This window comes from Parasteatoda tepidariorum, chromosome 4 (genome assembly GCF_982258835.1).
Source record: "Parasteatoda tepidariorum strain Cologne lab strain chromosome 4, Ptep-v5.0, whole genome shotgun sequence".
Taxonomy (NCBI): Eukaryota; Metazoa; Arthropoda; class Arachnida; order Araneae; family Theridiidae; genus Parasteatoda; species Parasteatoda tepidariorum.
In genome coordinates this window covers 117,600,775-117,720,641 of record NC_141758.1, presented here as the reverse complement: position 1 = coordinate 117,720,641, position 119,867 = coordinate 117,600,775, and the positions used below count along the sequence as shown (strand labels likewise).

The following is a 119,867-nucleotide window of genomic DNA, read 5'->3' as shown; positions in this document are numbered from 1 at the left end:
AATATCAAGAAAGAAAAAAAAATGCTTTTGATGCTTTTCTTTTCTTCAAAATAGTTAAATTTTTAAGAGTGTAGTTTTTATGTCGTTATCCCTCTCTAAATAAAGAAATCATTTCTAAATTATTTCTGTTCCAAACTTAGATTAGTCATCCGTCCTCATCGCGCTGTTGCTATTCAGTCTCAATTACACAATATTTCTCTGTATACACTCAACTGCTAATGACAACGCAGGAGCTATGTATGATCTTAATGTAACTGTCATGGCCAGCGATCAAAATCCAGTTAACTTAATACAGCTCTCCAGTCTATACACAAAACAGCAATGAATCAACTAGTGGTATTGTTCATCGATTCTATCACAGATAAAATTCTGAAGGGGTAATGTAGTGTGTCTACCACTACAATTATTTAATTCCAGTTCACTAGTATACAAGACATGTTAACTCAATTTTATATTGGGACACCTTTTCATGGATGAAAGTTGACATTGTCGATAACATATGTCTTTATGTAGTATATATCTAGGTAAAAATGTTATAATGATTTAAAATTATTCTCCATACAGAACACATTGGTATATAAAGAATGGGAATATTTTGTATGTAATCTGTCACCTCAATTACTATTTCCAAGGGGTCAAATGATTTTGAACTTGCAAATTGTTTTCAAAAAAATGTAGAGGTTGGTTACGAGCGATACCCTTTGTGTTGGTCCCCCTTTCTCCTTTTTTTTCAGTTTCTTGTGGGCCACTACTTGTTGAAAATTGTCAAGACTTGGCGATTTTTCTTCCATTGATCACGATACAGAAATCTTTCCCAAAAAATTATTGATAAATACTCTAGATGCAAAACCTCCTGCTTTTAATACAAAGCATGAAGAGTGTATCTGCTGTATTAAAAAATTTTGTAAAAAGCTTAGTTATGAGAGCATATTCCTATTGAAGCTAATTGATATGTTTAATTCATAATTTTTCCGGTTTCACAACTAGATGATTCCAATGTTTCTATTATTTAACTTCATGAATTGAAAACAAATTAAAAAAAATTTTATAATTAAAGAAATACATACTTCAATATATGTGTGTAAAAAAAACTGACTTTAGTTGATCATTTATAGGTATCTACATCAGGCATCATTTGGGAAGGCCTCTGTCTCGAACCTCTTGTTGCTCTTAGTCCGATTGGAAGTCGTCAGGAAACGCAAGCTCCTTCTCCTCATCAGGTGCAAACCTCTTTCTTCAGAGAATAACTTTATAAAAATTATATTAAAAACATTCTGGCTACTGCAGAGTAATACTTAAAAGAAAGAAAAACAAGCTATTAAAATCAGATGAATTATTAACAAATTAGATCAAGGATGATTAAAATTATAAAAAACCTTGGTTATTTAAGATTGAAGCTGAAAGCTGGTTATTAATGAAGGGCAAGTACATTCCAGTAACTCTATTTAAACTGGCTTTTGATGATTTTAATCCCTCCTTCATTCTGATTGACTTTGTAAATGATTTGATTACAAATTTGTTTTTAATCATTTAAGTATTTATTTGCGACGCCTTATTGTTTAATAGTTTGAGCTCTGTTTTTTTTAAAAAAAAATACCAAATTTAACTTTTTAACAGGTGTTGTGTATGACAGTTTAATGTTAAAACATCAATGTGTTTGTGGTAGCAGTGCTCATCATCCTGAACATGGTGGTCGCCTACAAAGTATATGGGCAAGGTTACAGGAAACCAGTCTTCTTAATAGATGCGAGGTAAGAGGCAATTTCGAATATTAAAGAAATCTCATTTATATAAAACAAATAAATACATAATTTTTATTTTTGTCCATTAACATTTTCATAATCTTACAATGCCACATTTTCGTAATTATGCAACTATTTAATGATTCGATGTAAAATTAAATGGTGCAACAAAGACAGATAACCAAATCCCATGGCTCAAAATAGTCAAGAGATCTCAACTTAATTTTTTGTCATGTTCACAATATTTGCATTTATTTTCATTTGGTGTTTTTAATAGCCTTTGTCTATACTAAACAAATCTTATCATTGCCAAAAATACAAAAGTAAACTCATTGGATATCTAATCAATCAAATTAGTTCAAGAGAAAATACTAGTGTAGATAAAAATATAAGAAAAGTCTTACCTAAGGAGAATCCACAAATATTAGGAGGTAATATATTAAGAAAGACAAAATGTTCTGTGATAGAACTCAAATAGACTGAGTGTCATAAAAAATAGACTCCTATGAACAAAATACTGGTCATATTTAAAAAATTGCCTTTATTGAAAAGTTTTGTATTTGGATATTTTGTATTGCATTCTAATTATTACAGTTAACCACATTTTAATTCCTCAAAAGTATCCTTTTAACTTAGTATATAGAAATAAATAGAAAAGTATTAACTTAATAAATAGAAAAATATTAACAAACGTATGCCATTTTTGGGAGGGGGAAATGATGTAATTATTCATTTATATATATATATATATATATATATATATATATATATATATATATATATATATATATATATATATATATATATATATATATATATATATATATATATATATATATATATATATTTTAATGCTTCCGAAAACAGTTTCACTTTTGCAAGATGCTGAAGAGCTTAAGCTTTTTTAGCAACTTCGATGAAAAATATACTAATGCATTCTTGACCGAAATTTGATAGCTATATTTTAAAATATGTTATTTTTATATCTCTAAAATCTTATATCTCGCTATATGATACATAAACTGTAATGTTAATTTCTTTTAATTATAAGCTAATTATTATATTACTGCAATAACCAGTCATTTTATAAATAACATTTTCCTTTGCCTAAATGAAATAGAATTGTTGAGGTATGTAATCATATAAATTTTTAATTATTTCAAAAAAGGATGTTATCATGATTTAAAGAAGACTGGAATGAAAGATCATTAGAACTACAGTGGTTATAAGTTTAACAAGCTTATATTAAAAGAATTCAATCACATTGTAAATTTATGAAAGTAGGCAAAATATAGGCTATTACATGTAATTAAATTTCTGTAATACTTAATGACATATATTCAGGGTGGCCATCCACCTGGAAAACCTTGAAAACCTGGAATTATCAGGGAATTTTTTTTATACTGGAAAAAACCTGGAAAAATCAGGGAAATATGGATGAAAACCTGGAAATTTTAAAGAAAAGCTGGAAATTTTTTCTTATATATTTTTTTTAATTTCACTAGTTTAAATTATTTGCTAATTTTCTTAATTTAAATTGTTTCATCCATTATACCCACATTTTTTAGACGGAAATGTATCTCCAAACATTTAAAATACCATCAACTTACTTTGCTTTCATCAAAATTTGCTCCATTATAACCCTGTTAAACTAGAATACAACATAAAATTCTCCCATGGTTGCAAAGCAAATGTCTTTTATCTCTATGCAGACTATGGGACTGTGCAATTTAGGAAAGGCAAAGATTATGGTGGATGTGGAAGACGGGGTTAGGATTCGATTTTTAAATTCTGTCCGTGTTCACACAATGATTCAAGTTTGTTCGCAATTGAGAGTGGTAATTTTTTTTGATTTTGACAAAATGTTTTTGTATTTTTAACTTTATTAAATTCTCTAAAAATTAGTTGGTTATAATTTAATAATAATAGATTTTATAATGCACTCTTTTTCTGAAAGCTTTTGAACTCCCATTCAAAGAAATCTGTAAATTATTTTTTCTCAGCAAACCGACCAATCACGCATTTCATTTTAACCTTTTATAGTATATTTTTATATTGAAAAAAGTTTTTTTTAGAACTAACTATATATCAATATTAAATTTTACGGTTTTGTTGGTAAATTTTAGTTTTTTGATTAAAAATTTGAATTGTATGGTTAGCACAATATCGAAAGTTTGTAAATGTTGCTTGCATGCCAGAGATGATATTTCAAAACTATTCATCTTTTTACCTAAAAAAGCTGACAATGACTAAGGAATATATAGGAAACATATTAAATGATGTATATACATAAAATATAATTTTTTTTTATTCATATGTGTTTAGTCAGGAGAAGGAAAACGAAACTTAGTGTTTTAGTTCTGCACTGTACAAGATTCCAGTTGTTCAAACAAAACAATTAACTATGCTGAACTAAAAAACTGTGTTTAGATTGGAATTCTTTAAATGTTTTAATTTCAAATAAGAAAAAAAAATCAAAAAAGTATAAACTTTAAGGAATTTCATCTATTTTTCTTCTTCTATAGAGTATAGAACTGAAAATTAGACAATTTTACAATTCTGACATTTATTTTTTTATACTGAATCTCTTAAAATAAAAATGTTATTTCAATATACCATTATTTAAAAATTTGACTTGAGATATTGGTTTAAGGAAAATATGATCAGTGAATTTTATAAAAAGCGCTGGTAAGATGAAATACAGTATACAGTACAGCTTTATATTGAAATGTAATTACAGTAATTCACAAAAGTGTTGATACACTTTATGACTTTCAATGAAATATGACTATCCATTAATTAAAATGAATGTTTCAGAATATATATTTAATGACAAAAAATGTGTTCTAATCTTAACAAAACTGAAATATTTTAAATGACAATATGAAATATTTTGAAAACAAAGGAAAAGTTTATTTTTAAGGAATCAATCATCAAAAAGTGACAAAAATTTTATCCCACAAAAGTCATCATACACTTTTAAAGAAAAACTCAGTCTATTAGTAAATCTAATTTTTCGTTAAATTAACATTTAGTGGAGTTTCCTTTAGCATCTGCAATAGCTTTTAAAGGTTGAAAATACGTGTAACTATTTTTTTTTGTCAGGTGAAATTCCTGCAGAATATTTTTTTAAAATTTTTGCAGAAACTTTTACAACACTCAATTGCAAATTTATGAATTTTTCCACAAAATTTATAATTTTAATCTCTGATATGAAGTCCTTCTTTTAATCATTTCATCACATATTGCACAGTTCAATTGAATACAGTAAACTAATTTAACATTTTCATTACTGATTTACCTCTTATGAAGACAAATAATCAAATTTGGTCTTTCTATTACGACCACAAGTCATTTTTAAATGATAAAATAAAATATTACGGAGTTAGCAAGGAAAAATTAAAATATAATTTTGCTATTATAGGTTTGATACTAAATTGCTAATAAAGAAATAAAAAATTAAATGAAAAATAATTAAATAAAAAAAGCAATTGACGATAATTTTAATTCTGAGATCCAAAACATTTAAATGTACGATGACTTTCGTGGGGTAACATTTTTGTTACTATTTGATAAAAAATTAAGTTTTGCTTTGTTTTTAAAATATTCCTTGCAGTTTTGCTAAGAATATATGATACATCTTATTATCAAATACCCATTGTGAAATATTCATTTTAATTATTGAATTTTTATTTTCTATTTCAATATAAGTTATAAGTGAGTGTGCACTTTTGGGAGCCACTGTAATTATTAAAAATTATTGATATATAATCACCTGAAACGGTTTTCTTTTTCTTAATGAAAATATATTAAACAATAATTAACCAAGGTTTTATTGGTTTCTCTGATTTAGTCATTTTGTAGGTACAATGTGAGCGAATACTACTTCAAGTAACACATTAAATTCAATAAAAACAATTAAAATTATTCAATAAGAGCAATATATTCTGCAAGCTAAACATATTATTTTATCCATGTCTTAATTTTTTAAAAATTAGTGTTGTACCAGAACATTGAAAAATAATAAAAAAATATCTTGTAAAAAAAATTGTTTTTTCAAGATATGTTTAAAAAAATGACATTTTGAATAAGATATTTTATAATACAGACACTTTTCTTGCATACATCCTACACTTTATAAGAAAAAAGGAAAAAAACACAAACCTGGAAATTTTAAGATTTTTACCTGGAAAAATCAGGGAAATTTGAAATCTGTTTTGAGTGGCCACCCTGATATTCTAATTGGAAATATTTTAGTTTTTAAATAAATTCATATTCATTCTCAATGTTTAAAAACTTTTAAATGATAACTTTGTTTTATTCTTTCCAGAGAGTCAGATCCAGGAAAGCAACACCTAGAAGTAATCCAGTCTTGTCATAGGTATGCTTTGAAAAAACTTTTAATGTGCATTTTTATAACTTATATTAAATCCTAAATTTACAATTTATTAAAATATTACATTTTATTTTTATTTGCTTGTTTAGTGAATCATATGCTCTCTTATTTGGGGCCAATCCTTTGAATCGACCGAAACTTGATGCCAGCAAATTAGGTATTAAAATGGTTTTTGTTTTGATAACAGTTTTATGATTATTCATTCATACAAAGGTTGAAAAATTTTTTTACGTTATATTAAAACTAGATTACAATAAATGGTGAAACTGAACAGTTTATTGTTGCAAATACTTTTTTTAACAGTTTTTAAATTTCACCGAGATATACATTAATAAGTTTAAATTTAAAAAAAAGGAACCAAATCATCCAATTCTTTTGTCTGTTTCAAGCAATTTCTTGTTCATATTTAACTTTAACTTAGCAAGATAAAAAATTAAATGAAAGATGAAACTTAACTATTTAAGCACTGTTTTACTTCTCTAATAACATTCTGTATCGGCAAACTATATGAGTTTAAAATATAAATCTTTTCTTTTTTTAATAAAGAACTACTTAACCTCTAACTGCATTGAAATACATTTCTCAGTTTAAATAGGTATAAAATTAAAAATTTTCAATTTAAGAAACTGAATAATATAATTAATTTATTTAATTGAAATTATTGTTTGTAACCCTTTTAATTTAAAATGGAAATTTAAAAAAAAATTTTTAAAATCTAATTTTAATGTAATTTGAAACTTTTCTTTTACTTCAAATGACTTTTATAAGTTTATAATTTAATGATAATAGTAATTAAAAATAAAAGTTTAATATTTAATCAAATGCAGCTGATCTTCCAATGAAGAATTTTGTGATGTTCCCTTGTGGTGGCATTGGTGTAGATTCTGACACAACCTGGAATGATCTACACACAGCAAGTGCTGCAAGAATGGCTGCTGGATGTGTTGTTGAATTAGCCATGAAAGTAGCAACAGATGAAATAGAGGTATTATTAATATCTATATTTTAATGCTTGATAGTTATGCAATACAATGATAAGCTTATTATCAATCATCATACAGAAAAATGTTACTATATAAATAACCTTGAAATTTTTTTGCTTATCTACATCTTTTAAATCAACTAATTAATTTGTTCATGACTTCTATAAGAATAATTTTGTTTTTCTTACATTGATTCTTTGCATATTTAACTTCGTTTTCCTTCAAACATTACTTTTTTCCAAGACTAAAGTTTTTAGGGATACTTTAAGTCACTAAAGGACAAAGCTTACTGTGGAGTTGAAGACTTTAGCAATAAAATGCAGTAACACAAATAATTTCATCATTACATATTTTAACTAAGGGGAAAAAGCACCAAACCGTTGGTTAAAACAGTTTGGGGAAAAAGAGTAACAGATTTAACGGTAACAGCACTTCTTAAATGAAATACTTATTTTGATATTTTAAAATAATTTATATAAGAAGCTTCGAAAATCAATTGATGTTTTTCCAAGTATATTTTTTGTTTAGTCTTTTTTACAAGATTTGTACATAAATCTACAAATAGTCTACTTTTTTTTCAATAAAATATTTTATTTATTTGTAGAATGGTTTTGCTATCGTCCGTCCTCCTGGACATCATGCGGAACATCAAGAAGCAATGTAAGTTTTTCTTTGAATGCTTTTTACTGAAATATATATATGCATTTCGTATAATAATAATGTATAAATATATAAATACATAAAATATATAAAAACATATAAAAATATATACAACATAAATATATAAATATATAAAAAATATAACAATATATAAATTACAATAAAAATATATTTTAGCAGAAATAAATTGCATTTATCTTTAACCAAAATCAATTGCATTTATCTTTAACCAAAATCAATTGCATTATGCATTTATATGCAGATATCTAATTAACCTGTTGCAATATTACAGTCATCACACTAACAAAGATAATTTATCGTGGTACATATTTTCTATACAATAAAATAACCTTTAATATTTATAATTATTTTAAAATTATTGTCTTAAATTCATGAAAGTATCAGAAAGAGTACCAGAGAGAGAGAAAAGTATCAGAGTGATAAAAAAAAAGTTATGCCATGCATGAAAAATCAAGAGTTTGGTCTCTAACGTAAAAAAAATGCTATTAAAATAAAGGGATAATTCAAAAATGAAAATTATAAAGGGAATATAATTTGAATTTTAGTGGGAATAAATTAATTAGGGGGATTAGGGTAAGAGAGCAATTCTCATTTTCACGTGGAGCTTTCTATTCAAGACAGGAAAAACAGTGGGATTGTTTCATGAAAAGATTTTTTTACAGAAATGTTTCTCAAACTTTCTAGAAAATAAAAAAAAGGCAATTTCATACAAGACTATGACTTCAACTAGAAATATAGTAATTGTCAACAAATTCTAGATACTGGTGGACTTTTCAAAAATAGCTTATGTTAATCTTGAAATACTTTACTTTGTAAATAGTTTTGAGAGTTCATCATGTTTTGGTTCATGCACTTTTTTTATCCAGTATGAAGCTACAGAAATAATTTTTAAATTTAGCAAAAGTGATTAGTGCCCTCATAAAAAGTTCAAAAATGTATTACGATATTTTAATTAGTTTATCAATCTATTTTCAATGTTTTACTAAATTTAAATATACTCAAAACTGTCTAGGATATATTCGTGGAAATTGTTTTAATATTTTCTTTCACAAAGCTAAAGCATTTTTAAAAAAGCTATAGCCTAGTTATAGTATTTTTAAAAAATAAATAAATAATAGTAAATAAGACATTTTCATTTGCATTGCCCTTCAAAATTTTTAATATATTTCTATATTATTAAAGCAGAATGAAACTTCTCTATAAACTAAGATTAAATTTTTACACCAACATTCTTTAATATTACAGGGGTTACTGCTTCTTTAATTCTGTGGCAATTGCAGCGAAACAGCTAAGAGAAAACCTGAAGCTTGAGAAGATACTCATTCTTGATTGGGTAAGATTTGTTTGTTAAACTAATGTTTTAGAAAAATATCTTTGTTGTGCTTATTTTAATAAGAAAAGTGAAACATCCAGGAAAGATCACCTCTATCTAGCGACCACATCTATTTATGACCACTTTTGGGAATCTGAAATTATCCACAGTTTATTCAAGCTACTCATCATTCAGCGATAACATATGACATATGAGTTTACATAACATATGAGTAAAGCCCGAATTTTGATGAGATCGGCATTTTTTTATTTTTCTTTACATTTTTATTTTACTTTATAACCGTTGTTGAACAACTGACCCAAGTTTGCGTTTGCGACTACTGATGTTCAATTCCGTAGCCTTAAAATTTTGAACCCAATCCGGAAGCCAAGGGAACTTCTGACGCAAGTATTGGGTGAAATGTGTCGTCGCGGAGGACTTTTTGATAGAACTAACCCGCATTTGCGTTACATGGAGAGGAAAACCATGACTTAACGGGTAGGGGACTCAAATCCATGATTCGTCTACCACTGATGATTTTTCACGTCAGCACTGTGGCCGGAGTTCGTATCAACCAGCCATCACTGGGATTCGGAAGCGGTTCACCTCATTTGAAGGCGAACTCTCTATCCCCTGAGCTTCCATGACTCTTTCGAAAAGTAATGTTATTAATGACATTTTTACCACGATTATTGCATTGGATATTGGATATATTGAGCGAAGTATTGATCGAAATCAAGCATTGAGCGAAATTTGCCTTCGTAGAGGACATTTTGAGGGAACTAACCCGCATTTGCATTGCATGGCCAGGAAAGCCACAAAAACCTCCCACGGTTAGCCAGACGCGATCGACCACTGAGAATATTTTAAGTCAGCACTGTGGTTGGCGCAAGCTGGAGCCGAAACTTGTATCGACCTACCATCGCTGGGATTCGAACCCGGTTTACCTCATTAGAAGGCAAACGCTCTATCCCCTGAGCCATCACGAGCCATGTTTTGCGCTTTTAGACACTTCTGCTAGTTCAGTGGATTTTTTGAAGTTTATTTTCACATTATTACTAGCTCATTTTTACAACATTCACTCTTTTTAAGACCTGTAGACAGTTCTAGTTGCAAATAGTTTAGTGCCTTTATTTATTTACTGTTTGTACAGAAGTACAGTGTGTTTAAAAAAAATGAAAATGTTTGTTTCTAAATTCGATTTTACAGTGCATCAAAATAGAATATCTTTTTTTTCTTTATTTTTGAATTAGTGAAAAATACATCTCATTTCACTTTAATATAAATGTTTGAATACAATTGTATGCTATATGAAATTTTAAGCTAGATGTATTTCAGATTTAATTCTTGTATTTAACTCTTGTACAAGGCAGAGATGCCAACTTGCTCCGGACAGCAAATATATATTTTAAAGTGGTAGTTTATCAATTGTGATTCTTGGTTTAATAAATTCAATTTAGTAGATTTTTATCCACCACTATTTATAAATAATTCGTAGGCTTATATAACTCACCAAGTTATAGTACTTATGCCATGCTATACCTCTTAAAAAGCAATCAAAAATAGTCAAATATTTTCAAAATTAACTTTGTAATTATTTACCGTTTTTTTTAAATTATTTTGGCGTGTCCGGAGCAGTTGGCATCTCTGACAAGGGATTTTTTAAATAGGAAAAACCAACTCAAATTCTAATATTTATATGGGTCTGCCTACCACTTTACTACTTTCGTGAGTAGTTTGTTGGCACTTCTAGGTTAAATTATCAGAAAAAAATTGCATCCCTAAAAAACGAAAAAATTTTCCTAAAAAGCACAAGTTCTATCTAATTTCTAACAATAAAAACCACAAGTTAGAATTTTGACTCCATATTTATAGTCTTTTTAATACATCGTTAATCCATACGTTAAACTATTAAAAAAACTGTAAGTAACAATTTTATGGCAAGTGTTAGCTAATATTTGACCTAGAAACTTCAAGTCTGAGTTCTGCCTCGAAACGTTGAACCCTTGTAGACGATTATTAACCTTAAGAAACTCGTTAACCAGGAAGAAAATTGCAACCAAAGTAAAAATCACGGCTAAAATAGCTTTTTCTTAACTTTGAAAAGTAACTAATATTTTGCAACGAAATTTAAGATTTTATCCTGCAATGTTTGCTCCTACGAGGACACTTTCAAAAAAGCTTTTTTGCGCGCTAAAAATTCCTTTTCGCCAGCTTGACTTTTTGAGTTGACTTAACAGTTTGAGGGCTGTGTTCTCAAATATGCTAATTAATTATTGCAGACGATATTTTAAGTTACAAAATCAGACATAAAAATGCACTTTCTCTGAAATAAAATACCTTTTTTTAACGGATTCGTATTATAGCCGCAACCCAGGAAATATGGTCCTGATAGTTTGGTCAGGAGAGCGATCCAAATTTTGGACCCTTTAATGTTAATTTCACTTTTTGTATATTTCGCATGTCTCAAAAACTTTTTAAGCGATTTAAAAAAAAATTGCTCACAAATATAAAATTCGTTTTTCCAAGGATAATTCCTAGTAAAATATAAATGTTGGTAAATGTTTAATGTTTTATTTTTAAACATTACTCATTAGTCGGAAATTGAATTGTAAGGTATGCAATTTTTACATCATTTTAAAGGTTGTAATTTTACATGGCAAAACATTTGGGCGAAATCGGGGCTGAATATAGTTCCTGAGAAATCAAATTATAAATATTGGTCTTCTTTTAAACTATTTCGATTTCTCAAGAACTATTTTTCCAATTTCTTTTAAATTTTGTATTTTGCTTTGCAAAATTACGTATGATGTTATGTATCTAACTATTAAAAATTTTTTCAACTATCATTTAATAAAATAATAAAAAATAACAAATATTTACAAAAATTAAAAATAATAAAAATATTTTTATTTTGGGTGTCAAAAACGCGAATCCGTTGAAAAAAGGGTATGTTTATTTGGAGAAAGCGCGTTTTTATGTCTGATTTCGTAACTTAAAATATTGTCTGCTCTAATTAGTATATTTGAGGTCACCTTCTCTAGCAATTATGTTCGGGTCCTTGACCGTGAAGATCCGATCATTATGTCAAAAGTTATTCAAAGTGGTCCGTTTTTTTCCAGGAACCCTACTGGATTTTTAGGGAAGACTACTGGAAATCGCGTGATTTTTTTACGTTTACTGAAATATCCCTATGTTTAGGGAAATATTTTTAAAAAAATCCCTATAAAAGGAAAAATAGTATTTCATTGGATCTGAATAAGGCTTATTGAATCCAATATTATTAAATTGCTTTTGTTTGTAAAATTAACAACAATTCGCCAATATGGTAGGGTCATTCTTTTTTACTATTGAAGTGTAATTCAGAATTTGTCCACTAGAAAACAGAACCGATTTTCACGCAATCCAGGGTATCCAGCGTCTTCCCCCTTCATTTTTCCTTACATTTTTATATTCTTTTTATTTCCTTACATTTGAAATAACATAATATTTTTTTTATAACCGTCATTGAACTGCCGAACTAATTTTTGGGCTTATGACTACTGATGTTCAACTACGTAGCCATGCAATTTTGAACCAAATCCGGAAGACGAGGGAACTCCTGGATTAAGTGTAGGGTGAAAGTTTCCTTCGTGAAGGACTTTTTGATGGAACTAACCCACATTTCCGTTACAAGGAGAGGAAGATCACGAGAGCCTTCCACGGTAAGCCTGACGGCAAAGGAACTCTAACCTATGATCCGTCTACCACTGAGGATATTTTACGTCAGCACTGTTTTCGGTGCAAGCTGGATGTGGAATTCATATCGACTAGCAATTGCCTGGATTCGAACCCGGTTCACCTGATTGGAAAGCGAACGCTCTAGCCCTGAGCCATCGCGTCTTAGGGCGTAATATTTAACAAGTTTCTATTTATTATATTTAAGAGTGAAATATTAGTTAGGTATAAAAGTATAGTGTAATACGAATTGTAACGTGAAATGTGCACATTTCTTGGTGTGTTGTACTATTTGGTGGTACTTCAGCAGAGCAGGTTACCGTAACAAAAGAGTTAATATTGCCTTCAAGTTTTGATCATATTAAAAACTTATGTGCCCACGATAGATGGAAATCATTAGCCCATTTTAACTTTACAACACCGAAACAAGTTAGCAAAATTTTAACCAAAAATTCATAACTTTCAATTCTGCATTTATGCGTTATTCCATATTCAAGAAATCATACCTTACCCTCTAAAAGAATAATGTTTAAAAACTTTTAGCCAGTTTTTTACTTACAAGCCACAAACTCAAATTTCTCCTTCAAACATTAACTCATAAAAAAATTTATAGTCCATTCTCCAAAAAAGGTTACATCCAAAATAAGTATTAGCTATTTTTGTCATAAAGTAAAAAGTTGAAGCTTGCCTCCCATTACAAAATAAAATAAGGCTAAAAAGAGTTTTAGCTTATTTTTGGCTCAGAAAACACGTGATATAAATTAGTCTTTAAATCTAATAATTTGTCTTTTTGTTTCTGTTTCTTAATAGTTACTCAACCTGACAAAAATATGGCGGGAAAAAGATTGAAATTATTTTCAAGCAAGACAAACCAGAAAATTGAATTTTCCTTTCAGACATTTTCCAGTTTTAGGTAAACGTTTTTAACGTTAAGTTTTGAACATTAGGTAACGCCCACAAAATTTTTGTTTAATTTATCAGCCAAAAATTGAAAAATCAATTCAAAGCATATTAAACCATCTCTTCTGGGTTAACCTCCTCTAATCGCTCTCTCTTCTAGTTGTTGTTTTTTAACAACTAGTGTTTTATTTTTAAATAAGAAGGTCGTGAATTTATTATTCAATTTTTACTTAATTTTGTGATTCGAAATGCTTATTATATCATTACATTTCCTACTTTTTCCCTTTTTTTTTTAATTAAGACCTGTAACGAATTCCGCATCCAGCTTGCACCAACCACAATGCTGACGTGAAATATCCTCAGTGGTAGACGGATCACGGATTAGAGTCCTCTTGCGGTCAGGCAAAACGTGGGAGGTTCTCATGGGGTTAGTTCCATCAATGAGGGTTAGTTCCACCCAAAAGTCCTAAATGAAGGCAAATTTCTACCCATACTTGATCCAGGAGTTCCATTATCTTATTGATTGGGTTCAAAATTAGAAGGCTATGGAGCTGACTAGCCGTAAACCCAAAATTTGGGTCACCTGTTCAACGACGGTTACAAAATAAAATATAAAGAAATAAAATATTGTTATGTTAACTTTCCTTATAATTCGAGTTCTTGTTGCAAAAGTTTTAATAATTTTACAGCAGAAAAAGCACAATTTCATTTAATTTTCGCATTTTCCAGATAGGATCATTTCCATTCACCAAACAAGGGGTGGATGGCTTTAAGATCAGTGAATAAGCTTATTAAAAACGAGTAAGTATATTAACAGCAGTGACTTTATTTATGGGCAAGTGAATGAGTTTATAAATTCATAATGTGTTACTACAGTCAACGACAATTTTTCGTTTATTAAAATAATTTTTAACAAAATTGCAATATATTTAATGCAAAAGTCCTTAAAAATATTTAAATATATGCAGAGCGCCAAACAAATAAATAAACGGACCACCCAGAATAACTTTTGATCAGATCTTCACGTTCTAGAACTTAATCTTAGAGGTTCAAAGTGATTATTTAAAATACGCTAATTAATTAGTTCATACGATATTTAAAGTTACGAAATCCGACACAAAAAAGTATTCTTTTCTATATAAATCGATCTTTTTCAGATGAATCCGAATTTCTGATCCAAAAATTAAGGGAGTAGCTGCAATCTAGGAAACATGGTCCCCATAGTTTGGTCAGAGAGTGGTTCTAAGTTTAAATCCCTTTATTTTAATTTTATTTCTTGTGCATTTCGCCGTAACTCGAAAACTTTTTAAGCTAATTGAAAAAAAATTTGAACGCAGCTAAAAAATTAGTTTATCCGAAGTTAATTGCATGCAAAAAAGTATATTTCAATATATATTTATTGTTTTTTTTATTATACTATTTAATTAGTGTCAAACAACTTTTGTCATGTACAATTTTCTCCATCATTTTAAAGAACATAATTTTACATGGCAAAATGTAAAATTTGAGCGAAATTGGTCGAAGAGTATTTGAGAAATTGAATTTTAAAAAAGTCGATATTTTAAAATCCGACATATTTTCCAGATTTTGTCTACCGTCTATAATTTGGAGGTCGAATAAAAAAGATATATTCAGAGTGACACTTTGTGTTTTATTTCGTTACCTAAAGTATAGTCTGATCTAATTAATTGGCATATCTGAAACCCACTCCTCTCCTCGAACCATTAAGATTCAGTTTTAGATCTTAAAAGATCCGATCATTAGATCAAAAAATATTCAGGTGCTCCTTTTATTTTTTTGAGATCTGTAAATAAATAATATTTTTGACTTAAACAAGGGTCTCAATATTAGGAAAAGGAAAAATCTTTCATGTGGACTTACAAAAATCAAATACACCGCAGAGCCATTACATTATGACCACTCTCCATCTATAACAATGGGCTCGCCCAGGTTTTCATGGCTTCTAGCCCAGGAACAATGTTTTTATGGGGCACATTAGGACCCATAATCCTCATAGAACAATCCCTGACGTCTGTAAGCTACTTGAACATAGATGCAGACCAGGTTCACCAATTTATGGCAACAGTTTTTCCTGCGGGGGATGGTGTTTACCAACAGGATAATGCACCATGTCATAAGAGTCGAATCGTCGAGGAACATTCCAGTGACTTTCAAGTCATGTCTTGGCCCCCAAATTCACCTGACCTTAATCCAATAGAGCATTTGTGGTCCTACTTGGAAAACCAAATTCGTGCTGCCACGCTACCAACTCGTAATGTGAGGGAATTGCAGGACCAGTTGGTGAGCGCTTGGTACCAGATACCTCAGAATACCTATCAGCACCTTGTGGAATCAATGCCTCGGCGGGTGCTGTCAGTTTTGAGGGCTAAAGGTGGTCCTAAATGTTATTAGCAGGGTGGTCATAATGTAATGGCTCTTCGGTGTATAACTGGTAGGCAGCTAAAGTCCATTTTTTTTTACCAATTCAGTAAATAATGAAATTTAATCACCAAGTCAAATAAATGCTAAGACTGATTTTAACTTTTTAACGTAAAAACTCATTTGCTTGGTTACACTTCTTTTAGTTCTTGAAAAGTGCCATTTAACAATGAATTTTGCTTGAAAATGTATTATTTGCTGTTCAAATCCGTTTATTTTTTTAACTAAAAGAAAGAAAAAAATCAGTTAATGTTAGTTTCGTATTGGTGAAAAAAAAACTTACAATTGAAATTCATTGTTTTATCTTTGCATACAATAAAATAAGGAATTTATTTGTGCGTGTGTATGTATATCTGTATTTGTAATTGCGGGTAAGATTACGAAACCATATTTTGTGCTTTTTACGAAGCTCGATTTTTAATTTTTAATCAGATTTTTAAATTCAGAGACATTTAAGAAATGGAATTTTCTCATTAGCTTTAGCGGAAGCCTTTGTTTCATAGTAAGCCATAGACGATTCAGTTTCGTCATATATTTTAAAGATAACACCAGTAGTGTTTGTTAGCTTATAGATCTAATCAAAAAAAGTTGTTTATCGCGCGTTCTGCAATACTTATTTTTCTATTCGTTATGCCAGGTTATCTGAAAGATGAACGTGATCTTGCTTGCATCAGCAGACTACGTCACCTGATTAATATTTTCATGGTTATCTGAAACTACGAGTTTATTTTATTTATAGTTATGCTCTTAAAACGGGTTTTAACAAAAATAAATAATTAAAAATCAATGGTAATTGAAATAAGAGGCTAAATTAAGGGAAAAATAGTACAAATTCGTTGAAGAGAAAGTACAATGCCGGTATTATTATGGACGTCAATGATAATTAATTTTGTTAATCGTTACAGTTTGAAATAAAAAAATAAAGTCAAAAAAATAAGTCATAGGAAAAACTAATCAAAAAATGGTACTAATTCGTTTATAAAAATCGTTTATATAATATTGATGTCAATGATGCTTACTTATTTTTGGAAATATGTACTAATTGAAATTTAAAAAAATTAGCTATGTACTAAAAATGTAAATTGATGGAGAAAATGTATTCATTCGTTACGGGATACCGTAAAATTCTGCCATAATATTATTGACACCAGTACTGTGCAGTTTTATAAGATATAAGTACAGGAGAAAGTAGCTTGACTTTGGTAAATTTTCACTATCATGAGTTACCAGTATTATGCCAGATAATACTGAAGCCATTGTTTTAAATAAGCAATAGACGATTGAGTTTCTCAAATATTTTAAAGACATCATCAGTTATGTTTTTTATGTTATGTCTTTAATCAAAAAAGATGTTATTTGCGTGTTCTGTTATTATTAATTATATTTTATTAGTTATGCAAGGTTAACTGATTGATTAACGTAATCGTGGTAGCATAAGCAAACTACATCGCAATTTTAATATTTCTAAGGTTATTTGAAACCATCGTGTTTATATTTGTTACCCTTTTAAAACGTCTTTTTATAAAACTCAATAATTTAAAATCGACGGTAATTGAAATGAAAAATATCAGTTTTGTACTGAAAAACAAAATGGAGACATGGATCTATTAGGGGTACTATAAAAGATCGTCTACAAGGACAATCTAGGATCGTCTACTAGATGGGCTGCTAAAAATGTGTCTTATTTAACCTAATATGCTGGAGTTGCCAAGAAAAGCAGCAAATCTATACATAAAATTAAATTTAAAATTTGAGTGTCTGTTTGTGTGTCTCTATGCCGTATTTTGGTTATACGGTGAGCAGCTGTAAAAATACGAGATTAAAAATGTATCTAAATAAGTAAGATTATAAGCTTAATTACGAAGCCCGAGTTTTGATTTTTTTAAATTACATTTTAAATACAGAGACATTTAAGAACAAAATTTTCTCATAGACTTAGTGGAAGCCAGTGTTTTAAAATAAGCTGTGGAGGATTTAGTTTCTTCAAATATTTTAAAGATAAATTATAGCTTATTGCTCTAATCATAAAAAAGTTGTTTATTGAGGTTCCAGTTATACTTACTTATATTTTAATTGTTATGACAGGTTATCTGTGTGATTAATGTGAATAAGCAAACTACACCACCAAATTATTATTTTTAAGTTTATTTGAAAACAAGCGTTTATTTTGTTTATAATTATGCTTTTAAATCGTGATTTTACAGGACTAAGCAATTTAAAATTAAGGCTAATTGAAATAAAAGCTTAAGTTTTGTACTGAAAGACAAAATTATTGGAAGCATGGAACTAATTCACTGAGGAATAAACATAAAAAACACTAATGTTATTATGGACGCCAAGAATAACTAATTTTGGCAAATTACTAATTAAAGTACAATAATAAACTATGTACTAAAAGGCAAAAAAAACAACAACAGAGAAATGTCGTTTAAGCGACCATAAAAAAATTAGCAAACTATTATTGATGTCAAAGATGCTGAATTAATTTTTATAATAAATAATGACATAAAAATAAATGACATAAAGATATGCTATGTACAGAAAATGTATTTATTTATTACGAGGCGCCGTCGGCATGCTATTATTGACATCAATGATACTTATGTTTGGCAATGGTCACTACTGGCATTATGGGAATAGTTGAAGTTTTGATAGATACCAAATATACTTTTATATAGGTACAATGTATTTTAGAGTGCAGATTACAGCAGTGCAGATTACATTTGGTGCAGATTACAGCTGCAACAATACTGTACATTTTTATAATAGATTTATTATGTGAATAGATATGTCAGATGATGCTGAATAAAGTTAGCCTTTATTTTGAGAGGAGGAACTGCTGAAAATCAGCTTTGCTTAAGCTAATAATGTAAAGGAAATAAGAGTCAACAAATAATTATAAATAAAAAAGCATTGTAATTGTTTTAACTTCGTTGTTTACGTCGGTATTTGTGGGAAACTTTTTTGAACTATTTTGCAGTGTTGTTCATTACAGATTTATTGATGCTTTTTTTTTCACCCCATACTGGTAATTAATAAATAAAATAAGTGCGCAGTTTGATTTTGGGAAGGTTGATAATTTTATTTTTTATCAAGACGCCATTGATATTACTGGCGTATGTTTTTTTTAATGTTAGCATATGTTGTACTAAACATTTTAATAACAAATTCATCACAATACCATAAGATTAAGCAAGAAATTAACAGAGGCAGAAATTAAAATCCCCTCACACTTGAACAATAACTGTTTTTATGCTTACAAATTGTTTTAATTTTTGGTTTTAAATCTCGAAATATTTGAAATTCTACTTCTTTAAAAGCCAAACCAGCTGGTCCCCGACTAGTATTTTATAAAGTTTAAAAACAAGTATTTTAAAACATCAAAATAAATCTCATCCTCAATTTAAGAAGAGCACTTTTCACTATTGACAATTTGAGACAAATTTAACTTTTTTTTCCCTAGTGCAGACACGTTAATTGAACTTTTTCCATTAAAATAATTACGCTTTCTTTTTGTTTAGAACTTTAGGTCCTTATTTTCAATTTATGAAAGCATATAACTATACTTTTACTCACGTTTTAATTAGATTTCACAGTTTCCTTTACGGATTTCAGATTTCGACAAGCAAGTGATCTAACAATGATGAAAGAAATACATGGAGCTAAAAATATTGAGAATTGATGCTACATAATGTCTAATGTTGACATAGTCCATAATGACAGTGAGTCAAAATTATTTTTCAGTAATTTCTATTGAAAATAAAACCACAAAAATAGTTTATTTTAACACTGTTTGAGTCCACTTTAGAGCGAAAAAAATAAATTTTAATGTTTACGATTTGATATTTGTTAGTCATAAAAGATTATGCTTATTAAAAATATTGCCTATAATAAATATTGCCTATAATAAATATTGACTATAAGAAATATTACCAATAATAAATATTGACTATAATAAATATTGACTATAATAAATATTGACTATAATAAATATTGACTATAATAAATATTGACTATAATAAATATTGACTATAATAAATATTGACTATAATAAATATTACCTATAAAAATATTACCTATAATAGATATTTATTTTAGAATACTTGAGGTGATATTCTCATGAATTAAACTAACGACTTTCTTTTTTAACAATGAATGAGGCTAATTGTTATTCATCTTGTTCATATGTTTAAATCAACATTTAGAGTTGATACTGATTTTATATTTTTGTGGTATGTAAAATATAAAAAGCTATTTTACACAGCGTTATGACAATATCAGTGAGACAATTCAAGAAAAAGAAGTAAATATTGATATCTTTTTGATGTAGCTTCTTTTTTCAAACTAAATCTTAGGGCGCTGTTTCCAGTATCGCATGGTCCGCCGGCAATGACTTTAATAATGCGTTTAAGTGTTGGTTAAGATTCGTTACCCATTTTAGGTCTAACAAAAATTAAAATATTTTTCCAATTAAAAACATTTTAGAAAATATTTTTTTAAACTTTTTATTTTAGTTTGATGTCTGTAATTTTCTTTGTGAGTTCCTACTTAAAAATTAAGTTTAGTTAAAGTTGTGACAATATTGCCATTAATTTTACTAACATTATTTTTTAAAAAAAGTAATATAAAAAAATTGAACTCAATTCTTACTTAGGTCAACAAAAATGTTTTTATTTTACTTACTTTTTATTAAATAATTAAAAAAATTTCCTAACTAAATTTAATGAATGAATTAATATTTGAGAAAACTGCATTCACTTCAAGTGTCATCATCCACTACAAGTTTTAAAAAATGTATTTGAACACTTGAGTGGATGAATCAAAAGTATTTTATTGAACAATTTGAACAAGATATAGGAAGAGTGTGAATTAATAGTAGGAATTGAATAATATCAAATTGGATTATTAACACCACGCACTAAATTAAATTTTGAGCTCAATAGCTTGTTGAAAAGTAATGGAAATTTCGATGGGCATAAAGATCTTTAGGACGTTGAAATAGCTAGTAACATTTTGATTATAGCTGAACGTTATAGAAAACGTTTGATACCTGTTCTGTCTCACACAATACTCCAGTTAAAATTTAAACACATTAGCTTGTCAAAAAGTGGTAAAAATATTACCTAATGATAAATAATAATAGTGTCAAATTCTGCTTGTGGTGATCAGGAAAACTTTTTTACATATTAAACTTGTGAAGTTCTCAGACATAGAGCTGCAGTTGAAGTAAGAGTACCTAGATTATTCGGAATGTCATTGACGTTTTAGATAAGAGAAAAATTTCATTTGGTGTTAAAAGTCTTCTTGTAGCTATAATGATACCATTGAAACCTCCATTGACACCAGGCATAGTGCTGCAAAAAGAGATTTGAGTGCACTGGCAAGAGGAAAAGTCGTTAAAATTTCACCTTCACAGATATAAAAGGGATTTAATAAAGCTATATTAAAAATAAAAGAAACGTTTATATAAAATTTTACAATTTAATTATAGAAATAGTTTTTTTTGTTTAATAACAATTTGACATTTCATTTTAAAAAGTGATTCACTTTAATTTTAGAAATGATTACTTTAAATAAGAATTTTTAAATTAATATAAATACGACATAAAAATATCAATAGAATAGTAAATGAAAAAGTTATTTCTTTCAAGTTGTCAAAATCATTCTTATCTTGGGTTATTATGGTCATTAAAATATGTTAAAATTGCAAAAAAAGCGTAAATCAAAAAATATATTTAAGATATCATTAATGATTCCAGTATGAAAATTTTAAAACAAAATAATTAACTTATTAGTGAAACACTGAACTAAGTTACACCAGTATTAACGTAAAATATGCCCTTTATGCTGTGTCCTTCGGATAGAATTGCAAGATCTAAGAATTTCACCTTTAATTTTGAAGAAAAAAAATGCCTCCAATTTAGCTTGTAAAATTTTTTCTGTCCTTCAAATTTTATGTACTATTATTTTTTATATTTTGTGTACAAAACAGTTTTGTCTGTTACAAAAATTTTGCATTTTAGAGCCCTAATTGAATAATCTTAAAATAAAATTAGATAAGTAGATAATAAGACTTATTTTAAATAAGTCTTATTTTAAATAAACTAATCTAAAATGTCTAAATATTTTTTTAAATTTTAGTCTAAATTTTTCTTAAATAAGTCTTATTTTCTAATTTAAATGGTCTAATTTTCATTTCGAAGGTTTTACCCCTAGACATAAGGATTCTATTGCATTCTTTCCCATATCATCCTAATGATAAAACAAAAAGTTTATCATAACGATAAAGTGCAATTTTTTTTATTCTTAAAAAAATGTTTTGAATATTAACATCGTGAAGCCTCTTAGAGCACTGGGCAGACGATCACTAGCCCCACGTTTGATGGCTCTGAATATGAAAATTCATTTTCTAGTTCAATGTTATATTTAAAATACAAAAGAAATCCATCTTGGTTTCGATTCTTTTCCAAATTGATCTTATTGATTTTTTTAATCTTTCCAAATTGGTTTTTATTCTTTTTTCTCTCATTTATATTTTAATATATTTAAATCGAAATTCAAAAAGTTGATCAAGGTTAAGGAGGAGAATTACATTGCACGAAAATGAGATTGTCGGAGGAGTGACAGGTGCTTTCGTTAATTGACGAAATTTGAATGCGATTAACACCGGCTTTCGAAGTTCTGTCGTCAAGGAAATTAAAAGAAATTCGCAGTTTAAGTGCCTGTCACTAGAAGAAAAATGATTATTTTAAACTATAAATACCATTTCACGTGAATAATTATTTGGCTTTAAAATGGACAAATATCTTAAATAATTTAAAAGTTATCAAATTTCTTTTTTAAAAATAATATCCAATTTTATTTTATATTTTATAACTGTCGTTGAACAGCAGACCCAATTTTTGGGTTTGCAACTACTAGTGTTCAACTACGTAGCCTCGTAATTTTGAACCCAATCCAAAAGACAAGGCAACTACTGGTTTAAGTATTAAGAGAAATTTTCCTTTATGGTGGACTTTTTGATGGAACTAACCCGCATTTGCGTTACATGGAGAGGAAGACCACGAGAACCTCACCCGGTTAGCCAGACGAAAAGGGGACTCGGACCCATGATCTGTCCACCACTGTGGATATTTTATGTCATCACTGTGGTCGGTGCAGTCCGAATGCGCAATTCGTATTGAGCAAACATCGATGGGATTCGAATCCGGTTCCCATTATTGGAAGGCGAACGCTCTATCCCCTGAGCTCATCATTTTTTGCCTTTTTAGACTAGCCCTTTTTTACGACATTCTCTCATTTTTAACACCTGAAGACCGTTCTAGTTGCAAATCACTTAGAGCTTTAGTAGTTTATTTAAAGCTGGTACAGAAGTACGGTTTTTTTAAAAAAAAAACGAAAACATTAGTTTCTGAATTCAATTTGACTTGTTATGTTTGAATTACTGAAAAATATGTCATTTTATTTAAATATAAATCTTTTAAGACAATTGTATGCTATTTGAAATTTTAAGAAACATGTTATTCAAAATTAATACTTGTATAATTACACGGAATTTTTTTAATAGGAGAAACAATCACAAACTTTAAAATTCTTATATAGATATGGGTTCAGATATTCACGAATTTTGTGCACGTTCAGAAGACCCTCTGTTTTCTACTCAAGTAAATGAGGATTTTAAAATAGTCTGTTCAAATCGATAAATAGAGAAATATCGATTTTCAACCCAACATTTTTCTATTTTTAATTAATAATGAAAATTTGATACATAATCTAACTTGAATGGTGATTGAATGGTTCATGCACTTTTATAATATTTTCAGCCAATCCAGCAATAAATCATGTAGGTTGAATTTCGTAGTTTTACAACTATCGTATCATATGATTTTAAAATTGATTGGCTACTATCAATACAGTAATCATGAGTCACAATAACTCAGGGGATAGAGAGTTCGCCTTACAATGAGGTGAACTGGGTTCAAGTCCCAGCGTGGCCTGGTCGATACGAATTCCGCATCCAGCTTGCAACGACCACAGTGCTGACCCAAAATATCCTCAGTGGTAGACGGATCATGAGTTAGAGTCATCTGTCGTCGGAATAATTATGGGTGTTTTTCGTAGTTTACTTCTCCATGTAATGGTAACAAGGTATAACTATTTTACGTAGGGGTGTAGGGTCATTGTTTAGGACAGGTTTTGACTCTGGTCGGCGAGAGAAAAGGAAATGTTTTTCTTCGGTCTATTGTGTTAGCCCTAAAGAGAAGAGAAGCTGTTCAGCACTGAAATACGCTATTCTAGTTTTCGTAGCAGCAGACGGTCTCCGACTTTGTGGCAGGGGGAGTTCTGACCATAGACAAATTAAAGGTCTAGTTAAGTGCCTACATCCAAGTTTCTTTAAGGTCAAGGTTGAATTTGCACTGCGGGAGTTTAATCTTAATTTATATATTTATTTTTGATATGAAGCAGAATAATGGTTTTCATGGAAATGAAAACCAATGCTATAAGCGTTATAGATATATGTTGCTATGAATGACGGAAATTGGTGATTTTGAAGTTGGCAGTCACATAGTCTGTTTGGTAAATGTCCGAATTTTAAACTAGGTCTAGTTTATTGCCTCTACCCGGTATACATTTGTCCGGTATGCCCTACATCAATGTTTTTTTAAGGTAAAGTGCCACTTCCCAGTATGCTTTTAACCGGTACTCCAAACACTGATGTTTCTCCAAATCCATTTTCATCAGATATTAAAATATCGATTTAATATAATAATACAAACGAATAAGTTAATATGAAATCGGATATAAGAAATATTTCGGACAATCACCAACATGACTATGTGATTGTGGACATTTACTAGTGAAAGTCGACATTCTCTTGATTTTGATTATTTACGGTAACATATATATGCAACCTTAATTAGATTCTTACTTGTTGTATCATAAAAATAAATTTACCGACTCCTATGTGTATCATATCTTACAGAACTCTTAAATTTTAGAGTTGTTGAATACTAAAATGGTGGTTCAAAACTATCTTTGATTCTTTGTGTAGGAAAACACTTAAATACCAAGAGTTTATGTACAGTGATTCACTTTAGTGTAAAGTAGTTGCCACCATTTTCGGTATTGAGATGATTTTTGCTCTACACAAGTCAAAATTTTGATGGTTTTCCATTGATGGAACAACATAATCTAGATGGCAACCATCAATAATTCTGTCATGAATCATTATATTTTTTGATAGTGACCAACATAAGTCACCCTCACCTCAATATAGGAATTCGAAATTATTTATGATGTTCCAACATAAGAATAGCAATTTGTTCTCGTGGTTTGTTCCTTTTGAGCCATCAGAATTTCCATCACAGTATGTTGGAAATCAAATGTTGGAATGATCAACTATTGAACAACTATCACCTAAATGTAGGAATTCGGACTGATTTATGATGGTTCAAAATAAAAAACCCAAATTGTTTTGATGGTATTTTCCTGAGAACCAACAAGAATTCCCATTATCCCATCAAGAAAATGTATTGTTGAAACCATCACGGATCATCTGGGTTGTTGATCCATGAGAGTCAAACTTCTCTTGATGGTTAACCGTCATAGTATTAAAGTATTATTTTCCATCATAGAATGATGGAAGTTTGTTGACATATCGAAAACCGTGAACATGTAATGGAAAATGTTGGATGATGGTGACCATCAAATGATGTTGGACCATCATGAATCACACTGAAACTATAAAAAAAAAATTTATGGGACCATCGAAAATTTTGATATGGGAAAATTTGTAACAGAAAAACGATGTCTCTTGCAGGAGAAATGGTTGTTGCAGTTGGAGGGGAAAGATGACAAAATTTGTCCTCCTCAGTGTGTTTTCATCGAGTGAATGAGAAGTGGTTGAATCTGTCATGCTCACTTTTTGCTATCAGAAAGCACATCAGAAGCTAACACAGGTAAATATATATGTAACATAAAAAGCTTCAATTAATCTTTTTATGTTAGTTTGTTTGCTATAAAACTTCATCCTAATTAATTATTCTAATCGAAATACTTTCTCACACTTTTAAAAGCCACATCCTGTTCTTAAATCTATTTTTGGTTCAAGTATGTATTTAATTAAGAGCAGGACATATTTCCCTTTGCTCTGTGTGGGAAACATTCGATCTATTTCATAAACCAATAGCAACTACTAAGATTTCCCTCTTTCCCTAAATTAAGACATTTTACGGATTTTACTTTGCAAGATTTTCCCTAATATATAACCAAGGAGCACAACTTTTCGTGTTCACTTTTTTACTCACTCTCATGACTGCTGTTGTCTAATAATTAATAAATAAATTTTGTACCCTCCTTCCCGACCTAAAACCTGTTTTAATCCTTCCACTCGGAAACGACGTTATATATATATTTAAATAAATCTTTAAAAAAATACTTTTTATTTCAAACTTTTCCATAGAAGCGTTCAGGATCTTTAAATATTCTAATTTGGAGCATTTTTTAGTGGCGTGCGCTTGAGATTATTTCCTATTGGCCTCAGAATTGCTCCTAACTTATCGTTATCCATTGGGCACATGTGGCTAAGCCTCGACGGTGCAGTATCGGCGTCCATGTCATTAAACCACAAACCCGTTTATAGGGCTGGTTACATTTTATAACCGTCGTTGAACAGCCGACCCAATTTTATGGGTTTACGACTACCAATGTTCTACTCCGTAGTCTTGTAATTTTGAGCCCAATCCAGAAGACAAGGGAACTTCTGGATCGAGTATTGGGAGAAATTTGCCTTCGTGGAGGACTTTTTAATGGAACTAGCCAACATTTGTGTTACATAGAGAGGAAGACCACGAGAACCTCCCACGGTTAGCCTGACGGCAAGGGGACTCTAACCCATGATCCATCTACCACTGAGGATATTTCACGTTAGCACTGTGGTCGGCGCAAGCCGGATGCGGAATTCGTATCGACTAGGATTCGAACCCGGCCTCATTGGATATCGCGCTATTTCCTGAGCCATCGCGGCTCGGCTGGTTACATTCACACAATCACTCAGAAGAAGGGACGGGATAGCCTGGTTGGTAGGGCACTGGACCCATGTCCAAGAAGTCGTTGGTCCGATCCCCGTCGATCGACAACTACCCATGTAGTAAATGGTGACTAATGAACTTTAAGTCTGTCTAGTCACGAAGTCCTCCCTGTTCCCGTAACAAATCATACTTCTGGGGATACTGATCCAGCAGTCTCCTTTTTTTCTGGATTGGTTGGAAATTACAAGGTTACGGAGTAGAACATTAGTAGTCGTAAACCTAAATTTGGCTCGTCAGCTGTTCAACGATGGTCATAAAATAAAATAAAATCACTTAGAATAAAGGACATTAGAATACAGGGAGAGAGAAAGTTGTATCCATTCCCATCGTGATACTCAAACCCACAGCAACTCGCCCCTTAGTTCAGTACAGTAACCACTTGACCAGTAATCGGCAATTTGGAGTGTTATTAAAAAAATTTTTTTTGCTCACATAAAAATGCTCTTTATGAAAGTGTTAACCCTGTAGTACTAGCAGATGTTACTGTATGATTTACCAACATTTTAAAGACTCCATTTGCAGGTTACTACACAGGCATTTACTGTTAGTGTCTAAATAATATTTTCTTTAAGAAATAAATGTACACTCTTTATTTTCTTTAAGAACACTTTGTGTCGACAATATGAAATGAAAAAAAAATATGTAATTAAAAATTATCAAGTTTTATTTAAGATTTACAATTTTTATTATATTATTTGCTAATTTAAACATAATGTTAGCTTCGAATCTGTTTGCATGAAAAATTAGTACATGAGATAAGAGTTAGTGTTGAAGATGAGGCTAGAGGGGACATCTTAAATAACTTTTTTTTATTTACAGGTTAAATTTCTTCTGTGAGATATTTTAGGTTTGCAATAAGGAAAGCGGACCATTCTGAATAACTTTTCATTTAATGATCGTATCTTCACGTTCTAGGACCCAATCTTAATGGTTCGAGGGGGGGACCTCAAATATGTTAATTAGTGCAGACGATTTTGAGTTACGAAATCAGACTGGAAAACGTATTCGTTTTATAAATATACCTCTTTTTTTATAAGGATTTGGATTTCTGTCCCCCAAAATATATGTGGTGGCAACAACCTGAGAAATATGGTCTTAATATTTTGATCAGGAGAACGGTGCAATTTGAACCCCTTAATGTAGGGGTGCACAACCTTTTTGAGTGATGGGCCACTTTCACAGGAGGTTGAGTAACGAAGGGCAGCACATGTATTTAGACATGTATATGGCAAATGTACTAATATTTATTTTAACATTAGTGCTCTAATTTTTTTATCAATAAACTTAGTAATATATTTGTAGAAAATTAAAGGTGTTCAATTATTAGAATTCATTCAAAAATAGATTTATTGAAATAAATAAACATTAAAGAAATGTTTTTTTTATCATATTATGCAATACAAAAATTCATATCTAGAATAAATTCTAATAAAGAAAAACTTCAATTCCCACAGAGTGAAAGTAGGAAAAAATTTAGTACATATAAAAGGGTACGTAGCATTTCTAAAAAGTGCTTAAAGGTGCTCTTTTTCAATTTTCATTGTTTGAAAGCCCTTAAAGGTGCCTTTTCTCATTGGAAAGAAATTTTAAAAAGTGCTTAATTTTCCCCTTTTCAAAGTGAGATTTTTCGTTTACTAAGTTTATTATCGCTTCGAGTTATGTAAAAAGACACATTGACCAACACATTCACATTGTTCTACGTTTTTACAATTCATTCAATCCTAATCTATTTTGGCGTATTGTCAGTCCGTAGAGTATGAAAACGCCATTCGTTTTGCGTGATTCAAAATTTCATTGATATTTGACAATTGTCAAAAACTATGCCACAAGGTTTTTTTGACACGACGGTTAAAACAACATAAAACCGCCAATTGTCAAAAACTTTCCAACCCTGCCTAGTTATGATATTTTTTTAAAGTGCTTAAAAATATTTTTTGAGTGCTTGAAAAGTGCTTTAAAGGTGCTTATTTTTTGTTGAATAATTTGGCTGCGCATCCTGTATTAAGTAAAGCAAATTTAAATTAAATATTTCAATTGAAGAAAATTTATAAGGTTTAAACAAAAGCTTAAGATAAAAGCAAAACTTTTATAGTTCAAAATAAAATTCAATACTTATTGTACTTTTTTTTATTGAATATTAGATTTTTTTATATAGTAAACGTTTTCTTTCTTTTTACCAGAAAAGATCACAACAAGCAACAAGAAATTAAAATCAAAATTACAAACAGTGAGCAGTTTGAAAATTCCCATTTTCCACCACTTTGTGAATTTCTCAGGCTGCAATAACATTGCATTTAAAGTAATGAGTATTTGGCCCTTTTGTCAAACTTTTAGCTGGTCAAATGATCAGCAAAATATTCAACACAGTATTTTTTAGAAAAGTATTTTTCTAACTTTTTTTTTGAATTTGTATAGATATGATAAAGAATAATATAAAGTCTTATTTTTAACTATATTATAGTATTGTTTATTATTAGAAATAATTTTTATACAAATTTGTTAAATTTTAATGTCTATGCTTCTGAACATGGCTTGCAAATTTATCTTTGAGATGACAAGTGGAAAAACTAAATTTGAAGAATTGAAACTAGATTACTTTATAGTGAACTCAAGTTTTTGCATTTCTGCTTTTCCTTTAAAAAAAATATATTCAGATAGGTCAATTTCGTCATTTTTTCGATATTTTTAGTTCTAAGAATTGATTTAAAAAAATTTCACTTAAAAAATCTTATGCTTTTCGACATTTGAACACTTTATGTTTTTGTTTCTATCTAGCATTTTTTTTTCTGTTTTTAAAGAAAAATCTTTTTACGGACGTTTTTATTAAAACGTGTCAATTTTTAACAGCATTTCTGTTAGACTTATTCTTTTTTCTGAACTTTTTCTGGTAATTGGAAAACTGAGATGTTCAGCCTTAAAATTTTCTTTCGAAAATTATGATCAATCTGAATACGTTTTCCCAGAAAATATTATACGTAGCAATGGAATTTTGGTTTCAATGTTGCTATGCTGCAAAAAAATTTCGATATTTGGCCTCGAATATACAGTATTCGGCCGATTTTTTTTTCGCCGAATATTCGGTATTCGACCAAATCACAATTCATTACGACATTCGACCAAACCAAATTCGTTGCCGAAGAAACGAAGGAAAAATAATTAGGATTTACGATAAAACTGTACCGAAATAAAGTAACGTCCGATTAGAAATTCGCGTGTCGTAATAACATCATAATTAAATAACGGGATAGTCAAAATCACGTGGAAAAGTATAAAATAATTTTTAAAAAAATCACTTAAATTTATGCTGAACTCTGCACGAATAAAGCATGTCAAATGCGCGATTAAAAATTCGCTTGTCGTAATAAAATCATCGGAATTTTTTATACTATGTGGGAATGCATAGCTATAACTGCCGAAAAAAAGAAAGATAAAAAGTCACTTAGATTTACTATGAAATTGACACAAATAAAGTGAGCCTAAAGTGTTTATTTAAATGGACGATCTGAAACTCGCGTGTCGTAATAATATAGTAATCAAAATTCGGGATTTTCGAAATTTCGTTGAAAAGCGTTAATACTGCTTAAATAATCATCTAGATTTACGATAAAATCGGTTTAAAGCAAGCGTGTTAAACATTTACTATAGAATCAGTAAAAATTGAGTGCATCAAAACTTGATGACTCAAAAGTGAGATTAAAAATGTTCGAAATTTTTTGATTATTTTTGAAATTTTTGCTTGTTTTTTATTGTGTTTAGAAGCTCTCGCGGGAAGCTTAGCGCAAAAGGATTTTCAACCCCCCCCCCGTATTCTTTTTAAAGAAGAAATTATTTTTAAAAATGATCACAAGTCAGAATTTGTGAGCTCCATATCAATTCTATTAGTAACTTATTAGTAATTTCTACAACGATTACCCTTTATATATTTATTACTATAATTCTTCTTAAACTTTAAGCAAAATAGTATACAACATTAACATAACTAATATTTCAGGGAAGAGCAAAAATTCAGGTACAATTGAATTGAAGATGGTACTAACTGAAAAATCAAAACATGTTTGAATGCCGTTGGAAAGAATGAGCAGTTTGAATGTGATTTAGAAACTCCTCCTTGTTCAATCAGGTACTGGTTTAGATGTTTTTCATTTAACTTTTGATTCGATAGTTTTTATCGTATGTTTTCTTTCTTCTTCGCTGAAATAATTATGTGAGTCCACTAATATGCATACATAGTTACTTCATTTTTGGCAAAAAATTTTAAAATCAATATTTAAGGGGGTGACTATGGCGAACTACAACACAACAATCTTTACAACTCTTTCATAAAAAATGCTTTACAGCTTTAGAATTTTAAAGACGAAATAATTAACTAATTATTTAATTAGTTTTGCAGTATATAAACACACCCACCCACCCACCCACACACACACACACACACATATATATATATATATATATATATATATATATATATTTATTTGTGTGTGTATTGTAAAAAAAATTAAAAAAATCCGTTCTTCAATTATTTAATAATTTTTTATTCCAATAACTTCAACTCTAAAGATAATAGATTAATTTTGAGAAACACACAGAATAATTTTTTCAAAGAATATTTTGTCCTTCCGAGTAAACAATCCACTTCCTACATAAAACATAAAATTTGTTCTTTACAATATTAGCAGAAAATTGCTGAGTTTTTGCAGTAGCCTTCCGTATGCTTGATTGTAGCAAATAAATAAAATGGAAAAATAATGCCTATACGTTTTAACTAATATTAAAAAATGTAATAAAGATTCAGAGCATTTGTGTGATTCGAGTAAAATTTTCATCTTATTAACAATAACCAATAGTAGACTATTCATTTTGTTGTAACAAAAATAATAAATTTGCAAAAATATTTAAAGCAAATCCTGTTATTTGCTCTTAGATAGTTCACATATGATTATTTATGCATTAGGATAAATTTAGGATTATGATTTACAGTATATTGGCACTAGTATATCCATATCTTACTAATGAAGCCAATTCTAAACTCACAACGTTTTTATTCTTCAAAAATATTCAATATATCCTCCTATAAAGTTTTACACACTTATCCAATGTCACTATTTATTTTTCAGATAATCGATGCTAATTTTAAAAACAATTCTAAATAATTTTGCAATATTTAGTTTCTGCTAAACAAACATTTCATTTATTTAAAATAAACACATAAATTCAATTCAATTGAAATATAAGATATCTGAAAAGTTTATTAATTTCTAGATCTTGTAATAATTTATTAAAGATGCCTCTGCTTAATAAATTATTAAGTTGTATTACTAATGATTTATTAAACATTAAGGAGACCAAACTTTTATCCGTTTCGGTTTTACTATAAGAACCACGGATGGCTCAGACGATAGAGCGGTCGCTTTCCAACGAGGTGCCCTGCGTTCGAATACCAGCGATGGCTGGTCGATGATTTCGCATCCGTCTTGCACCGACCGCAGTGTTACCTCAAAATATCATCATGGGTTAGTGTCCCCTTGCCATCAGGTTAACCGTGGGAGGTTTTCGTGATTTTTATCATTGGAAGGATATTTTTTCGTGATCCATGCAACGCAAACGCGGGTTTGTTACATCCAAAACAGTGCTCCACGAAGGCAAATTTCTCCCAATACTTCATCCAGGAGTTCCCTTGTCTTCTGGATTGGGTTAAAAAAATACAAGAATACGGAGTTGATCATTTAGTCGTAAGCTTTCCCCTCCCCCCCCCAAAAAAAAATTTATTTCGGTGTTCAACGTCGGTTATAAGAAAAAAATACTTCCGATTCCAAGAGTCAAGAATCCACATATGTAAAAAAGGTTTATTCAAAAAAAGAACGTTCTTGTGTTTGATTTCGTAACTTAATTAATAGTTAGCACTAATTAATTAGCATATTTGAAGTCACCTATTAAGATTAGAACTCTTAATGGGTGTCTTCATCTGATGTAACCATTAAGATTTACACTTTGTTTGTGAAAATCAGATCATTAGAACGAAAGTTATTAATGGTGATGTCTTATCGCGTTGTACTGTTTAAATTGTTCATATGTAATGGTGGACACAATTCTATTTAATGTAATGTATTAATACATAATTTCTGTTACTACTAAGAAAGAAAAATATTTTCTGAAAATACCGAAATTCTCTAGTAACAGGAGTATATGTTTTTTTAATGTACGAAAAAAATGTGACTGCCCTCCTGTTTCAATGCTTAGTACCCGTTCTGTTGTAAAAAAAAATATATTTTTTGATCAGTGGTCGGAAACAGAAGGCTACAAGTAGCGAAACTACTGTATACTACTGAAACTACTGTAGTTTGCAGCGATTCATGGCAACTATTTTTAACGTTAGTTAAAAGTAGAAATAAAGTTCAAACGCAAAAATGTTTTTGTAGTTGATTGGTGCAAATTCTTCGCAGACCCGTCAACATACGCAATGATAATGCCTTTGTGGCCGAGAGTTAATAAGATCTACATCTGATGCTCGGTGCGAATTGATCCTGAGGAATCGAATTTTAAATATCTGGCTTTATCCATTGAGTAAATTAGCAGTGATTCTTTAAATGTGTCTTTAGAAATGTAATTTTATTTGGAATCCTATTCTTTCTTTGCATTTTACAGGACATGTTGTATTGGTCTTTGTGAAGAGACATGGCATTGACGTCATCGATATTTTATGATACACAACTAGTTCTGGTTCATTATGATTCAGCAATTGTAGGGTTTTTAAGAGAACAGGGTAGTTCTAAATGAATCTAGTCATTACAAACGGCTGTAACTATTTGACGAAAAAGAATTTATCGATAAAATTTTAACAGAATGTAGAAGAAACTTCAAAATTTTGTATACATGCCACAGATTTTGGTTTGCCCTGGTTACACGGACAACATATAAGATGTAATCCATTTCACGCCACACATTTTGAAGCATTTGTACAGTTGACGAAGCAAGCACATTAGAAATGCGTTTTTTGAGTTCAATTGTTTTGGACATAAGAAGCACATGCACCCTGTGTCCCGCAGTTGACTGATCGTTAAGACACGGTTCCCAGCAGATCACCGAAGTCAAGCATCTCTGGCTACGGTCAGTGTGCGGGTGGGTGACCACTTGGAGCAGTCAGCGTAGGGACCGAGGGTGTGCGGTATTGGTCCTCGTTAAACTGTTCTACCGTAAAGTGCTCGACTTCGCGTGCAGGTCGTTGGGCAACCGAAGTGGGGGTGCCATCCCCTCTTCAGAGGATCAAAATTGTTATGGCATGTCTACGGATGATCCTCAGGGATGTTTCCCAGACCGTTGCCAATAGCCCATTGTACAGCTCTAATGCGACGTAAATGAACAACAACATGCACCCTGTCTATCACATAACCCCATAGATAGAAATAATGGTTTGTCAAGTGCGGAGATCTTGGTGGCATTAACTCTTTTTATTGGCCGGTGAATTAATGCAATTCTTGTTGAGTGCTTTTCTTAAACAATTTAACGTTTGTAGACAAATTTCAAATTTGTAGTTTTCAATATGTCCAATCGAAAGTTTGTATGAACTGCTAGAACTTGAGACAAAATAAAAATTTGGAATAGCCCTCGTCTATAACTATTCAAATGCCGGGACCAAAACAAATGTGTAAAATCTAAAAGATAAGTATTATTTCAGACTATGAATTTTATCAAACCAACTTAGAATTAAGATTTCTTACAGAACACTATCATTAGAAAGAAACATTACACTTTCTAGGAAATGTATACAAATAAACCCATCTGTATACAAGTAACGCGATAAATAATGTGATTTTCAGTTTCATCCCGTTTTTGGCCCTTTGAATTAATGGATTCAAATATTCACTTCACATTTTCTCTTTAGTTTATGTTCACTTTTCCTGTAATCAGAGAAAACTAATTTATTATATTTCAACTTTTAAGGATCCCACAGAGAAGTGAAGGCCTGACTCATATGCCAGATTAAAACATTGCCTGACTCCCTTTCTTGAAGTTGAATACGAGGAATTGTAGCTTTTGAAAGATAAAAACTGTAAGTACGAGTAGAAAGTTCCATCCATATTTTTCTTTCTTAACTGTTTTATGCATTGCAATTTTTTAATTTTAAGCACCAGTCATGCAACAGTTTATTTTTAATAACTTATTGGAGATTCTAACTCTCTTAAGATCTCCCAAAAGACGCCCTGCTTAAAAGCATCATCCTTAGTGCAAAAGGATTTTCACCTCCCCCCCCCCGTCTACTTTTTGAAGAAGAAATTATTTTTAAAAATGATCACAATCAGAATTTTTGAGCTCCATATAAATTCTATTAGTAATTTTTACAATTTTAAATGAATAGCTTTTCCAGTAAAAGATTTGGTTTCTATGTTTTATTACTTTAATTTTATTTATTCATGCCAGTGAAAGATTTTAACTTATTACTTATGAATTTATTATTTAACCAAACAAGGTTTGTTGGTTATAATACACTATAACGAAATAATTTCCATTTGCCTATTTGCAGGTTAACTTCACTCAAAACTAAATTAAAACAAGTTCAACAAAATAAATTATTCCATAACCTCTCTATTAGTGTAAAAAGTGGGATATTTTTGCATATATAATTAAATGTCTTAGCTTTTCAGTGTCTTTTAATATAAGCATTTTAGGAGGCCTTGTAACTCTATAAATAGTTATTAAGCAATAAAGTGAAATTAATTAACAGTTTCAGTATACAGCAATTAAACAGGAAATATTTTAAAAGCCTTGAAATCACGTAACACGAGGTATTTGACAAGTGTGTTCAAAATCATAGATGACGCTTTTCTGTCCTCTGACAGAATTTCCGATTACAACAGAGACTGAATATGAACTTAAAAACCAGAAATCTGAAATAAATTGTTAAAAAAAATCATATGCTGGGTACTTGTGCTCACCACTTTTAGTTTAGGCCTTTTTAGAAACTTTGTCAGAAGTAAAAACAAAATAACTTAATGAATTGGGAGATGCAAATTACTCTTAATTGGGAGATAATTTAATATTTGGAGAATAAAGAAATGCATCATCAAACTGTTTCAAATTTCTTGCGAAGACAGAAAAATAAAAACAAAACCAGTTTGATTGTCCGATAAAAGTTTGAAATATTCACAAGAATCACGTTTCAACTCCTCTCCATTTTCTTTGGCAGTCAAACTGGTTTAGATGTTTTTAACCTCAGTTTCCTTTTTAAAGTGACTTGGATAGCGCACTTTAATTCTTTCTTCACTAAACTATTTATTGGCGAGCACTAATTCGTTATTTGTTTTTACTACAATGTTGACTAAGATTTTAAAATATATATTAAGAGTGGTAATTACAGAACACCTTTCAAAATTAATTAACAAGCAATTTCGCATACAGATTATTACGCATACGATTAGCCTTTACATATTTTTACTATAATTCTTCTTGAACTGTAAGCAAAATAGTATACAACATTAACATAACTAATATTTCAGAGAAGAGAAAAAATGTATCAAAATTGAAGAACATCAAAACATGTTTGAATGCCGTAGGAAAGTTTCATAAGTAATCTCAAGTAGAATTTCTCTTCGTGATAAATTTTGAATTGAATTTCATGCAGAGCGACCTCGCAAAAAATTTGCAGAAGGTACTGTCAACTGTTAAAACATTAAATGAACAATATGATCATCACTTAATTAGTTCTAAGAGTTCGTGTTGAGTCTAAGACGGCGGAATATGGCTGCTGATAAACACACAAGCTGTATTCACGTGGGTGGTATTAAAAAATCCACATGTATACTGCTTGTGAGTATTGTCTTTTTAACAAAATTTCTTTTATTTCATAGAAGAAGATATATTTCCGAATTAAAAAAAAATCACTTTTATAGTTAAAAGAAGACTTTTTTTTAAAAAAATTATTTTAAAAAAAACTGTAAACATTATAAAGAATACATATGACCTTTTCATGATCAATTATTACGTTCGATTTTATGCTTATGTAGCCTTTTCCCTCCCTCATAAAACGCAAATGTGGTTAAATTACAAAAAAATAATTCATTGACCTATGACCATCTAAATATTTTTTTATTATCTAAATATTTTTTTATTATTTATAATTTTATTTAGATTTAATGAAAAATATATTTATTAACTTTTTAAAAACGATATTTTGTTTCATTTAAAGCCATTAAGATCGAGTCCTAGAACGTAAAAATTATTCGATCTAAAGTTATTCAGGGTGGTCCGGTTTTTTTTTTGCGCATTCTACCTAAATATAATTATAGGTTTTAAAAATTAAAAGTTCTAAGTGTTGGTACTTCTTTTCCCGGACATCTGTAGACGTCGATCCATTGACGGGGCACCTTTTGGGAATCCTCCATTAACAAATCGAAAAAAATCGTGAGCTATCTAAAAATTTTCCTCGGTTACAGCGAATTTTTGATTTAATAAACAAGAGACAGCTGGAAATTTACATAAAAAGAAAATCCTCCCAATCCTGTAAGTCAGCTTGTCTATATCTGTTTAATGGTAAATCACATGCATGCATTGTGAGGGAAAGATAAACCAATTCTTTTGCATAATAATTTTTAATTCATTTTTATTGTTCAATATACATCTTTATGAAATAATCAAGCAAGTGTTATAAGAATGCATTAAAAACTTAAGCCACCTCTTCTATGTTACTCACTTGTTTCTCTTTCTTTTGCACCATGCATATATTTGTTGTTTTTATTAAAAGTGTTTTGAATATAATTTTCTTTAATTTAATTTTGTGATTAAAAGGCTTATTTAAACATTGCTAACTGTTTTCTTTGTAATTTTTGCAGGAAAAGTTGTGCCCTTAATTTTTTCAAAGGGAAGCTAGTGTGCAAATTGTATAATGTAGAGCGACCTAGTTCTGGTAAGATTTTTTCCCTTGTTACATTCAAATTTTTGCGTGTTGCAAATTGCAACACACATTTTCTATGAAACTATTGCTTCAATACTCTTTAATGTTGTATAGCGTATACTAATTACTAAAAAAAAACATTAATTTTCATGAACACAACCGAAGTTATGAAATATGTTTTAACTGACAGCAATGAATGTAGGAAATTGCTAGCCCTCCTTAGTCCATCAGAAATTTTTATTTGCCCATTTTTATAAAACAAAATGTCCTAAACAAGTTACAGCTAATTTCAGAAAAAATAGTGGAAAGTTTACAAGTTATATATTGCTTTAATAAGCAAGTGTCGGCTCTTTTTTTGACAAAAGAAATCACAAATATGAATTTTGCCATTTACAATGCCTGGTTAAGTCCTTTGTAGGAGAAAGTCACTACCATAAGATTAACCCATTTTCAAAAAGTTTTTGGATTGATAGGTTATAACTACATTTTAACATAAAAACAGGCTCAGTTTTATCTCCAATCGGTAACCCATTGTAGAAAAATATTAGTAAATTCTAGTCCGAATTGAATTTTTGTTAGTCCAGCCACCAAAACATCATAGCAGGGCAAAATACACTCTAAATACATTGTCCTTAAATCTTCAAATTTGAATTTTTTCTTTGCAGTTCCCAGAATTCCTGGAATCAAAATATTAGCAATGTTAAATCACTTGCTCAAATGCAGTTTTTGGCCAAAATTGGTTTGACCTATTGTATGAACTACAAACCGGACTTCATAAAAATAGCCAAAACAAGTTTTAATTAATTTTTTAGCTAGTAACCACAATATCGAATTTGACCTCAAAATGTTATTTTTCAGTAGACGTTTTGCTAAATCAGGTAACCTACCAAAAGAGGCATGCAAAGCCATATCTTAGCTAATATTTGACTAAGAAATAAAAGTTTGAACGTACATTAGCCTTCTTCAAATGTTTACCCATCGTGGGAAATCAATAACACACCCAAAAGTTCTAATTAATTAAAAAAAAAATTGGCTGGAGCATGTTAATATTAACCTAGAAACCACAAGTTTTAATTTGTTTCTAAGCATTTGTCCATTGTAGGAAATAATTGCACTACCCTTAAAAAAAGTTATCGTTGATAGTGACAAAGGTTCCAAATCAAACAAATTGTAGGAAATCTAATACCCATCGAAATTGTTTTGTTAGCATTACCCGTTAAAAAATAATGCCAAAAACAATTAAACTAATTTTTCTCAAAAAACCCACAAATTTTAATTTTTACTTTAGTGGGAAAATCTTTGAATGAACTTCATTTTATTCTCAAAAATCAACTGAAATAAAATTTGCAATGAAAAGAAATGACTCAAGTTTGACCATTTGACTTAGATTGAACACCGATTTCCTTTTTACATATTTTTTTTTGATACTGTAATAATATTTATATCTTGGAATTTGTACTTGCATTTGGATATAGTCATTGAGTTAAAAATAGGCAATAGTGAGTTTTATAAGTATGTAACACACAAACGAATTAAGGCCGGAAATAGGATCAAGATTAATTAAATTAAGGGGAACGTGATCATATAACAACATGCCAATAGTTGTTTCAATGGAATTCGAAGATAAATTTAAAAAATGTAATTCATAGAAAAACGATAGTTTTATGATATAAATCTCTTTTAAGGTAAATTTTAACATATGCTTCTGAAACCTGGACCATATCTTGTACGAAGGTTATGTTAGGTACCTTTGAGATTTAGGTCTTGAGAAGTATTTTTGGAGGAATTTAAAAAAAAAAATGGTGCGTACCTTAGAAGGACAAATCTAGAGCCTTATCACTCATATAATGAGCCTGATATTACTGACTTTATTAAGCGACGAATAAAATGGGCAGGCCACTATTTCAAAATGGATGAATATCGTACCAAAAATAGAAACTTCAATGCCAGACCTGTTGGTTCACGAAAAAAAGGCATACCGAATTTGAAATGGATAGATGGCTTAAAAAAAGACCTTTTGGTCTTAAAAACTAAGGACTGGAAATTCGGTTGCAGGAAAAAGCTTAGCATGGAAAAAACTTCTTCAGAAGGCCAAGACCCGCCTTGGGCTGTCGTGCCATTTATGATGACGATGAACGTGATCATTAAATAAAAGTGGTACAATGATGTCGTTGGATAACCCAATAGGTCACAAAGTGTGAGGTTTGGATAAATTGGTATCACCAAATTTGAAATAAGGTGAAAACTAACATTAATCATGATCATAAATAAATAAGACAATGACGTGCTATAGCCAGACACAAGCCTAGTATTTTACAAGGTGAGATGTTTACAAAGTGAAGTAAAACCTGTACTCAAATCAATAACATTACTCAAAATAACAACCAATCAACAACCAAATTACTCACCGCATACAGAAATAAAAAAAATGAAAAACCATCGCAAAAATGAACACAAATAAAATGGTGTATTCCCATATTCTTTTAGTTTAGCACAACATGCATTTAGAACAAATTCACAATTTTACCAGTAAAACGTATCTTTTGACACAATTTTAACAAAAAAAAGCCTTGAATTAGAAATGGGGGACAAGAGAATTTAACATAAAGCGTCGTGCATCAGAATAAGATACAAGAAAAAGACAAATTTAAATGATGATCATCAAGATAAATGCAGAAGGAATGCTTAAATTTGAAAAGGTCTTTAATGTTAAAGAAAATTAAAGTTTTAAAAAGTAGATATTCAATTAACAGAAATGTACGATTCGAGGATTTTATTAAACTTAAAAGCAAAGAAAAAGGATGTAAAAAAAATTTCTCTCGATTCGGACCTAAAGTGTTAAATATTTAAAAAAAATTCGTTAATTGGTATTGATCCAAAAAAGCGAGAGACTACTAAATTTAAAGAGCGAAGAGTTTGAAAATCAGACGAATCAAATTGATTAAGCCCCCCTGAAAAAATAAATGAAGAAAAAATAAAGGCGGGTATAGAGGGGCATCTCTCCCCACAGGAAGTATAATAACCGTGATGACCAGCGAAGAGAAGAGAACAGAAAGTTAATATTCTTTATAATAAGAAAAGTGAAGTTTTGCCAAACAAGATATTTAAAAAAATTATTTGCATTTAAATCGAGAAGACGAAACCCTAATTTAAGAAATTCACTAGGGAAATTTCGTGTGAAATAAATTCTATAAATAAAAAAGAAATAAAGGATTAAAAAATTAAAAGATAAGATTTAAATAAAAGAGTAAATTGTTAACATTTCGCAAAGTGTTACTGTGACAGTAGGTGAAACATATTCATAAACTAAAATGATTTATAATAAATAAATAAAAAACCTCCCTTTCTTAACTTTGTTAATCATTGTTCAACGTAGTACTGCTGCCTGTCCCACTTAATACCTTCTAATGGCATTTGTGTTATTTATCTTTGCGTCCCGAAAGCTAAATATGTTTATTTCACAAGTTTATTTAACAAGTTTAGCTACTTGCTGTCTATGGAATTGAACAAGAAGTTGGACTTGAGCCGTGGTGGCTCAGGGGATTGAGCACTCGCCCCTCTATAAGGTGAACTGGGTTCGAATCCCGGTGAAGGCAGGTTAATTTGAATTCCACACCCGCCTCGCACCGTCCACAGTGCTGACTTAAAATATCCTCAGTGATAGACGGATCATGGGTTAGAGTCCCCTTTGTCGCCAGGCTAACCGTGGGAGGTCTTCATGGTTTTTCTCTCCACGTAACGCAAATGAGAGGTAGTTCCATTAAAATGTCATCCATGAAGGGGAATTTCTTCCAATACTTGATCCAATAGTTCTGGATTGTGCTCAAAATTACAAGGCTACGGAGTTGAACATTGGTTGCCGTAAACTGAAAATTCGTACTGCTGTTTAACGACGGTTATGATATAAAATAAAAAATAAAAAGAAATCGGACTTTGAGTTCAAAATTTGCCCCATTGTAGGAAATAATTACCAGACATTTGTCAACCAAAACTTTGTTACCCACTCCACCTATAGATAATTAAAAAAAACATTAACCCAACTGAAAATAATGACGAAAGCAGTCTTGTTAACTTTCTTGTTAAGTAAAAATTCATGATTTTAGAAGATTCAAATTTAACAACTCAGTTGGACCCTAACAGTAAATCGTAAGCCTCTGTTTGGCATCAAAAACTTTCATTAGCCAACCAACTTAAAAAAATTTCTCTTTAAAACAAAAAGATTTTAAAAAAAGTCTCACTGCGATAATGTTGGGATGGATTGGCTTAGATGTTTACTCGAAGCACACCAACTCCAAATTATTTTTTGCCAACTTGCCCAGAAAGTAAAGTAAATGCTGAACATCATTGCATTGGTCATGAAATTGTAGATCTTTGATATCTATGAGCCACTGTTCTATTGTTGCAGGAATGTTTTATTTTAACCTACCCAAAAGTGCTTTTTAGCCAAAGCAGTTTATGATTGATTAAGCTAATTTTTGAACCAAAATTCTTCATAACTCTTAGCTTATTGTGAGAAATTACTATTTTGTGTTATTTCGTCAAAATTTCCACTAAGCCGTCGATCAAAAATTTAAAAAACTACAGCAAAAAGACTAACTGGGTTAAAAAAAAAAGTTTGAATTTTGCAATTTAACATTAATTTCTTGTAGATAAATGTTAAGCCTTCCATCCAAAAACAGTTATCAAATTAAGAAATATTTTATAATTTTATAACGGTCGTTGAACAGCCGATCCACTTTTTTGGGTTTACGACTGCTAATGTTCAACTCCATAACCTTGCAAATTTGAACCTAATCCAGAAGACAAGGGAACTCCTGTGTAACGTATTGGGAGAAATTTGCCTTCCAGAAGGACTTTTTGAAAACCTTTCACGGTAGCCTGATGGCAAGGAGACTCTAACCCATGATCGGTATACCACTGAGGATATTTTAAGTTAGCACTGCGGTCGGTGCGAGCCAGGTGCGGAATCCGTATCGACTGGCCTTCGCTGGGAATCAAACCCCGTTCACCTCATTTGAAGGCTCTATCCCCTGAACTACCACGGCTCAAATTAAGATATAGTTAAGTTATTATCTGAAACACCATAAGCCATTTCACCAGCACCATTGTCTGCCTGAAATTAGAGTTTATTGTAGGATGCCGTTATCCCTCCAAACAATTTTCGGTAAAAAGCAAATTCAGCCTAAATTGTAAAGTGGGCAAATATAAAATTGAATTTTGTCTTAAAATTTAACGCATTGTAAGAAGCATTTAGATCTCGTCCGCCCTCCAAACATTTTCGTTAACTCGTCGCTTAATCTAAAGTAATTTTGCCGTTAGCGTACTCATTGTAAATCGTTATCCTATCAAAAAAATTATCATTAGCTTCTCCAAAGTCATCAAGTATATAAGGAAATAAGTTTTGTTATTTTTTTAACCTAATAGCAAGTCCATTATAGAAAATCGTTAAGCAAACCATTATCCCCCGAAAAATATTTTTAGTCTATTATAGTATTTACGAAGAAACGTTTTAGATCATTTCGTCGCTTTGAAACTAAACCGTTGTAACTCAAAAAAGTCAAAAAATGAGATTTTTGGGTCATTTTGTGTGAAAAAAATCACCCTTTTAGAAAAACAACCTGTTATCTTTATAGTTCCATTAAGTTAATTTAGAGAGCAGTAAATCGTCATCGCATTCCCGCGATTAGCATTAGCGCGGAAAGTTTGAAATCACTCTCCTGAAAAACTTGCTTTTTTGAGTTACCACGGTTTAGTTTCAAAGCGACGATTTTTGATCTACAACCTGAAAGTTTGAATTTTTTGCCTTGAAATTTAAGCTATATAAGGAAAACCCACTTGTAAATTAAAGTGATTAATGGCCAATACAAGTTTTTAATTTAAAAAAACCCGAGGCTTGAATTTTGCTTTTAAACAAAATCCATAGTAGGCAATCCTTACCCCACTAAAACGGTTCGTTTCACTTAAACTTCTCTTACAATATGGCCTTGACAAAATATTGCGATTCTTTTTCCCAGAAAACGAATTTTATCTTAATTCTGATCAAAAAACACCAGTTAGAACTTTGTCTCCCATTTTAGCAAATTGTTGTTCCTTTAAAAAATTTTGTCCTCCCGTTCACCCAAACAAAATCTAATTTATCTAAAGTTTATGTAAAGTTAATTAATTTCAAGTTCATATAATTTTTCTCAAACTGCAGTATTTAAATTTTACCGAAAGCGCCAGTTTTTTGTATAAAAAAATAATAATAAAAAAAACCATTATCGCACCAAAATCTTGGGTTAGCTGCCTCGCCAATAAAAAATAATAACCAAAAACAATACCCAAGCAACAATTTTACTTCGGCTCCAGTTCTGTCGTGCAATATGAAAAACAATGCAAGTGCTTCGTTACTGATTTCAATAAAAAGTGGCTTCGCAACTGTTTTCTCTCTATTGCTAATGCTAATGCTATAAACGCTGAAATAGATTTTTCTAAAACTGATAAAACAAATTTCATTTTTGAAAAACATATATTTCCGATATGTAGCTTATAATAGAAAGTCTCAACTTGAATTTTTTTTTGTCTTTATTAATCTTTTGAAACTAAATAGTTTCTCTTTGTTTGATTATTACATTTTTTATAGTTAATATAAAAACTTGTTAAAATTGCGCTGGCTTGAAAGAAAATTATATTTTAGGATCATTCTTTTTAGGTCATTCACAAAAACAATTTTACAAGGCAGATGCGTGAATAATTAATTTTTGCTTGCAGTTTTTTTCACTTTCAGACCTAACAAAATTCATTATAGAAATATAACTAGAATTAAAAAAAATATTCAGATGCCTATTCTCGAGTGAGCTACAAGATGAGCACAAAATTATTTATAACTTAATCTTCAAAAACGAAATACATGAGACTTAAAGTAAAACAAAAGTGAAAATAAATTTTATTAAACAGAAAAACTTTAAAAATAAAATTTGCAAGGTTGTTTAATATCAATTGCATTGTGGGGAGAGTCATATCGACAATTCATCTGTGAAAAGGTACCCCAACATTGAGGCGAGTTAACATATCTTATATACTAGTGAACTAGAATTGTGTTTATGTATTGGTAGACACACTACAGCATCACAAACGTCGGTGACAGCTAAAAGACATTTCCTTTACTTCCAAGTCTACAAAGAACATTATTATTAATCTTGATTGAAAATAAGATTCTGGACTGATGATATAGAAATAACTGAACTCAGTGGCGCGACACCCCATAGAGGGCCAAGGCCTACTGTGCCCATCTTAGTTTTCTTGACCTTGGGCTCTGGAGTGCAGGAGCAGATGTTCCGGTTAGGGGGTCAGCCGAGCACGAAACAGTGTTTAGTTCCCATGGTACTCATTCATCAATCCTACTGAAGGGATGAAAGGCTGAGTCAACCTTGCCCGGCCCAAGGATCGAACCAAGGACCTGTGGCTCCACTCAGCCACCGGGCGTCATGATATAGAAATAGCCCCCAAAAATTCGATGGGTAGTTTTGTCATTCAGATATAAAAATTAACTAAATTCCAATTTCCACTTGAGTAAGTTTGAAAGTTTAGTCTGGAGAAGTTTGGAATTTGAAAGCGAAACAATTGCCTTAAAACCTCCAACTATAAGACTTGTTTCAGATTTAAAGAATTTTTTTAATATTCATGGCTATAGTTCTATTTTTCTTCGACTCAATCTCTTCATATTAATAAAATAGATTTATCAATTATTCTGTTAATTGATTAATAAAATTGAATATTAATTTCTGATATTAATTAATAACTTAATTTATCAATTATTCATATAATTTAGTAATAAGTATATATCATGTTTCCTTAGTAAATAAGAGAAGTAGGAATTCTATAAATCATCTCGATAAAAATTAACATTCTGGCTCTTTTTTTTCTGAAGAATCTGGCTGAAAATAAATATTAAAACAAAAAAAAATGAAATACGTTTGGCAAAATTACTATATAAAAAGTCGCATCTATTGGACCAAGATCCAAAAAAAGTGCATTATGATGAATGTGACATTAAATATACTAAATTACCAAAAAGAAACAAACAAAAAAAATTTATTATTTAAAAAAAAAAATCATTTGTAAAAATAAATAAATCGACACGATTGTACCATCTTTTTAAACTGTTTTGATAAGTATTAAAATCATGTAAATCGTTTTGATAAGTATTAAGTGTTCGTAAAGTATTAAAATTTCATATAATAATAGCAAAAACAAATGCAACTAAAAGAATAAATTTTGCTGTAGAAACAATGAATTTGCATGAATAACATCCCATTCTGATTTCATTCAAATTTAGCAGCTCAAATGGACCACTTAAAAAAAAGAGAGAGAGAAAGTGAGATAACTCTGCATAGCTTTTGTTCTAATGATCGGATTGATGAAAACTAATAAGTGTCGGTCTTAACAGCTCAAAAGGGTGAACTCAAGAGCTAACTAATTAATGCTAACAATTGACTAATTAATATATATTATTAAATTATGTTATAGAATCGGAGACAATACATTCCCTCTGAACTTTTTTCAAATTTTCAGTGAATTTTTTAACAACTTTCATTAAATTTTACTAAGATTTTTTTTAAACTACTATCTTAAAATGCTAAAAATGCAGACAATCAAACATAAAATTTTCTAAATTAAAATTTATTTTCACTAAGATTCAACTTTCTTGAAAATGAGATGATTATTTGAGCACAAAACATGTAATTAATTTATAGGTATATGCATGCATAATAAAGTACATTAGTTAAAAGCTTGTAAAAGTATAATTTACTTACGACTAATAATGAGAAATAAATTGCTTGTTTGATTTACTTATAATTTCCATCCAATCAGTTCTTAAAATTGAGCCCTTGGAGGGTATAAAGATAATTCACATTGGTAATACAAATCTATAATAACAATATCTATTATAAAACTGCGCAGAATTGATGCAGTTTTAATAGGTACCAAATAGACTAATAAAATACACTGTACCGTTAGTATCTTTGCTACCTATTAAAACTACACCAATTACCATAATACCGGTAGTGCTTATTACCAAATTTAATGAAACATTGACGTTAATAAAAGTACGCTCTTGTGATTAATTATTTCTGCTGTTTACTGATTTCCATAACAGTAGACGGTTTTAGACTTTATCCTAAGGAGAGTTCTTTATATAGACAAACTATAAGTTACTGTCTCGTTTTTCCCTGCTCTTATGATCTTTTGCACCGTGCACACTTACATTTTGTAAAATATAAGTATCATTAATTTTTTAATGAATTTTATTGTTTGAAATGCCTATTAACATATTTTACATTATTTTATTTGCAATTTTTACAGAACAAGTTGCGGCCTTCTTTTCTGATAATGTGATACTCCATAATTCAGGTAAGAATTTTATTCTCATGTTCCATAAATTTTAAGATCTAAACCTGTTTCCATAAAAAATTCAATTTTAACTTCTCAATTAAGATTCAAAAACACTTTTAGTTTTTTTTCTAGTTACAGTAATACTATTTATACTATATAAAACCCTTAATAACTTTGCTAGTTCTTTTTGCTAGCTTTCTTTCTCCGCTCAAAACAACAGATTTCAGAACACGAGGAATATTTTCTTAAACTTTGATTCCAATAAACTTGAATTTTGATGTACACAATCTTTTTCACTTTCCTTAACTTAAAAAGAGATTTTTTTATCCATAGTGGAAAAATACCATCAAGAAAATTTTTCGCTTTATGCATGCATGGCAATTTTCTTACTTTTAACAAAAGTAAAAAGTACGTATTTTTACACGCTGGTCATTAAATGTCCCCCTGTCCAATGCCCATCAAGCAACAAGGGATATGCTTAAATAACTATCATTTGATCAGTTGTGAAAATCTCTTTGAAAAAGCTTTTTCCGAATCTGTAGAATTGATTTAACTCCTACCCCTTTGTAAATTTTATTTTATAACCGTCGTTGGACATTCGACCCAATTTTGGGGATTTACGACTACTAATGTTCAACTCCGTAGCCTTGTCATTTTGAACTCAATCCAGAAGACAAGGGAATTGCTGGATCAAGTATGGGGAGAAATTTGCCTTCGTGAAGTATTTTTTGATTTAACTAGCCCACATTTTCGTTTCAAAGAGGGGAAAACACGAAAACCTCCCACGGTTAGACTGTCGGCAAGGGTCTAATCCATGATCCATCTACCACTGATCATATTTTACGTCGGCACTGTGATCTGTGCGAGACGGATGCGAAATTCGTATTGATCAGCCATCGCTAGGGTTCGAACCCAACACTTTATCCCCAGAGCCACCACGACTCCCCTTTGTAAATTGGTGAGAACAAAGAAAAAATACATCCACAGAGGGCCAAGATGAGGAATCCTTATAATAAATACTAAGGAGACGTCTATTGTTTGACGACTATTTTAAAGCCATCAAACAATTTAAGATTGAATACACCCCATTCATTTCTGGAACATAAAAACAGATGTGAGATGTATGTTTAAAGATGCATGTAGTTAATATCGTTACAGTTTGAAAATTTAAAAAAGAAAAATTTGAATTTTTATTTTATCTTGAAAAGTAAGAATGACTACGTAATCTTTTTCTAAACATTTATATAAATGCATTGAGTGTTACCCGATTTGTTTACATCCGTCAGATATGTTAAAATTTGTTACAACTATACGTTTCTTGAAATATTAATACAACAGTAAAACAATTTTTTTTTACAATTGCGCATGCCATATTCAGTTAAAAGTATTATAATTTTTGTTAATTTTTTACTATTAAGTTGAAAAAATATGAAAAAAACTTCGTACTGAAAAAACCTTTGGTTTAGTAGATTTGAAAACATTTTTTTTTTAATGTTTTGCTAAAATAGATTTATTAAAATTGTGTTTGAAAATTTAATATAATACAAATATAAGTATTTTTTGAAATTAAAAATATTACATAATTTTTAAAATAATTTAATGCTAATTGCAATCTCTTCTGAAAATATTTTTATTTATCCTTGGAATTACTCCATGCATGTTGGGATTTTAATGTTTGGATTAGGTTCAAAAATTGCACTCCATCAAACCTTTATGACAAATCAATTTTAAATATGGGCATTGGTAAATCAAAAATAAATGCAATTAAATAGTGTCGTTGTTCATTATTTTGCTGTTGAAATTATCTTAATGATAACAGCAACTAATGTTGAAATTTCAAATTTTTCGTTCTATGCATTGAAATTTCTTGTGAAAATATTAAGTAATTTAGTGTTTATTACATGCCAATGGCCCTGTTAATTAGGCTAAGAAGAATTTATTTTTGCTTCTTTCATAACTTAATAGATTTCCAGCTTTATCGCTGTTATTTTTCTAGAAAGTTTAGCAAGAAACGCATCATCAAACTTTCATATTGGTTTTACATTTAGTCACCGAAATACTCTTCAAAATCTCTTTTTCTTAATGTTATATCTTGAATCGTATATTCAAAATTTGATATCTCAAAAACTATTCGAGCGATTTTGTTCGAGTTTTGAATTGAAATTTGATAAATTAAAGTTATCAAATTAGTTTATTGATAATTTAAAATTAGATACTTTAAAATTATGTAAGTTTTTTTTATGCCTCAGAAATCAAGTTTTTTTCGGTTATTACTTAATAAAATAATAAATATTTATCAGATATTATTTTTTAGCCTGAATTATCTTCCGATAATTAAATTTTATAGGTTAAGACATAAACTATTAAGATTCAGTCCTAAGAATCCAGAAAAAAATATCCGATCATTAGATCATACGTTATTCAGGATGTCCACTCTTTATTTTGCACATTGTATAAATTTAGAAAAATAGTAAAAACACTAGCTGTTATTTTAATCGCTATTTTGATTTTTTTCGAAGTTTTCTTTGCAATACAATTTAAACAGCGTTGAGCGCCTCAATATTTTTAAAAAAAAATTTAATAAGAAAGCTTAATTTTTTTTTTGGATGAATATCGCAATTAATATTTTTTACAATCGCTGTTTTATTTAATGATTAAAAAATGAACCAAAATAGGCAGTTATACTTCATTAGTAATTGCTATAATACGTATTACCGAAAGCAAATTATTAGTTTACAGATCAATCTGACTAAAATTTTTATCTTGCCCACAAAATAATATAACATAACAAGAGCAAACTGTTAAAGATTTTGTTCTTAAAATGACAAATTTAAATTTTGCCATCAAATGATAAACCCAAAGGCAGTAAACCTTTTCTTCCACCACAAATAGTGTTTCCGAAATGCTTGTCCATTTTAAGCATTAGTTAGTAGAGTAGCTATAAAAGTTGGCCTTTTCTAAAAAAGTCCAAGCGGATTTTATTCAGGAAGCAGTCTTTTATTTAAAAAAAAAAGCTGACTTTTATTGGATAGTTTTAATTTTATTTTTATCTTATTTTTCTAAACCAATGTGTGTGGAGCCGTGATAGTTCAGGGCATAGAGCGTTTGCCTTCCAATGAGGTGATTCAATGAGGTGAAATCCCGATTGCTGGTCGATATTAATTCCGCATCCTTCTTGCATCGACGTATGTGCTGACGTAAAATATCCTCAGAGGTAGTAGGATCATGGGTTAGGGTCCCCTTGCAGTCAGATTAACCGTGGAGGGTTTCCGTGATTCTCTTCTCTTAATAACGCAAATGCGGGTTAGTTCCATCAAATTAGTCACCCAGGAAGACAAATTTCTCCCAATACTTGAGCCAGGAGTGCCCTTGTCGTCTGGATTGGGTTCAAAATGACAAGGCTACGGAGTTGAACATTAGCAGTCTTGGGTTGGCGATTCAACGACGGTTATAAATAAATGAATAAATAAACCTGTGTGTATAAACGTATTGTGCCTTGTATTTAAATTAAATTTATTGATTGCTGTTCAGTAAAAGCTACAAATAATTTTTTTTTATAATATAATACTTAATGATATCTAATGCTGCAGTTCGCAATAATACATGTTAAAATATTATGTTATAACGGATAATGTGACAGAAGCAATCACTATTTTACCCACTGATGAAGATTTAATAGATACTTTCATGTCTTCAAGCTGTAGAAGTTTAAATTTTAATTGAACTTGGTTTTTAAAAATATATGAATAATTTAAGTTTTTATTAAATTATAAATATCAAGTACGTGGTGCAAAAAAATCGAATCACTCTGAATAACTTTTTATCCATTTATCGGATTTTGATGTTCAAAGACGCAAACTAAATGTTTTCCAGGAGTGAGTTCAAACAAGGTAATTTGTGCGGACGATATTTTAAGTTCTAGATAATCTGTAGATTTTTCCATCGAATTTTAGATAGTTAGTTAAACGTTATGCCAGGAAAAAGTTTCGTATGCTAAGCACCAAAAAGGGGGAAAATATAGCTTAAATAAATTTAAATAAGTTTTTGATATCCAACTTCAAAAGGTTGAATTTTACTACTAAATTTAAGGCTGTAGTTCTGTATCATTAGCAATATATATATATATATATATATATATATATATATATATATATATATATATATATATATATATATATATATATATATATATATATATATATATATATATATATATATATATATATATATATATATATATATACCAAATAATTACTGCAAAACAGCGTTTTGTTAAGTTTTAAAAATTCTGCAACTTTTTGAAGTGAAGTTTAACATTTGACCACAAAGGCCTAGATTATATGAGAACATCGTAAGTTATAACAGCCCTTAAAACTTTTTATCAGCCAGCTAGCTTAATTTTTTTTTACCACAATAAGAAAAGAGCCCCGATGTCTCAGCGGGTCAAGAACTGAACTATCTTTGGGAAAAACGGTGTTTGGGCTGCTTCATGAAACCTATACAGATTCAGGTCGATTTCCATTCGATCGTCTGCGGAAATGGCGATCTGTGTTGAATGCTGACTAAATTGCCACTATCGTGCCATTGGTCTACGAAATAACTAACCATTAACCTCCATCCCCCCTCAGCCAAGAACAATTTTGTCTATAGCAGAAATGCTTGCTTCTAACCTGCTTACATGCATTTTTGAAATCATAACAGCTTCTATAGCTGATTAAGATTATTTTTTTAATCTGATTTTGTTTCGAACTGTTAGGTCATGTAATATTAATCTCATACATTGATCCGGCGAAAGTTTTCGTCAGCGCACCCATAAAAAAAAGCTTTAGCAAGAAGTTTAAAGTAAGTTTTCTCCAGGAAAGCATAATTTTGATTTTTTCTCAATGCGTTTACCGATTCCTTTTGTTTTATAACCGGCATCAGACAGCCGATCTATTTTTGAGTTAATGTCTACCAATGTGCAACTGCCTAGCCTTGTAACTTTGAGAACATCCCAGAAGACAGGGGGAACTCTTTGATCAAGAGTATTGACATAAAATAGCCTTCGTGAAGGATTTTTCTTATGGAGTAGAATACAAGAAATGTGAAACATGAAAAGAAAAACCCCGAAAGCCTCTCACACTAAGTACAAGGGAGTTCGAACCCATCTACCAACAAGGATATTTTACGTCACCACAGTCGTCAGTAAAAGCCAGGAGTAGAATTCTTAACGATCAGCCACCTGTGGAATTTGAGCCAAGGTCACCCTTTTGGGAGGAAAAGCCCTCTATCCCCTGAATCAGCGAGACTTATTGTCTAAATGCATAATTTTATCCATTGTAGGTAGCAAGCTTCAACAAAAAAAAAAATTTGATATGAATTGTTTTTACATTTACAAAATCCGAAACAAAGCGTAACCCATATTAATCGTTAGCTGCCTTTCTCTCACAAAAATATTTTCGTTAGCTCATTGCTCAAACTAAAATTGTAGCCAAAGTAAGATCTGCAGAATTTTTGACAAGTTATAATTTTGTCTCCAATCATCAGACTGTTGTGTGAAATGGTTTTCAACATCCAAAAAAAAATAGATTATGACTGAAACTAGCTTTACTTTTTTAACGATAACTGAAGGATTAAATTTTACCTCCAAACGCTGGTTTATAGTAGAAAAATTTAACCTGCGATAGACAACCTATTGCAACAAAAATATCGTTGTGGTTATTTTTTCCTAATTTTATTCCTTACATTTAAATACTATTATAACTGTTAAAACTGAATCAGTAATCTAACGAAGGAATTAGCTTAACTCACTTGCTATTTTCGTTAGCTCAGCAACAACAACAAATTATTGTTGAAACAATATTTAAAGAATTTTTACTACTAGTTATTTTCAAATAACTTATAAATGTATAACCTAAAATGGCACAGGCGTCTGATGGATAACTATTATAGACGTAATATGGCTGAAATATGCGGTGGACCTTAGGAGACGTCTACGAAACAACTATCTAAAAACGTCTCTTAGAAGGATTCTCGTAGTCGAAATTTAGACGTAGGATTGAAGCAAAATGAATAACTTGATGAATAAACACATTTAATAACTCCTATTAACAATTTATACAATATGAGTTTTAGTTAAATTCAGCATCAAATATTTATGCGTACAGCAACAAAAAGAAAAAACATGCCAAAAAGCAATTCTAAAATAAGGAATGAAAATGAATGTTAAAAATTGCTACCTTTTTTCTAGGTTCGCATAAACAATACTTATTTTTTACGTAAGTTCAAATGACTTGCTTTAGTTCATTTTATGTTCTCATGGCAACGATTGCTTTTGGTGTTCTAAAAGTTTAAATGTTTAAAGTAAGTTATGCTACTGAATCCAAGATTTTTTTTGAATTAAATGTGATAAATAAATAATTTACTGGAATAATTTATTTGAGGAGCATCATTTGAGCCAAAATACCGTTTCATTGAGTTATCTCCTTGAAATTAAGTTTGAAAAGTAAGTGTTTAGTATCTGTTGGTCTATATTTGTAGTATGCATCTATATTTGTAGTATAAACTCGAACACAATATCGAAAATTATTTCCTAAAGTTTACAGTGATTTTGATAAAGAAGAGTCTAATGTATACAGTGATGACAATGATAATTTCAACGTTACCCTCACAAGGTTAGATCATTATAGGCTATCGTTAATCTATCAAAACTTTCTGTTTTTTCGAACGTTAAAAAAATGACCAAATCAAGTTATCGAATTTCTGATTATTTTACTTCAAGCTAGAATTTTGATTCAAACGTTAACAAATTTTGGAGCATCGTTATGACACTCGTCAAAAAGTAGTGAAACTGAGGTTTCGGTTGATTCATAATCTAAAAACCAAAAGTTTGAACTTTGTCTCCAAAATGTTAGCCTATTGTAGAAAATTATTAGCTCACCAAATATTTTCGTTTGCCTAAATATGGCCATTTCGTTAGTAAAAGAAAATTATGGCCATTTCTCAAATATACGGTGATGAATTTGAAATCGTTGGCAGTTAAATTCTTTTAAAATGTCCATCTGTCCGTGATAAATGATATTGGTTCAATTAGATTATTAAAGAAGAGCAATAGGAAACTAACACATATTCCTCGATTGAAAAAAACGAAGAAATTTTTTGAAAACTTTTTTTAAATTTCAATATTAGTATTTATTCGCTTTTAGCTTTATTACTTTCGCATGTCATTCATAATTCATGCATTTGTCACCTCTGCGTTAAGCTGCTTGAAAGTATTGATTCTCCAATATGGGGAGAAAAAAACTAATTTGTGCGAAACCATCTCATTTCAGTCAATAAGAACTAATCGTTTCAAATTTGTCTCGAAATTTATGCCCACTTTAAGATGTAAATTAATTTTTTAACTCGGCAAGCGATTCATATGTCGTGTAGGAATGAACAGAAGAAAGAAACCGACAGTCAGTGCTAAACAAGTAAACCTCTTTCATGAGAAAAACCAATTTGGCAGAGACAAGAAAATGACCTGACTGCGAAACATCAACTCAAAAAAGAAACTAAAAGAATACTTTGATAGAATTAGTGTTATGCAAAGAGTAAATCTAAAAGAGTCACCAAATAGTATGATTGATGATAAAACTATCCATACATCATTGAAACTGAATCAGAAAAGATTTCGAGGAAAATTAAAACTCTTACAAATAAAGGTTAAGCTGAAAACATTAAGAACCATACGTAATTTTCATCATCGAATCAAAGAGTACGAGTATAAGTGCAAAAGGGTAAAAATATAATAATTGAGGGTGTCTCTTGGCGAAATTGGGATCTTATGTTTAGCGCCATTCCTATTTGCGCGGAACACCGTGGTAACAGGAATGGCTGCCAAAGCATTATGATATTTCAATAAAGTATTGGAAAATTTCAACAAAACATCGGATAAAGCTTGCAATGAACCCAATATAAGCAAAATTAATAAATCCAATAAAAAGGATTTTGAATCGGAACAAATATTAATGGAGTAGTCGCAGAAAGAAAAGGAAAAAAAAAACTCACTTCTTGATTAAGCTTAAATATTCTCAGATTTGGGTGCACAGAATTATCTAATAACAGTTAGATACTATCTAAATTTATCATGAATAGAATCTGTGTATCTCCATCGCCACATAAATTCGACGAAATACGAATCGAAAATAGCGTCTATAATACCGGAATAGCGGTGACATTTTTTTCTTAAATCCCTTTTTACGACTGCCCACATACCTTCGATCTTATTGACCAGATTCAAAAGTAACCTTACCAGCCGGTATCCAAAGTAGAACTAACGGACCTCTGAAATTACATACCGTTGAACATTTAAAAATAACGCTAAAATCTTAACCAATCAGAATCACGATTGGGTTTCAACATCGCCCAGCTTAGCGATCGACCGCGATCACAACTTGGCGAGAATCAAGGGGCACCCTCAAATATAGTCTACCCAAAATTATTGTACTTGAAAATTGAAAAGCATTGGTGTTAAACGAATTTAATTGTAGAGAAAAGTGATTCTGTTCGTAAATAATATTTTTAAGTTATGTATATAAATAATTAAAAAGATTGTTGGATCTAATTTTGTGAAGTTTAAAACTGTTAAGTACTATTTTGTTTGGTTTCAAAACTAATCAAGATAAGATAAAACAAAGCATTTTGATATTTTTAAAAAAAAGATCTAATTAGCTTCAGTCTTTAGAAATGGCTATATATTTGTAAATAGGTGCTTTCGTTGTTTATATTTCTTGTGAAGTTAAATTATAGTATTTATTTACATTCTAATCTTTTTTTTTAATATTTTAATTTGATATCTAAATTGAATTTTTTAATTTGATATCTAATTTGATATCTGAATTGTTTACCAATGCTTACTGCTTGAGTCTAAAAATAATTTAGCAATTTTAAGTTTTAAAGTTTAATATTGTACAGCAATTCTAGTTTTAAAAAAATCGCGTGTCGCATTTAATTTGATATTTAAAAAGTTTAGTTTAATGTGATATGTTTTAATTGCATCATAATGCATTGATTTCAACCTAAATTTTGGAGAAGTAGTATGTACATAAATAAGTTCATAAATAACTGTTCCTTTGTTTTCTCTGGAGATGTTCTTCAAAGGGGAGAGGAGTTATTAAGTCTAAAACAAAATCTGGCTAACACAAGCATGAAATAAAAAAAAAACACTTAAAGAGATCACACAAAATAAAAAAACAAGAGAATTTATGGAGAGAGGTTTTGTATTTAAGATTCATACGAACCGGTTGCATGTTTTTTCATTTATTTTGCTTACGGGTTTTTAAAAAAATATAATTTAGTTGATGTGTGTCTGGAATGAGTTGTTATAAAAAAGAGCTGTTTATTTAATGTAGTTTGTCTCGTTACAGTACCCTTACACGTCTTCCAAGATGCTTCAGTAACTGGAGCCCGCTAAGGTTCTTCTTCCTCAAGGGCGTCTTTTTAGAGGTGCTGTGAGTGCATCTTTATGAACGATAATGTTTACACCTTTTCGTACAGTGACTGTCACAGAACTGTTTGAGAGAGAAGATATTGGACGCATGGAATGGCCGACGAGGTCCCTGGATTTTAAGGCAATTGAACACGAACAGCACTACAGCAGGATTGGGCAGCAATTTCTCAAGAGATTCTCAGCAACCTGGTCCTCATCATGTGCAGACGATGTCAATCCTACATAGATGTGATCATTACTAGAGGTTAGAATTTTATTGTCAATCCCGTGTAACATTGACGTTTTGGTCATTTGTATAATTATGTTTTCAGCTTAAGTAGGGTAAACCAACCAGTGAAGAAACACTACCCAGTGAAGGAACATTTCATATATATTGATTAAGAATAAGAATTTGAAAGTACTGCTTTAGATTGATTGGTAACAATAGCTTACTGCCAAACAATAGGAAGTCATCTAGCAATGTTTTGGATTGCCTGGTCAAATAGACTTCTCTGGAGAAATTTTTGAATTTGTTATTATCTCTGCAACACCTTGTTTCTTCGAAAAAATTATAAGGTGAGTGTTTGTAATAATATGTTTGAAGTGGAATTAATTACATGAAATAATTTTATTTTTCTCACTGGGAAAAAGAGAATTCAAAATATAGTTATTGAAGTAACGTTTTATTTTTTTTAAAGCATCATAGCATAATGAAGTACTGAGATAAGGGGTTGTTTATTCACTGGATCACCAAACGATGAAAAACCAGTGAAGGAACAAGTGTTCCTTTACTGTTTTTTTTCTAAGTTAATGAAAATAAAAGGTAAACTTTAATTTTCTTGTACCTTTAGTGATGTTCCGCATCAAAAGTATGATAAAAATACGAAAAACAACTTCTAACCAGTGAGGGAACAGACATGTTCCTTTACTGGGCATAGATTTCCTAGTGAATGAACAGTATGTGTTAATATGTTGACACTTTAATTTTCAATTCATGATTACAAAAAAAAGTAAGCATTTTCCGAGTATATATATGTTATAATTTCAAGCATAGGCTTGTTTATAAATATTTGTATGGCTTATAAATTCATAAAGAGCATTAAAAAATAACCGAAATTAAGTGTTCCTTTACTGGGTGTTCATTCACTGGTAAGAGCTCTTCCTTCACTTGGTCTTCTTACTACTTGTTATTTGAACCTCTAAAACTTTAAAACAATATTATGTAAGTTCTCTACAATTTTTTTACATAATTTTCAATTAGTAACAAATATGTTGACACTGTCATTTAACTAAAATTAAGAATTTTGAAATTAATATGATTTTTAAAAAGGCAAGCGAAGCTTAAGTGTTCCTTCACTGGTTAGTTTACCCTACCTTATTGTTCCTGTGAATTACATTTTCTTTTTCGGCAAGTTGTTTACTTCCCCTTATTCTTACATTTTCAGGATTCTATGGTATGATTTTTATCAATTTTCAGTACTGCTGTTCAAACTTACATTCTAAAAACCGCTTGGTCCTTAATTTTTGCACACCAGTGTAATATAGTTTTATGAATACCGTAAATCATACAATTCAGATGTTGTAAAACGATGAGGCCTGTCCTATTGAAAGATAATTTTAGAATGGTCAGACTTAAACTAACCGGGAGAATGCGAGAATATATCTTTTTTTTTAATTTCAAAATAAAATTCAAAAGAATAGAATCTCTTATTCAGAATAAATAATTAAAAAAATATCGCAGTGCACTAGAAAATTTCGTAACTCCGTAAAGTTTAGATTGAAAAAGTTTTATCCAATTTTTGACTAAAACAACCTTCTAGCCAACTTTTGATGAATTTGAACAATTTTTGAAGCTATGTGTGTTTGTAAGACAGCACTTCTTCAGGGGATAGCACTTCTTCTCCAATTGCAAGTCTTCGTTTACTTGAAATTATTATATTTCCAAGAAGTCATTGAATGCTTTTTTGAAAGTTTTTATGAAATGTTTAGCAGCAGTTAATAATGTGTACCTCATTAAAACATTAAACAGTGATGAATCTCACAGGTTTTTGATAAACAACTTGAAAAAAACTTTTAACAACTTTTTTCGATAATTTAAGCTGAAAATTAAGAGGAAAGAAATTTTTAACGAAACATTTTTCTTTTTCAAAATTTTTTTAATACCTTTTTCTTTAAAAAAAAGGTTTTGAAAAAATAACTTTAAAATTCCTTAAAAAATTCATCAATTATACCCTCCAAAAAAAGAGAAACTTATGAAAATTTAACCAGTTGGAAATTATCCTGACAAAAGTAATCAGAATTAAACCTATGTATCCAGATAATTTTACCAATGTAAAATTATTGTTTAAACAGTGGACATTGTTTTTAAGCGGTGATGGTGAAATGAAGAAAGATGAAGATGAAGGTGAAAGAGGGCATATGAAAGGATAGGTAGGCCAGGGTGCCCTTCTAAAAAGGCGTAAGGGCGAACACTGTATACATAAAAGAATACTTCATGAACTAATAAATGACTTCCTTATCCTTAAAATTTTGATGATCATTTGATTATGTTTATTTATTTTTGAAACACAAATTTTACTGACTATGCTGAAATCTTTGAGTTTAAATAGAATTATTTATATTTAGCATTTATGTTTGTAAACGTGAACTATTCCATTATAAAATATTTGAATATTTCTAAATTTTCAAATGTTTAAATTTATTGATATTGTAATAAAAAAAACTTTTATTTTTAGTTTAAATTTTGTGTTTTTGTATTTTTGTGATAATACCGTTTTTCCAATGCATTCTAACTTGCAAGCTAGCTTTTCTTAATTTTCTTCTTTTCTCTTTTCGCAAAGATTAACAGCGAAGAATATGGAGAAGCATTGGCTCTTGCTCAGTCCTATAATTTAGATACTGATCTTATGTACCAGTGTCAGTGGAGAAAAATGCCACCTAATGTTGAGACTATTCATGATTATTTCGTAAGACTGGTATTATTTACCTTCAAATTGTTTCTCTATTTAACACATTATAAAGTATTTATCATTATGTTTTACAGGAATCGTCGTTGAACAATAAGTTTTTTAATCTAGTTAGTATAAAAATAACATTTCAGTACTAGGTACTCTTCTAAGAATGTAGATCATCTTTTTCTCTTTCAGAAAACTTGATCGATTAAAAAGTTTTAAAGAGCACAGAAGAAAATTTTTCATTGGATCATAACAGCTTGAGGTTATGCTAAAAAATAGAATTAGTGATAGAATTAGATAGAATTAGAAATCTAAAAAATAGAAACTTCTAAAAAGTCTTAAAATAATACAGACCATGAACAACTGCATGATCTGATAGTTTTTAAAATTGTTTAAGAAATGTAATTATAGAATGAGTTAAATTTTCAATCTTGTTATATAATTCATTTGTATTCTACCATCCAAGGGAAAGAGGTCCTTTTCTGAATTTTATGTGTTTTATTTTTCAGATTTTTTAAAATTTTTCTGTTACCAGCGTAAACAAATTTTTATTTCATGTATGCTGTATTATTTTATTTATGATTCTAATACAATATTTTCAAAATACAATGCTTATATAAAAGAGTATAATTCTGGAAGATTGAAAAATATTTGAAATTAATTTATATTACCAGTATATATTTTTTTAATATTATATTATTTATAAGCATTGTTATGGTTAAAGCTTCATTGTGTTAAAAATAATTTTCAAAAAAGTATTTTATTCTTTATTTATTATTAAATCATTAGTGTTAAAACTTATTTATTGCTTCAGTATTTAATATTTATGCTACTATGACGTTAATAAAAATTAATTATGCTTATTAAGCAATAACGCATTAAAATGTAGTTGATAATTAATTAATAATGCTTAATAAGAAATGTTCAATAGTAACATTTTCATCAAACTGATTCACATGAAGAACTCATTCTTTTATTTACATTATTAATATTATACTTTGATATCAAATTTTTATATGTTTAGTTGAACTGTAATGTCATTAAAATTTTGATTGAGTTATAATAATTTAAAAATTCGGTATTTTTGTTCTTCGTTCTCTTGACTTTTCTTGATGCTTGCAATTTATAATGCATGATTAAATTTTAAATATTTAAAAAGAGGTTAATAAATACTTTATCATGTTTCAAAATTTGTTAGTTTTCCAAGTTTTTAATAAACAAGAACAGTGTATTGATAAACATATATTATTTAATATTATATTCTAACGCTGTTATTGTTAATAAATTTAGGTTAAAGTCTTTTGCACTTTAACTGATCTGAAAATTAATTTTTGTTGAGAATGTTAGATAATTTTAAGGTACCCGACTACCTTTTTTCGACCAATTTTGACTAAAATATCATATTTCTGTTTCTTATATAAAATAAAATTTTGAACTTTTCTCTTTCCAAAACCGTTTGAGTTTCGTTTTTACGTGAAATAGATCAGAAGTTATGATGGTTTAAAAAAACATTGATTTCGGTTTTGAGCAACCGGAAATGTGAAACTAAAACCGGAAGTAAGCCTTTTTCGCTAGTTTCGTTTTCTAATTTCGACCAAAACCATAAAATAAGTTTTCAAAATATAAAAAACAAATCTGGAAACCACATTTCTTTATTTGTACAATATTATATTTGTTTAAATCTGGCATCACACATGTAAACATTCCATCCTAGGTTGTTTATATTTGAATCTCGTTGATTTGAATTCGATTGCGCTCTTACTTCTTTGCTTTTTACTATCGTTATTTTCGTTGAATTTTCTTTATAATATTTTTGTTAATTTCTTACGTTTACTGTTTCTGTTATATTTTTCTTTTAAGTTGACTGTTAATTTATTGTTACGTTTGTTATTTCTGGCGTTGAAATGCCTCGAAATTCTTCACTGAAACGTAAACGTAAGTTTTATGGGAATAGATTCACGAAAGAAAAAGATGTTTCTTCGGATATAGTTTCTCCTTCAACTGCAAGTGCTTCTAAACTGAAATTGCAAAAAATGAGTGTTATTGGTTCTGAATTGGTGACTGGAAACAGAATTATTGATATAGATATAATCAAGGCTGTTTTTTCTGTGCTCTGTTGTCCCACTTGTTTTTCAACTGGCATTAGCTTAGTTGAAGATAGCAGATATGGACTTTGCTCACACTTTTCTTTAAAATGTGAAGCATGTGATTTTGTAAAGGGATTTGCCTCTTCTACTAAAGAAAATAATGTAGCAGAAATTAATTCCAGGTTTGTGTATGGCTTACGACAAATTGGAAAAGGACACGAATCAGGAAAAAAATTGTGTGCTACACTGAATATGCCTCCACCTCTGAGCAAGAAAGCTTTCAATTCGCATCAGAATAAGATATTTGATGCTGTTTCCAGTGTTTCTCAAAACTCCATGAAAAGAGCAGCTAATGAACTCATTAACACCTGTGCTTCTGTCGCTGCTGACTCAGAATGTGGTGTTTCCCTAGATGGGTCCTGGCAGAAACGTGGGTATTCATCTTTGAATGGGTGTGTTGCTGCCCTTTCTATTGATACAGGAAAGGTATTGGATGTGGAAATTCTTTCGTCATATTGCAGAATATGTAGAACCATCGAACGAGAACCAAGGAATATGGTTCAGCTCTCAATGAAAGTTGAGCATGACTGTTCCAAAAACTATTCCGGGTCTGCGTCGCATATGGAAGTTGTTGGCGTCAGCAAAATTTTTGAGCGTTCCGTCAAAAAACACTCTCTGAAATATACTAAATATTTTGGAGATGGAGACTCTAAAGGTTTCAAAAAAGTTAAAAATACGTATGGAGAGGATAGTGTGGTGAAAATGGAGTGCATTGGCCATATTCAAAAGAGAGTAGGTTCTCACTTGCGTAAACTGAAAAGTAAAGTGCCGGGTCTGTCGGGAAAAGGAAAACTCACAGACACCTTTATCGACAGACTCCAAAACTACTATGGGATTGCCATTCGAAGTAATATTGGAGATTTGGAAAAAATGCAGCAGAATACAATTGCAGCATTGTATCATTGTGCCTCAACATCAAAAAAACCAATGCATGGACAATGTCCTATTGGAGAAAATAGTTGGTGCGCATACCAACGATCACTGCATTCAGGTAAACCATTCGTTGAAAAAAACGGTGGTTTATCTGATGCAGTTTTAAACAAGGTGAAGCCAACGTACTGGGCACTTTGTGATAGAGAACTGTTGTTAAAATGCCTCCACGGTAAGACCCAAAATGCAAATGAATCGTTTAATGGTGTGGTGTGGAAGCGAGCTCCCAAAGATGTTTTTATTGGGCTGAAAACATTAAAAACTGCAGCCTATGATGCAGTAATCGAATTTAATGATGGATACATGGGATGTTTGCCTGTTCTAAAAGAACTGAATGTGGAACCGGGGTATTATACCCGAAAAGCTTATGAGCTTTTGGACATGTCCCGTGTAAAAGATGCATCAAGAAAATCCAGCAATTTCGCTAAAAAGCAGCGAAAAATTCTTAAAGCATCTCGCAAAAAGAGAAATACACATTTGGAGAAAAAGGAAGGCATTACATATAAGCCTGGTGGATTTTAACAGACTTCAATTATAAATTTGACTTTTTACGAAATATAAGTTTGTCTAGTGCATTTGCATTTTATCATACCTGTAAAATCATAATATAAAAATATATGAATGTGTGTATTTAAGGTGTTTATCCTACTCTTTGAGTTAAGAGTTATTGCTTTATTGTTACATAATAATTGTTTAATTATTACATAACTAGTGTATATACAAATACAAAATACAATTATACTGTTATTTCGAGTTGATATAAATAGTTTTATAAAAAAAAAATTTTATCATCTACAAAAATGCAAATATATTTTTTAGAAATTAGAAAGGTCAGATAATATTATTTTAATAATATTTCCTGTTGTATAATGTATTAAATATGGTTACATTGAAAATTTTGTCTTTTTTGTCCATTTTCTCAAAACTAATTTTTCCGATATTTTCCTTCATTCTAAATGCAATATCTCAAAATATATTAGTTCAAATCTCTCTAAATTTTGCATGAATATTTTCTATATATATATCTAGGAAATAGACTATGGAATAGTTAATTCAACTATTATTTTATGTTTTACAGCTAAAATAAAATTAATTAGTAGCAATTTTTGGCTCTTTTTGCCGAATAAATTACGATCTTAGCCCCAAAATTTCTAAATATCAATACTACATCTAATGCATAGTCTATTTCCTTAAAGGAGATTTTATGAGTATTTTTAAGCAAAAATGATGAAAAAATAGTAAATTTTGAGAAAGTTATGTTATTTAAAAAGTTGGTCAATTTTTGCACTTTTTTTACCAGTTTTTCCCCATATTTTCTTAAAAAAAAATTTTTTTTCATAATTTTTTGTTGTCATATTATGTTTTAGTATGTAATACACACAAAAATCCAAAAAAGAATTTTCTAAATTTAAAATTTCAGAAATTTGCCTCCGAAGGTATTCGGGTACCTTAAGAAAAATATATAGTTACATCTCCTACAACAGTTTTTAAATTAAAAACGGTTTCTTTAAACGCAGATTTTTGGCATCAGTATTTTATTTCTCATTGTTTATTCATCATTGTTTTATTAATGTTTTCAAAGTAACAGTTTCAATAATTGCATTTGTAGAATAAAATCAAAAAGCTATCCTGGGTTCTCCATGGATGCCTAGAAAGAGTGTCGGAGAATTTTGAAGCTGCCAAAGGACTTATTGACTATGGTATGAGAGGAGGCACAGATGTAAAAGCACTCGTTGCCATTGGCTGAGGCGAGGATCAAGGCAGGTATTGATTGTACTTTAAATCACATAGTGTGTGACTTTTCTTTAGGGATTGCAAAATCTCAAAATATTAATTACCTTTCAATGAATAGTATAGTATGTTACTTTTATCTGGGATTTGTAAAATCTAAAAATAATTTACTTACCTTCCCATAAATTACTGTAGTATGTCACTTTTCTTTGGGGTTTGTAAAACCTAAAAATATTTACTTACCCTTCTTTAAATCACAGAGTATATCAATTTTCTCTGGGGTTTGTAAAATCTCAAAATATTTACTTACCTTTCTAAGTTTGTTAGTGTGCAAAATACATACCCCAAAAGAAATTTTTACTTGTCTTAAGATGCATATTTTCTTGAATGCTTACTAATAAAAACATTACTCTTATAAATTTTTCAAATAAAAGGGTAAAAAAAAATTATATAAATATATATATATATATATATATATATACATACACACAACCAAAGTTCAAATACAACTGCTTTTGTGCTTCCTTTCACATTTCAATTTTAACTTGTATATTTATCATTTTTTTATACACAGTGATTGACTGTTGTAATAAAAATAAGCACGACTAGCAGAATAAAAAGAGAAACTTTATAATTTCTCATTTATATAATTAAGTTGTTAAGTAAACATTTAGGTTTTATTATATGCAATAGATTTCTCTCCTTCTCTTTGGTACAGTTTATCCTGCATCTTCGCAATTTTTTGTCAAGTAGGAAGGAGTACTAATTCGGTATTACAGTTTGCACAATACCTGAATAAATGTTCCTGGTAGGCATATAAGTATAAAAAAACATAGGGATGTTCAGAAATTTTACATAACTTGGGCAAGTCAGGCATTAAATTTTTTAGACCTCTCTTTTTTTTGGTTGATGTTTTTAAGAAAAGCATTTATTTTATATTTTATAATAGACATTAAATAACAAATCTATAGAGGATCTAATAGACTTTTAATTTTGAAGCAAATTCAGAAGACAAGAGAACACTTGATTTAAACAGTTAGGCAAACACCCCCTCATAAATCACTTTTTGAGAAACACACATATCACATTTGTTTATATCAATTGTATAAATAGCTTATTGTTATGAGTTAGATGAGAAAATTTCCCTTGCTGTTTGCTTTGTTGAATGTATTAAGTACATTTAAATATTTCTAGGTTTATCTTATAATTTAATGATGAGTTTGATAATGAATACATGCACCATTTTGCTTATAACATCAATTCATGCACTAAGATGTTATCTTAATAATTCTATTGATTTAGCATCTTAGCACATGAAGATAAAATTGTTAGGCCAAAAGATATAGAAGTGCTCATTTTTTTATTTTGCCCACTATACTGTTGCTTTTTGTATAAAGCTACTAATATTAGTCTAAGTTCTTGAGAAGAAAAAAAAATAAGAGTATTTAGTTACTAATTTAAAAGACCATTGACTAAAAGACTGCACTTGTCTAAGGAGGCTCTACCAAGCTGCAGGCCAGGGGCCAAGTTAGCCTCACTGCCTTAACAAGTGGCAATCATTTTGTGCTTTCAAACATAAAAATGCTTCTAATGACAGTTAATTATTGTTTTACATACTGTATACAAATGATATATGCATTAACTTTTATATTGCCGAAAGCATGATAGATGTTATGAACTTAATATTTCTTTTTTTATAATTTATAATCTTTAGTAATTTTTTAGATTACCATCAATTCTATTAAAAAGAAAACTTTGCACCTGAGTAGTGCAACTTGTAATCCTTAAAAAGTTATTGGATTTAATTTTTAAAAAAAATTGTTTTTATTTTGTATTATAAGATATTTTAGTCTTTTCACAGCATTTGGAAATATTTGTCTTTTGAGCTAAATTATTTCTTCAAAGTAATGATAAATGAAATGAATTTTTTTATTCTCTTTTTTTTTTCTTGGCAGTGATTTAGATATGGTTTTTTATCCGTGGCATGAACAAAAACTTAAGAGAGCCTGACTGGTGTGAAAATGAATTTGACAAGTAAGTGTTCTCTTTATTAGCTGTTGATTTAAATTCAACTTTTTTAAATCAAAATTAAATAAACCAGGCTTTATAAACCTCCGGTGTGATTTTAGCTGTTTGCCCAAATCACCCTAATTGTGCAAATTCACAAAAGCAGGAACCTGGTTGAAAGAATGTGACTTAACATTTATTTTATATTCGCTCATTGTGAAAAAATTACGGGTAATTTTTTCACAATTTTACAAAAACGGACCTTTCACAAAATGTCTGGACAGACCCCTGACATTTATCCCTAAGATGTGCTGCATTAGACTTATCATATTCTTAAAAAGTGGTAGTACAATGCTGTCGTTGGATAGCCTAATATGTCCCAAAGTGTGAGGTTTGGATAAATAGGTATCACCAAATTTGGAATAAGGTGAACACTAAAAATAATCATGATCACAGATAAATAAGACAATGCCCTGCTATATCCAGATACAAGCTCAGCATTTAACACGGTGAGATGCTTTCAAAGGGAAGTAAAACAGGTACTCACAGCTTACGGAAATTAAAAAAAAATAATAAAAACCATCACCAAAATGAACACAAATAAAATGGTATGATCACACAATCTTTTTATTCAGCACAGCATTTATTTAGAACAAACTCACAATTTTACCAGTAAAGCATATGTTTTGATACAATTTTAACAAAAGAAAGCCTTGAATTAGAAATGGGTGACAAGAGAATTGAACGTAAAGCGTCGTGCATAAAAATAAGATACAAGAAAAAGATACATTTAAATGGCTATAATAAAAATAAATGCAGTAGAAACGCTTAAATTTGAAAAGTTTTTAATGTTAAAGAAGATTAAAGTTATAAAAAGTAGATATTCAATTAACAGAAATGTACAGTTTGAGGGTTTCATTAAAATTAAAGCCAAAGAAAAAGGATGTAAAAAAAAGAATATATTCTCTCGATTCGGACCTAAAGTATTAAATCCTTTAAAAAAATTCGTTAATTGGTATTGATCCAAAAAGCGATAGACTACTAAATTTAAAGAGCGAAGAGTTTGAAAATCAGACGAATCAAATTGATTAAGCCCCCCTGAAAAAATAAATGAAGAAAAAATAAAGGCGGGTATAGAGGGGCATCTCTTCCCACAGGAAGTATAATAACCGTGATGACCAGCGAAGAGGGGAGAACAGAAAGTTAATATTCTTTATAATAAGAAAAGTGGAATTTTGCAAAGATATTTAAAAAAAAATTTTGTATTTAAATTGAGAAGACAAAACCCTAATTAAAGTCAGTTGGAAAATTAATAATTTACACTGAATTTACATAAAATAAATTTACACTGTTACATAAAAAAAGGAAATAAAGGTTTAAAAAAATTGAAAGATAAGATTTAAATAAAAGAGTAAATTGTTAACATTTAACAAAGTGTTAATCTGACTCATATTCATAAACTGAAATTGTTTATAATATATTTTTTTTTCCATTTCTTAACTTTGTTAGGCGTTGTCCAATGCAGTTCGTTCAACCTGGGTTCGAATCCCAGCTGTCTAAAGTCTGGTTTATTCGAGTTCCGCACCTGGCTCGCACCGACCACATTGCTGACGAATAATATCCTCAGTGGTAGACGGATCATGGGTTAGAGTCCCCTTGCCGTCAGGCTAACCGTGAGTGGTCTTCGTGGTTTTCCTTTCTATGTAACGCAAATGAGGGTTAGTTTCATCAAAAAGTTCTCCCAATACTCCATCCAGGAGTTCCCTTGTCTTCTGGATTGTGTTTAAATAAAAGGCTACGGAGTTAACGGAGGAGAACAGAGTTACAAGGCTAAGAAACATTGGTAGCCGTTAACTGAAAATTCGGTCGGCTGTTCAACGACGGTAATAATATAAAATGAAAATATAAAGAAATTGGACATTGTGTTCAAATTGTAGCCCATTGTAGGAAATAATTAGTGAATAATTAGGAAATAATTAGTGTACCCACCAAATATTTCCAACAATGGACCACCAAAACTTTGTTATATCGGCTAAAAATAACAGTGGATGCAGTTTTTTTTTAACTTTTTTGTTAAGTAAAAATCCACGATTTTTAAAGTGAAATTTCAAATTTAACGTAATTAGCCCATAACAGTGTATCGTAAATTTACGTTTGGCATCAAAAATTTTCATTAGCTAACCAACTTAAAAATAATTTCTCTTTAAAACAAAAAAAAAAATTTTTAAATGCTACGATATTCACTGCAAATGCTACGGTGTCACTGCGATAATGTTGAGAAGAATTAGTTTAGGTGTTTAGAATTAGCTAGCCCACCAGCTCCAAATTAATTTGTACCGGCTTGTCTGTAATGTAAAAAGAGGTCGTTTAAGGTGGCCACTCTACAGGACAATACCTGGAAAATACAGGAAATTCACAAATCACCTAAAATAACGGGGGAAATGCAGGGAATTTTGTGTTTTTCCTTAAAAACTGGGAAGATACAGGGGATTTTGTTTCTTATTTTTGTCTTTTAATAAGTGGTGACCACTGAATGCGCATTCTATGGCATATTTAAGGATGACATTTCTGCTATACTAAACTATTTCATTTACTATAGCATTATTTGTTTTAAGTTGGTTAAGCTGTTCAGTATTTCTTTAAATTTTTCCATCAATTAAGGCTAGTATAGTTAGACTAATATAGATTAGATAAGAGCAGAGTGATTGTGTGTTTTCTCTTAATGTATTGTGTATAATACGCGCAGGGGAAACACGAATTTTTTTTCCTTCAGATTTGAGTGGCAACTCTGTCATTGCATTAGTCGCGAAATTGTAGATCCTTGATCTCTATGTGTCAAAGGTCACACGGGAATGTTTGGTTTTAACCTACCTAAAGAGGTTTTTTTAGCCAAAGTTTTTAGCTGACTAAGCTAATTTTTGAACCAAAATTCCTCAGTGTTAGTTTGTTAGAAATTACTATTTTATGTTATCCCACAAAAATTTTCATTAAGCCACCCATTGAAAATAAAAATAAAAAAAAACTCTGTGAAAAGAGGTATCAACTGGGTTAAAAAAATAGTTTAAATATTGCATTTTAAAGTAATTTATTGTAGATAATTGTTAAGCCACCCACCAAAAACAGTTATTATCAAATTAAGATATATTTTATAATTTTATTACTGTCGTTGAACAGCTGACCCAATTTTTTGGGTTTACGACTACTATTGTTCAACTACGTAAACTTGTAATTTTTAACCCAATTCAGAAGACAAAGGAACTCCTGCATGAAGTATTGGTAGAAATTTGTCTTCGTGGAGAACTTTCCTGATGGAACTAACCCGCATTTGCTTCACATGGATAAGAAAACCTCCCACGGTTAGTCTGATGACGAGGGAACTCTAACCCATGATCTGTCTACCACTGAGGATAATTTATGTCAGTACTGTGATCGGTGCAAGCCAGGATCGTAATTCGTATAGACTAGCCTTCGCTGAGATTTGAACCCAGTTTACCTCATTGATAAGTAAACGCTCTATCTCCAGAGCCACCACTTCTCAAATTAAGATATAGTTAAATTATTATCTTCAATATCAAAAGTCATTTCACCAGCAGCATTTTCTGCCTGAAATTTAAGTTTCTTCTCGGAAATCTTAAGCTCTCCAAATAAGTTTTGGCAAAACCGTAATGTGTGTTTTAGCTAATTAGTAATGTGAGCAAAGGCAAAATTGAATTTTGTCTTAACCCTTTGTAAGAAACCTTTAGATCACGTCCGTCCACCAAACATTTTCGTTAACTCATTGCTTAAACAAAAGTAATGATCAGAATAGATTTTAAGTCATTTTGATGTAGACCTAGGAAATAACCGACCAAAATTTAACTAGTCTTTGATCAAAAGTTTTAATTCTGCTTCCAAACGTTGGCACATCGTAGAAAATTATAACCAGAACATCTTTCAGCCTATTTCTGATCTAGAAAACACAAGTTTAAATTTTATTTCAAACGATGACCCATTGTAAGAAATCTTTACCTTATGTGCCTTATTGTTATAAAACTAAGCAAATTTTTGCCGACTTCTGATGTATTAAAAGGTAAACAATAGTGAAGGCCAATAGTAGGCAGCTGCAGGAAATAATTATCCAACGTTTGCCCACGAAGGTTTTGTTGGCATTTTGTTAGCTCACTTTAGCGGGGAAAAAACTTCATTAACCAAACTAGCAAAATAGGTTAGTCAAACACATTTTATAGCTAATTTCTAATCCACTAACCACAAGAATGAATAATATTCTGATTCTGAAAAATATATTCTGTACTGAAGATAAAGAAATATTACCTCTCGAAAGGTAGTTTTATCATTCAGATATAAAGATTAGCTAAGTTTAAATTTCCACTTTAGTAAGTTTAAAAGTTTAGTCCGAAGAAGTTTGAAATTTGAAAGCGAAAGAATCGCCTCCAAGTCTAAGACGTGTTTCAGATTTTTAAAAAAAATTTATATTCAGGGCTACAGTTCAATTTTTCTTTAACTTAATCTCTTCATATTAATAGATTTAGCAAAATGTTTCATTAGCAGATAAGAGAACCCTGGGCAGTGTATAAAGTTACGTATTGTATATCCTATAAGTCATCTCCATAAAAATTGACAGCCTGTCTCTTTTTTTTCTGAAGAATCGGACTGAAACGAAATGTAAATAAGAGAAATCAAACATTTAGCAAAATTACTATATAAAAAGTCACATGTATTGGACCAAGATCCAAAAAAAGAGCATCATGATGAATGCGATATTCGATACACAAAATTATCACCGGAAAAAAAGAATAAAAAAACTTAATATTTTAAAAAATAAATAAATAGACACAGATGTACCATCTTTTTAAACTGTTTTTATGTCACTCATGCGCGTAAAATATTAACCTTCAATAACTCAAAAACAAATGCAACTGAAGGAATAACTTTTGTTGTGGAAACAATGAATTTGCATCAACAACAGACCATTCTGATTGCATTCAAATCTAGCAACTCATACTCTGAATAACTTTGGCTCTAATGATCGGATTTCTGAAAACTAATAAGTGTGGGTGAACTCAAGCGCTAACTATTTAGTGCTAACTATTGACTAATTAATACATGTTAATATATATTATTTAATAATGTTATAGAATCGCACACAACACGCTCCCTCTAAACTTTGGTTTTTTATTTTAACAATTATCAGTTTCTAAACAAATATCTTAAAATGCTAAATAAATTGTTTGATCGATTCACTCATACCAAACAGATCTGTAGAATGGGTTCTTAGAATTGAGCCTTTGGAAAGAAAGGGGTACTAAAAATATTTCACATTAGCAATACAAATCCATATGAACAGTATCTATTATAAGACTGCACAGTATTGATGCAGTGATAAACTATTTTTGCCATTTTCTGATTTTCACAGCAGTAGACTCCTTTAGACTTTGTCCAAAGGGGAGTTCTTTAAATAGACAAACTATAAGTTACTGTCCCGTTTCTCCATGTTCCCATGATTCTTTGCACTATGCGCACACGCATTTTGTAAAATATAAGTGTTAATTTCTGAATGACAAAGTGTTAATTTTTGAAATTTATGGTGTGAAGTGACTATTACCATATTTATACATTATTATATTTGCATTTTTTGCAAAACATGTTGTGACCTTCTTTTCTGAGAAAGGGAAAACGATAACATTGATTAAGCTGCGTAATGTGTTACACCATTAATTCAGGTAAGAATTTCATTCTCATGCTCCATAAATTTTAAGATCTCCACCTGTTTCGATAAAAAAAAATTCAATTAAATTGTAACTTTTTAATTAAGATTCAAAAACAATTTTAGTTTTAATTCTAGTGGCAGTAATACAATTTATGCTTTTATTAAGAACTCATAGTGTCACTTACTAACATTTCTACCTGTTCCTTCTGCTTGCTTTTTTTTTATTCTCAAAACTGCAGATTTCAGAACACTAGTTACATATATACTTAAACTTTTGCTCCAATAAACGTGACAACTAGTTTGAACCAATCAAACAGTTTAAGATTGAATACTCACCCTTCTTTTCTGGGAAATAAAAGCAGATGAGAGATGCGTATTTAAAGATGTTCCTATCTTTACAGTTTGAAAATAAAAATAAAAATTGAAAGCAGTTATTTTCTAAATATTTAAATAAATGCATTAACTCTAACACGATTTGTTAACATCCTTCAGATATGTCAAAATTTGTCACAATTATGGTATAACATCAATGGAGGGATCATAAAGCATTCCCCATCCTTAAAATCTAATTAATTAAGAATTATAATATGTAAATTTTAAATATTACTTTTCCATTTTCATTAGTAAAAATTTTTCGTGATAATTTATAGAAATTTAGCTCGTTAACAAAAAAGTTTTTTTTTAATGTCATAAACAATTTAAAGACTTTTGTTTCGTAAAATAAATAATACTACTGTAAAGCATTTTTTTTTTCAATTTTGCATGCTATTTTCAGTTTAAAGTATTATAATTTTTAATATTTTTTTTTTACTATTAAGCTGAATTAATGTGAAAAAACTCAAGTTTGTACTAAAAACCTTTGGTTTAGTAGATTTGAGCATATTTATTAAAATTGCTGTTAAAAAAGTCGATTTATTAAAATTGTATTTGAAAATTTAAGATAACGCAAAAAAAGTATATTTTGAAATTTTAAAAAAAAAAGCATGATTTGTTTTAAATAATTTAATGCTATTTGCAATCTCTTTTGAAAAAATTTCTATCGATATCCTAGGAGTACTCCATGCATGTTGGGATTTTAATGTTGGGATTGGGGTCGAAAATTCCATTCCATCAAGCAATTCCCTTCATGGCAAATCATTTTTAAGTATGGGTATTGGTAAATCAAAAATGATTACGATTAAATAACGTCGTTGTTTATCGCAATTGCTATTGGAATTACCTTAATAAAAACAGCAACTAATGTTGAAATTTCAAATTTTTCATTCTAAGCATAGAAATTTGTTGTGAAAGTTAAGCAGTTTATTACATGCCATAAACCTTGTTAATTGTGCAAAAGGAATTTATTTTCGTTTCATTCATAAAATTATAGATTTCGAACTTTATCGCTAATTATTATTATTATTTTCTTTTTGGAAAGTTAAGGAGGAAACGCATGATAGAACTTTCATATTGGTTACCCTTACATTTACACAGAAATGTACCTCAAAATCTCTTTATCTTACAGTTATATCTCAGGGACGCATATTCAAAATTTGATTTCTCAAAAACTATTAGACCTATTACGTTTGAATTTTATGTTGAAATTTGATGTATTAAAATTATCAAACGAATAATTCATAGACACTTTAAAATGTTCTACTTTAAAATTATGAGAGATTTTTATACCTCCGAAATCAAATGATTTTCGGTGATTACTTAATAAAATAATAAATATTTATCAAACATTATTTTTTAGACGGAATTATCTTCGGATTATTGAATTTCATAACTGTGAGTGCAAATTTCGCTTAGCTATTTCTATTGTATCGAAATATGAAAAAATTTGAAACATTGAGGGGTTCAAACTTCTCATAGCTATCCTGCTTAAACTCTTGAAATTATTTTTCCCAGATAACTGCTTACCCAAAATGTGAATTTCAGAAATTCAAATCCTGCGGGAAAAAAGGATATCTTATTCAGAGTGTTATTATTATTTTGCACAATGTATTGATTTAGAAAAATAGCAAAAACAATAGTGGTTTTCAAAATTTTATTCACCACTTAGATTCTTTTCGAAATGTTCTTTTCAATACAATTTAAACAATAGAGCTGAGCGCTTTAATATTTTTAAAAAAATTCATAAGAAAGGTTGTCTTTTTTTTGGATGCAAGGAGAACGCTATATGTTGTTTTCGTGTTCATGGATCTTGAAATCACATCAAAGGTCTGGACTACTGCTGCCGCCAGCTTCCTCGCCACTTGACTGTAAAGAATAGCTCTCTGATTCTCTACAGTCAAGAATATATAAGTATCGAATGCTATATAAATATCGCAATTAATAATTTTTTTACTATCGAAATTGTTTTATTTAATGATTAACAAATTAACCCCAATAGACAATTTAATTATTATACTTTATTAGCAATTGGTCATAATCCGGATAATCAGAAGCTTCTTAAATTTTTAGAAAAACAGTAAAACCAATAGCGGTTTTCATAATTTTAATCGCCACTTTTAAACAATAGCGTTGAGAACTTCAATATTTTGAAGAAAATTTCATGAAAAAGCTTAATTCTGTTTTGGATGCATGGAGAGTGCTATATTGTTTATTGATACCTCGTCCCGCCCTATTCAGGGCACACGAGAGTAGAACAAACATTCTACAGACAAAACATACATAAAACACAAAAAATTACATTTGCAGCAAGTATAAATGACATATAAAGAAAAAATTAAAGTATGAAAATAATTTCAAGATTAAATGCAAAGGCATAGTGAAATGCCTCAAACAAATGCATATTTTAGAATTTTGAAAGAAAAAATGCAGAGCATTGCGACATCGAGATACGCATAAGAATTTTGAAACACTTGTTAAGTACAAGAAAGTAAATGCAGATTAGTAACTGGAAAACATAAGTAGATTATTTTGACTGCTGTCGAAAGTGTAAGGCTCTCAAGGAGAGTGCTATATAAATATCGCAATTAAATTTTTTTATGATCGATGTTTTATTTAATGATTAAAAAATTAACCAAAATAGGCAGTTATACTTCATTAGTAATTGTCATAATCCGTATTACCAAAAGCTTCTTAAATTTTAATTATTTTACTGCTTCAAAAAATTATTACTTTTTCAAATATTAGTTTCCATCCTTTAGTTTAATTTCTAAGAAAGTGTGATAATTATTTCAACATTGTCCCTTAAAAAACAGAGCATCATTTTCCTAACCGTAACAAATTTTGTAATTTAACTGTGTTTCATTAAAAATCAGCTAAGTTGTAGCTACATTGTTTCATCTGATATAGTAGTGAATGACATAAATATTAATCTATGACTTAATATTGTGAATTTACTGATAAATACAACATCATTAAAGTTTGTATTGCTATAGTTATTTTTTTTTTTTGAAAATTTTTGATCTTATATGATACAATCTTTTACTATATAGTGAAAATGATTAATTCTTCAGATAATCCTTTTATCTAGCATCTTACAAAATAGATAATAGAAATAGAAATGAGGGGGGGGGGCGATACGAAATTTGTCACAGGAACTGTTTCCCCTAGAATATCAAACATTTTTTGCACAAAATTTAAATTTTTTGGCATTAGATATTTAAAATATAAAAGTTATGCTTCGTTTAATTAAAATGTATTATGCATTAAAAAATTCTAAATTTTGTTTATTTCATTGATTTCGATTTATTTGAGAAATATTTTTTTCTTTTTGGAATTTTACCATATACTAGGCCTCCTGTTCACTGTCACTCATCAACCCCGATGATTGCTGCGCAATAATTGCTGTTTCTTGACATAAAATAGCTGAGATTATTCAAATAAAAATATATGTATTAAAAACAACTGTGTCGCCACTTCCCATGTCCAAATATTTACCTTAAAATACAATTAATATCTATTAAGTGAATATAAATAATTTTTCTAAATAATCATTTTTTGAAATAACCTTTAAAAAGTATATTTAAATAACAAATTTTTTGAGTTCACAACTGTAATTTACTATTTGTGCTTAACAAACGAACGGATATATATATATATATATATATATATATATATATATATATATATATATATATATATATATATATATATATATATATATATATATATATATATATATATATATATATATATATATATATATATAAACTGCTGTTTGTAGAAAATGCAACACCATGAAAGAATCATCAGAATCAAATGAAATTTAATGCAGAAACGACTTGTACTGATACAAATAAATGATGAAATTTTCAAAACAAAAGAAACAAATTAAGCGTCCGAAATCAGTATTTGGTGCAGCCACCACGCGCTGCAATAAGTGCTGCTATACGACGTGGCATAGAGTCAAACAGATGTTGAATATCTGCTTGAGGAAGAGAATTCCATATCGCTTGTATGCGCAACCAAAGTTCGTCTTTGGAAACTGCAGGACGCGGATCACGAGTGAGACGCCGACCAACCATATCCCACACGTGCTCAATAGGCGACATATCCGGCGAATAAGCAGGCCAAGGAAGAAGTTGCATGCGTTGTGCTGAACAGAAGTCTCTAACAGTCCGCGCAACATGTGGGCGTGCATTATCCTGCTGAAAGATAGCTCCAGGGATGCCTTGAAGGAAAGGAACGACTTCGGGCTGTAGCACTTCACGGACGTATCTGTTGCTATTGAGATTACCCTCAATTCGTATCAAATTGGATCGTCCATGATACGAAATCGCACCCCAGACCATAACTCCGGGTGTTCGACCACTATGTCGTTCAATAATACACTCAGGAAGGCAGCGTTGACCGGCATAACGTCTAACACGAACACGGCCATCATGGGTCCACAAATTGAAGCGTGATTCATCTGAAAAGACAACTTGGTGCCAATCAGCTCGCCAGTCTCTGTGCTCAAGAGCCCACTGCCGACGCAGCCGTCGATGATCCGCCGTGAGGGGAATCCTGTATAATGGCACCCTTGCACGCAATCCACGGCGCAGCAGACGACGACGAATTGACGAAGCCGACAATTGTACACCTGTAGCAGTAGACCAATGTGCTGCCAGCTGCCTGGAGGAAGCTGTGCGATCATTCACCGCCATGCGGAGCAGGTGTCGATCATCGCGCTCTGACGTCACCTTCTGTCGTCCAGTGCCTGTTTTTCGAGTTGTTCGGTGCTCGTCGGTCCACTGCTTCCAAACTCGCATCACTGTGGAACTGTTCCGCTGCATACGAGCTGCTATTGCGCGATAGGAAAATCCTCCTTCTCGAAGGCCGATTATCCTCCCTCGTTCAAACTCCGTAAGTTGCTTGAATTTCTTATTCTTCCGTCGTGGAGGCATACTCAGGTCTCACTAAACGTTTGCCACTAACAAATAATCATAGACTATTTTCAACGTCCCGCTACAGCACTTTATTTATACGCTTTCAGCATCAATTCAGAGGGCGCTGCGCGCGCCACGCACGCGCGATGGCTCTGAAACTTTATTAATTTGCATAATATCCTATAATTGACATTTGCTGCGAATTTCATTTGATTCTGATGATTCCTTCATGGTGTTGCATTTTCTACAAACAGCAGTTTATATATATATATATATATAAATTTTGCATTAATTACTTTGTGCATGAAGTTGAAATCTAAGTTCTAAATCATACAACGAATCTCTTTAACCGTAATAGTATATTGATGAAATTTGCACTGAAAAATAAAATAATTGTAAAATGGTTAATAAGATCGGACACCGATTTAAGTAACTTTAATTTAAAATGCAACTAGCAATTATGTTGTTCTAATAATAATAACAATCATCTAAAACTCTTAATTTAGAAAACAGACAAAATCAAAAACGTAATAATAAGAGTACGGGTAAATACGTTTAAATTAGGAATTTAAAGGAGAACAATATCTTTGTGATTTATATCAATTTTATGCTGATGACAGCCAAATCAATATGAAAATTAATGTGGGAAAACTGGATCCTACCACGTGATTTTCCAGCCTATAATAATTTACCGACAACAATGGAAAACTGCGACACCATCATTAGATTTTTATGTATATTTGGAAGCATTTAATTTATCATATGAATAAGTTTAATGATAAAACTTTTGTGCTCAGTTTTTGATTATAAGTGATTTCAACACGGAATATAAATATGCCAAATTTAAATTTCTAAAATTACTTTCTTTTAACTTTAAAAAAACGCTAATTATAGTTTTTTATTTAATGGTTTTCAAGGAAGTTACTTGTGTATATAAATACATCTTTTAAATAAGAGATCACACAAAATAAAAGAACAAGAGAATTTATGGAACATAAGAGAGGTTTTGTATTTAGGATTCGTACAAACCGGTTACATGTTTCTCCATTTATTTTACTTACGGGTTTTTTTTAAATATAATTTAGTTGATGTGTGTTTGGAATGAGTTGTTATAAAAAAAAGCTGTTTATTTAATGTAGTTTGATTCGTTACAGTACCCGTACACGTCTTCCAAGATGTTTCAGTAACTGGAGCCCGCTATTGTACCAAGGTTCTTCTTCCTCAAGGGCATCTTTTTAGAGGTACTGTGAGTGCATCTTCATGGACGATAATGTTTACACCTTTTCGTACAGTGACTGTCACAGAACTGTTTAAGAGAGAAGATATTGGACGCATGGAATGGCCGACGAGGTCCCCTGATTTTAAGGCAATTGAACATGAACACGTGTGGGACGCACTACAGCAGGATTGGGCAGCAATTTCTCAAGAGCTTCTCAGCAACCTGGTCCTCATCATCCTGCATAGATGTGATCATTACTAAAGGTTAGAATTTTATTGTCAATCCCGTGTAACATTGACGTTTTGGTCATTTGTATTATTATGTTTTTAGCTTTTTTTTAAGTACCTTATTGTTCCTGTGGATTACATTTTCTTTTTCGGCAAGTTGTTTACTTCCCCTTATTCTTACATTTTCAGGATTCTATGGTATGATTTTTATCAATTTTCAGTACTGCTGTTCAAACTTACATTCTAAAAACCACTTAGTCCTTAATTTTTGCACTCCAGTGTAATATAGTTTTATGAATACCGTAAATCATATAATTCAGATGTTGTAAAACGATGAGGCCAGTCCTATCGAAAGATAACTTTAAAATGGTCAGACTTGAAATAACCGGGAGAATGCGAGAATATATCTTTTCTTTTAATTTCAAAATAAAATTCAAACGAATAGAATCTCTTATTCAAAATAAATAATTAAAAAAATATCGCAGTGCACTAGAAAATTTCGTAACTCCGTAAAGTTTAGATTGAAAAAGTTTTATCCAATTTTTGACTAAAACAACCTTCTAGCCAACTTTTGATGAATTTGAACAATTTTTGAAGCTATGTGTGTTTATAAGACAACACTTCTTCAGGGGATAGCACTTCTATTCCAATTGCAAGTCTTCGTTTACTTGAAATTATATTTCCAAGAAGTCATTGAATGCTTTTTTGAAAGTTTTTATGAAATGTTCAGCAACAGTTAATAATGTGTACCTCATTAAAACATTAAACAGTGATGAATCTCACAGGTGTTTGATAAACAACTTGAAAAAAACTTGTGATTAACAACTTTTTTCGATAATTTAAGCTGAAAATTACGAGGAAATAAATTTTTAACGAAACATTTTTCTTTTTCAAAATTTTTTCAATACCTTTTTTTTAAAAAAAAAGGTATTGAAAAAATAACCTTAAAATTCCTTAAAAAATTCATCAATTATACCCTCCAAAAAAAAAGAGAAACTTATAAAAATTTAACCAGTTGGAAATTATCCTGACAAAAGTAATCAGAATTAAACCTATGTATACAGATAATTTTACCTATGTAAAATTATTGTTTAAACAGTGGTCAGTGTTTTTAAGCGATGATGGCTTATTATTATAAAAGGTGAAAGAGGGCATATGAAAGGATAGGTAGGTCAGGATGCCCTTCTAAAAAGGCGTAGGGGCGAACACTGCATACATAAAAGAATAATGAACTAATAAATGACTTCCTTGTCCTTAAAATTTTGATGATCATTTGATTTTTATGTTTATTTATTTTTGAAACACAAATTTTACTGACTATACTGAAATGTTTTAGTTTAAATAGAATTATTTATATTTAGCATTTATGCCTGTAAACGTGAACTATTCCATTAAAAAATATTTGAATATTTCTAAATTTATTGATATTGTAATTAAAAAAACTATTTTATTTTTAGTTTAAATTTTATGTTTTTGTATTCTTGTGATAATACCGTATTTCCAATGCATTCTAACTTGCAAGCTAGGTTTTCTTAATTTTCTTCTTTTCTCTTTTTACAAAGATTAACAGTGAAGAATATGGAGGAGCATTGGCTCTTGCTCAGACCTATAATTTAGATACTGATCTTGTGTACCAGTGTCAGTGGAGAAAAATGCCACCTACTGTTGAGACTATTCATGATTATTTGGTAAGACTGACATTATTTACCTTCAAATTGTTTCTCTATTTAACACATTATAAAGTATTTATCATTATGTTTTACAGGAATCGTCGTTGAACAATGAGTTTTTTTTTTTAATCTAGTTAGTATAAATCTAACATTTCAGTACTAGGTACTCTTCTAAGGATGTAGATCAGCTTTTTCTCTTTCAGAAAACTTGATCGATTAAAAAGTTTTAAAGAGCACAGAAGAAAGTTTTTCATTAGATCATTACAGCTTGAGGTTATGCTAGAAAATAGAATTAGTGAAGACATTACTGTTATTTGCTAAAATTGCACATTTTAACTGACTGTAGATGAGTCGAACAGTCTCTTTCTGGGTTAGCTGTTTTTTAAACCACAGTTTAAATCCAACTTCTTTTAAAAAAGAAACCAAGATTAGTTTTTTTTATAGAAATAATTTGAATTAAGTGATAATATAAGTAACTTAATTTTCTATTACTTATAAAAATACTTTAATTTAAATTTCATCTAATGAAAAAATAGTAAGTATTCCAAAAATATATTTTATAAGGAGTTTATAGCTAATATAAGTTTAATAAACAATTGTGATTTCTTAATGTGTACGTATTTATAGCTCTACTACAAATATATTTTATATATATAATAAATTTACGAGTGTAAATTTAAAGCTATATCATCAGCTTTTTCTCTTTCAGAAAACTTACCGGTTAAAAAGTTTTAAAGAGCGCAGAAGAAAGTTTTTCATTGAATCATAACAGCTTGAGGTTATGCTAAAAAATAGAATTAGTGATAGAATTAGATAGAATTAGAAGTCTAAAAAAAAGAAACTTCTAAAAAGTCTTAAAATAATACAGACCATGAACAACTGCATGTTCTGATAGTTTTTAAAATTGTTTAAGAAATGTAATTATAGAATGAGTTAAATTTTTTTCAATCTTGTTAAATAATTCATTTGTATTCTACCATCCAAGGGAAAGAAGCCCTTTTCTGAATTTTATGTTTTTTTATTTTTCAGATTTTTTAAAATTGTTCTGTTACCAGTGTAAACAAATTTTTTTTTATGTATGCTGTATTATTTTATTTAAGATTCTAATACAATATTTTCAAAATACATTGCTAATATAAAAGAGTATAATTCTGGAAGATTGAAAAATATTTGAAATTAATTTATATTACCAGTATATGTTTTTTTAATATTATATTATTTATAAGCATTGTTAAGGTTAAAGCTTCATTGTGTTAAAAATAATTTTCAAAAAAGTAGTTTATTCTTTATTTATTATTAAATCATTAGTGCTAAAACTTATTTATTGCCTAAGTATTTAATATTTATGCTACTATGACGTTAATAAAAATTAATTATGCTTATTAAGCAATAACGCATTAAAATGTAGTTGATAATTAATTATCAATGCTTAATAAGTAATGTTCAAGAGTAACATTTTCATCAAACTGATTCACATGAAGAACTTATACTTTTATATACATTATTAATATAATACTTTGATATCAAACTTTTATTTGTTTAGTTGAACTGTAATGTCATTAAAATTTTGATTGAGTTATAATAATTTAAAAATTTGGTATTTTTGTTCTTCTTTCTCTTGACTTTTCTTGATGCTTGCAATTTATAATGCATGATTAAATTTTAGATATTTAAAAAGAGGTTAATAAATACTTTATCATGTTTCAAAATTTGTTAGTTTTCCAAGTTTTTAATGAACAAGAACAGTGTATTGATAAACATATATTATTTAATATTATATTCTTTAGCAAATAAATTACTTACTTTGGATTTGAAAAATGTTTTATAATACTGTTATTGTTAATAAATTTAGGTTAAAGTCTTTTGCACTTTAAGTGATCTAAAAATTAATTTTTGTTGAGAATAATAGATAATTTTATGAAAATATATAGTTACATCTCCTACAACAGTTTTTAAATTAAAAACGGTTTCTTTAAACGCAGATTTTTGACATCAGTATTTTATTTCTCATTGTTTATTCATCGTTGTTTTATTAATGTTTTCAAAGTAACAGTTTCAATAATTGCATTTGTAGAGTAAAATCAAAAAGCGATCCTGGGTTCTTGATGGATGCCTAGAAAGAGTGTCGGAGAATTTTGAAGCTGCCAAAGAACTTATTGACTATGGTATGAGAGGAGGCACAGATGTAAAAGCACTCGTTGCCATTGGCTGAGGCGAGGATCAAGGCAGGTATTGATTGTACTTTAAATCACATAGTATGTGACTTTTCTTTAGGGATTGCTAAAACTCAAAATATTAATTACCTTTCAATGAATGACATAGTATGTTACTTTTATCTGGGATTTGTAAAACCTCAAAATATTTACTTACCTTCCCATAAATTGCTGTAGTCTGTCACTTTTCTTTGGGGTTTGTAAAACCTAAAAATATTTACTTACCCTTCTATAAATCACAGAGTATATCAATTTTCTCTGGGGTTTGTAAAATCTCAAAATATTTACTTACCTTTCTAAGTTTGTTAGTGTACAAAATGCATACCCCAAAAGAAATTTTTACTTGTCTTAAGATGCTTATTTTCTTGAATGCTTACTAATAAAAACATTACTTTTACAAATTTTTCAAAAAAAAAATTAATAAATAAGTAAAAAAAAAATTTTGTATATATATATATATATATATATATATATATATATATATATATATATATATATACACAACCAAAGTTTAAATACAACTGCTTTTGTGCTTCCTTTCGCATTTCAATTTTAACTTTTATATTTATTATTTTTTTATGCACAGTGGTTGACTGTTGTAATAAAAATAAACACGACTAGTAAAATAAAATGAGAAACTTTATAATTTCTCAGTTATATAATTAAGTTGTTAAATTAACATTTAGGTTTTATTATATGCAATAGATTTCTTTCTTTGATACAGTTTATCCAGCATCTTTGCAATTTTTTGTTCAAGTTGGAAGGGGTACAAATTCGGTATTACAGTTCCTGAATAAATGTTCCTGGTAGGCATATAAGTATAAAAAAATATAGGCATGCTCAGAAATTTAATATAACTTGGGCAAGTCTGGCATTAAAATTTTTTTGACCTCTCTTTTGTTTGGTTGATGTTTTTAAGAAAAGCATTTATTTTATATTTTATAATTGACATTACATAACAAATCTACAGCGGATCTAATAGACTTTTAATTTTGAAGCAAACTCAGAAGACAAGAGAACACTTGTAGTTAGGCAAACTCATAAATCACTTATTGAGAGAAGGACACATATCACATTAGTATAAAAAGCTTATGAGTTAGTTGAAACCCTTGATGTTTGCTTTGCTGAATGTACATTTAAATATTTCTAGGTTTCATTTTATGATGTCTTTGATACCTGGAGCATTTTGCTTATAACATCAATTATGATGCTGGTGAGATTTATGAGACGAGAATAATAAAACAGCAGAAAAAGAGAGCTGAGTTATTGAAGGAGGTTACTTTTACAAAGTAATTATAGCTCTTAACTCCTCGTACTTTCTTGTAGTAATTAATATATCATAATTGATATTTGGATTGATTAAAATAATGTAATCTAGAATTGATAGTAAGATTGATATTTCGATTATAGCTTATTGCAAATTATGTTGCTTATGGTAAAATTAATGTGAAAAAAGGGTTGTACAAATATATCATTGTACCGGCATAGTCAATGAACTTGTTTTTAATTCACAAGATTGTTGAAGTTTTCCTTTTTGTGTAACATTAGTTAATATCTACTAAAATTTTCATTATGAAGAAATTTGCATGTTTTAGTTAAAAATATTATTCATTTAAATTTTAAACAATTGTATTGTGATTAATGTTTTATAATATGCTGCTTTACTTAAATGCAAACCTTAAAATTTAATTATGCCCAATTTTGGATAAATAAACTCATTTTTTTTTTAATTCCATACAATTTTGTAACCATTTTAGCGAAAACACTATAAAAAATTATCTAAGCTATATTATTCCGAAGGTGTAGGAGTAATCATAGTGAAACATTGTTTTCAAAATTACTATAAAATAACATAAATTGATTAGATGAAGACCTCATAGGTTAAAAAGTGATTAATCCATTTTGCTCAAGTAATGTTCAGCAATTTCTGAACAATTAAGTCTTCCTTGCAGAAATATGTTATCATAAATGTATATTTTAGGAAAATCTGCTTTATCTCTGAAAACTATTATGACTCTTTACAACAGGGTCCACACATAATCAGTTAGCAGCAAAATATCTGTTATTAATTTTCGGACTTAATCTGGAGCAGAAGCTTCTAAATTATGTTGACAGGCTAGCTACTTATGAGGTTTCTTTTATTTCTACACTTATTCTTAAATTTTGTCTCTTAAATTTATGTATTTCTAAAGAAGTAATGAGTTTCATAGATTTTAAAGTGTCATTTAATGTTTGATTAAAATAAAATTTTATTGTTTTCATTTAGCATTCTTTCTCTCTTTCTCTTTGTACAATTAAACACATGTTTACATTACTCAACAAATTATTTCTGCTTTTTTATACTAATATTTAAACTGATATATGTTATCATGTCTAGACCGTAATGCAAGAATAATCAATGTCAATATTTTAAAATTAAATAAACTAAGGATTTAAAATTCTTGAAGAAATTTTTAATTAGCACTACAAAGTTGATTGATATAACTTTTCTAGTCTGACTTTTAAATTTGAATTGCTTGATTGTTCTTATCAAAAAAATTTAGCCTTTTTCTACTGAAAGACATTGCATTTTGTCAAAATTTAATATTGATATATACTTTTGGGTGTAATTGTTAATTCCGTGTTATTGTTAGTTATACGACTGCTATGAAAATAGCGTAAGAAGTAATTAAGAAGAATTTGTACTCTTCATTTGCCATTCCCTTGTGAGATTTAGCTATATTTAGAGTAGCTGAGTTATGTATATTTATTCCCTTCGAGAATAGAGGAATAAAGTTTAAAAAAAAATTTTTACTGCGAAAATGTAAAGGACTAAAAATGTTTAACCACATTTTACATTAAATATTCCTCTATTATCTTTTGTTTTACTGGTCACTTTCATTTTGAGCCTCTAAGCATCAATATTTCAATCAAAGTCATACATATTTTTTCCTGCTTTACTCTGATAAATAAACAATTTATTTCTTGAAATAATGTAGGCCACTTAAAGTTTAAGAAAAGGCAAAATTAGCTCTCTGAAATAAAATAAAGTTCAAGTACGGAGCACAAAAACTACTCACCTTGAATATCTTATGATATAATGATGATACAAAGATGTCACCATTGTATTTCATAGAGAAATGCTTAATCTTGGTTTGTAACATTTTGGTGTTTGATATTGTAATTTAAAATATTTTCAGCACTTATTGTTTAGAATATCTAAAGTGTGCCCCTCAAGATAGCCACAGTGGCTTAGGGGATAGAGCTCTCACCTCCCGATGAGGTGAATCGGGTTTGAATCCCAGTAATAACTGGTCAATGCAAATTCTGCACCCGACTCACACCGACCACAGTGCTGATATAAAATATCCTCAGTGATAGATTGATCATGGGTTAAAGTCCCTTTGCTGTCAGGCTAATCGTGGGAGATTTTGTGATTTTTTTCCTCATGTAATGCAAATTCAGGTTAATTCCATCAAAAAAAGTTCTGCAGGCAAATTTCTCCCAATACTTGATCCAGGAGTTCCCTTGTCTTCTGGATTGGGATCAAAATTACAAGGCTACGGAATTGGACATTGGTAATCGTAAAAATAAATTTGGTCCACGGTTCAACGCGGTTATAATGCAAGATTCACTATGTTCTCAATCGATGTCATCTCTCATTCAAATTTTTTCATTCATCAAAATTTAACAACTATTAAGCCAATAATATTTTATCTCTGATTATGGATTAGGGTTTATGTCAAAATTAACGATCGCCACAGAATGGCTAACTACTACAAATAGTGATTAAAACTTTAATTGCCAGTTGCCACCTTTTATTAAAAATGTGAAACATGTGCACTTTATTATTGGTTTTTTTGTTAAATAAATATGGAATTAATATGAATATTTCATAACACTTAGGAAATTATTTTATTTCACACATATTTTTTTAAATTTTTCTGCATTTTTCAATTGTAATATTTACCATATTTTGAGAGATGCTTTAAAAGAAATGCCTGATATTATTTATTGACAATTTTTAACCATTTAAAATTTTCTATTTTTGAAAAAGTTTATACTGTTGAAAATGTTACAACTGGCTGTTGCCAAATTTTCCTAATTTTGCCCTATACCATCTAAGAACTCCTGACTATTTTATGCGCATGGGCTTCAAGAATTAAAAATTAAATTGCCCTGCATATTCCATATTTGAAAAAAAATTTTTTACAAAATTTTAATTTTGAAATTTTTTTTCATTCAGTTTGAAAATATGTCTAGGTATGTAAATATATTAGACTAGATAGTTCAATAAGAATACCATAAACCTAGGATTTATCTGAGTGAGGAATACCACCTAGGATTCAATCAGGATACAATAAAATATCAATTAAGGGTGCTTCAAATTTTTAGCTAAAATTTGTAAGATGCTGCTGTGGTTTATTATTTTAATTAATGAATGTGAACATCGTCAAGCTTTTAACTTTGTTTAAGTTATTCTAATTTTATGTTCTCTGGATAATTCTAGGTGGTGCTGTTGCAGCACAACAGCATTTTGATCCTAAGTTTTTCAAACGATCCCGATCTCAATGTGGCCTGGAAGCGACCATTCAGTTTGCTCTTCACTCTAATTGGGAAACTGTAGCAACGCTTTTCACTTATATGTGAGCAGAAACATTGCCCCCACCGCCTGGGAATACTCAGTTATTTTCCTGAGACCACTTCACCTTCCGATTACCAGTCTCTGTTACCTCTTTACAAGTAAGTTCCCATTGTGAATCCCTCATAAATTTATAGATTAAATGTTTGTTAATGCAGTGTGCTATGTACGGTGTGCAATATAAAGAAGCAAGTATCTTAATAACATTTGATCTAACGGTTGGATTTTCATGCTCTAAGGAGCGATCTTAATCAAATCATTAAGATAATCTTTAAGATAATCTTTATCTTAATTAAGATAGCATCTTAGTAAATGAAGATTCAATTATTAAGTTAAAAATATTGAAGTGTTTGCTTTCTTTATATTGTTACTTTAGGAATGAAGCTGCAAATATTGGTCTAAGTTCTTTAAAAACAAAGTAAAAATTACAAGTGAGTTCCTATTATGGATCCTTCATAAATTTATAGATTAAAGGCGTTTCTTAATAGTGTGTTATATACAATGTGCAAAATAAAGAAGCGAGCACCTTTATAATTTTTCATGCACTAAGATGTTATCTTAATAATTCTATTAATTTAGCATCTTAGAACATGAAGATAAAATCATTAGGCCAAAAGATATAGAAGTGGTCATCTTTTTAATTTTGCACACTATACTTTTGCTTTTTGTATTAATCTACTAATATTATTTTAAGTTCTTGAGAAGAAGAAAAATTAAGAGTATTTAGTTAAGCGTTTAATCGCGAAATTCAAACTTGTGGTTTCGTACATATGAAGTCGTAGAACCACGGTGGATAGAGCGTTCGTCTTCCAACAAGGTTTCGAATCCCAGCTATATCTGATCGAAACGAATTCCGTATCCAGGTTGCACTGAACGCAGTGCTGACGTAAAACACCCTGAGAGGTTGACGGATCATGGGTTAGAGTCCCCTTGCCGCCAGGCTGACCGTGGTAGATTGTCATGGTTTTCCTTTCCACGTAACACAAATGCTGGTGAGTTCCATCAAAAAGTCTTCCACAAAGGCAAATTTCTCCAGGAGTTCCCCCCTTCTTCTGGACTGGATTCCAAATTACAAGGCTATGGAGTTTAACATTTGTAGTCATAAACCCGAAAAATTGGGCCGGCTGTTCAACGATGGTTATAAATATTAAGTCGTACATTTTGAGAAACTTGCATTGGCCATAACTTTTCCTGGTGGGACAGCTAACGATACGTTTTGTTAAAGCACCATATGCTCGAATAATTTTGTGAAGTCAGCCTATGTTTTGAGATTCTTTCTAGATTAAAAGTTTGCATAAACTTGTTTTAACTATATTTTTTTCTATGTGGGATAACTAAAAATTTTGTAGTGCCAACAGTTTCCTGCGACTTTTAGCAAAATTTTACAGTTTTCTTGTACTAAATTAGGTAAAACTTGTTTTGGCCATACTTTTATTTATGAGTGGGTGAACAAAACTTTTTGTTAGTATAATGATTTCCTACAATGAATTTATTATTTAATCAAACTAGATTGGCAGCTTATAAGAAACTATAACGAAATAAATTTCATTTGCCTATTTGCTGGTTAACTTCACTCAAAACTAAATTAAAACAAGTTCAACAAAATAAATTATTCCATAACCTCTCTATTAGTGTAAAAAAGTGATATTTTTGCATATATAATTAAATGTCTTAGCTTTTCAGTGTCTTTTATTATAAAAATTTTAGGAGGCCTTCTAACTGTATAAATAGATATTAAGCAATAAAGTGAAATTAATTAACAGTTTCAGTATACAACAATTAAACTCTGGAAATATTATAAAAGTCTTGAAATCACGTAACACAATGTATTTGACAAGTCTGTTCAAAATCATAGAAGACGCTTTTCTGTCCTTTGACAGAATTTCCGATTACGACAGAGACTGAATATGAACTTAAAAAGTCTGAAATCTAAAACTAAATTGTTAAAAAAATTATATACTGGGTTGCTTGTACTAACCACCTTTACTATAGGGCTTTATAGTAGCCTTGTCAAAAGTAAAAATAAAATAACTTAATGAATTGGGAGATGCAAATTATGCTTAATTGGGAGATAATTTAGTTTTTGGTGAATAAAGAAATGCATCATCAAACTTCTTCGAATTTCTTGCGAAGACAGAAAAATAAAAACAACAAAACCAGTTTGATTGTCTGGCAATCAAACTGGTTTAGATGCTTTTAACCTCGCTTTCCTTTTGAAAGTGATTCGCAGAACTTGAATAATGCATTTAAATTCTTTCTTCACTAAACTATTTATTGACGAGCACTAATTCGTTATTTTTTTTTTTTACTTCAATGTTGACAAAGGTTTCAAATGTACAAGGTCCGGCTATTAATTTCCAGGACTGACGTAACTGTAGGAGAACGAAAAGCCGGAAGATGGCGCTAATGATTGCATATTGAAGAGTGTTTTCTTGCGCATGTGCAGTGCAATCGGCACCATACTGAAGTAAGTGGTTCTCATAGAAAGGCGCATTAAAACGTAGCTCTTAAATTCCTATTGTCGAAGTGAAAATGGAGCAAGAATAAACATTAAATGTTGCTTCAAATTGGGCAAGACAGCTGCAGAAACCTACAAATGATTTAAAGAAGTTTACGGCGAGGAAGCATTATGTCGCTCCAGAACTTTTGAATGGTTTAAACGCTTTTGAGACAGCGCGAAAGCGTGGAAGATGATCCACACACAGGTTGGCCGCAGTCGTTACGCACGTCGGAAGAAATTGAAAAGGTTCGCTTCCACACATTGCGTTGCCTGTGAGGCGATTCTTAGCCCAGCATGGTGTCGTTGAAATGCAGTATCCACCATACTCTCCAGACCTAGCACCCGCAGACTGTTTCCTAAGCTGAAAAATTCTCTGAAGGGGACAAGATTTCAAGATGTCGAAGCCATCAAGAAGACTGTAACGTCACTATTAAAGAGCATTCCAAAAGAGGACTTTAAAACTTCGATCCGAAATTTGCACTGCCGAGCACAGACGTGCATTGTGGCTGATGGGGGTTACTTCGAATAATATTAAATGGCTATGTGTTTAATTTTATTTTCTTCTGAGTTATTCCATGAGTACTGGAAATTAATAGCCGGACCTTGTATATTAAGAGTGGTTATTACAGAACACCTTTCAAAATTGCTTAACAAACAATTACGCATACAGATAATTCTATAACCATTACCCTTGATATATATGGTTTCCTATAATTCTTCCTAAAGTTTAAACAAAATAGTATATAGCATTAACATAACTATTATTTCAGATAAGAGATGAAATCTATCAAAATTGAAGATGGTACTTACTGAAAAATCAAAACATGTTTGAATGCCGCCGGAAAGAATGAGTAGTTTGAGTGTGATTTGGAAACTCCTCCTAGTTCAATCAGGTACTGGTTTTGATATTTTCGATATATTTTTCGATACGTTTTGATATTACTTTTGATTCGACAGTTTTTATCGCATGTTTTCTTTCTTCCTCTCATAAATAATGTGACTCCACTAATATGCATACATATTTACTTAATCAATATTATGGGTGGTGACTATGAAAAACTACAGTGCAACAATCTTCTAAGCTTTACAACTCTTTTATAAAAAATGCTTTGCTGCTTTAGTATTTAAAAGAAAGAATAATTAGCTAATGTATTTAATTAGTTTTGCAGTTTATTTATTTATTTATTTTTTATTATATATATATATATATATATATATATATATATTGTAAAAAAATAAACAATTCCATTCTTCAATTATTTAATAATTTTATTCCAATAACTTCAGCTCAAAAATCTGAAGATAATAAATAAATTTTGAAAAACAGGTAGAATAATTTTTTAAAGAATATTTTGTCCTTCCGAGTAACAATTCACTTTCTACATAAAACATAAAATTTGTTCTTTTTAATATTTGTAGAAAATTGGTGAATTTTTGCAGTAGCCTTCCATATGCTAGATTGCATCAAATAAAAAAAAATTAATGCCTTACGTTTTAACTAATATTAAAAAATGTAATAAAGATTCAGAGCATTTGTGTGATTCTAGTAAAATTTTCAGATTATTAACAAAAAACAATAATAGAATATTCATTTCGTTGTAACAAAAATAAAAAATTTGCAAAACAATTTGAAACAAATAATGTTATTTGCTCTTAGATGGTTCACATATGATTATTTATGCATTAGGATAAATTTAGGATTATGATTTATGGTATATTGGCACTAGTATATGCATATCTTACTAATGACGCCAATTCTAAGCTCGCAACTTTTTTATTCTTCAAAAATATTCAATATATCCTCCTATAATGTTAAAAAAATATTCAGAACGGTATAAGCATTTTAGTGTTTTTATACCGTAAAATAACTGTTAACATTGATGTTACAAGGTATTACAATTGACATGTAAAACAACATAAAAGAATTTAAGTAAATATTGTAGAAAAAGGAGTATATGCAGCCTAATTTTAAAAATACGTGTATAATTATTTTATTCATATATCAAAGATGAAAAAAAAATGAAAAAAACTTAATATTTCAAGTACTGGCTTCTTTTTCTTCATTCATGTATTATTAATCGAAAATTAATATCCTAAAGCAATCATACCTAGCTGCGCTGTAAAAAATTTCGAGCTATGTTGCGCCTAACATTGGTAGTCATTTGCTGGTTACATAAATTCGTGTTCAGTTTTACTATATATTAGTGCTCTTACTAGCTCCAGACAACGAGAGAAGGTTGCACCAAACATGGGTATTTTGAAAGAACCTAATATAAAATAAAATATAAAATAAAGAGACGATAATATAAATAAATTTTACATAAATAAAATCATAATTTAATTATTTAAATTTATGAAAATTTCAAAACACTATTTTTATTTTAAATGTGTCATTTAATATACATATATATAAATAAACACATCTAAAATTAAAAGTTTTTTTTTAATTTTTATGGATTTAAGTAATTAAATTATAATTTGATTTATGTGAATTTGACTTAAATTATCGTGTCTTTTTTTATAATAATTTAATAATGATGCTAACCTTTTCTGCTTTTTTAGCGCTTTCAAAATATTGTCTTTCATATAAAAAATTTTTTCTTTCTTCAAAATGATTTATCTAAAACTAGGAGGCTCCGCCCCTGCTCGCTAACGCTCGCCAACCCCCGAGAATTGCTACGCAATCCTATGTGATTCACGCCGTGAACCATGACTCGCTGCGCTCGCTCGCCAATGAACACAAAGTTCTAGCACAAAGACATAGTATATTATCATCAAAGTCATAGTATTTTATCATCAAAGACATAGTATTGTACTTATGTAGAAGAATTCTATCAATGTTCTTATTGGCTTTTAAAAAAGTATATTAGCTATTTAGATTGAACATGGTGAAAAAATCAAAACATTAGCTAAATGAGAAACATATTAGCAAAATAAATTATCAAATATTGCAGTTACACACCTAAATTCAACTAAATGTGTATAATAAATTAGTTAATGCTAGAAATTCTGAAAGTTTTAGAAAAAAAATTTTATTATTTAAAAATATAAACTTTAAGCCCTAACTTTTCCTTGTGAGATAATAACCCTCAAAAAGTCTTTCATTTTCAAGAACACAAAAATTTGTTTTATCGCCAAATAAAATATTTTTTGGTGATCAGCATTATTGAAATCAATTTCTATATTAATTAACATTTGTGATAAAGTACATAACATTTTAGAACAAAATAAGGATGTTTTGCATACAATAAATTAAAATGCATGGCTGTTAGCATTACCCGAGAAATACCACGTGGAGGTCGCCATGCTACATTTCTAATCGGGGAGTTTTGATTTTGGCAGTTCCCCTTACCTACTGCCAATAGAAGTTTCAATTAAATTTTTTCCAAAAAACATTTTTTTCTGCAAAGCTCTAAGAAATTAACACTAAGCATTTAGAATTTCTTTGAAAACACAATTAGAGATTTGGCATCTTGGAGCAATTACTGAAAGGCTGTCAAATGACTTAACTCTTGACAGGCCAACATAAAGTTGTCCATGTCTAAAAACTTGTTTAGTCAATACTAAACTGATTTTCTCAAACATCTGACTTATTTATAGTCATTATAGTCATGGAGAAGGCCAGCCTAATTAATTCCTAATTGAGTTTAAATTAAATATTATCATGTTTTTAGGGCATGAATCTGAATTGAACAACCTGATAATGCTCACTCTGGTTATTGTTTCCGTTTTTAAAAGCGCTATATGTTGAGCCACCTCATGTCACATTTGCCATGTGACATTTTTAGCAGCAATCATTGGTCGATTTTCTAACGTTGCCATTCGGGAAGTTGTAATGAGGCTTTTTTTTGGTGCCGTGTAAGAGAAATATATATATAGATTAAAATCATTTTTTTCAATTCATTCGTCAAAGAACCAAAAGATGCTATAGAGTTAGTACCACTAATGTTTTAAAGAGAATTTTAATTTTAGGCTCATTCAAATTCTTATTAATGTATTTTGAAATTATTTAAAAATGAAAATATTACTTTCACATGTAAAGATTTATATAAAAAAGATATTGGATAGGTCATTCTCTAATCTTTAAGGAAACATTTCAATATTAAATATATTGGCGTATGGAAATAATAAATTTGAAGTAAATTAAGAAATGTAAAAATAATGACATGGAAATATTAACAAAAAATATACAGATCTAGATCGATATTCAAACATAATTTATTCATTTACAATCACTTTGATGTTTGTATACATACACAGAATGTAATAATTTTAATGCAAAATCTTGAAATTTAAATATATTATAATTTTTATACAAATCACAGCATTCATCAAAAAAATACATAATATTCACTCAAAAATATGATAGATTGTATGTTTTTGTTACTAAGAAAGTGCATTCAATTCAAACTTATTTTTAATTTATAATAATTTAAACAAAATTTATGTTACCTCAATGTTTACAGTTTTAAAATTTGGGATCATCAAAAAATAGTTTTCAATATTTTAACAAGATATTAAATTTCTTGATATACTCTGCCTCATATGAATTAAAGTTTACAATATAACTAAATCACTTTTTTACAAACATAATTTACTACTTGATAAAAAGATAAAAATTTCACTCAGTTTGGAAAAAAATTACTGTCATTTTTTTACATATTAGTAAGTGATGGTGAGTATTTGATAAAAAGCAATATTTTTATAACATATTCATTATTACAATTTTTCTGGCGCTATTACTTGTACTACATTACATTTTTCAGTCGATTGTAAGAAAAACAACAAGATTTAAAAAGATTACAAACAAATTAAACTTTGGAGCCTTTTCACAAAATAATGTTTTTCCAAACACAGGTTCTTCATTCTCAGAACTTGAAACTATATACATTCCTTGTTTGTAAGTTGTTCTTGAAACTAGTACCTTAGAAGTTTGAAAAAACTGTTTATAACCTTCTAGAATTCTGGTATTTCGGAAGAGTAAATAGTTTTATTGTTTAATAGTTTAATAGTTTTATTGGCTTTGTACTGGTTATGATAATATTTTTTCCTAAGCTTCTTTCTTCATTAAAAGCATTCAAGTTGTTGGCGCCTTTGTGCTAATGAAAGAAGATTAAAAATAATGTAATTTATGGCAATAAAATGTATAGGAATTGAAGTAATTTCACAGAAGAAGCAAAATTTTAACCCTTATATTTTTAAAACAGGGAAAGGTCAATCAAATCAAGCCATATTTTAATTACTTTTTTTAAACCACAATATTTAAAAAAAATGAGAAATTGTCGTTCTTATGTAGAAAAGATTTTAAACATTTCACAATCTGAAACGTTTTTTCGAGACCAACTATTTACAACTATTGCATATTTTTTTATCTTAAGGCTCCTTTCACCAACAAAGATCCTGAAAAGGAAAGTTTTGATATTAATGTAATTATTATTATTTTATTATTAATATTATTGAATTTAAATTATTATTATTTTTTTGTTGTTGTTAAAATGAGCCAAGGCATCCAAGCAGAATTTCACCTTAAGGGAAATTTTGAATTGAATTTCATGCAGGGCGACCCCTCAAAAAATTTGCAGAAGGTACTGTCAACTGTTAAAACATTAAATGAACAATATGATCATCACTTCCATAGATCAAAGAGTTCGTGTTGAGTCTAAGATTGCGGGATATGGTTGCTGATAAACACACAAGCAGTATTCATGTGGATGGTATTAAAACTGCACATGTTTCTGAAGATTGTCTTATTAACTAAAGTTCTTTTGTTTCATAGAAGCAAATATAATTCAGAATTAAAAAAAATGCTATTATAATTAAAATAAAACTTTTTTTAAAAAATTTATTTAAAAAAAACAACTTTAAATATTATATAGAATACATTTGACCTTTTTCATGATCAATTGTAACGCTCGATTTTATGTTTATGTTGTCTTTTCCCTCGCTCACAAAACGCAAAGGTAGGCTAAATTAATATACATAAATCTACAAAAATAAGATCGTGTTTCTCAGATACTTATCCCTTTAAAGAAAGCGAGGAAACTTTCTTTTTCGCAGTACCCTATATTAAAGCTTCCCAGTATAGATGCCCTATATATTCGTACATTTAATACCTATTAAAATCGCTTCAATTCCCAAGAGTGTCTATAATTAAATACACAGCATCATTGGTGTCAATAATAATATGGCAGTTTTTTACATTTCTCCTAAACTAATTAGTGGCATTTCTCTATTTTGCTTAATAGTTCTTAAATATATACCTTATTGTTTTAAATTTTTAATTAGTTCTTATTAACAAAATTAAGTTGCACTGGCTCCAATTATATTTCTTTACGCTTCTCTCAAACGAGTTAGTTCAATTTTTCAATTAATTTTTCGTTTTAGTACTACACTTATTTTTTTTATTTAAATTTTTACAGATTACCAAAATTAAGCATAATTGGATTCGATAATAATATGACTATTTTTCACCGTTCCCTTAAAAGAACCTCTTCATTTTGTTTCTAAGGACGTAATTTTTGTTTCAATAAAAACCTACTACAAAGTGCATCATTAGTGTCAGTAATATAGTGGCAATTTTTTATGCTTGTCCTATATAAATTAGTACTATATTTCCATTAATTGTTCTTTTCATTACATAACTTAATATTTTTATTTCTATTACTCCTTATTTTAAATTAATTAGTTTCATAGATTCAACTTTTAAAATCACAGCTTTAAATAAAATAAACATGAATTAAATTTAAAGCTTGTAGTTTTTTATTTAAGGTTTAAGAAAAACTTAATTGGACCATGCCTTTTCTAACACTGTCATTGGAAGTAAAATTTAAACGTTTTTCGAAAAAAGTAAGCCAAAAATTATTTTGACTGTTACTCTTTTTTACAGTTGGTTAACTAACAAAACTTTTTGTTTCGATTCTATATAAACTAATATTATCTATGATCAATAATATTAGATTTCGTATTTTCTGATATTATTTTGCGTCACATTTCATTTTTGGAGTAAGCAAGGGGAAGATTTAGACGGTAGTAGAATAATTCGGCCATGTAATTTTACTTGATTCCTTGTATTCTTAAGAAAGAGAAAAACATGGAACAATAGTTTTATAATGTCATTCCACGTATTATTTACATAACAGTACAGAAATACTATATAAAATTATTTTACCAAATTCTGCTGCCATCAATTTTTCTCCCTCTTATTCCAAAGTATACTTTGTGACCAGTTGGTTTTTTGGAATAAATATTTCTGATTTAATAAAGAAATAATACTTGAGCTGCTAAATTTTTGTTGGTATTTTTTCTATCTTTTATGCAATGGGTTGTTTGATTAATTTTATATCATTAATAATTTTCAAGTGCTTATTTTTAATTTTAAATGAATTCCTATTTTTTTCAAATGAATTAACTTAATCTATCTTGGCAGTTTTACTAACTCTTGTCACCTCTCATTTTGCTCTAGCCATTTGTAATTCCACAATTATCATGCATTGTTCAAATTTTGAAATTATATGATAAAAACCAAACTATATTATTAAAATTAAATTTACATTTGAATTGAGGGAAAATTTTAACCACCAAAAAAAGTTTTTTTTTCCTAAAATCCTAAGAATCCTAAAACAAAATTTTTAAATTTTTAAATTCCCATTTTTTGCAATAATTGACACAAAAAAGAACATACTTTAAAAATATTCAGATTACTCACTTCTACAAATAGTTCTTCCACTTCTTTTTTCACTGAAATTAAATGGAGAAATACTTAAGTAACTTTATTCTTTCAATATCTGAAATTTTACTTAACAAAATACCTGAATCCCAAATGAAACGTAAAATTTTTCTAGGGTGTGAAACCAGGAAAGTATCTAATATTATAAAAATAGCAGGGCTCGAAAAAACTCAGAAATTTTACCCGTCCCCGAGGACGGCTTGTCCATTAATGCACCCGTCCTCCGTTGAAACTAACCCGTCGCTTTTAAATAAATAAAAATATAATTTTCTCCTATTTATTACAAACATTTATATAAATTGCACAATGAATTAGTCGTTACTAGGATTACATTATGCAGTAATAAAAGAAATACTAGGTTACTAATAGTAACCTAGTATTTCTTTTATAAAATAATTTAAATGACAAGGGTCAAGTTATCCGAGGGTACTGCGTTTTTTAAATGAATCAAATATGACGTTTGCCAGTTCCACAATCAAGCCAATGATTTACAGAGGTTTCTGAACAGAAATCTGAAAGGGGTTTTCCATTTATAGATGTTCATAATTGCTTTTAAAGCTTCTTGTTTAAGACCAGTACGTATTGTGTTTTTTTTTGTAAGTTTATTGCTGCAAAGCCCCTTTCAACCGCTGCAGTACTCCCAGACAGAGAAAACATCAATATATGCGCAGTATGTTGCTGTATTGTGGGTCATTTTGCTGCCTTGTAACTTACAAGACTCTTGTAAGATAATAAAAATTGAAAATGTATCACGAACATTAACGGGAAAATGGCCGTCCGCGCGGACGTCGGATACGAGAAATTCGTTGTCCGCGGAGAATTTTTGACCGTCGAGGACGGGCTGTTTTTCGAGTCCTGAAAAATAGCCAGTAATTTAAATGCAAAAATAACTTTACATGGGCACATCAGACATTTTCTACAATTCCATAATTATTTAGAGGATTTTCCATAATTATTTAATTATCTACAATTCCATAATTATTACTCCAACAATCTTAGCCAAATAAATTACATAACGTTTTAATTTTAAAACCGAAAAATAGGAGTAGTTATTATGTTTTATCAAATGTAAATTTGCACAAACATATAATTGCATAGGAGAATAGACGGAAAAATATTTAATTTCTTACATCATCTTTTAAAAACTACCATTAGTATGAATTATCAAAATTTATCTACAGTCAATTAATCTTTTGAGAACATTTCTATAATAAAATAGATTTTTGTTTCAAACAATTCCATTTCCCGTGTTTCGCTATTTATAGGTAATACATTAAGAACATAAATAGATTTAAGAAAAAGTTGGTGTAACGTGTAAGCATTTTAAAACAGAGCTTTTTATAAAAATAAAGTTAAAAAAAGTAATAATCAGAGGCTGGATTCAAGTCTCTGATATTGATGAATTAGCCATAGAAAAAATTAGCCACATAAAAACTGTTTTCGCAAAGAATATTAAGGACCTTACAGATTAAAATTTAAACAAGCTTCTTTTCTACATTCGTTTAAATTTTTTGTATTTACACATTAATGCTCTTCAGTTAAATTTTAAATATTAAACCAAAGAAATTTTTACTATTATCATTATTTTACTATCACTTTTGATAAAAAAATATATATGGGTGATTCTTTTTGAACATGACAATTCGGACCAAAAAATCTTCAAAATAATCTAACATTTTTTGTATATTTCTTTAGTTACACTTATTAATATCTTACAGACAGCAGTGTAGTTCATTGACATTTGCTCGAGAAAAAAAATAAAATCGAAATTCACCAAATCTTGTATGCCAGGAAAATGACATATTAGCTTAGAAGTTTAAAAAACTGTCATTTTAACTTAATAGTAAGTAACTCAACTTAAGCCTTTATGTTAGATGAACCATAAATTGCTTAAATTAGTTATTTTTATCCATTGTAGAAAGAATCAAAAAAAATTTTGTTGCTGATATGTACAGAATAAAATTGTGTATAATAATCAATCATTAAATAAATAAATAACTTTGATTACATCCAAGCATTTTACAATCATACATAAACATGGTATTAGGTTTATATTTGCTTTCCCTCCTTACAATATTAGCAGTTAAAGAAAATTTATGGTAACACTTCAATGTCCTGGCATTCATAAGCCAGGATAATGACAAATTCACCATTTTATAGCATATAACTTTACTTTAATTTAATATTTTGGCCTAAGACATTTATATTCTGTAGAAAACAACAGGATTTTTTAAAATAACTCAGGTAAATCTATGTAGTTTGTTATTTATGATTTCAAGAAAACAGGAAAATAACACAAAAACCTACTCACCTCGAAAAATCTTTTGAAATATATTTTAAACCAGAAAATTGGTTCTTTATTCATGCAACAAGACATGTTTGTATAGGAAGGTATCTAATCAATCTATTAACATAAGATATTGATTGCTGGCTCTATCTATTTTGGTTATAAACCACTAAATAAAAGTAGCCAGAAAAATGACAGATTTTCTTGGGACAAACAAATTATTGACAGAAAAAATTATTTTAAACGAAGTTTTTGTAAATAGTACCCTCTGAGTATATTCTAGAAATGCTTACATCGGTTGAGATAAAAAAAAAATTATATATTGAAAAATGTATGGGAAGTTTTGAAGCTAGTTATTATTGAAAACATTGTTTGTGACATGCCAGAAAAATGATATTTTGAAGTTCAATTAAATTTTTTAATTATACAAAACAGTCATTGCTAGCGCAGAGTAATTTTAAAATGCTAACAGCGATGCTATTTATTAATTTTTTTTAAAAAAAGTTCTTTTAGTATAATAGTATTAGATCTTGGAGCAAGGGACAGTGAATTGTCATATTTCGTGAGAATCACCCTTATATACATAAATGCTAGTACAATGCTAGTAGTATAAATATACTCCTTAGCTAGAGTTAATGTTTAATGACAATGTTAAAATAAAAATGAGTTTGACATGTTGAAAATTTAAAAGTAACCAAATTTTAAATATATCTGTTTTCATAATACCTCAGCAGCACTAAAACAAATTCCAAGCTTTGTATTTTATTAAGTTTTATTAACGAACATATCTTATCTGTCAACTACCATTATATAAAATTCTGAAGATTTATGACGAAGTTCAGAATAAATTACACACTACAGTAAAGAATTAAAAAAAAGATTACGGCAAACATTATTTCACAACATAATTTTTTTAATGAAAATAAACTTTAATATAAAAATAAACATCACTCAATTATTAAAGCAATACGTTCTGACCGTCATTGTTTATTATGACATAGATAAGCTATATTTAAAATACAAGTCAAAAACACATACTTGTTATTAAAAGAAATAATTTTTATTCTTTAATATAAAAAGTAACAATTGGACTATGTGCTTTTATTTTACTAAAGTGATAAATTTTTATTTTCCTATTTTCCGAGAAAATTTTCCGAGAAAAAATTTTCCCTGTTGAATATTTGTACAGTTTTATTCCATCAATGCAAGTTATTGTTTACTTGCAACTATATTTCCAAGCAATAAACCAAGGAATCTTGATATGCTTTTTTGAAGGATTTTATAAAATGATCAGCAACAGTGAATATTGTGTATATTCACTGTTGTTTTACAAAGTATAGGGATGAATCACACAGGCATGCGCCTTTCTTCAAACTTCTACACAACAACCAATAAGACTACTTTAATCTACGAGAGACTTAAAGTGCACCTTGTTGCAAATGCACACCAGTTGTTTTGTTTTTTGTCAGGATCATACTTACGGCCCCCAGTCTTCTACCAAAGTGTGTTATTTTCGACTTGCAGTGTCCGGCAGTGCATCTCAAAATTGAATTATTCTTTTCTGGTAGATTCGCTTGTAAATCCAGCAGACGAAGCTAAAATTATACGAGAAAAAAAGTATAACTTTTCATAGAAAACACCTAATTTAAGACTATTAAGCATTTAATATTTATTTAAAACTTTGATTATTTAATTTGAAAGTGTTTTTTAAGACATTGTGATATCTTTTATAATATAATTCAATGGGTAGAACTCAGAATTACTAAGCATGCAATTTGTCTCACGTATTGTCCTGCATCCTCCCTGCATTAACCCATCAAATTATTTCGGTTTTCATTCCCGACCGCTAAAGTATTTAATAAATTTTTCAGGTAATTTTTGAACTGGAAACAGAGATAAATAAAAAAAAATAGTTATATTTATTATAGTAGTTTTTATAGCTGTAAAAACATGTTATGAAAAGATATTAAATATATACTTTTTCTCACAGGGTCTGTAACAAGAGTCAAATCTGTGGAAAAATTTGAATTCAATAAGAAGTGATGAGAAATTAAAGATTTACTTATGTAATCAGGAAATGACATAGCCTCTGATTCCTGTCCAACCCTGGTCCAGAAATATATAGATCAAGTCCATCGCCCTAAGAGCACCACTAGTCCACCATCCTTCACAACAATTAATAGCATAAGCAGAAGGACAGGTCTTTTCCCTGTCGACAAATTTCAAACGTTTAATGTAGTCGCTTTGTAACCTAGCTAATGCAGTATGTTCTGCAGATCATCAAATGGCAGAAACAATTTCCATCGTACCTATTGTTACTAAAATTGTTATAAAGTATATTTGATATAACTAATATTTATATAATATTTAATGCTAATAGGGCTAAGCCAGTCATGTAATTAAAAGATTATTTTGTGTGTGTGTCATGTTTACAACCGAAGAAAAAAAATTTTTAGCTGAGGAAGAAATAATTGGTGGAGACACTCGCTGACTGAATATTCTTTTAGCAAAAGAATTTAATATTTGCAATCACGAATGGACTAAGAGACAGGGGCTCCTGCATTATGGAGCCTATTCAGTCAGATTACTTTGTGCAAAACAATTTTAAATCTACTTTTTATTACAAATTTATTTCCAACTTATATTGAATTCCTTAAAAACTTAGTCAATTTAATTACAACAAAATCTTTTCACCACCATCTCATTTAAATATGCTCATCTCATAGCACACGTCACGCTACCGATGTTAAACTCACGGACGGCCAAAGACATGAAGAGCAATTATCATATTATAGAAGCATCTAACACTAAGTAGCCCTCATTCGTAAATTTAAAAGCAATAGGCTGCTAGATTATTGATCTAATATAATAAAATTCAGTACCATTCAGTAAGTTAATATGTCGACAGGGTCATTCTAATCGAGACAGTATCATTTCTTAGACATAGCCATTTCATCGACAAAGTCAGATAAAAAGGTTATGTAAAAAATTTTACAGCAATAAATTTAGCTTCCTCCCCCCCCCCCTAAAATAGTGTCTAAATATTCATCGTTATATTTTTATTTTACTTTTAATTCTAAAAATGTCTTATTTTATTAATTTGATATTAAATAATTTGATTACTAACGTCATACTATATCAAATACAGAGCGTCTCCATTATAACTAATTTTGAAGTGCATCGAACTCTAATTCTTTTAATTAGTTTTTTTATACTTCTGATACAGATTTTCTCCATTATAGCTACTTTGTAAGTGCATCGAACGCAAATTTTTTAAATTAGTTTTTTCATACTTTGTATCAAAAGTAAACTTTGATACATCAAACGTTAACGATTAAACGCTTCTCAACTACCTATCAATTAATTTAAAAAACGAACTTCTTTTAATGCAATTGCAACAATACACAGCAATAAAGAATTTTACTTTAGTATAAAAATAAAATAGCATTTTTCTAATGAATAATAAAAATATCTATATATATATATATATATATATATTTCTCTTACACGGAAACAAAAAAAGCCTCATTACAACTCCCCGAATGGCAACGCTAGAAAATCGACCAATGATTGCCGCTAACAATGTCACATGCCAAATCTAACTGAGATGGCTCAACATATAGCGCTTTTAAAAACGGAAACTGAAATAACCAGAGCGAGCAGAAGTGAGTAGTCTTCGTCGATAGATCTCTATATTTTAGAATTTTGTCGAGCGCTTTTTTTCGAATATTACGAAACTATAGCCAAAATTTTAACCTTTTTAAAGAGATATCAGTTTTAGAAATTTTATCTTCAGATTTTGTACTATAGCACATTTCTAATAGGTTTAACGAATTACATGTCATTTATTTAAATTCAAATTTATTTTAATAACATTATTTACTAAAAAGATGTAATTTTTTTTTAAAAAGTTGTTATATGGATTTGAATTATTGTTTTTAATTCTTAGAATTTTGTGCTAATGTACCTAAGTTAGTAGCGAGCTTGGTTTGCGAAGCAAACCATATAGATTGCGTAGCAATTTTCGGGGGTTAGCGAGCAGGGGGCGCAGCCCTCTAGTTTAGATAAAATCTCAAACAGTTTCAGAATTACGCATGACACTATCAACGAAATGACCCTTTCAAGGAAACGATTAGGTGGTGTCGATGAAATGAATGCAACCCGGTTCTAAGTATTGAGTAAATACGTTATCGGATCGTAGGGAACTGAAAAAAATTTCCAATTTCACACAGCTAACTGAAAATGACATAATTATGAAATTTCAATTACCTATAAATGAGTAAGCATACAAACTATATGAAAACTGATTAATTGATAGTTTCAGTTAGTGATTGAATTGAACCGACTGAGTTGGAAAACTGATCAAATCAGATAACAGAACAGGGTCAAACGATTGATTAAATATAACGTAAAGGATGACCAGTTCAAATTTATTATAAATCGTCAATTATAATTGTAACAATAATGAGATCAAATAATGTTCAATTTAGAATGAACAATCAAATAATAACGAGTGCTAACACCGATAAAAAGTGGGTGAGTCCGAGTACTGATATAAAGGTAGAATGAATAATGCGTTTGAGAACAGAGAAAATAGTATAGTAAAACTATTTTAATCATACACAAATTTCTTTTATCTGATCTCACAATAGCTATCCATTTACTAATACCTATCATTATTCTCAATCAGTTCTTTTACCTATTCTCTCTTAATCAATATTCAAAGCGATCATCTCAGTACTCGGACCGAACCCATAATGATATGCTCAACACTTTTTTCATAATCAATCGATTAGTTATTAAACACTGATTTTTTTTATCGGCTCTGGCTCGAACATACGATTGTACAATCATTTGATCAGTATTCAAACTCTCAATCAATTCAACACTCAAACACATAATATTTTGATCAAATCGGTATTCGCTCCCATTGTGTCATAATTAACTTAACACTAACGTACCATCTTTTTAGAGGTACTTCAACCATTTAAAATTTATGCAAATACTGGAGTAACAGTGGTAATGGGTTCAACAGTTAAATTGAAGAGACTAGTTTTGATAACTAATCTAATTGCGAGTATCCGGTATAAGACTAATTTTTGAAAACAGCAGGTTTGTGGGTACAATTAGAGATAAAGGGTTTAAGTAGTAACTAAACTAACTGGATAGAATTATTAATCTAGTCTTAAGTCAATAAAGGATAACTAAAGTGGATTTCTAAAAAATTCTAGTATGTAACTCTTGAGGCAGAAGTTTCAAGTTCCTTAACTCGAATTGCTAATTGACGATACTCTAGAAGCGATTAAGTATCTTCAGCAGGCACCTGACAACGGTTGGTTAAAGTTTTTTTTTTATCCCTTATGCAGATTACGATATATATACAAAAACCGAAATATACACATAGATTGATAAAAGTAACTTTTTCTTAATTTCACAATCAAATCAATATATTTTATTAACATTCAATCTATAATTATGAAAACTTATACATCTTGATTCTATTATGCAGAATGTTCCGTAATCTACGTCCTCATATATAATTTTAGAATCATCTTTAATCATCATCTTAAGTTTTAAAAAAATATATAAATTAGCAGCCCGCAAACTACCAATTAAGAGCGGGGAAGGGTTCTAAATATTCCGTCACTTTTATTTCTGATAAATATAAAATTCTGTTTGTTGCGTTACTTTTTAACAATTTTAAAGTTAATTAAACAACATTTTAAATTTCTTATTTTTCAATTTTTTTTCACTGGCCCTTAAGTTTTTATTCAATTTATTATAATACGAAAATTGAAACTTATTCAAACCTTAGGTTAGCACATTAAGAAAAACTTATTTAAATTACGTCAAGGACAATTTTCCTACATTGTACTTAGGAAAAGAAAATTTTGTGCAACTTTCTCTTTGTCAGCAGCGAAAATGTTTTACAATTCATTGTCAATAACGAAATGTGTGAACACAACGCTACATGTATTTAAGATCAACAATGACGCAAAATAGATTAAACCGTTTTTAATATTCTTAAAGCACTGATGCAGCGACGAATACTAATAAAGCATCTAACTTCTTTGATTGTTGATGAAAGTGCTTTTTTGCGACCTCTAAGCAACTGACTTTAAAGTTTTTATAGAAAAGTTGGCGTTCAACTGTTAAGGCATTTATGTCGAATTCTGGATAAGAAATTAAGCATTCCGATTTTTCTACCTTTAGCAGTTAGCAGAACATTTTCCAACAAAATTTGTTCTTTAACACTTGGTTGATCTAAAATTCGATTTTTAACCCACTTATTGCTGTATCAATCATGTGAATAAATTAACGGCGATAATGTTCCTCACATTAATTATATCCATGTGAAAAAGCAGGTTCACTGTATCTTTTAGGGGTTTTTGGCCTTGTAAGTGATAATTCTTACAATTCGTTATGTTCGCTTGTTGCAATACATTCTTCTAAAACTTTTCTTCAGTTCGCAGATCTACCAATCCACTAATCATAGCTTCAATAAGTTTACATAAACCTGACAATGTGTTTTTTTTAAACCTTGAAATGATTTGCTGATGGTCTCTAGCATTTCGATTATTTCTACTCCCATGATCAATCCTAAATAGGTCGTTTCATTTTGGAAAGTGCTAGTAAGCCAACTGCCCCGTCGTAATTTTTCGACATTACCTCTTCTAAGGTTTTCAGGATTATATATTTTTAAGAGCTTAATTAATGCCAATAAATCCATCACATCGGACACAATGGCTTTATTCTACCTGAATTGATTACAGGACATTGCGTCCAATCTTCTTGAATGAAAGTAAATATTGATTACACCTTAGGATCTTTTTAAACATTGATTTAGATTTGGCTTATCTTCACTGCAAACTCTCAAGAGTTCCATGTAGTTTTATTCATCATTGGCATGTCCTCTGATTGCTAATCCTTGACTTGTGAGATATTTTAGGCTGCTGATAATGGTTAACAGTGATCCAGAAGCAATTTTTTGACACTCGGTATTTATCGTAGAAAGTTGCTTCTCTATGAGAACCTTTAAACCTGCTGTAACGTATCATCAATATCTAAAAACTGAAGCTAACCAGATTTTTTTTCAAAGTGCTTATTTTTTTTTATCTTGGTATGACTATTTTTTTTTAATCCAAACAATATACTTAACATTTTTAAGCTTCACATAATTAGATTCTACTCAATCTTGTTAATATTTATATGCATAAAAAAATAACATATTTAAGAACACTAGCACTTTTCTCTACAAACAAATTCGCTTAACACCTATGTTTCATTTTCAATATAATCATTTTTAAACACTTTCTTAAATTAAACTTAACTGGTTCAATTTCAAAAACTTCAATACATTTTTATTTTATATTTTCACTTTAATTAGAGCTTTAATTCAAACTTTAATAGCAACTATTTTCTTTACGAGTTAGTTTTTTAAAATAAATAAATAATACATATGAATAAGGAAATAAGACTAATCTGTATCAATATCAATAAGAAAAACAAACATTATTTACATATTCCTCCCCATCAATTAACTTTTGTCTAATTCAAATCAAGAACTTAAAGATACTCTACTGAGACAATCTGCATTCTTGTTCTTAGTACCAGCTCTATGCACAATTTTAAAATTAAACGGTTGTAATGCTAAAGCCCAACGCATAAGTCTGGCATTTGAAGTAGCATTTGTTTTAAGCCAGGTTAGCGGGTGATGATCAGTCCGAATAGTAAACTTTTGCCCATCTAAATAGTGTCGTAATTTTTTGATGGCAAAAATTATACTGGCGCATTCTTTTTCCGTAGTACAATATTTTTTTTCGGACTCATTAAACTTTTTACTCAGATATACTAGTTGTGTTAATACCACACCCATACCAATTTCCGAAGCATCTGTTTGCAAGATAAATTCCTTTTCATAGTTGGGAGAGAAGAGTATAGGTTGGCTCGTTAATTTTTCTTTTAGTTTCTCAAAGGCTTCTTCGCATTCAATCGTCAAGGTAATTTCTCCCTTTTTTGTTTTGCCTTTTAAAGTGTCTGTTAATGGTGCAACCAGAACAGAGAACATTGGTATATATCGACTGTAATAGCCCGCTAGTCCCAAAAATGCTCTGATCTCAGTTTTGGTCTTAGGTACAGGAAATTCGGCAACTGCTCGTGTTTTTATATCAGAGGATTTTCTATAGCCTTGTCCTACAATATGTCCTAGATAAAGAACATGATCTTGCGCAAAACGGCATTTTGAAGGTTTCATTGTAAGTTCTGCTTCTTTGATTCGCTGCAATACACAATTAAGATGTTTTAAATGAAGATCCCAGGTATCTGAGAAAATTGCTATATCATCAAGGTATGGCACTGCAAATTCTTCTAAACCCTTTAGTAGTCGTGCCATTAATTTGCTAAAAAAATAAGGGGCATTCTTCAACCCAAATGGAAGTTGTAATGGCCCATAAGTTCCGAAACTGGTAGCAAAAGTAGCTAATCTTTGAGTGTTTGGACTAAGCTTAATTTGCCAATATCCCTTAGCGAAATCTAAAAGACTGATAAATTTTGCCTTGGCTACCTCTTCAACTCGGTCTTCTATGTTCGGAAGTGGGAAATATTGTGTTACCGTTATTTCGTTGAGACGACGGTAATCAATGCAGGGTCTTGGATCTTTATTTGGTGCTTCTACTAGGATCATAGGAGAAGTATAATCACTCTCACCTAAATCAATAATTTTTAAGTCCAACATTTTCTGTACTTCAGTTTTTAAAATTTCGGTTTGTCTGGGTGAAGTTCGGTAAGGCTTGGAAATAATTGGCTTATTTGTACTAAGTTGAATGTCATGATCAATTAAGTTAGTTTTTCCTGGGTTATTTGAATAACTTTTCGAATATCATCTTAAAATATTCCTCAATTGGCTGATTTCATGTCCGTTAAGGCGATAATCTAGGTGACTGTCTTTAATCATTTCAGATACATCAAATTCATCTGGTGAAATATACACTTGTGGAAAGTCAATATCTTGTTCTAAAGATGAAGAATCGTTTTCTGCACAGGATAGAGAATTAATTATTGCAGGCCGTTTATAATATGGTTTAAGCATATTTACGTGATAAATCTGTGAACTCTCTCTTTTTCCTGGAATATTCACTAAATAATTAGTTTCAGACATTTTGCTTTCTATCTTCCCCGGCCCAATCCATTGAGCAGACAATTTATTAGCTCTAGAGGTAGCCAAAACAAGAACCAAATCTCCGGCACTAAACTCTCTCCTAATACTATTTTTATCGTAATACGATTTCCTTTTTAACGCTGCATCTTCCATCTTGTTGACTGCAATTTCTTGGCATCTTTTTAAACGATTTATTAGGTGAAAAACGTATTCCGTCGCAGGAGATTCGTCTATTTATCTTTTGGTCCACTGTTCATACAACAAAGTTTCAGGAGTACGCAAATTTTCTCCGTGTATTAACTCTGCTGGCGAAAATCCTGTACTTTCATGTGTTATAGTTCTCAAAGCCAAAAGGGCAAATGGTAAAAACTTCTCCCAGTCAGAACTAGACTCCAAACAAAGTACCCATAAGATCCGCTTGATAGTTCTATGAAATATTTCTACGGGATTCGAATGTGGGTGATGAACGGAACTATGCCGAACCTTTATGCCAAATCGATCAAAAATCTCAGTTGTTAGCATGCTCATAAAAGAAGTTCCTTGATCGCATTGGACTTCTCGTGGGAAACCAGTTCTACAAAAAATATTAAGTACCGACGTACATCAGTCACCGACACAGATCCTATATCATTCACTGGAATTGCTTCTGGATATTTTGACGACATACAAATGGCTGTAATCAAGTATCTTTTTCCACTTGGCGTGGTGGGAAGAGGACCAACTGCATCAACGTTTAGTTTTGAGAATATTTCCTGTATGACCGGTACAATTTTTAAAGGAGCCTTTTTTTATCATTTGGTTTCCCCGCTTTTTGACAACTATCGCAGGTTCGTACGAATTCTTCCATCTCTTTATAGCATTTTGGCCAAAAATAATATCGCGCCAATCTATCTTTGGATTTGGTTACGCCAAGGTGTCCGGAAATACTTTCATGACATAACTTTAAAATTCGGCTTCTAAATTTCTCAGGTATAACTAAAAGTTTTTTTTCTTCTCCTAATCATCCTTCTTGGCGTTTAAAAAGAAGTTTTCTTGCAACCAGATAGCGATGTTTACTGTTTTGATTCTGAATAACTTCTTCCACAGTTTTAAAAACTGATTTTAACTCGGCACTTTCCTGTTGAGCTTTAACGAATTCATCGTGATCTACCTGTATTAAAGAAAGTTCATCAGAGTTGGCATTTAGAGTTGGTAATATCTCTTCCATTTCTGAACTGACGGCATCCGTTTCTAAAACTGGCTCGTCATCTTTTTCATCTAAAATAACTTGTTCGAAAGAGTTTCGGTATCGTTCGAATTTTGTTGCTCATATTCTTCATTTTCTGCTTTTAAACGGGCTTGCGATCTGGTACTAACTGCGTTTAACTCTGAAATTTGCATTGGCGTCATTTGCAGATTTGGCAATCTAGCCGCTGTTCTTATATGCAGAACACTTGATTCACGTTAAAATATGAAAAAATATATTTAAATAAAGTAATAAAAAAAAAGAAAAAATTTGAACTTCGACCCTCGCAGTGTTTCGAACCCATGAACGCCGGGACAACAAATCTGACTTGTCACGCTGATTTACCAATTGCGCCATGCTTCACATGCCTGATTCGCGAATATTTAGCTTAAAACACCTTCTCCCGGAAAGTAAACAAAACTTATTTTGGCCTATTGTGGGCCCACTAATTAGGGTATAAAAAAATCCTTCGGTATATATGTTCGATACATTAAACTCTAATTTGGGGCGGAGTTTGAAATTTATAGGTTAATATTCTAGGGAGTTACGGGGTCTCATGTGCGCGTGCCTTCTAACACGACTTTTGTCCCTTTTTCTGCCATTATTCGCTCTTTAACCAAGAAGAAAAGTTCTTTTTACATATAGAATACTTTATTCTCTTTAAAATATTGAAAAGAAGTTTAAAAAATAATAGAAATAAAAATAAATAAATAAAAATTATCCGAAATTTATCCGTTTATTAGCTATTATTCGCTATTTCCCAAAGAAAAAATAGTTTATTGTTATATGCAGAACCTTTGATTCACGTTAAAATATCGAAAAATATATTTAAAAAAAAATAATAAAAAAAAAAGATAAAATTTGAACGTCGACCCTCGCAGTGTTTCGAACCCATGAACGCCGGGACAACAAATCTAACTTGCCACACAGCTTTACCAACTGTACCATGCTTCACATGCCTGCCTCGTGAATATTTAGCTTAAAACACCTCCTCCCGGAAAGTAAGCAAAACATATTTTAACCCTATTGTGGGCCCACTAATTGGGGTATAAAAAAATCCCTCTGTATATATGTTCGATACATTAAACTCTAATTTAGGGCGGAGTTTGAAATTTATAGGTTAATATTCTAGGGAGCTACGGGGTCTGATGTGCGTGTGCCTTCTAACACGACTTTAGTCCCTTTTTCAGTCATTATTCGCTCTTTAACTAAGAAAAATAGTTCTTTTTACATATAGAATACTTTATTCTCTTTAAAATATTGAAAAGAAGTCTAAAAAATAATAGAAATAAAAATAAATAAATAAGTAAAAATTATCCGAAATTTATCCGTTTATTAGCTATTATTCGCTATTTCCCAAAGAAAAAATAGTTTATTGTTATATACAAAACACTTGATTCACGTAAAAATATCAAAAAATATATTTAAATAAAATAATTAAAAAAAAGAAAAAATTTGAACTTCGACCCTCGCAGTGTTTCGAACCCATGAACGCCGGGACAACAAATCTGACTTGTCACACTGATTTACCAATTGCGCCATGCTTCACATGCCTGCTTCGCGAATATTTAGCTTAAAACACCTCCTCCCGGAAAGTAAACAAAACTTATTTTGGCCTATTGTGGGCCCACTAATTGGGGTGTAAAAAAGTCCTTCCGTATATATGTTCGATACATTAAACTCTAATTTAGGGCGGAGTTTGAAATTTATAGGTTAATATTCTAGGGAGTTACGGGGTCTCATGTGCGCGTGCCTTCTAACACGACTTTTGTCCCTTTTTCTGCCATTATTCGCTCTTTAACCAAGAAGAAAAGTTCCTTTTACATATAGAATACTTTATTCTCTTTAAAATATTGAAAAGAAGTTTAAAAAATAATAGAAATAAAAATAAATAAATAAATAAAAATTATCCGAAATTTATCCGTTTATTAGCTATTATTCGCTATTTCCCAAAGAAAAAATAGTTTATTGTTATATGCAGAACCTTTGATTCACGTTAAAATATCAAAAAATATATTTAAAAAAAAAATAATAAAAAAAAAGAAAAAATTTGAACGTCGACCCTCGCAGTGTTTCGAACCCATGAACGCCGGGACAACAAATCTAACTTGCCACACAGCTTTACCAACTGTACCATGCTTCACATGCCTGCCTCGTGAATATTTAGCTTAAAACACCTCCTCCCGGAAAGTAAGCAAAACATATTTTACCCTATTGTGGGCCCACTAATTGGGGTATAAAAAAATCCTTCTGTATATATGTTCGATACATTAAACTCTAATTTAGGGCGGAGTTTGAAATTTATAGGTTAGTATTCTAGGGAGCTACGGGGTCTGATGTGCGTGTGCCTTCTAACACGACTTTAGTCCCTTTTTCAGTCATTATTCGCTCTTTAACTAAGAAAAATAGTTCTTTTTACATATAGTATACTTTATTCTCTTTGAAATATTGAAAAGAAGTCAAAAAAATAATAGAAATAAAAATAAATAAATAAATAAAAATTATCCGAAATTTATCCGTTTATTAGCCATTATTCGCTATTTCCCAAAGAAAAAATAGTTTATTGTTCTATGTAGAACACTTGATTCACGTTAAAATATCAAAAAAATTATTTAAATAAAATAATTAAAAAAAAGAAAAAATTTGAACTTTGACCCTCGCAGTGTTTCGAACCCATGAACGCCGGGACAACAAATCTGACTTGTCACGCTGATTTACCAATTGCGCCATGCTTCACATGCCTGCTTCGCGAATATTTAGCTTAAAACTCCTCCACCCGGAAAGTAAACAAAACTTATTTTGGCCTATTGTGGGCCCACTAATTGGGGTATAAAAAAATCCTTCGGTATATATGTTCGATACATTAAACTGAAATTTAGGGCGGAGTTTGAAATTTATAGGTTAATATTCTAGGGAGTTACGGGGTCTGATGTGCGCGTGCCTTCTAACACGACTTTTGTCCCTTTTTCAGCCATTATTCGCTCTTTAACCAAGAAGAAAAGTTCTTTTTACATATAGAATACTTTATTCTCTTTAAAATATTGAAAAGAAGTCTAAAAAATAATAGAAATAAAAATAAATAAATAAATAAAAATTATCCGAAATTTATCCGTTTATTAGCCATTATTCGCTATTTCCCAAAGAAAAAATAGTTTATTGTTATATGCAGAACACTTGAACACTTGATTCACGTTAAAATATCAAAAATTATATTTAAAAAAAAAATAATTAAAAAAAAGAAAAAATTTGAACTTCGACCCTCGCAGTGTTTCGAACCCATGAACGCCGGGACAACAAATCTGACTTGTCACGCTGATTTACCAATTGCGCCATGCTTCACATGCCTGCTTCGCGAATATTTAGCTTAAAACACCTCCTCCCGGAAAGTAAACAAAACTTATTTTGGCCTATTGTGGGCCCACTAATTGGGGTGTAAAAAAGTCCTTCGGTATATATGTTCGATACATTAAACTCTAATTTAGGGCGGAGTTTGAAATTTATAGGTTAATATTCTAGGGAGTTACGGGGTCTCATGTGTGCGTGCCTTCTAACACGACTTTTGTCCCTTTTTCTGCCATTATTCGCTCTTTAACCAAGAAGAAAAGTTCTTTTTACATATAGAATACTTTATTCTCTTTAAAATATTGAAAAGAAGTTTAAAAAATAATAGAAATAAAAATAAATAAATAAATAAAAATTATCCGAAATTTATCCGTTTATTAGCCATTATTCGCTATTTCCCAAAAAAAAAATAGTTTATTGTTCTATGCAGAACACTTGATTCACGTTAAAATATCAAAAAAATTATTTAAATAAAATAATTAAAAAAAAGAAAAAATTTGAACTTCGACCCTCGCAGTGTTTCGAACCCATGAACGCCGGGACAACAAATCTGACTTGTCACGCTGATTTACCAATTGCGCCATGCTTCACATGCCTGCTTCGCGAATATTTAGCTTAAAACACCTCCTCCCGGAAAGTAAACAAAACTTATTTTGGCCTATTGTGGGCCCACTAATTGGGGTATAAAAAAATCCTTCGGTATATATGTTCGATACATTAAACTCAAATTTAGGGCGGAGTTTGAAATTTATAGGTTAATATTCTAGGGAGTTACAGGGTCTGATGTGCGCGTGCCTTCTAACACGACTTTTGTCCCTTTTTCAGCCATTATTCGCTCTTTAACCAAGAAGAAAAGTTCTTTTTACATATAGAATACTTTATTCTCTTTAAAATATTGAAAAGAAGTCTAAAAAATAATAGAAATAAAAATAAATAAATAAATAAAAATTATCCGAAATTTATCTGTTTATTAGCTATTATTCGCTATTTCCCCAAGAAAAAATAGTTTATTGTTATATGCAGAACACTTGATTCACGTTAAAATATCAAAAAATATATTTTAAAAAAAATAATCAAAAAAAAAGAAAAAATTTGAACGTCGACCCTCGCATTGTATCGAACCCATGAACGCCGGGACAACAAATCTGACTTGCCACGCAGCTTCACCAATTGCGCCATGCTTCACATGCCTGATTCGCGAATATTTAGCTTAAAACACCTCCTCCCGGAAAGTAAACAAAACTTATTTTGGCCTATTGTGGGCCTACTATTTGGGGTACAAAAAAATCCTTCGGTATATATGTTCGATACATTAAACTCTAATTTATGGCGGAGTTTGAAATTTATAGGTTAATATTCTAGGGAGTTACGGGGACTGATGTGCGCGTGCCTTCTCACACGACTTTTCTCCCTTTTCAGCCATTATTCGCTCTTTAACCAAGAAGAAAAGTTCTTTTTACATATAGAAAACTTTATTCTCTTTAAAATATTGAAAATAAGTCTAAAAAATAATAGAAATAAAAATAAATAAATAATTAAAAATTATCCGAAATTTATCCGTTTATTAGCTATTATTCGCTATTTCCCAAAGAAAAAATAGTTTATTTTTATATACAGAAGACTTGATTCACGTTAAAATATCAAAAAACATATTTAAAAAAAATAATTAAAAATTTGAATGTCGATCCTCGCAGTGTTTCGAACCCATGTACGCCGGTACATCAACTCTGACTTGCCACGCAGCTTTACCAATTGCGCCATGCTTCACATGCCTGCCTCGTGAATATTTAGCTTAAAACATCTCCTCCCGGAAAGTAAACAAAACATATTTTAGCCTATTGAGGGCCCACTAATTGGGGTATAAAAAAATCCTTAGGTATATAGGTTCGATACATTAAACTCTAATTTAGGGCGGATATTGAAATTTATAGGTTAATATTCAAGGGAGTTACGGGGTCTGATGTGCGCCTGCCTTCTAACACGACTTTTGTCCCTTTTTCAGCCATTATTCGCTCTTTAACCAAGAAAAAAAGTTCTTTTTACATATAGAATACTTTATTCTCTTTAAAATATTGAAAAGAAGTCTAAAAAATAATAGAAATAAAAATAAATAAATAAATAAAAATTATCCGAAATTTATCCGCTTATTAGATATTATTCGCTATTTCCCAAAGAAAAAATAGTTTATTTTTATATACAGAAGACTTGCTTCACGTTAAAATATCAAAAAACATATTAAAAAAAATAAAAAGAATAAGAATTTGAATTTCGATCCTCGCAGTGTTTCGAACCCATGAACGCCGGGACAACAAATCTGACTTGCCACGCAGCTTTATCAATTGCGCCATGCTTCGCATGCCTGATTCGCGAATATTTAGCTTAAAACACCTCCTCCCGGAAAGTAAACAAAACTTATTTTGGCCTATTGTGGGCCTACTAATTGGGGTATAAAAAAATCCTTCGGTATATATGTTCGATACATTAAACTCTAATTTAGGGCGGAGTTTGAAATTTATAGGTTAATATTCTAGGGAGTTACGGGGTCTGATGTGCGCGTGCCTTCTAACACGACTTTTGTCCCTTTTTCAGCCAGTATTCGCTCTTTAACCAAGAAGAAAAGTTCTTTTTACATATAGAATACTTTATTCTCTTTAAAATATTGAAAAGAAGTCTAAAAAATAATAGAAATAAAAATAAATAAATAAATAAAAATTATCCGAAATTTATCCGTTTATTAGCTATTATTCGCTATTTCCCAAAGAAAAAATAGTTTATTGTTATATGAAGAGCACTTGATTCACGTTAAAATATCAAAAAATATATTTAAAAAAACATAATAATAAAAAAAGAAAAAATTTGAACATCGACCCTCGCAGTGTTTCGAACCCATGAACGCCGGGACAACAAATCTGACTTGCTACGCAGCTTTACCATTTGCGCCATGCTTCACATGCCTGCTTCTAGAATATTTAGCTTAAAACACCTCCTCCCGGAAAGTAAACAAAACTTATTTTGGCCTATTGTGGGCCTACTAATTGGGGTATAAAAAAATCCTTCGGTATATATGTTCGATACATTAAACTCTAATTTAGGGCGGAGTTTGAAATTTATAGGTTAATATTCTAGGGAGTTACGGGGTCTGATGTGCGCCTGCCTTCTAACACGACTTTTGTAACTTTTTCAGCCATTATTCGCTCTTTACCCAAGAAAAAAAGTTCTTTTTACATATAGAATACTTTATTCTCTTTCAAATATTGAAAAGAAGTCTAAAAAATAATAGAAATAAAAATAAATAAATAAATAAAAATTATCCAAATTTATCCGTTTATTAGCCATTATTCGCTATTTCCCAAAGAAAAAATAGTTTATTGTTATATGCAGAACACTTGATTCACGTTAAAATATCAAAAAATATATTTAAAAAAAATAATCAAAAAAAAAGAAAAAATTTGAATTTCGACATTCGCAGTGTTTCGAACCCATGAACGCCGGGACAACAAATCTGACTTGCCACGCAGCTTTACCAATTGCGACATGCTTCACATGCTTGCTTCGCGAATATTTAGCTTAAAACACCTCCTCCCGGAAAGTAAACAAAACTTATTTTGGCCTATTGTGGGCCCACTAATTGGGGTATAAAAAAAATCCTTCGGTATATATGTTCGATACATTAAACTCTAATTTAGGGCGGAGTTTGAAATTTATAGGTTAATATTCTAAGGAGTTACGGGGTCTGATGTGCGCGTGCCTTCTAACACGACTTTTGTCCCTTTTTCAGCCATTATTCGCTCTTTAACCAAGAAGAAAAGTTCTTTTTACATATAGAATAATTTTTTCTCTTTAAAATATTGAAAAGAAGTATAAAAAATAATAGATATATAAATAAATAAATAAATAAAAATTATCCAAAATTTATCCGTTTATTAGCCATTATTCGCTATTTCCTAAAGAAAAAATAGTTAATTGTTATATGCAGAACACTTGATTCACGTTAAAATATCAAAAAACATACTACAAGAAAAATAAAATAAATAAAAATTTGAATGTCGATCCTCGCAGTGTTTCGAACCCTTGAACGCCGGGACAACAAATCTAACTTGCCACACAGCTTTACCAACTGTACCATGCTTCACATGCCTGAATCGTGAATATTTAGCTTAAAACACCTCCTCCCGGAAAGTAAACAAAACATATTTTAGCCTATTGTGGGCTCACTAATTGGGGTATAAAAAAATCCTTCGGTATATATGTTCGATACATTAAACTCTAATTTAGGGCGGAGTTTGAAATTTAAAGGTTAATATTCTAGGGAGTTACGGGGTCTGATGTGCGCGTGCTTTCTAACACGACTTTTGTCCCTTTTTCAGCCATTATTCGCTCTTTAACCAAGAAGAAAAGTTCTTTTTACATATAGAATACTTTATTCTCTTTAAAATATTGAAAAGAAGTCTAAAAAATAATAGACATAAAAATAAATAAATAAATAAAAATTATACGAAATTTATCCGTTTATTAGCTATTATTCGCTATTTCCCAAAGAAAAAATAGTTTATTTTTATATACAGAAGACTTGATTCACGTTAAAATATCAAAAAACATATTAAAAAAGAAATAAAAAAAATAAAAATTTGAATGTTGATCCTCGCAGTGTTTCGAACCCACGACCGCCGGGACAACAAATCTGACTTGCCACGCAGTTTTACCAATTGCGCCATGCTTCACATGCCTGCTTCGCGAATATTTAGCTTAAAACACCTCCCCCCGGAAAGTAAACAAAACTTATTTTGGCCTATTGTTCGCCCTCTAATTGGGGTATAAAAAAATCCTTCGGTATATATGTTCGATACATTAAACTCTAATTTAGGGCAGAGTTTGAAATTTATAGGTTAATATTCTAGGGAGTTACGGGGTCTGATGTGCGCGTGCCTTCTAACACGACTTTTGTCCCTTTTTCAGTCATTATTCGCTCTTTAACCAAGAAAAAAAGTTCTTTTTACATATAGAATACTTTATTCTCTTTAAAATATTGAAAAGAAGTCTAAAAAATAATAGAAATAAAAATAAATAAATAAATAAAAATTATCCGAAATTTGTCCGTTTATTAGCTATTATTCGCTATTTCTCAAAGAAAAAATAGTTTATTGTATATGCAGAACACTTGATTCACGTTAAAATATCAAAAAACATATTAAAAAAAAATAAAAAGAATAAGAATTTGAATGTCGATCCTCGCAGTGTTTCGAACCCATGAACGCCGGGACAACAAATCTGACTTGTCACGCAGATTTACCAATTGCGCCATGCTTCACATGCCTGCTTCGCGAATATTTAGCTTAAAACACCTCCTCCCGGAAGGTAAACAAAACATATTTTAGCCTATTGTGGGCCCACTAATAGGGGTATAAAAAAATCCTTTGGTATATATGTTCGATACATTAAACTCTAATTTAGGGCGGAGTTTGAAATTTATAGGTTAATATTCTAGGGAGTTACGGGGTCTGATGTGCGCGTGCCATCTAACACGACTTTTGTCCCTTTTTCAGCCATTATTCGCTCTTTAACCAAGAGAAAAAGTTCTCTTTACATATAGAATACTTTATTCACTTTAAAATATATGAAAAGAAGTCTAAAAAATAATAGAAATAAAAATAAATAAATAAATAAAAATTATCCGAAATTTATCCGTTTATTAGCTATTATTCGCTATTTCCCAAAGAAAAAAAAGTTTATCGTTATATGCAGAACACTTGATTCACGTTAAAATATCAAAAAATATATTTAAAAAAAATAATAAAAAAAAAGAAAAACTTTGAACGTCGACCCTAGCAGTGTTTCGAACCCATGAACGCCGGGACAACAAATCTGACTTGCTACGCAGCTTTACCATTTGCGCCATGCTTCACATGCCTGCTTCTAGAATATTTAGCTTAAAA

General features: G+C 30.0%; 3 protein-coding genes across 3 annotated transcripts; all 3 read left to right on the top strand.

The window, feature by feature from the left end:
• The first annotated feature begins 1,115 nt into the window (after positions 1-1,115).
• Positions 1,116-19,893, top strand: LOC147812639 (histone deacetylase 7-like). Its single transcript, XM_087161965.1, has 9 exons — positions 1,116-1,220; positions 1,618-1,751; positions 6,073-6,123; positions 6,228-6,295; positions 6,966-7,123; positions 7,726-7,781; positions 9,048-9,135; positions 14,461-14,532; positions 19,786-19,893. Exons 2-8 carry the CDS (start codon positions 1,687-1,689, stop codon positions 14,515-14,517), a joined length of 543 nt encoding a protein of 180 aa, XP_087018091.1. The 5' UTR covers positions 1,116-1,220; positions 1,618-1,686; the 3' UTR covers positions 14,518-14,532; positions 19,786-19,893.
• Positions 19,894-25,993: 6,100 nt separating this feature from the next.
• On the top strand, positions 25,994-66,035 carry LOC147812638 (NBAS subunit of NRZ tethering complex-like). Its single transcript, XM_087161964.1, has 9 exons — positions 25,994-26,129; positions 31,252-31,380; positions 35,202-35,310; positions 38,087-38,160; positions 47,494-47,541; positions 56,910-57,236; positions 59,812-59,937; positions 64,612-64,766; positions 65,928-66,035. The coding sequence occupies exons 7-8, from the start codon at positions 59,878-59,880 to the stop codon at positions 64,747-64,749; spliced, it is 198 nt and encodes a 65-aa protein (XP_087018090.1). The 5' UTR covers positions 25,994-26,129; positions 31,252-31,380; positions 35,202-35,310; positions 38,087-38,160; positions 47,494-47,541; positions 56,910-57,236; positions 59,812-59,877; the 3' UTR covers positions 64,750-64,766; positions 65,928-66,035.
• A 6,335-nt stretch (positions 66,036-72,370) lies between these two features.
• Positions 72,371-102,741, top strand: LOC147812637 (uncharacterized). The gene is made up of 8 exons (XM_087161963.1): positions 72,371-72,460; positions 78,902-79,229; positions 80,756-80,881; positions 82,938-83,092; positions 84,227-84,365; positions 87,566-87,798; positions 90,968-91,090; positions 102,201-102,741. The coding sequence occupies exons 1-2, from the start codon at positions 72,439-72,441 to the stop codon at positions 79,225-79,227; spliced, it is 348 nt and encodes a 115-aa protein (XP_087018089.1). The 5' UTR covers positions 72,371-72,438; the 3' UTR covers positions 79,228-79,229; positions 80,756-80,881; positions 82,938-83,092; positions 84,227-84,365; positions 87,566-87,798; positions 90,968-91,090; positions 102,201-102,741.
• The last annotated feature ends 17,126 nt before the right edge of the window (positions 102,742-119,867 follow it).

Bases quoted from the DNA above. Each gene is read 5' to 3' on its own strand.
- LOC147812639 (XM_087161965.1), top strand. From the start codon at position 1,687: ATGGTGGTCGCCTACAAAGTATATGGGCAAGGTTACAGGAAACCAGTC. The intron at 6,124-6,227 runs GTATGCTTTGAA...TTGCTTGTTTAG, and splicing joins GTAATCCAGTCTTGTCATAG to TGAATCATATGCTCTCTTAT. The intron at 6,296-6,965 runs GTATTAAAATGG...AATCAAATGCAG, and splicing joins ACTTGATGCCAGCAAATTAG to CTGATCTTCCAATGAAGAAT.
- LOC147812638 (XM_087161964.1), top strand. From the start codon at position 59,878: ATGTACCAGTGTCAGTGGAGAAAAATGCCACCTAATGTTGAGACTATT. The intron at 59,938-64,611 runs GTAAGACTGGTA...TTGCATTTGTAG, and splicing joins AGACTATTCATGATTATTTC to AATAAAATCAAAAAGCTATC.
- LOC147812637 (XM_087161963.1), top strand. From the start codon at position 72,439: ATGTGTTACACCATTAATTCAG. The intron at 72,461-78,901 runs GTAAGAATTTCA...GATTCGTTACAG, and splicing joins GTGTTACACCATTAATTCAG to TACCCGTACACGTCTTCCAA.